The sequence below is a fragment of the Fundulus heteroclitus genome, chromosome 9 (genome assembly GCF_011125445.2).
Source record: "Fundulus heteroclitus isolate FHET01 chromosome 9, MU-UCD_Fhet_4.1, whole genome shotgun sequence".
Lineage (NCBI taxonomy): Eukaryota > Metazoa > Chordata > Actinopteri > Cyprinodontiformes > Fundulidae > Fundulus > Fundulus heteroclitus.
Window position 1 is genome coordinate 6,119,419 of NC_046369.1, and position 129,443 is coordinate 6,248,861.

Sequence of the window (129,443 nt, forward strand, 5' to 3'; positions counted from 1 at the left end):
GTTCAAGCCCATCTGCTCGCACCTCTGCCATCCTCCTCTGGAGTGGAGCAGTCAGAGATGCTAGTGCGACTCACAGCCGGTGTATCAGCCGGGGGGAGGAGGAAAGGGGGGGGCAAGGCTGTTTGATTGATAGTGCGCTCTCATCAGAGGATATGAATAACATAGAAAGATTAACTATTTTCTGATCTGACCGTTTTTGGGCAAATGGACAAAGCTGACCTCACCTGAGCAGGTCTTTTAGGATTCAGTTCAGACATTCACACGGCCTCATCAATGCACGACGGACCATACTATACCCCCAAAACCCCAGAAAAATTAAATGTGTTGCTGGTGCAACTTCACCTACTTGCAAGGTGCATGGGAATAGGAAAATATCCAATCAGGTGAAGACTCCGGCAGCACTTAAAGTACTTAAGAATCAACTATATCAACAGACCAACATGTTTTGGCTTTTGGCTTTTGGCTTTCATCAGGGTAAGGACTCCTCTGTATTTCAAGTGTAGGAGTGTTTATCCCACTGGTGTCTTTGTTAGTTCAGATATCCAAGCTCCTTGGCTTTGATAACACGTTGAAAAACTAATAAATCTTACCCCATCATTCTTTTTCCCATGTGGATGAAGGCGGTGTAAACTAACAAGCCTGTTTCCAGATGCCCAGGTATCCCACAGTGCAGTTCGGTTGTTACATCACCCTTTTAAGCATTATAGCTTTTCAGATCTCCAAGTGATCTCTTGATTCTACAGGCCTGTCAGGCCTGGGTGTGTGGTATGTGGCTTTAAACTCTGCCGAAACGTGTGGCCAACCACATTTAATTCGCCATTGAACAAGGATTCAAGTTTGTTCAATGGCAGGTTTGTTAGGGGAGGGTTTTTCTTTTTGATAACATACATTCTCAAACATTTCAGATTAAATTTAACACACTGATTTAATTAAGTGTGATAAGAGAGTAAAAAGGAGAAATACTTGGAGGGGGCAAATACTTTTTCCCAACTATGGCTGAACAATTAATCGCATTTTCAATATAATTGCGATTTTAACAAACGCAATTTCCAAATCGCAGAGGTCAGCAATTTTTGGCTATGTAACAATTAGTGAATCAGACGCGTCCTTTAGGTGTCGGTAAAATGTTTAAAGTTGGTATGCCTCCACATGGAAGGGAAGACAGTTGCAGCAGTGAGATAATCTAATTTTATTACTTGTTTTAGAGTTTATATAATCATACATAGCATTAAGTACAGGTCAATCAGTTTAATACATAGACTTGTTTGTTGGTTGCACTTTATGTTCAACAAGGATTGATCAATAAAAGCTGTTCTCTTGAATAATATTCTAATCAAAAGAAAAGTTCTTGTTTTAAATAGTCCTTGTTTACAAACTTCTTTATTTAGAGGCCATTTTTGTTGCTTGTGGTTAATGCATAGAAAAGTCAAAATTGCAATTTTGGTTGAAATATATTGTAGGCAGAACGCAATCATTTCTGCACCGAGTTTAGATGCTGTGGGTGTTTTAGCAACTAATCCGCATGGCGAGGAAACAAATTAATTTGTTGTTTGTATATGTTTAAAAAGACATGATAAATTAAACTGGGGAAAAATTGCACTAAATCGCAATATTAAGAAAAAAAATCGCAATTAGATTATTTTCTAAAATCGTTCAGCCCTATTCCCAACTACTGCAAGTTAAATGAGTGGAAAAGCTGCACAGTTCAGAGGGCTGCTCGGCTTTTTGGAGTCCCTATTTCCAAGCCTGGTAAAGCAATTAGACTAAAAAATAGGCAGGACATATGTCATCTGTCAATGTGCAGACGCTTTCTGTAGAGCAGCACTTTCTATATAGCAGCACTATCCTGTGTCATTTCCTATCATCTTTCTAATCTTAAACAACCATTCAAAACCCCCTAAATCAAATTTATTTATGTAAGGTTCCAGGATGAAAACTCTTGTGATTAATTTAAAGAACTGGTGTTAAAAAGGTGTGGAGCAAGTGTTAACGGTAAGAAGAAAAATATATACGTAGCGCAGTCAGAACGCAGTAAAGAGAGGGAAAGCACGAATGAATGAACACTTTGTAGGGTGCAGGTTTAGAAATGACATGCAAATACATTGGGCCAGCCCATAAAATGAGAGGACAAATATTCCTCATTTGCTTTGGCTTTACTTTAGCTACCCATCAAAGTAAGAACAGTAGCTCACTTATGCCATCACAGAAGTCATGAAAAGAAATATAGGTAAACCATAATTTGATCATTGCATAAGTTACCTTAGCTGTAAATATTGATATCGTCTTATTGTGAACTTAAAAAAAAAACAAAACAAAACAGTGAATTTCATTATTTGAGCCCTTATAGGATTGCATCACATGTGTGCATGAGGGAGGATTTCTGTAGCAGTCAGAGCTGGGTATTGTTTAATAAAGGATCTCACCGACACGCAGCAGTTGCCCTTTATTGGGCTTCAGCCAGTAAACGAAAGGCTGGAGGGGACAGCTCACGCCCCTGTCAACGCTAAAACCGCCAGCACCATGAAAACATACAGACGGGGCCTCCATCCTCCTGCAGACTTCCCCATTGCTGAGTTTAGTATGTGTTGTTCACTGCCACACTGAGCAACTCCCATTAAAACAGATATGGAACTTATTAAGGAACATTGGGGCTGCAGAAAAAGGCTTTATTATTATTTTCCATGGAGGAGGAGAGAAAAAAAAAGGACTGAATTGATCCAAATTGATCACAGTTGTACTTTTTATGGTTTCTTTACAGTAAGACAAACTGAGCCCAGCAAGCTTAGCTGAAGGTATTTTTCAGGTTAGTTGTTATAGAAGGGAAATGTGCAGGCAGGAGTACACTGCAAAAAGAGAACTAAAAATAAGTAGAATTTTCTTGAAATGAATGTATTTGCCCTTGATTTGAGCAGGTAAATAAGATTATCTGCCAATGGAATGAGTATTTTTACCCCTAAAATAAGATAATTAGATATACAGCACTTGAAATAAGATGATGGAGATGAATTGTCCCTATTTTAAGTGCAAAAATCTTATTCCATTGGCAAATAATCTTATTTACATGCTCAAATCAAGGAAAAATACTCTCATTTCAAGAAGATTTTTCTTATTTTTAGTTCTATTTTTGCAGTGTAAGTTAGTGGACCATAAAGGCAGCCTCTGTTGTTACATACAGGAATTAAAGAGAACGTAAAAAGCGTGGTTATTGAAACACTGATGCTTTGTACTGTATCTAACATTTGTACAGTTGTAAGAAGACCTTAACTTGTCTGTGATAATCTTGCCCTAATGAAAAAAACAACAATAAAAACAAACAAATCATTCTTGAATTGCAATTGGGGGCCTTACAAATTCAGTGCTGGGACCACAAATGGCCCCTGGGCCGCACTTTGGAAACCCCTGGCCTGGTCATCTGCTCACCAGTCAGGCCCAAATGAGGATGAAAATCTGACAATTGCAATTGACATGTGATTTCTCATTGCATCTATGACAAAATACCTTTTCCTAAAGTAGGCACTACTTGAAATGAGAAATTGAATTTTGAATTTTGAACTTTGGAGCCCACTGCCAGTGGACAGTTTGCTGACATGGACACTGAACACTGCTTTACTCTGTATACCTCTTTAACTGTTTGGAAACGTAAATAGTTTGTCAGCCAGTTCCATGACAGAGGCTCATTGTGCTATGAAGAAGACATTTTAAGTTCCAACCAAGCGTCAGAATGGGGAAGGAAGGGGGTTTAAAAGACTTTGAAGGTAGCATGGATCTGGTGCCAGATAGGTTGATGTAAGTATTTCTGAAACTGCTGAGCTACTTGGATGTTTATGCAGAGTAATCTCTAGGGTTTACAGAGAATGCTCTGAAAATATCTAGTGAGAGGAAGCTGCGTGGCCAGAGGACAATGTTCAGTCTGGTTTGAGATGATGCAAAGGTAAAATTAGCTCAAATAACCACTCATTATGAGCACGTTAAACGGAATGCCATCTCTGAAAGCGCCACATCAAACCTCGCAGCAGATGGGCCACAGCAGCAGTAAGCCACACTCTGCCACTTTTGTCAGCTAAGAACGGGAAACGGAGGCTACAGTTTGCACCGGCTCGCCAAAATTGCATAATGACAGTTTGAAACGTCTCTGCCCGGCCTGAAGAGTCCCCGATCCCAGCTGCAACATTCAGATGGTAGGGTCAGAATCCGGCACAAACAACATGAAAGCATAAATGATGGTTATTTCCAGCAGGATGTGCATCATGTCAAATACCCAAAAGAGCAACTTCTGAGTATGGTGGACTGGGAAGCTTGCATCATGTAATTGCAGCAAGAAATCTGCAGTGATGCTATAATGTCATCATGGATTAACATCTCTGACAAATGTTTCCAACATCTTGCTGAATTTATGTGATTAGAATTAAGGTAGTTCATAAGGAAAAAAGAAACAACTCGATACTAAAACAGTATATCGAATAAAGTAACCAGCATGTGTATAAAGTTTAAGACTACTGTTATATTTTAATATATAAGTATTTAGGATGTATTCTTAAACATCCAAAAGTAAAATCAGCTAAAATGGGGGCTGCGAGATCGCAGGACCCCAGCCATGTCTGATCCAAGAATCAAATTGGAATCGGATACTAAAATTGAATCGAATCGTCTTCAACTTTAATAATTTTTTTTTTTTTTTTAAATAGCAAGGAAACTTACAAGCGTTGTCATATTGTGATGTTGGATAATTTTTGGTAAATTATCCTGTTTTTGTTAAAAATGGTCCGCTGAAAATGCCGCTGTTCCACATGTGATGGACGTTTCCGAGCAAAACCGTTAAATGTGCTGCTCAACTCAAGAGGCTTAAAGAGTCAAGACGTGTTGCGTTTATGTCCTGCTGCCTTTCTTCGTTAACTAAGCTGCATTTGGGAGGGAAAAAAAAGCAGTCATGGCTCTCCTGGAAAGTGAACTGACTTTATCGAAAGCCTAACTTCACACTTTTCCAGGTCCATGTCTTTTGAACGATGATGTGTGAGATGGCGCATGTCTGGCCGTATATATGTAATCTAAACCTGAAGGACTACGCACTAGGTTGAGCCAGCAGAGGAAATCACAATGAAACGAAAGCCAGGTAGATTGTTTATACAGATTCAACCACAGGAAACTGGAAAAACGGTCAGTAATTATTGGATATTAAAAACAAGATTACGGCAAACATGCGGTATATAGGCGAAACCTACTCCACCCATACTCCCAGGCCCCCCAATCATCCAGGCTTGTGCTGACATCCCAGAGATAGCTGCAACAGCTTTGAGTCAGGCACCTTTCTTGGCATCCTTTTTTTTTTTTTTTTTTTTACCTGCTTATCTTGATATAATGTCAAATCAGCATTAATCAACATGAACTTTGGACAGAGCTTGGCTCAACGCAGCCCACACATCATCTGGAGGGCGAAGGGGGCGAGATGGATAACGGGTAATCAGAGAGAGCTTCCTGACAGAGACTAAAGATGCACGGGAAAGGAATGCGGGAGGGAGGAGGCGATGGGGAAAAAAGGAGGGAGAAAGGGCTGTCAGGGATAATGGAGTGGTGGCATTTATCTGTCCGGGGATCGGCATGAGAGACGGAGGGACAGAGGGATGGACGCGGGGAGGGAAGACGGCGGAGTTGATGGGTTAGAGGCAGGCGCAGAGTTCAGTGTGCTCTGTGAGCTTTGAAAGCCAAAGAAAGCTGGGCCGTGTGTTCAGCAGATGAATAGGTGAAGGCCCTATCAGTGCCACTTTTCTACCAAGGGATTCAGGTCATTAATAATTAAATCCACAGATTATATAAAGATACACATTATTTGCTAGGCTTGACTTGGTCTGTCTTTAATGAAGGTACGGCTCTGGAAAGCAAATTAAATACTTCTTCTATTCCCCAAACATAAATCTTGAAAATATGTCTTCACATAAGGCAAAAAAACCTTTAAATGCAACTTTAACAGTCTATTTCAGAAAGTTTTAGAATAATTGGGCATTTCACAGCTGCTTTATAGTCTGTCAGTTGTTATGTTATTCACTTAACAATAACATAGGAGAAAGCAAATTGTCATATAATGTAGGTACAATACTGTAGGCACAACTATCAAGATTTAGTTTCATAAAAGTTGCATGAAATATGGATAAGACAGACATATTTTTAAAACGGCAAGGTCTATAAATAGACCTGCAAATGGTATAATTTTACGCTCGGTAAGCATTTGCTTGAAAACTGCCTTTAACTTTAGCAGCTGTTTAATTATTTTTATTTTGTTTATTTTAGTGTCCTGAATTAAAGAAAATGTTCAGATTCCAACTCAGACAAGCCAATCTAAAGTTTTAAATAGCAAGTAAAATGGGCATTTACAACCCTGACATATTTTAAAATATATTCAGCAAACATGGATTTTTTTGTTTTGTTTTTGTTTGTTTCAGTTGATTTTCATCAGCCAAAATCTCTTAGTTTCACATTTGGAATTCAGGGATTTTATGATTAGATTTAAAATGAAGTAAAATCTGATGATTAATGTTTGGAGGTAAAAGACTAGAAAGGATAGACCAATAGTGCTTCTTATGGGTCAATTCTGGGGTTTTAAAACAAAAATAATGAGTTTGCATACATTGACAGACTGGCGTGGTGTAACCGAGGTGTGCTGGAATGTGGATGAACAAATGCAGGAAAGGAAAAGTGAAGGAGGGATGCAGAAGCTGTTGAGGTGTGTTTTCCCAGACCTCTCTGCGTGTCCCCTCTGTTCGACCCCGTTTTATGGTTCTTTTACAGCCCGCGCGTACTGTAGTCATCCAGATTCTTTTCTCCAGGGTTCTGCTCACCTCGTCAACCCTGACTCCAGGCCTCAGGGTGGGTCAACTGGCCTGTAACACCTTAACCCCTGCTGGGTAGCTCCCCCCCCCCCCCAAACACACACACATTTCTACCAAAACACCCTCCTGACGCTCGTCTAATTCCAACATAAATTCCTTCCCCTTTCTCCCATCATTTCAAACACGACTCTTTTCCAGACATCCGTTCATCAAGACTCAAATAGAAGAGAGCCATTAGAATGAATGATTTGTTCGTGATATAATTCTGCAATTCAAATCTGTTTATAAGTAACTTCCGTTGTGCAGCTGGATTTACAAACTAATACGTTGATGACAATGTTATTACCACACAACGCAGATCTTCCAGCCAGCACGCGATTATTCTGGTGCTGTAGTAAAGTTGGAACGCTTTGCAGTACCTTAACTTTGGTTATTTCTATTACCAATACACGGCATAATGGATAGAAGAATTTTCTGTCCGACTACAGTGAAATAAATATTGTTGAAATATCAGTCTTGATTTTTGTCTAGCAAGATTATTTTATAAAATGAAGCCTACCGTCCTGCTCTGGTTCCAGCTGCCCTTTGATAACCCAGAAATATTCTGCGACCGCACAAATAGCTTCAGGACATGGATAAAGCGGTGGCGTGTTTGTTGACATGACCAAAACAAATTGGATGGAGACTAGGCAACCTCGCCTGAAGCAGTGTGTGCTCTCCTTATCTACCTTAAGACATTTACTGCGGGAGTGATATGGTCTGAAAAGGTCCACATAGTTGTACCAGAACGGTGTGTCCGGATAAAAAAATTTAACCTTTCTCAACTTTTTTATTTACTTAATATTTTGTTTTCTTGGAGGTCCGACCTGATGATTCTGATTTTGAACAATGTCCGTCCGTCCGTCGTCTTCCGCTTATCCGGGTTCGGGTCTTGGGGGTAGCAGCTTCAGTAGGGAGGCCCAGACGATTTTGAACAATGACGTTTTTTAATTGAAGTTAACTTAAATATTATAAAGAAAAAAAACTGGGATAACAAAGCTATTTGTCCTTTATGCAGCTGCCGGGGATTCAAAACCCAACCCCAAGACCTTGGCTGCGTGGCCACGCCCTTCTCACTTCCTGTTTCCTGCCTAACTACTGTGAATAAAGACCTGTAGACAGACAAAATCCTTTAAAGAAAATTGTTGCGGGTTCTTTGAAAACGTTAGTAGTAGTTTTAAACCTCTGAAAATCAAGGCCTTACAGGATTATATTTACTATGCACCAAAGCATATGTCGCTAAGCTTAATTGGATTTTCCTTAATCTCAGTTTGTAGACTGAACATGGTGGAGGTTCTTGGTTTTGAAAATTAGATTTTCACAATTAAACCAGATGATCACCAATGAGAGACATAAAAACCGTATTCTGTGTAAAACGTGGTTTAAAATCATAGAAGAATTGATTAGTTTAGTTTCAGTTAATTTATTTAAAACTTGCACACATCACACACAAAAAAACAGAATTATGTCAGACTCAACTGAATGGTTTGAAAAGGGGATGGATGAAGCAGAAGCTTATTGCATTTCCATTCTCCCCACGCACCATCACAATACAACACAAAACAAAACAATATGACACTTATCTAGACGAAGACAGGCCCGACAATTCTCTGACTCCACACCCTTCTCTCTTTAGCTCCTCATATTAGCAATCAGTGCTGCTAACAAAGATAGTATTGATAAAACTATATTCTCCCTGTATATAATCTAGATAATATAGGTCTTTATCTCAATTCTGACATTTCCAAAAGACGGCTAATGTTCTCAACTTCTTGTCCTCTCAAAGGTCCCACCAAACTTTAAGTCCTCTTCACTCGTTAATGGCATCCATACCATGGATTGGAAAAAAGATTGCACATTGTATGTAGACATTGCACGCTTTACTAATGTCTACATTTTCAGTGATCACACATTCTCCCTGGCCACTGCATTGTGGCAGTTCACTGCTCCCTAATGGGTTGGGTTAAATGCAGAGGATACATTTTATTACAATGACAACTAAAAATGATTCTTATTACCATTTTTAGCATATTTTTGATGGATTTATTTTTTAGAACTTTTTCAATGGTTCGCATTTAAACACTGAACATACAGTAGCTGGTGTTAATCTTTCCTGTAAAGAAAATCTTGCTGGTCTGTAAAAGCTGAGAAACTGTTCCTCCTTTTGTTCCTGTCAAATGTTTTAAGATTGGTGCCAGTTTTGATCCAGCACACTCATAATCCATTGAGGATCATACGGAAATGTTTAGCACAGTTTTAAATGTGTAAAAATGTGTAATAAGTAATCCGCGCTGAAGGAGGACAAGGGGATGTCATCCTAGCTCACTGTGCGCTGAACGATTAAACCCCGAGTCCATCTCTGGGAGCGTTCTACTGAATTTCACCTCCATAAGCAGGAATTTGGAGAAGGAACTCATAAATAAATACAACTCAGCAGGGAGACGGCTCGAAGGGGACCAGTGATGGGGAGGGATAAAGGAGCCTCTTAGCTTCACAGTGTGTATGAAGGGGTGTTTACAGGGCTGCATGTACTTGGAGACATTTGAAATCGAGTAAAGGTTCAGCTCTTAGCACAAGTGCAAATCGCATTCCTGCCTAGACTAAATAATTTCGGGTCTAAATAAAACATAAATGCGACCTAAATGGAGGGGAAAACAGATGATCTTTAAGAAGAATAAAATAATTGTATCATATTTAGTTGCCTTCATTTTTGACATGTTAACCGCTGATGAGTGCGGTACTTGTGTCATTAACATCTACCTCATGCATTGGTTTGTATAAGATTCTCATTGTGTGAGAAAAATAATAAGGTTTGGCTAGAATGTATCTAACTCCATGACTGTTGGCTCAACTTCAGACATGTAGGTAGGCAGGCATGCATAAATCTGGAAATCCAGAACGTTATCATAATCTTTCATGTCAGCATAACACAACTGTGTGGAGTATAAGAGTCTTCGCATCCGTCTTCCATGATACTGTGTGTTTATTTTAGAGATATGCTCATAAACTCAAAGTTTGCTCTTGGCTACAGATGAGGCGCTGCTCCCTGCGTTACTGCATGTTTCTGAGCGTTGACCTTGGGTTTGACAAATACAGTTGCTGCACTCAGTATTTGAAGAAAAAACATTGTTTTTTTTTTTGTTTGTCTTTTCAAATTGATGACATTAGGTTTGTTTTCTAAATAATTTGTCTATTAGTTAGATCTGATAACTTATGAGATTAAGAGTGAAAGAGCCATACAATAACTTCATTGTGCAGATTTCTAGGATTTTGGTGCAGACATATCTTCAGTCGTCATGGTCTGTATCCAAAGTTGGTATGACATGAGCCTTGAGGCCAAGTTTTTTTTTGAAAGGATCAAGTATGATCAATTCTGATGTTGTTAAGGAGAAATTAGGAAAATATGCTTTCATTGCTACATAAGTGGCCGACTTAAAAGATTTTTATTAGCCTAATAGAAAGGAGTTGCAGTATATCTAAAGTTTTACTGGTGTTCCACCGCTGGTAAAGCAACAGAAAATAATCCTCCTTGGTAACAACCACCTGCAGCATCGCTCCGTGATTCAGTTTAGCCAATTCTGACGTGGAAGCACAGCTTTTCTCTGCTGCAGTGACCCTCAGTTGTCACTGGACGGATTGGGTGCCTCAGGGCCCAAACAGCTGACACCAAGAGGCAGGAAGTCTGTCCTGTTTACCTCATAATAAAAGAAGAGAAGCCGGAAGTCTGTGGCTCTTTATCTGCCTGATCCCAGGTCATCTGCGTGGATTTTATCCCTCCAGCCAACTGGCTCCATCCCCCAGACCCCCGGACCGCTGAAGGGCAGAGATGGAGAGATGTGGGGAAGCCAAGAGGTCAACAGACAGACAAATGATGTTGTAAAGAAAGGGCAAAATTAGTGGAGACGAATGTGATGAAGTCTGCAATAAGAAATGGTAGAAAATGACTGAAATAGGATTTTCAGTTTCATGTGTTCATAGTATAAAATCTGGCAGTCGTTTGTACTTGTAAGAGATTGTATCTGACATGTTAAATTTAATGAAATGATTTTTTTCTGAAAAATAACTTATTTTAAACATTTTCAAGCCTAAAAATGCAGAGTGTGTGTGCCACCTTTCAAGAGTTGTGGATGGGCAATTATGACATTGTTTATCATTCTTGTGAAAAAAAAAATATCCAAGATAAAATGTGGGATTTATCGTGAAAACATAAATTTATTATTGATGATGTTTGCAAGCTTCCAAAACTGTGTGACTAGAACTTACTTTTACAATCTTTTCAACTTCTGGTTCAACGTCAATGACTATTTAAAAATGAAGGTATAATTGCATCATGTAAAGAGCCACAATTGCACTACTTAACACATCTGAGATGTGGTTGATGATGGGTTAGTTTTTATTTTCTTTACTCTAAACGTTTCAATCCCACGCAGTGCGGTAATTCAACATATGCAGCACTGAAGCAACAAGCTTGATTCTTGTCAACTTCGCGAATGGACCCCACTAATGTTCCATTATTTCATCTCAGTCTGTGAGCAAACATGAGTTCCACGGCAAACAGATGAGTTAACTGTCCCTAACCTTCACTTACATCACTTAATCATCTTACAGTCGCTGGTGATTTAACGTGTTTGTGCAGCTGCACGTCTTGAAGGTGACCTAGAAGTTTTACAGGCCAACGTGAGAGTAAATGAGTTTTGCAGCGTGATGGAGTGAGGGAAGGACGCCGAAGGTGAAAAAAGCTCATTTACTCTCAGAGGGGGATGCCTTTTCAGATCATGCGTGTTTTCACACACACACACACAAACACACACACACACGCTACACTGACACACAGTAGACACGCAGAACGCTACTGAAACCACGCGGACCCGCATACACCAGCGCACACGTAACGTCCACCTCCATTCCCCGCTCCCTTCATCCCTCTCTGTCTGTCACCACCAGAGGATTACACAGTGGGATACCTTACACCACAGGTCCAAAAAAAATAATTTAAAAAAAAGCACGTCGGAAAAGATCTGCTCGAAGCAAAAAAAGCCGGCATTTATTTCCATCAGTCGTTCTGCTGCTTTGTTACTTCCACAATCCTTTTTCCATCTTGTTCTGGCTGGTCCACAAATTTTGTCACCTGCTTTTAATTCTACGCTGGAAAACTGCCATTTATTTTTCTGTTTGCCTGGTTGGTTACAGTTTTCTGCCAGGGCTTGTATATCAATCCAAATATGATGAAACTGAAAAACTTTGATCAACATTGAATAAACAAAGCCAGAGTTGGTAAGACTGCGATGAAACCCCATGAAGGAGTTTTTATTTGAACCGATTTTAAGTGGTTTGCTGCAGCTAGGCATTGGTCAATATTCTTGGTATTTCAGAGTTTTTAAAAGGCATGCCTCCAAAATACCCAACATTTTCCTCTTGTAGTATTCATGCAGTTTAAAACTTTACTTTGTGACATGCCAGAGATGGTGTAGTAAAAATAATGCTTTCCGGCTAGTTGCTGCAAACTGTCAGTCAGCTGTCTATGACAATAGAAAAAGAAAGATAAAATGGTTTCAGGTTCTGTCCTACTAACAAACATTAATTAAACAAGACACAAATGTCTCTTTCTAATGAACCTGCAACTCTTTATTGACTTCTATTATGAGCTGAATGTAACATTACAACCTTATTGATCAGTAATAGTAGAAACTTGGACAGGAAGTCTAGTATTCATTGGGATTAAACTCAGCGTCTCACATGTGCTATAAATGCACTTTGTAAAAAAAGCGGTTTCATCTATAATAATAATAAAAAATATGGTCAGGGAATAATAATTTTTGCATAATCAGCTACCTTGTATGGTACATTTCCATTTCCATTTTAGTATTCTACTATGTTTTGTTTTCTTAAAGTAGTATTACCCTCATACTATCATACTAGCATATGCATAGAAATCAACTGAACTTAAGTAAATTCTAACTTTATTGCCATCTTATCGATTTTATCTGCATACCAGCATACATTGCATTTAATTGAGTTTACAAGTGATGTTGAAGGCTATCTTGTTACTAAAAAAAAACGTTCAGTGATTTTTCATGCTTACACATATTTATGCTTTAATAAGACGTGAATACAAAGGAAGGAGGAAAAGGATCAAATAAGTGAAAGCGGAACTAATTACTGGTTTCCTGAAATGGAGAAAAGACATCAAAGTATTATATCTGAAAGTTGTTCTCTCGGACTACACGTTTCCTAAAGATCTGCTGCATCTGATATCCCAGGCTCCAAGTCAAATTTTCTGGCATGTGTTCGTTGCTCAGGGCGCCCACAAGGCCTTCAGTTTCTCTCATGTTTGCTTCTGAGCACTGTGACATTGTCCTCACCTCCTGTTTTAAAACCGCAGAGGGAAATTTGTACACCGGCCGTGTAATCTTGGAAATCTGTCTTAAAGCAGTAAATCAAAGGTATGTGTGGTGAGAAATCATTTCCGCCCCCGAGGTGACATCTTGAAGGCGTAAGGGGACAAGTCCTGGCATACTCAAATGTAAAACAACATGTGTGACGCATCTTCCTCAACTTCCTGTCAGATTTTAGCTTTGTCTTTTAAATAATAACATTTTTATTAGACTTTAGCAGGCAGCTACCCGTATCAGAAACACGCTGTCTCCTGGACATTTCTATTACTTCTTAAGCGCGCACTCACTCGGTCACCCAGCCAGGAACAGGAATGCCAGGTATGTCGCTTCCACGCAGGCCAGAAAAGGAAGAGCTCTGTGTGTGTGATTGAAGCTGTCCTGCTGCTCTGGGCTGTGATATGATGAGAAGATAACGGCACTTTGAGATGAAAGCTTTGAAATGTCTTTATCTCTACTTGTTCTCAGCCTACAAGTCTTTGTTCCCGTTCTCTGCTCCAGTGCGCCGAGCATTAGTTTGTCAAGACCTTACAAGTTGACGTCAGGATGTTTTTTTTTATTTTTGGTTTGTCGGCACTATTTTTCAGACATATTGCCTCATTTGTTATTATTACTCACCCAGTTAGCCGTTATGATACCATTTGAGTTTTACTCTTTTTTTTATTGCAAGTTAATGAATTTCAGCTTTCAACCTGAAGCAAAAGCTCAACTAAAAATGTTTTCTCCACTAAAAGAGACATTTGCCCTAGAGTTTCAATGTGTGCCCCGGACTAAAACACCTTGACGTAAGTGTGACTGTGCCGTCACAGCTGTGAGCGTTGAACTTGCATGGAAACTTACCCACATGACATTTAGATGTTTTACTTTATTCTCAGGTTCAACAGCGGGTTGCTCATAAGCTCCCAGAAACGGTACGACTAGAGGTGACCTGGCCAGTGTTTTTCCCCTTGATATAGGGATGGGCAATTTAAAGATTCTCACGCAATGATGACCTTGACTATAAATACTGGCTTCCAAGTATCAGTATTAAGAATGATCACTTTTATTTAAAAGGGCTTGTCAGTCAACTTGAAGATTGATAACTGTCGAAACTTGATCGGTGATGCTCCATTGAGACTGCGACATACTCAACGAGAACCGAGACTTTTTTTTTCCCGCCCCTCCGGCAGACTAAGCGTTGTTTGTTTGCCGGAAATGTTCAATATTTTAGAGCAACATAAAAGGTTCGATAAAGTTTCCGTCTGGGAGAAAACCTCCATAAGCTAACGTGCTAGCTGTTGTTAGCTTGACGCACGCTGCGGTACCCGCCGGCGCCCCTCCTTTGAGCTGCATCATGCAACCCTCCTCGTGTTTAAACTGCAGGATTGTCCAATTTTCTGGGTAAACCCTGACTTGAGTTATTCAGGGTGAGACACTGATTTGTTCTAACCAGAATGAAACTTGTAACAAATGTTTAAGTTGTACTATGTGTTTCTTTCTCGCTCTCCTGTGTACAGAGACAAGTACTACTACAGTTCTGCCAGTCCTGCAAAATAAATAGGTTGTGGTTAAAATTGGCAGGCATTAAAAGCATACATTTGGGGTTTGCTAACACAAACGCAGTGAGTAGACATTTCTGCTTACAACCAAAGGTTTCTCTTCAGAAAGAAACCAGTCATTTACCCATGTGGTTTCTCCTAGTCTATTGTAGTCCTCATCTCTCTAATCTTTCTTAGTGTCATTTCATTATATTCATTCTTGCAAGCTCTTTATCCAGCCATTGGCAGGATGCTCCTTTCCTTTCCCTCAGCTCCTGACAGCTTGGCCCCTGGGAGATCTTGTGACGATTAGCCTTTAATTAATTGAACATAATTTCTGCATTCAGATGCTCTCTGGGGCTGGTCTTTCCGCCTCCTTGCGACCAGATGCTCTTTGACCATATCCAGCTGCAGAGAAAAGACCTAATTTCCTCGCCAGCTTTGTCCGGCCAAATGATGTTGTTAGTGGCCCATGACTGAACCCAGGATTTGCTTTATTTATGTGTCCTGTTTGGCTGCGTTTAATTAGAAAGTTGCAGGTGCTGCTAATAAACACTGGACTAGGGAATATTTTGGCTTCAGAGACTCTGCGTCGGTATGGGAAAGTACTACATGAAAGTAAAACTTCAACATTTTAGATACTTTTTGAGTGTTCTTTATTATACAAATATTATGTTATCTATTTATATTAAATAAACTACACATATCACAGTTCCACTCATACTGAGTGTAGAGCAATAATATATAAAATAATTTTTTTATTAAAAAATATCAACTCTAAATTATCTTATCTGAAGGCAGGTCGCAAAGGTCATAGGTCCAGCAGTAAAACCCAGACATCCTTTTCCCAAGTGATTTCCTCTAGCTGATTCCCAGGCAACAAGGGGTATATAGTTCCTCCATCAAGTTCTGGGTCTGCTTCAAGCTCTCCTTCCAGTGGGACGTGCCAGAAAATCATCTAAAGAAAGGAGTTAATAAGGCTTGGTCATCAGATATCTAAAACACCCAAACTTTTTTCCTTCGAAGTAAAGGTGCAGATGGAGTCTTATTATTGTCAGATTTTATTGTTTAAAATTCACACTGTAGAGTGCAAGCTCGGTGCTCTAACACATCTTAACTGGTGTATTGAGATGAAAGGCCTGACCTTTATCGCTGAGTTCACAGTTTGCCTTATCTGGTTTCTGAGAACCCCTCCAGAGTTTCCCCCAAAGCATTCCAATCTTGTCCACATCTTAGTGGACCTGTAGATGCCATAGGCGCAATAACTAGCAATTAGGATGGATTAAATTGTCCACAAATTGTCACATTATAACCACAAATTCTAGTTTAATTTGGGCGTGGTGTTATCCAATAGTTCAACACAAAGTAAGAAAATTGTTCATTGTTTTCTATTTGGTTTGCAAATCAGAATCTGAAAAATCTATCATGCATTTTTACTCAGTGGGAAGATTCCCATGAATAAAACTTTGGTCAACCAGGTGTCTTCAGTTTTGATTACAAAATAGATCCCCCCCTTGTGGTCTGCAAAAGCCTCAGGTTTATCAGAGAGCATTAGTGAACTAATGGCATTAGCAGTTTTGAAGCACGGTAGGGTTATAAATCAGTTTCTCCAAGGCTTTGAACACAGAACCAAGAACTGTTCAATCCATTATCCAAAAATGAAAGGTATGACCCATCAACACAAGACTATTCATCTGAACTGACAGCCTTGGCAGAGAGACCATTGACCACAAAAGGAGCTGAGAGGCCCATCGTGACTCTGGAGCATCAGCAGAGATCTATAAATGTGAAAGAAGAAAACCTTTGCAGGAACTAAGTCATAAGAAGAGTCACTTGCATTGAGCCACAAGTCATGTAATTCATCAAATATGTTTGAAGAGCAGGCTTTGGTCAGATGAGACCAAAACTTAACTTCTTGGCCAGTGTGGCTAACACAATGGGAAGCTAACACTGTACAACATCCTAAATGTACCATCATCCATAGACAGCATGGTGGTGGTGGCATCAGGTTATGGGGAATTATTTTCTTTAAAAGGGACAGGGAAGCTGGACAAAGCTATAGTGTAATGTTAAAGTAACTATCTTATATTTTAACCCTTAATCAGATTGCAAATCTGAGGCATAGACTTAAATATCTATTCTCCATCAATCTGACGCATCTTTAGCTATTTTGCAAAGAGGAATGTGAAAAAAATGTCAGTCTTTAGAAAGACAAGCAAAGTTATAGACCTTTTTAACTTTTTTCTTTAGTAAATAGCAAGGAGCGTCGTGCATTTAAGCCAATATATTTAAATGATCAAAAAGAGTCCCAAAGTGAGACTTTATCAAAGAATCTGATGTGTTTCTAGGTTCCTTGTGTTTACATTTATATATGTGATTCTGACCTGACAGAACGTGAATGTTCAATGGGTATGAATATTTTGGAAGGTGCTGTACCCTCCTATGTATGAAATCAAGCTTAGGTAACAGACTTCATTCTACTTTCCATTAATTAACAGCTTATAAAATCGTTTTTTATTCATTTTCATTGAAAAATGACTTACCAGCAACCATCACATTAACCGTGTATTTAAAGGTATATTATATACAGTATATTACGGCCATTTACCAGATTCCTGACTTTTTTTTATTTGAACGAAAGCTGTCTTGTTTTCATTTGCTTCATTCCAAGTACCATTCATTTAGGCTTCTGTGATGCTTTGAGGAAATGGGAAGCAATGATGTGAGTGAAGATACTTTGTGGCTTGGGGAACTAAAGCAAACATGAATCAGGCGTGTTTGGTTTCAGCTCTTGACCCATGTTGCACAATGACCTCCCCCGTCCTTTTCCACTGCCTGCTGAGTCCAGGTTTGCAAATCTGTGGCACTCTGATATTCTCACACTGAAACTTCGATTTTCTCTTAGCTGTAAGTTATTAAGTTCTTGACGTATGTGAAAGGACTTTCATGCCACAAAGAATAAAAATAAGCAAACATTCTGGTAAAAGGAGACGGAGCATTCTGGATTTATGCCACGGGGGGAAAACATGGTTCATAGATCTAAGCAATGTCTTTCCTCATTTTGCTGAAAAAGTACAGCAGTGGTCCATGGTGAGATCACATTATTGTTCACAAAGACTTATTTAATGTATATATCCCGTCAGATCTTTGCAAAAAAAAAAAAAAAAGATGTGGATGAGCATAATGAGCCCACAGCAGACATGTCATGCTGTACATAAATCTGCTTTTGCGTGTATGTGAGTTGACCCTAAATCTGGCACTAATTTAACAGAACTGTAACAACAGAAGCAATTCTGACGATTAAGTGCTAGACATGGCATCAATTACCACAGCATATCCACACATAAACACTCATGCACACAAGCTTGGGAAGCTATGCTTTGGATTTTACTTCCATTTATAGTAAACAACCGTCACTTTTCACGTTGCTAGCCTCACCATCGTCTTATATTTGTACATTTGTTATACAAGGTGAGTAAGAAAGAAATGCTTCTTTTTTTTCCTTTTTTTTAACAGAAGTACACAGGTAAACATTTTTAATCAACATGGTGACATTGTGTTAGAAACAATATACCTATCCCGAGTGCAGAGCATGTACAGGTCACATCATAGATTAAGGTAATTTGTTTTTACCTGAGTAGGAGGTAAAATGCTAAACGTTATTTTCTCTCAGTTTGAGTTGGAAGCGAGACATTTCTCACTAAAACCTAGTGAGAGTGATCTGAGCACGCAGATAATTGCCCCTGTCAGACAAACTGACGACAACTCAAGAACTGCTTCTTCTCTTCCTTCAAAATAAGAGTCTCAGAGATAGAAACAGGGAAACTGAAACAGCGACTAGATTTCACTTTGACAATAAAAACCGGGATGTCTTCATCTAGTCACACTCCTAATGAAAATCTGCCGTTTGCGTTATGTTGTGCCTCACATCTGACTGAAACTGGTCAGATTTCTTTCATTCACATGTAATATGAATCCTACAACACTTTTGTTTTGTTTCACTTTATGGTCATTACAAAAAGCGTTGCCATAATCATAGAAACGCTGAGTCAGGATAACTGCAACGCTCCAGTGCAAGTGTGAAGACGCGCATGCAAATGCCACGCAGCTGTTCAGAGATCCGCACCCTCAGCACATGTCTCTGTGCTGGTGTGAAGCTGACATTATCCAATCCTTAACCTTAATTAACCTCAGTTTACACCCCGACCCTATTCCTAAATTGAGCTCCGGATATGTCTTAATTTTGCAAGAATTTGCAAACTGTGACAACATAATCCTCTTGAATGAAAACAGAAATTTACAGCATAATTTAACAAGCAGCAATCTATTTGTACATGGGGACAACATTTCTTGTAACCTTAATGGTTTGAAAACATGTTGGCGTTGAAAGCAAAGTAAAAAAAGAAGAAGAAACTTCAGGAATAATAGCCCTCTCACAAATTTTGACCCTTCCATTTTTGTCCGTGCCCATCTGTCCGAGTTTGACCTGTTACTAGTGACCTTTCAACTGGCGGGCTGCGTGGATGCGGTCGGCTGTTTTATTAGAAGGTATCGATGTCACAATCTCAAGCAAACAGCTTTGCAAGCAGCTATCAAGTGTCCAGATTCATGAAGACTTTGGACCTTGGTGTGTGCTTTCTTTCTTATTCTACTTCAGCTTGCCTTTATTATAAGAATCTATTACCACGCTGCTCTCAATGGGCTCTTTGTTCTGTGTGTGTGTGAGAGCGTATGCTTTAGAGAGTTTCACAGCATGAACCCATGTCATTTTACAACGCAGTATGTCTGTGACCCTGGAAATAACCCAGGAGTTCTTAATAGCATGTCATCTAGCAGTGTTTATCTCACTTTGATTTGCCATAAGCTGCGTGTTATATTTTTTTTTATTCACTGTCTCATGGAAGCTGTCAGCTTAGGTAGCTTTTGATGTTTACAGGGAACTTGGCATGCTTAATAGAAGGTATTTGTTGTCAGATAAAGATCTTTAGCTGATAATTTGTTCTCAACAAGTATCGCATGGCACGTTTGATTTTCAGTCAGTATTACTTAGATTTTTCCAGAGGACATTTTGTTAAAAAAAAAAAAAAAAAAGCCTGATCAAGATCAAGCCTGATCAAAATCATTCCAAAGCCATTTGAACTGTCTTGCAGTCTGAAAAAAGTCCTTTTGAGCTTGCAAACCGAATGCACCTCATGATCACATCAGATTCAGAGTAACTGTATTACTGAATTGAATTTCTACCAATAGCTCAATGCTTCTGAAAGAAAGCATAGGAAACATGTAAAGACCTCAAATTAATTCTCTTGGACGTCATTTCCCAGAAGTAGGAGCTTTCCAATTCCAAGTTGTAGATCTCGAGGGGAACACCCGCTAAAATCTGAATGCCAACTTGGAAAGGTCGCGATTTCCCGTCAAACTCAAATCCTATATGGCTGCTCTTTTTGTAGGACATGTTGATAGCCACAGTAATTGACTTTTTATTTCCTCCTCAGACAGTTTCTATCTCAGTAAATAAACTGCAGGTTGAAGTGAAGCTTTTAAGCTGCTAAAACTGGAAGAAACCTTCTGCTACAACCTTTTCCTGCCGCTTCTGTGGATATTTAAAAAATGTAAACCTGATATTTTGTAAATTGAAGTTTGTGATAAACACATATGAACTTCTTGTTAAGCAACACCAGGTCTGCAGGAAACCTTCACATGTAAAATACTTTAATCTCCTTAAGTTCGATGTCTTGATTTAGGACAGTTTCAGTGCTTGAGAGTGTCCTGCATATTTTAAGATCAATGCGTGGTTCATCACACCAGCCCTGTTTAGTCCGCTTTAATCAGACTGGTTTGTTTGCTCAGAAAGTTTGGAGTTTGGAGAGCTGGGAATGCGCAATTGAACTCTGATGCGGATCAAAAAAGCGGACCCGAGTCTACCTCAAAACCTCCTGGACTCTGGAGCAGTTTGAATGCATATGGGAATGCCTAGCAGACATGAGGCCGCTCCAAAACCAGGAAGAGGATTGCAGGGCAGGGTATTCTGGGTAAATACAGTTGGAATTGACCACTAATACTAACAAAGTAGGGCTGGACGAAATGGGGGAAAAAAAGCATATTGATAAAATAGAAATCATATTGATCGATATCAATAATTATCACCAAATTAAATACATATATTTTAAGTGCAGCCCTGACCGTTTTTTATGCTGTTGCTTAGTGACCCATTTTTATATAAAGAATACACAAACATTGAATTCAAAGTCAACCTGTTATTCAACCAACTTTTTACCAAAACTGCAAGGAAAAAGAACGCGTGCTCTCTGTACTCTTTGAAGGGGGCGGGGCTTGGTGACGGAGAGTTCCTGGGTCTGCGTTTGTGATTGGTTGGAAGGATGTAATGACTGTAATATTAACATACATGACTAGAATCCAAAATGAAGGAAAACTGTTAATCTTTTGAACTTTTTGTTGACTTTTTGTTGACCTTTTTTTCTATCATCGATATATGTCTATCGATCAATATATATTGTTATTGAACTATAATAAAGTGACTCATATATTGTAAATACCTTGCTTGACACCTGTGGAAGCATGACATCCGTTTAATGAAGCTGTATGCCCCTGTGCTCGCTCATTGCCACATCATATGGAGCCGTCTCACCTGTCTTGTAGAAAGCAGAATGGCAACTTTTTGTTGTCTATGATTATTCAGTGTGGTAATTATTTTTTTGTATTACCTTTCAAAGGTGCCTAGCCGTGTTATATGACTTTTTATTTATTTATATGTCAGAGTTTTTGTTATTTTGGTGTTTTATGCTTTGTCTGTGCTCAATTTGTCAGTAAATAAAGCCTTTTGTGTTTATTTATAATAACAATGGAAGTATGACACTGTGCATGCGCAGCAGGGGATAAAACAAGGAAGTGGCCAACGGCTATTAGCATTTTCTAGTGAATGAATAAAGAAAGATCCAAGAGTGGGACAAAAAATGCAAAAAAAATATGATTCCAAAAGGGTAAAGACTGGAACGTCGCTGGGAATATAGTATGAACATTGGTTTTCACTGAAACGGACGCTAAAGATCGCTCTGATGTTGATTGACATAAGTAAATATTCTGATATTGTTTTGAAGACTCATCCCTGGTGGTCAGTCCTTGCACAGACTAAAACAGCTATTGTTTGGACTGAGCAAGCCTATAGACTCGGGTTCATGCAAATTGATCCATTACCTGGACATCAGCTCGCTTTAATTAGATTGGGGTTGACGTCACAAGAAGTTCATTCAGTATCGGTCTCCAGCCCTGCTGTCACCAGTCAGAAAGCCTATTGTTCTCTTACATTCACAATCTACCTCCCAAATGTGAAACACCACCTTGTTTTTGTACATTCCTCCTGCGTCTAGCAGAAACAGACAACCCGGATCGACAATTAATAACTTGCTTTGCCAAGAAAAGTATGGAAGAAAGAAATAGGCAGGCAAGTAATACAAAGGTATGTAATTTCTGTTACGTTTGTGCTGCGTGTGTTTAAATGTGTGCATTTAAGGCAGCAACAGGCTGAGTGAAAATGACAGAGGCCTAATTTAAAGGCAGCTGGCTCCTGAGCTATTAGTAGAGAGAAGGTTGTAAAACAAGCAAGAATTTTGCTGGCGGGTCCTGTAAGGTTTTCATTTTGGACGGTGACGGGGGCTCTTCTCAAAGGAAAATGGGGGGAGGGGACCTTTATGCAGTAAATATCTCAACAACTTTATTTTGACATAAAATCTATATCAAGGCGGGAATGGGACTCGTTTTCAGCCCTGGAGTCTTATGCCTCACACCTGCCCACTTAAGATAATGACCTACTATTATTATTATTTCATATATCATCCTATTCTCTTTCACTTGTGGGCTTACTTGTAATGATAAAAAAAATATAAGGGGTCACTGATATTGTTCGGGCATAGAAAGCAGTTATATTAGAAATAATGTTGTTTTTTTTTCAACAGCTCACCAGCTTCTTCCATACGAAGAGGTGCAACACGCTATTATTTAAACTACTGTATATAACATTATGTTATGTGCCACAACATCACAAAACTTAATGACTTGATAATTAACTTGCACGGTGGTTTGCAGGCAAAGTTCAACATCTTTCCTTACCCATATCCTCCTGCTCATTTGATGTTTCAAAGCGCAAGCTCATTTTATTGAAAAAAGCTGATTTGAGCTCATTTATTAGCAGCTGTTTAGCTTTCTCTGCGCCGCCCTTGCACTTTCTACTCTTCATCTTAAAACAGCACTATTGACCAAGTCCACTTATATGTAACGTAAGGGTCCGTCAAGAAAGGGGGGGGGGGGGGGGGTAGGTAAAAAGAGCTGCCAGTGGAGGCGGGGGCAGCGTAGTGTACGTGATCCACTCTACAGTGTCATGATTGAACAGCAGCCCTAAATAAAATAAAAATAAAAAAAGAATAACGGCCCTTACAACACAAATAATCAGACAGGCCCACCGGGAATTGTACCGGTCCTCCAGATTAGCCACTCTGGACCTGGTCCATATCAATGCAGTGTTGCTAAAAGATTATTTGTGCAAACATCTGCACAACAATTTTGTATATAAAGCAATTAAAAAAAATGTTCAAATGTTGGAAAACATTGTGACTTGCTGTTTGGTTAGTAATCTGTAGGCGGTAAGTGAATCTAAAAAGATTTAGCCATGATCTCAAAGCAGTGACAGGGAGTGGTTATGACTGGGCAGTAAATTACTGAGTCCTCATTGCTTACTTGATGAACACTACAATGTCTTGCCGTTGTTGTATAATATATTTTTGAATCCTTAAACACAACAACAACAACTGAGAGACAAGATATGTACCACTCCATGCCCTTTATTTTATTTATTTAAGATAATTTGCGTATTACATTTTTTTTCACTATTCTCAAAAGGGGGTTAGACGTACATTCCCCACCACAACACAAAGATAAGACTAGGTTTGTTGACATTAAAAAAAATTATCTGGTTAATGATTTTATGCCTCCCTGCAAACATGTTAGGAAAATCATAGCATTTGTGTTGCCGCCTGCTTCTTACATAATACCTATTTTAATTCTGTTTATTAAAGAATCTTTGTCACTGGCCTTAAGTATGTTTTTCGAATAAGAATTGGAAAGATGAGGCAAAAATAATTAGAAATAAACAGACAGTGTTAACCCCCCACTGCTGCTGCGTGTTGTCGGCCAGACCGTCTGTGATTTCCCGCAGACTTGATCTGTTCGTCGTGGGGAATCTCGGCACATAACAGATATCAAATGTGAAAATCTTGGCTGGATGTTTTTGGCGTTTTCAGTTCATCTAAGCTGTTTCGCCACACTGTATGTGTGTGCGTACATCCCTACTATCCCTGCACTGCCCAGGCAGAAAGAAGCTGTGGTTTATTTTTATTTATTTATAGCAACAGGAGTAGAATAGAGTGGAACCTGGCAGTGAGAAATAGAGTCACATGTTGTCCTCCTGTTTCTCTGGAGTCCGGATGAATGGCAGCATGAGTGTCAGGATATGCAACTTCTCTGCATTTGCAGCCTTTTGTTTACCCCGTGAAGACAAAGCCTGGGGCTTTTTAAATCATGTGGCTTTTAATGGAAAAGGGTCTATTAGCACATTTTTTCCTCTTCCCAACCTCATATTAACACCCGTCACTAATAAAAGCTCATAGATTTGTTTGCTCCGCATTTCCAACAGGCTCTTTGTCTGGAGTAGCTTTTATCTCCTGCACACAAAAAGGTAATTGCACACATCCAATGGCACCAGTTTGCTGCGATGCAAACTCTTTTCCAGTCTTATTTTTATATGGCTTTTCCATATGCTGCATATCTATGCAATGATGCTCACTTCACTGTGATCTCAACTTAGGGGAATGGAATCATTAGCTAGTCAAGCAAAACAAGATCTGAGCCTGATTTTTATTTTTTCAAAGCTGAATACCGTCTATACACTGCAGGGAACGAGTTTCATGGCACCCCCCCACACACACCCTCATCTTACATACAAAGTGAGGACCTTGTCTTGACTTCCATTCATTTTCAGCCCTTTGTAATGTTCTCACCCAGCTGTAAGTACACACACACACACACACGCACTTCTGGTTAGAAATGGGCTCCAGTGCCACACTGTTAAGTGAAGCCGCATGGCAACACAGGGCTCACACATCCTCCTCCTTTAAGACCCCACAGGTCGCCAGCTTCCCTCCTACAAAAATGCGCTTCCACTGACACACCTCCCATGACACGCACGCACAGGGGCGGTTCTAGACCAAATTTACCAGGGGGGCCAAGGTGGGGCCAGTGTTTTTTCACAGGGGCACAGAACAAAAAAATTTAATAAAAAATAAAATGGCAATATTTAACTGTGTAATAATATTAAGTGAGCCACTTGTGGCTCTTGAACTGCAGGTTTCAGACCCCTGATCTAGCAGTTGAAAACTTTGCCCCCCTTTCAATACGGCTAAAGCTAAACGTGAAACATCTTAAGTTTTAAATTCTTTTTAGAGTAAAACTGTATAGGTAAAAAAATAATATTGGTCAAAGTGACCAATCAGTTATGGTTTCTTTGCCATTGCAAATAATTATGAGAAGTTTATTTAACATCATGCTTTTTGTACAGGGGCCAGGGCCATTTCTACAGGGGCATGGGCCCCTGTTGGCCCCTGTCTAGAACCGCCCCTGCGCACGCAGCTGCAGGCATCAGAACACACGATTCCCAAATGCCTGCTTATTGCAAAAGCGTGTCTTGTCTGAAGATAACGACAAAGCAATACCAGACGGCTGTGCTTTATATTTTGACGTTCCGTCACCAAAGCACCTTTTCTTTGCAGGGCAGAAGTGTGAAATACCGCTCATTATTACACTCAGTGCAGCTTTTTGCATCATTTCTGCTCAGGAATGGACCTACTCCACCTGTGTTACCGTTCGGGCCACAGCTATGCACAGCGGTTTGATGGGAGAGTCTTTGGAGGTTCATTCATGCCCAGAATGCTTAACCGCTTCCCCATTCTGCTGCAGCAGCTAGTAAAAGTCGCGGCAATTGTGAAAATTAAATAGATGCATGCTGCTTTTATGAGCTTTCTCTCTCTTTTGGATCCGGTTTCAGCATTATCCTACTCTTTTTCATGTCCTACTTTACCGTTGAAAGTTCTTGGTGGGACATCGCTTGGGTTGATTAAACATTATGTTTCTCTTCAATCAGTATTTATTTTATTTAAAGTTTTACTATTTTCTGGTAAAACTTTCAAGCTTTTCAAGTTATCAAGCCTCCCAAGACTTGGTAAGAGTCTTCCCTTGTGCCGGTCTCTGATGCCATTTTTTAATAGTGCAAAAAAAGAAAAAAAGATTCACTCTGTAGAGTAAAACTGGCCTTGTGATAATCTCCTGTAAATTATGTGAAAAGATCCCGTCAAAGAGCCAGGCTAAGACGGATTTGACACTAGAGAAATGAAAACATTTAGGCTGCCAGCGTGTTGATCTTTCAGAGACATAATCATAAAGACAGATATACAATTACCTTCAGTTGGCACACACTGTCAACCACCATTCATAAATCACCATCAGAATGACCAGCCGTTCTGAGTTATCCCCGCTGATTATTTTGCTTTTATTCCAGGGTGCGTCATTTCTAAAGCCCTCAAGGGATAATGACAATGTTAGTCAGAAATGTAGACCATGCAATTGGATCTGTCTCCATGCTGGCCGGCCTTCCCGGGATGCATGTCTTAGCAGTCGGATGAAGAGCAATGCCAAATCCATCAGACGGCAGTTTCTTTCCGTGAGCTTGGGCACGAGGCTGGTGACGATCCCTCACGGCCTTTTTATAGCCATTCTGCTGGAGTCACACTTTTTCAAGCGTTTACGCCACTCTGCAGGGGGATCAAGTGTGAAGCGGCCTTGAGTGGAGCGGTATTCAAATAAACATGTATAGAGTTTTGCATTCATATTGGTTCAAGTTCCGTAGATGCTGCACAAGTGTGATTTACTTTTTGAAGAATGGTCACTTGAACGCCGGCTGTTGCATAAGTGACATATAATTCAATCCAACATCTGTTTGCCTGAATTTTGATCAGTGTGCAACTTTTTTATGTCTACATTGAAGAAAATTAGAAGAAACTTATCAAAAGTAGTGTGCTGAACTATCAATTATCCTTGTCGCAGTACTAAACATCTCTCTTGGACGCCTGTCACGTGTTAAAATTTGTGGCTTTAAGTAAATAATGTTCCTTCCACGCATACCTTAGCGAATGTTGTTGTAAGTGCAATGAACATCCCATAACAGAATAAAGAATGTGCCGATAACATTATTTAATTTTATGCTACAATTTGCAGATGTTATGTTTGCAATAAAAGATTTATTAATCTCGTCATGCTTGTTGTTTGGAGTGGTTGTCGTCTCAGGGGATTTGGCTGTCTTCTGAGTAATTCTGCTAAAAAATTATCATATCCCTTGGGGACGCTCATAAACCGTGTTGAACTTTCAGCCCAAGACGGTCATAGAGTTATAAAATGTGCTAAAAAAGAAAAAATAATGAATGGGATCACAACAAAAAATGAATGTTCTCTGTAATTATGCAGTAGCACACTGTAAATTATAAAAACTTCATTCCAATACACATGTAATATAGTGAAGTGTTGGCTGTGATACACAGTACACTGAGTCCATATGCATGACAATGCTTGATGTTCAATCAGTGGGCTTCGTTTTTTCATGATATAAAAACAGTTTTTACATTTGATAGATTAATTGTCAACAACAACATTTACATTAGTTTAAACATTTAAAATGATCAAATCTACTGTGTTCTTTGGCTCATGTAGGTGTTTGCAACAGTGAAAACAAAGTCATCTCCCTCCTCTGTGGATTAACAAAGCTTTACCTTCTAAGAGGACTTTTTGGGGGATTGATCTTCCAAACATTAGGCTACTTTTATTTCTTACTGTTTTTACAGCTTATGGGCAATGCTAAAGCACCTAAGACTTGACAATCAAACCTGTATGTGAAACATCTAATTTTGCGCAACCTTCCAACTGATGAAACCTAAAGACCGTCTCATTTATAAAAATAAATAGATAGAAATACGCACTGCAGTTTAACCCAGACCTTTAAAACTGTCATTTTCCATCTTATTATTATGCAAAATACATTTGATTGATTGATTGATTGTTAATGGTTTCGTGCATTACAATATTGCATAAAACATTTGCTGAAAGTTTTTGGTTCTTTTTCTACAAGAAGTGCAAATGTTGTTGGCCATCTATGTGGAGTTTTTTTCTTTCTTTCTGGTGCTGCATGGACAACTTCCTGCTGAAATGGTTCCACAGAGTAACAGGCACCATCTTGGCTAATGGTGGACGTAAGCGTGTTGTCAGCCTGTAAAAGTTTAGGAGGCCCCTCTTTATGGGGCTGCGCTGAGAATTGGGACTGTCCTTGCTGGAGGCAGCAGTCACAGCTTGTTGCTGCCATGACTTGCTACGGGAGGAATAAAGGAAAATGACGACACTATTCTTTTCCACTGCTTGGAACAACAGTCTTTTTATCCAACTCGGTACATTCTTCTATGCAATCTTTACTTTTCCTATGCAAGGCAGAGTTTTGAAGAGAGCAAAAGAAATATGAAATATGTCCGCTGATGGTACTGGAGAACAGCCAGGGCTTACTGAGGTGTTCTCTTACTTCTATGACCTAAACTCCCACGCTTGCATTTCACAAATCCATGTCATCCAAGAATATACGGCAAACAGTTTAGAAGATGTTGTGACATTTTAGAGTAACCACTTAACCTAACAGTCATGTTTTGGAACTATGGGAAGACGCTGGAGGACCCACAGAGAAGCCACACATGCACCGGGGAACATGCAGTCTCCATGCAGAAAGACCCCGGGCCGGGATTCAAACCCTCCTTCTGCAGAACAACAGTGCTAGCAATTGTGCCCCTGTGCACAGTAAACCTTTTCCAGATCATTTTCCTGAACTTTTGAGCCGGTTTTCCTCATGTTTTAACTAGAATTTGAGTTTAGCTGCAAAGAAAATTCCATTTTAGACCCCTGTCTTGGCTTAATGTTATTCATCACATTTCACTATTTAATGAAATTAGCAACACTGAGTGGCTGGCTGGAGTTGGTGGGCGTAATTCTTGAAGAAATTATCTCTGTATTTGTTCATAGTACACCCTGTTTTCTCAGCCAAGCTTGTACGGTACCTACTGGCTGGAATCATGCAATGACCAACAGCAGAAAACACTTGCATGTACAACTGAAAGATGGACAAGTTTATTGAACTTTAGGGGTACAGTGTTTTTGTACAAACAAACTGCCCTCTGAAGTGTGGGATTATAGGAGCACTAATTCTGCACAGCTGCTTGATGTGGACCATTGACCAGATATAAAGCTTTGCAGGAAAGCCCACCAAACTAAGCAGGCGTGAGTTTTATGGTACAAAAGGTGAGCAGGGCAGAAACCAACACCGATTACTTTACAATAACTCTTACAAAACAAGTTTTCTTTTTTTGGCGCGTCATTATTTTTGCTGGTGAAGATTATTATAAATAAGTCATTAGTTTTGCGCCTGATGGCTGCTAATGGTGCGGGCCCAACGTTGTTATTGTTACTGGTGCTGTTCTCAGAGCTGATCATTGTTGTAGTTTCGCCCTTGGGTGGCTGTGGTAAAGTTTTTTCTACATATCTGTAATTTCTGAGATGGTAAACATTACAAGCTAAGTGATTCTTTTTAAAAATAAACACACACGGCTTAGGAACTTTTAACTACTATCTTAATTGTTCTAAATATGAATTTTTTTACTTATTTTAAATCATTCATTCCTTTTGTTCAGCACTTTGGTCAGTCCCTGCTGCTTTTAAAGTGCTTTATAAATAAAGTTTGCTTGGCTTGGCTAGGAAATCCGAAGAAAACACGATAAACTTGATGCTCAGGGGACTTTATAAAAATCTCCAATTTGTAAAGAGAACGTCAGCTTTTCTCTGTGTGACTGCTAATGTTTTGAAGGTTTGGCTGCCATTTACTTTCATCAAGGGAGTCGTCGGTTCTACACAATGAGCATTGCTGGGACCGTATGTTCGTTCTGTTTTTCAAAAATGTAAAAAAGGTGTGCAGAGGCAGTCTTGTCCAAATGTATTGCAACTTTTTTTTTAGGTTTTTATGGCACTAGTGGCTTGTTTTTCATAAAGTGGGCTGACAGGAAAGGGGGTACCGGAGAGGGAGAGAGACATGCGGCAAAGGACCACAGGTCGGAGTCGAACCTGGGTCGGCCGCGTTGAGGACTTTATGGAAATTCTGGTCAGTTGATAAAATTCAGTCCTGATATTGTTGTCCAATGTGTAAAATCTTTATCAGAATCGTGTTTAACGACCAAGATGCTTCATATATAAATTTGATACAAAAGAGGAAGATACATTTGGATTGGTGCAAAAAAGTATGGTATTGATCTAGAAACTTTGACTGTTCATCATCTTAACAGCCTGGGAGAAGAAACGGCTTCTGAGGCGGCTGGTTTTAGCAAAAAGCCTTCTGTAGCGCCGACTATTTAGACTTTTACCCTTAAGGGTAAAAGTCTAAATAGTTAGTGTGCAGGATGTGTGTGGTCTGCGGAGATGTTAGCTGCCCCTTTTCTAACCCTAAACGAGACAATCCTCTCTGCAGACTTGTTTGTTGCAGTTTAGAACCGTCCTGGTTAGGGCTGGGCGATGTGGCAGAAAGATTTATCACGATATAAGCCTTTAATATCAGTCGATATCGATAATTATTGAGTAATGTTTTTGTTTACCTATTTGAAACAAGGACCAGGGGAAATGAGACAGAATTTAAACTGTAATCCAACCCTTTTTAAAATGTAACCTTTAATCTTTAAAATAGGTCAGCCCTACTACCAACCTTGCTTGTTTTGGCTGTGAGAGTTTGAGAGTTTAAATCCTTTCCCCTGCCTATATCCCCCAGAGTACCATGTGGTTCTGGGTTGGAAAATGCAAAATATTGAATATTTTACCGGACATATTTTATATTGATATTGATCAGATGTCTATCTCGATATATATTGCTATTGATTCATTGCCCAGCCCAATCCTGGTTTGTGCATGAGCAAAACCACACAGTTATGGATGAACACAGGACAGACGGAATAATGGCAGTGTAGCAGATGAGCAGCCGCTCCTGTAGAAGGCTTCACTTTTTGAGTAGCTGCTGGAAGTACAATATCTGCTGGGCCTATTTATTTATTTATTTTTTATTTTTTTTTTAAACAGTGTCTTTGTGTGATGACCATCTCAGGTCCTGAGAAATGGTGGTTCCTTCCCAGCAACCAAAAGTGATCCACAGCAGACACGGTGTTCTTGAGGATTTTGAGGGGAGGGAGTTTGTTTTGCAAATTTCAGGAGGTTCACAGGTGGGTCCACCGACGGGCAGCCGTTTGGGTACAGAGGAGCGTGGAGAGCCTGGGAGGTGCCTGTGCTGATGCTTCTGGTGCGGGAGAAGATGCTCCCCAGTCTTACTAACTATAAGACGGCCTCACGTGTATTCTTAAAATCATGCCCGTCTTCTCTCAACTCTGAAAGTTTTGAAAAACTGTCAACATTTTCATATCCAGTTTACTGCATGACGAACAGAGGCTGAAAGCTCAAATAGGATCAAAGAAAGAAACTTTACAGTACTGTGTTCAACCTTCCTCACAACTGAAGTCAGTTCCCTGTTTATTTGGTCTTTTAGTTCGATTGAATTTCCTAATGGTTGGAACAAATTAATGTCCTTGAGGAGCTGGCAGGTTTTTTTTTATTCTTACCTTTTAATACTAGATGGAAACAATCAAAACTATAAAACGGCAAATGAGCTAAATAAATAGCAACTGTCAAAATCAACCCAAATGTCCAGTCAACATACTTCTATAGAACATAGTTTTATCAGTTCTTACACCTTTTGTATATACCTTATACTAAAAAATAGCCAACTTTGAGTTATCTTTCCTCAGTTGGAGCATCTACACTGAAGAGTGGTTAGATCTGATTTATTATATTACCGACTGGTCACCAGTCATAGATGGCAAAGCTGAAAATCATCTGGTTCCATTCACCAACCAATGTCTGGCTGCATCCCTACAAACTGATGTACAAAAGTTGATTAAAGTTTAATTAATATTGAGGTACACAACCTAAAGAAAGCATTATTTTAAGTTTGCTTGATTTGGTATCACAGATGTCCCGCAAAGAAGGTAAAAGTAATAATGTGTGCACTTGTGGTCAATAGCTGAGGTTGATTATCTGAGATATGTGATGTGGCTGCACTTGCAGTAAAGCCGAAGATGGTTTCATGAGCCCCAGCTTATAGCTTTTGCATTTCACATGCCTCTGCAGAAATCATAGCTATGTTGGACCACCGTCACAAATGTAACTCCAGTGCCTGAAGAGTACATTGACGGTTTGCACAAGTGCAGAGTAAACTGTCTAATATAATGAAGGAATAACAATAAAAAGGAGACGCAATTATTCCTTGGTGGGTCACTGTGTTAAGAAGGGAAACGCAGTGGTAAGTGCACACAAGTAATAAAATGAGAAATATGTAATGTAGTCGTAGCTCTAACCGCTGTGCAACATTTTAAACTGCTTTTACAGCGTCCCAGTGCACAATTATAGCTGTGAAATAGCTTTCAAACACACATTACACAAACTGCATTTTCACCAAAAGCCTTGTTGGCTTTGCTAAGTGACTCTGTTGTCAGGTGCAAGGCGACCATCGCATCAATGAAGATCTGTTTTCCTGTGTTCAGCTGTAAATAGCTCACATTCTGACAGTTTTATCTCGCAAAGTTCACTAAACGTGCTTTCTTTGTCGGTAAGCTCCTCAGCCTACGTTCTGCAACATATCCGTGTACATTTTAGTCCACATTTGGCCCCCTATTTTGTGTCTGATTTGGTTGTCCTATGAGTCCTCACATCAACTGTGGGAAAACATTCAGTGAGAGAAAGGGAATTAAAGTTTTAGCCGAAAGTAGTTGCCTCATCTTAACCCTTCCCTTCCAGCCCATCTTTCAGTCTCTGCTCCTCCAGCTCCGTCGTTCCTCCCCTCATGTGCGAGTGATTAGACAACAGGGCCAAAACAATAACACAATCTTTGTTTTCTAGGCAGCGGGCAAGCTCAGGATTCCTGTAGACTTTTAGCAGTGGCAATCATCTTGGTTTCTAGGAACAGAGTTTTCTTCCCCTAAATCTCCACAGTCGTTATCAACATAATTTCCTCCTTTCTTTTTGACATAGAAGACGAGACAAAACTCTATTCATCGCCTCATCTCTTTTTATAAGCCTGCCCAGCTGTCTTATCTCACAGCCAGTCTGGCTTTAATGAAAGGTCAGCTAGTCATGGTTCAGCTAGTTCCTGCGTTTGTGTCTTTATAGCCAGTGGTTCTGTTTTGTGGTCTCCTCCTCAGGCCCTTTGTTAATGGATTGTCTGTGTAGTGACCTTGACAAAGGCTGAACTCTTAGACAAGCTAGCTTTACAGATGTCTAAAAGTTATAACGGAAGTTCTGAACTATGTGATAAACAAGACGTGGCAAGGCAAATACAAAGATGATGTAAAGTGCTTTACATGATTAAAATATTGGAAAATAAAAACTAAATAAAAGCAAGTTGGAATAAAATGTACAAGAAATGAAACAAAATAAAACATGGGAAAATGGAAACTAAAAGCAAATATTAAAAACAGTTGGACGACGAACTTGAACTAATGATGTTTCAGTAAAACAGTTTAACTAGAACAGCCAAAGGCAAACCTAAACAAATGGGTTTTTAATCTTGATTTAAAGGAACTCAGGCTTTCAGCAATTTTACAGTTCTCTGGAAGTTTGTTCCAGATAAGTGGAGCATAGGAACTAAATGCTGCTTCTCCTTGTTTAGTTCTGGTTCTAGGTATGCAGAGTAGGCTGGAGTCATAAGACCTTAGTGGTCTGGAGGGTTGACACACTGATAACAAGTCTGTGATTTATTTAGGTTCTAAGCCATTCAGTGATTTATATATATTTTAAAGTCTATTCTCTGAGATACAGGGAGCCAGTGCAAGGGTTTTAGAGCTGGGGTGATGTTGAAAGGTCTTATCATATAAGTGCAAACTTTTACTCAAGGGGTCAGACTCCTAATATCATCAAAAACATTTTGTGTTTGGCACTTTTAGGGCCTGATCTTCAAAGATTCAAAATAATGGGACAGAGATTGGCGCCTTATCTTTTTTTCCCCCCTTTCTCGTTGCTTAAATCCAAGGTTCTACCCTTGGATTTAAGCAGCTAACTCCTCAAAGAGTGAGTTACTCGTACTCTGTAATGATTAACATATTCAGACAGAAAACAGGAAGTTTTCATCTTCCAGTTTGTGCATGCTTTTGTGAGGACCGCCACTTGCATAGGCCCTCCAACTCATCGAGTACCAGGCACGGTACGCTTACGGGAGAAAACCAGCCAGAAGTGCAATTTCTACCAGAAGCTCATAAAGGAGGGTAAAGTACGGATCATGGACACTCTCGCATGCTTGTCTGTTGACTGGTGAGTAATGAAAGAACATTCAAGGGCTCAAGATCAGATTACGTTTCATCAAACAAAGGAGGAGCATTTAGAGAAAACCCTGAGCCTGCAAATGATTTAAATCAGAGGCTTGACACTGGAGCATACACATGTCAATGCTCAGATGCTATTGTTGTGCTTCCCACTGCAGAGGAATAAGAGATCTGCAAAACAAAAGAGGTCTTATGTGACTGTGCATGCGTGCGTTTGTTCCCTCTGCGTCTGCTTGTTTCACTGCATTTAGTGGTTACTCAGACCTGGTGGGATAGTTGTAAGAACACACTCGTGCAAAAATAAACACACAGCTCACAAATAGTGCCCTGGACTGGCCTGTGGAGGGCTGCATCTGGAGTCGTCAGCTGGTTGTATGAGACTTTTTTTCCCTTTTTCTTCTGTTCCGATTCAACCCTCTGGGTGGAAACAATACAGCGATCTCTTAAGTTTATCCCCAGCTTTTTTTTTTTTCTGTTAATGATGTCCAGGAAATTGGACGTCTCTGACTCCACTCGTTATCCTTCAGCGGAGGGTAAAACTGTTGTTTGTTGTTTCAGCACATATAGTGAAGGGCTATATGTACTGAAATAATGAAGGGCTTGTTATGTCTGAGGTTGTGTAGTTGTGGTTTGAGTGGTTATGTGTGGTTAGTCTCTTTCTGCACATAGAGAAAAACGTTAGCTTGATTTGTAGATTTGTCTTATGGGAAGTAATGGGTCTGTATGGTCAAGCCAACCTTGTTCTAGTTTATGCACAAGTTGCTTATTTTAGGTGTTGAACCTTGAAATTATAATTTCAAGAAATCTGATTAGCCTTTGTAGGGCTGAGCGATGGGGACCAAAATGAATATCTCAATATTTCTATGCCGATATGCAATATTTATCTCAATATGATTTTCTTTTCATAAAGTAATTACAAAAAGGCATCTCTGAATCAAAGGTTTGTGTCAAATGTCTCACAGGGGAAAAAAAATAACAAACAGCTGTAGATAAATATGAGAAACGGCTGAAAAATAACCTACTTGAGTACATAAAATTATAATACACATTATAAAACTCAACATAAACCATCTCACTATAAAAAATATAGTCTCATCTTATATCCCTACTGAACGATTCTCAATATTTTTTAAATTACAATATATTGCTCAGCCCTAAGTCCTTGTTTTGATAGCAATTGGTTTGCAATTTGTTTTGTTGCAGCCCTTGTAAGTCATGTGGTTGTTTCTTCTCGTTAACCTTCAAATGTGAATAAAGTGATTATGCATTTAGCAATGGAAAACTATATAACAGATTTTGGGACACATCCAGCTATCAAAGTGCAATCTGTTGAGTCATGCTGCTCAACTAATTTACCTCTCCATTATATTAGTCTGACCATAATATGCTAGGCACAGATTGGTATGAGATTATCACTGTATGATAACTTTGAGTAGAAATAAACCTAAAGATTTGAAATGAAAATGCATAACATGATCTAATTACTTTCATTCAAAAGATTAAAACACTAGACCGAAGAAGCTTTAAATGACCACTGTTAGCCCTGTAGTCTTGTAGAAAGAAGTTCCTGGGTTTGAATCCCAGCCTGGGGTCTTCCTGTTTGGACTTTGTATGTTCCCCATATGCTTCTGTGGGTTCTCTCCGGATATTTTGACTTCGTCCAAAATTCAAAAAAATATTTGTATTAGGTTAATTCATGTCTCTGAATTGCCCTTAATAGTGAGCATGCATAGTTGTTTGTCTTGTGTGTCTCCTGTCATGGACTGGCAACCTGGCTGTTCTCAGGCCACTTTTATTCAATATATACAGTATATGCTCCCCTTAGCGCAAAGCATAGAGTACTACCTCATCTTTTATATAATCTATGCTGATGACACATTACTTTATGTCTCTTTTACCTCGTGGACCATGCCCCTTACACTCACTGAGAGAGTGTGTCTAATATCAATAAGTGGATGGACTACGGAGCATGCAACACACCCTGGTGTAAACATGAGCTTAGAGCTTAATTTCACTAGCCACATAAAGTCCATTACAAAGTGGGCCTACCACAAACTTATAACACATTGCCAAGTTAAAGGTCAACGATTATTCTGGTGATTTGTATCATGTCTTAACTTTTTATATGTTTTACGTGTTACACTTATCATCTAGTACTTTTCTTTAATTTTATGTAATGCCTATATTTTTTATGCTATTTCATTACATTTTCTTGCTATTGTTCATTTACTTTACTGTAATGTCCACTGAATTGCCAAGTGTATGAATGCTCTGCAGACAAGCATACTTAGCCCTTAGTATTGTTCAGCAACAGGTGGGGAAGGCCGATCGTTGCGCAACTCTGTGCTCCATGCTGCTAGATGATTTTCTTGGTATTTAATTTTAAAAATATGGAAAGGTTTTGTGCATTTGAAATGGCAACTTTTTGTTGATATCAGGAACCAGCCCATTTCCTACTTCGTACAAACTTTATATGATTTATGAATATCCTTTGAGACCGGTTTAACTTGTTCCAAAATTGCCTTCACTGTAGCTGCTCTAATTATATAATTGAATAAATTGTCAAAAATTGCTGAATGATTATATTACCCTCAATTTCATGTTATCATTGCCTGTAAATGCAAAGTTTAAATACTGAGCAGGATACATGCGTACAAAGAAAGCAATGAACTTCATCCCAGACAGTTTCTCTGATGAGGTTTTCTTTTGTTCTACTTTAAAATGCTGGAAATGTCTGGAATTGCATTTACTGTTTCCATGATTCTGGTCTTTTCCTGAAGAAGAAAAAAAAAACCTTAGCTGATGGTGAAAATTTGATTTTATAGCACTGACAAGCCTCAGGGAGTCGACAAAGGAATTTGTAGCTTGAGTGTAGTCTGGAGTGAGACAGATAAGAAAAGCTGGGTATTTATTAGAGTTCTTGTGGCTTTGCAAGATTATATTTATATATATTTGTAATTTGGTTACAGATTCATGACACATGTCCAAAAGGGACAGATAGTGTTTTATTGCTGCACCATAAAGGACAACTCGCTTTAATACTTTCCAGTTTGGGAGAAAGGAGGTGGTGGGGGGTGCTTGATAGGGTCTCTTAGACCCTTCCAGTTCATTGTCAACACGAGAAACAAGGAGTCGTAGAAATGTTTCATATTGATGTTAAATATCTTGTAAGTTCATGTCTGAAACCGTCAGAGGAGTCTGCCAAAAAGGTTGACTAACTCACTGCAGGAAAACCATAAAAAAACTCCTATAATTTTAAACTTATTGACAGCTGCCAGATCAACAGCTGATTCTTCTTACTGTAAAAGACTGTGGATATGAAAATGTGTTTGCATTCAAGCACTTTGTCAATAAATCACGGTTGTTCCATGCCAGGGCGAGGCAGAAATACATCTTTATAACAACTTGTGTCTGTTTATTGGGACTCATAGAAACTGGAGTGGCTTATTTAGAGCGTACGTTTTGTGAAATTGGCTCGTTCTCACCCAGGTTTTCCATGTGCTTTTCCCCCTGTGCTGTGTCTGACTTTTAAAAACTTACTGGGGAAGAAATGCAAACCTTTTTTTTTTTTTTTTTTTTTATAAATCTGGAACCGGCTTGTTGTGTTAAAGTCTGGTGATTGTCAGCAGTGGCGGCTCAGTTCAAAGGATTTGTGCCGTATAATAACAGGCAAGCAGACGGAGCTAACGGAGCCCATCAACCAGATGTGAGCTATGACACACGCCCGGCGTCTGTGCCGTCTGTCTCCTGCCTGCAGCTATACAACATGCCTGCAAGCGGCCTACTTGCACGTACACACAGACACAGTCCCTCAGAATTAGTAATTCACCTCTTTTTATGATCGCACATATATCAAAAGTCAATTGTACACCCCACTTTTATTGCCGTTTGGGTGAGGACGTGGAAAAACGTCAAAAAAAATAAGTGGACTTTTTATTGCTGTATCAAAAATGCCCATGGAAAAAAGCTCGAACTTTGAATTTGAGTACATTTACTCACAAGGAAAAAAATGCACATTAAGAAATACATACAAGAAGTTCATGTGTTCTAATCCTGCCCTGGAGTCTTTGTCAACAGAGCTTGCGTCTTCTCCGCATGCATGCGTAGGCTCTAACCTAAATTGGCTTTAGGTGTGAGTGTGTGCATGCATTGCCATCTATCCTGTGTGTACTCTGTGTTGCCTTGTGTTGGACTGGTGAAATGTCCAGGGTGTTCCCTGCCTCTCCCCCAATGTCTGCTGGAGACATAGGTGCCAGCACCACAGTGACCCTGCATTGATAAGTGAGTACACTGTTCATGACTGTTGGATGAATTGATGTGGTGATGAATAATTAAGGAAAGCTTTGAGTTTTTCAGTTCGGATTATGACACTACAATACAAAAATAATTGATTTTTAAGCGTTTTTACATTAGCCTCGTGAGACCATCCTGATCTCGCGAGCTTTCAAGGTTTCACTCGCAGATCAGTCTGGCTACTCTCCGTTAAAGAAAATTTGGAGCCGTTCACCAAACGAACGTCCAATCAGCGTTGGCTTTGAGGCGGGTTGAGGTGTGACGCAACGAGAAGATCGACAGTTCAGTCTAAAGAACATGGCGGCTTCAGCCGATGAAACTAGCGTTAGCGTGGCTATCGAGCAAGTTTTATCGGAATTACAGAGTATTTCTTTGCTGAGCTAACGAGCCTTTACCTGCAGCAGCAAGAGTAGCTTGGCTTGTGGTTGTGTTTTCGTCGTCGCTCGTAACAGACATTATTCTGAGACACAGTGGTGGCTGGTGGAGTTTTCTCCAGAGGGGGGGGCTATAACTTCAAAATAGATATTCAGTTTCAATATAATTTAGTTTATTTATATAGCGTCAATTCACCATATATACCAAAGATATCACACAAGTGTATTTACATGAATGAAAGCAACAAAAGAAACAGTGTTGTACTTTTTATACATCCTATCTTTGAGAGAAGCTAATTTCTCAAGTCTTGGATGGTTTTGACAGTGGTGCTACAAAATCCACCAATCCTCTAAAAACGCCCGGATTTCTGAGCTTTCACTTTCATCATGGCCACGTAGGGAATTTTTATTATTGTTTTATTCAAGGTAATGTGGTCAGTGGTGACAGGTGGGGCTGCACCCTTGCGCCCTCTATTGGCCAGCCGACTCTGCCGAGATGTCAGATCTCTATTCTGTAATAAGATCATTAAAGACTTGGTACAACTATTAAAATCTTTTCCCTATGTTTCAAAATCTCGATAAAGTGTTTAAAACTATGCGTGTTGTTTGGATCCGAGCTCTTTTTGTTACTATGGATCACAAACGAGGACACTGTCTGTAAGCCTAGCAACCCATTCGTCAAGCTCTCTTTCTGTTTGCCTTTCGAAGTAGAGGGAGGATTGTTTATGTTAGCATGAACCAGACCTGAGCCCATCGTGGCTTTATTGCTTTGAAAAGGACCTGGGGCACTGTGTAATGTGTTTAAAAGAGAGACACTGTGTACAGTAGAACGCTGGTGGGGGCAGACCTGGAAAAACTGCAGTGGTATTGAGAAGCAAGAACATGTGCATTGGTGTTTTGGACAAAAAAAAAAAAAAATTAGGAATAAAAGGAAAGATGTCTTTTTTTGATTTAGCTTTGGTTTACTGTCTCCCCTGTTTATTTAGGAATGCTTCACAGAGGCGAACATTTGATCCTACTGCTGTTCTGACCTTAAGATTGAGGGAGGGGATGGAGAACAGCTTTAAGGCTGCATGTGTCACCAATTACAGCAGCGAGATCCGGCAGGGTAATTCACTGCTTCGTTCAGCGATAGGCTGACGGGCCTAATCAAGCCCAGAATAGCCCCAGTCCTCTGCCAGTCTCAACACATAGACTCTGACTGAATGTGCATGGTCTCCATCAGGTTCACACAAGCTTGCACATGACAAGCACGTTTACGCTGTTCACCACGTTTAAAAGCTGATGTTCCAAAGATTTTCACACTCTTTTTGTGTTTCCAGACCACAATCATGAGAAAAAAATCTAAACGTATTATCTTGAATTGGCCAATGCGGTCTTATCAACAGTAAACCTTCTGGCTTTGAAAGAGCATATTTTGTTGTGCCAGAATGCCAAACATGCAAGATTTTGACCCTACTGTGTTGATTTTTATTATTAAAAATTAAGATACATTTTTTAGTCTTTGTAATTTCTTTAGGACCCTGTCAGAAACAGAAGTTTCTTTAGATTGCACAAATGCACATACCTGTAATTAGCAATCTTCCACTCGCAAATATCAAAGGCAACAATCAGTGTGGCCCTACATAAAGGGCCTATATCATGCAAAAGCAACTTTCTTGAGCTTTTAACTATGTTTTCATGCTATTCCTAAATCAAAATCATGGCCAAAGTGGTATTTTGCTTGATTCATACTAGTCTGAGTAATCCTCATGCTGGACTACGAGTGGCCATCACATGTCTACGTATAATATTAATTATACGGCCCCTCAAGGAAGTACCTATCTGGACAGGGCTGCCCCTGCACAGTAGAGATTACGCACACTTTCTCCGACCAGCCAGTGGTGATCTCATTTCTGCTTAAAGTGTAAACGGAGGCTCTTTTAGCACCTAATCTGCACAGTGGCAGCAACTGCAAGCTAGTGTTTGTCTGTGACCGTCACTTCACCGATGACTGCTTGGTGAACCTCGGCCTGTACCAACGTGGGTTGTCAGAGAGCCGTGAGTAAATCCGACCACTTGCTAAATTGTAGCAGTAATCTCAAGTGACACCACTCTCAGGGTTTCCTGGTGGATCTGCCAGGCTTTATTAGCCCCTCCACCAGGCTAAATGGTGTTTGTTTACTTATTTTAAACACATTTTTTATAATATTTTATTTTTTAGAATACCAGGTACAGTGATATCAAGGGTGGTATATACTAGGATTGTCAAAATAATCGATGTAATTTTTTAGCAAACCTCCTGGACAATATAAGCTAACGCTAGCTGTTATTAGCTTGACGGACACAGTCAGCCCAATTAGCGGGTACTGTTGATCTGAGCTCCCTCTTTGAGTTGAGCAGAGCTGCACCATGCAATGCTCCATCTATCATGCCCTATCAAGCTTATCATGTACTTGCTAATGGATTTCGGTTTACTGACAATCAGTGGTTTTTTTTGTTTTTGGTTTTTTTGCTATTTACAATGGTGTTTACAGTGAAAGCGGGACTGTATTGGCTGCTGCAGTTATCTGTCTTGTCTGTGTCATGTGATCTGCTCTTTGCACTGTACTGAGACGGCTGGAGTAGAGAGCTGCTCACACAACATTTGCAGCTCTAGTCTATTCATTTTATGACTGTCCAAGCAAAATAATAACTTCATGAAGAACGACACATACAGTTACTGAGTTTTTAAGCATGTCAAGAGCTGGTACAAAATATTTTCCCTCCCACAGATTTCTTCTGCTTTTACAGAAGAAATCTGCTCACTAGTGTTTTAAATCATCAAACTAAGTTTAATGTCAGACAAAGATAACCAGAGTAAACATAAGGAGACATTTTCAAATTACAATTTTATTTCTTAAGGAGAAGAAATGATATTTAAAACAAACCTGCCCCTGGATGAAAAAGTATTGGCCCCTAAATCGCTGTAACTGCCGGTGCAACGCTTAGCATCAACAGCTGACATCAACCGTTTACGACAACTGGCAATGAGCCTGTTACGTTGTTTGGGAAGGGGTTTTTGGCTACTTGTTACTAAAAAAAATATATTATAAGAGTAGGCAACAACAAAAACTTGCATATTAGAGGGCTTTAGTGCTCAGAGTGCCTGTTTAGGATCACACCTCAGCATCTCTATCAGATTTAAATCTGGACTCATCAGAAATGCTCCGTCTTTTCTCCTTTAATGGACAACGGCTCTCACTGTTGGTTGTTGGAGTCCTAAAGCCTTTGAAATGGCTTTGTTTTTCATTTGTTCTTGACTTTCTTTGGACCCATGCGTCATATGTTCCTTTTAGGCTACCTTCTACTGTCAGACAGGCTCCATTTGACTTATTTCTTAATGCTATAGGTCTGACAGTAATTAGGTCTTAGAGTGGCTTGTGAAATTTAATTTAAATTTCCAGAAAATTTAGTTAAATACAGCAAATTCAGGATTTAATAAACGTGTGCAAGTAACAAGCGCTTGGATAATCTGAAGTTATTTGCTGGCTTTATGTTGTTTCCCTGGATCACTGGTGGTTAGTGTCTAGATGTCTTTGGACTTTACAACAATAAGCTTGTATGCATTATATTTAGTACTGTGCTGGAGTGTGAACTGCAAGGCAAGATGCTTTCAAATGATCGCCAGAAAATTATAAAATAGGATGACTTTTCTATAAATGGTCAACAAGTGAAATTACATTGTTTTAGATAGAAAGGTGAGGCTTTTTTGCTGTGTTTATATTCTTTACTAATGGGCATAGGAGGTGACGGTATAGTGGAGGTAGAGAGGCGGGGTTTGTCACACATCTTGTTTTGGTCTACAGACATACTCAAGCACCACCTAGTGGTAAAATATCGCTTATTGCTCCTTTAAATGATTTATTTCACGCAACATGTTTCCTGGTAGGACAAGTACAGATGTTGCTGTAAAAGTTTTAAGTGTCAATAAAAACGGAATAAAAAAATTTACAGAGCGCCTCATGTTAGCTAATGGTCTGAGCCGGAAATGAGCTAATCCAGCAGGCTGTTCTGCTCTGTTCTGATCTGCCTATCGTTCTTTTTATGTCTGCGCTGGAGGCGGAAAGGTCATGAAAGGTGTTTGAGGGAAGAGGTGTTTAATAAGAGATGTGGTGAGACTGTGCTTGGAAAAGCATTCTGAACACTTTCCAGGATGGGCTGACTCAGCTCATCCTGTTTAGTTATTTGCAATCACTATTACAAGCATAAAAATCTTATTTTCAGGCCAATTCAGTTTATTTATATAGCGTCAAGTCACAACGCGTCATCTCAAGGCGCTTTACGAAACAATTTCTATATAATCATAGAGACGGATTGGTTAAAAGTTTATTATCTAAGGAAACCAAGCAGATTTCCTCCTGGTCTGTATCCTTTCCTCTTTATGCACCAATAATTCCCAAAACACATCGGTTAATCAATTCAATGTTTCCATGCCATGAGCTTCCCACATTGTTTAGTTTACTCTGCCTGTTCTCCACAGTTTTATTGCTTTCATGTGTCGAACATTTCTTCTGCATTTCCCCCTTTTTTCATCCTCACATCATGTGGTCCCCTTTTGACTCTCTTTGAAAACTAAGCAGATCCAGCCAGGTGTCTCCGCCTCAGCTGTATTCCTTCATTTTTCCCCAACATCAGTGGTATGCAAAAGAAAAACCCGCACATCAGAGAGTTTGAGATTTTCTCATAACGTTTTCTTCCAAAACCCCTTTTAACATTAATGCCCTTTTTCTGCTTCCCATCAGCTTTCATCTGTCGGACAGTTTGAATCCCGTTCCTTTTTAATAGTGCAATGAATGAGTACGTTTTATTGGTAAATCAAAACTGGTCGTTGTGAAATTTTGCCACATTACCCATAATAATAATTGTTGTTTTTTTTATTTCACATGTGCAGTACGTCTATAAGAACATGTTTATGCATGCTGTTTTACTGTTGTTTAGTTCACACGGTAATTTTTATTTTTTTCCTGTGTTGCGGTATCTTATTCTGAAAAACCACATTGCAAATTGCTGGCTCTTCATACTTTTTCCTGAATTGTGGAAAGTGTTTTGGAGGCCGGCTCTGCGGGTTTGTCTCTCTGCCTTATTTTCAGCTCTCTTCGAGTCTCGCTCCGTCTTCCCCCTTCCTTCCTTTCTCCTCCGTCCTCCTCTCTTCCTTATTAGCCGTCGCCGTCTTTGTCCAAACAAGTCAAAGAATGCCGACGCTTATTACCCTGACCTGTGACAAGGAGAGGTGTCCTGCAGAGACTATCAGGTGTGATTGACAGATGAGCCTGTGCTGGATGTTGCCTTTTTTGCCTGATGCTCACTCTGCAGCTTTCTTTTTCCCCAAACCTCTATCAGAGGCATAAGCCTTGGCAGGAAAATCAAGGAACTGGAGTAAAACTGCATGCATTTATTGACTTAAATGTTTCCTGCATGCTTTGCATTTTCTTCTTGCAATATCAGTTTGCAGTATTTGTCTCTGCAGACAAATACTTAAATCTATTCTGATTGCTCTTTTCAAATGAATAGGTTTCTCACTGCGTCCCGGTCATACTTCTCTGCTTGTCTGGAGTCCTGGAGTCAGATTCCTGGTGACTGAGACTATCCTTTAACGTCAGGCACGGGTAGCTGACTCAGCTATGAGTCAAACAGAGACATGGTGTCTCAAGCCCAGTTTCCCAGAAGCATCTGAGAAGTATCCAGGTTTTATTAATGTAGCTTGAAGCCATCAGCCTGAGCCCGCTGTTGCCTTTAATTGCAATCATCATCATTAATAAAAGAAATCAACCAACCGCATTGGTTAAACCTTTCATACAATGAAGCATTGTAATAAAAATGTCACATTAGGTATTCTTTCTTCCGATTTTGTCTGCTTCTTGGCTCCAGTGCAGCACTTCCACCCACTAATTGCTAAGACTTTCAGTTATTCTAAGAATGACTAATGTCAGCTTGAACTGCTTGCCAAAACAAACCATAATGTCTCTTCTTCTTTATTCTATGGCCAGAATAGCTTTTAAAGCCACAATTTCTTTCCATGTTTGTGGCACCGCTCCCCAACAACTATGAATTGTGGCTTGATGTATAAAATCTATATTTATCGCGTGGGAGAATCTAAGATGTGAATTTATTTCTACGTAGGATAAAACACGCCCGTCCCTGGCTGCAGGGTATTAAGGAAATAACTGCAATTTTTTTTTAAAAAATAAAAAATTTTAATACGGCTATGATAATGGGGGCACTTTCCGGATAAATCTAAATGTCATCGTAAAGGTAATTTATTCAGGAAGTCAGTTAAAAATGTAAACTGTTTTCTGATTTATTACGCACTGGTTGATATATTTTCGGGGCAGGCACAATAAGGCAACCCAAAATTCTGTTTGTTTTTCAAAACATAGTGATAGTAAGACTAGTATAAATGATATTTAGTACAGAAATGTTGCCCTTTTGATTTATTTATTTTGAGATTTTTGTGGCCTTAAATGAACACAGGTTGACAGTAAGGGGGGCTGAGAGAAAGGGGGAGACACGTGCCAGATATGAACCTGAGACAACCACGTGGAGGACTTAAGGCCCTCATTGTATGGCTCACATTTGCTACCCCTGCTCCACCGAGGCACCCTGGACTTCATTTTTTTTATTTTTCTTATATTGAAACAATCTGCACAGTCCAAAATGATTGCTAATATGACATTTGTCCAGCAGACAGTAAACTGACAATCTCCACAAGAACGATGAGCCAAAAAAGGTTTCTGCCAAACAAGCTGAATGTTTAGAGCGATTTGTCCTGGCATATTATGGAAAGTTAAGTGGAAGAAAACAATGTTGTCAGAATGGTGGCACAATCAACAAGGAGAACCACACTTTGTAAGGCACCGTGAGGAAATACGGCTATAATTACAACACACCATGTCATGGTCTGATTAAACCTAGACCATGAGCTGTAAATGCCCTCATTTTCGTTCTGTATGCACTCTGTACATACAAAATGACAATAAAATTGTCTAATTCTAATTTTCCATCTGCTCACACTGTCCTTATTGGACAGAAATCTCCCCTGACCTAAACCACCACAGTGAAAATATGGAGGGTTAATAAGTTGGAGATGAGAGAGAGAACAACTAAAAGGACCTCATCAGAGCCACAGGTTGATCACAGCCAAGGCACTTTGATGCATTCATTCATGCAATGGCATCCCTTTTTAGAGCATTGACTGTATATACTGTACAGTACATGGCCATGCTTTCAGTGGGCCAAAACCTCTGTACCCGAGATTCTTTTAATAATGGTCTTATTTCATCTATTTTCCAGGGACCGCAATTCATTTTGGGGTTTCATTTGGCTATAATTCATAATTAGCCAGACTAAAAGTAACAAACATTTGAAATATATCAGTCTGTGTGATGAAATTAATATAGGAGCTGTACTTACTAAAATTAGTTAACTGCTCATTGATAATCTAATGTATTGAGATGGATTTGTATTGGTTGCAATTAACCTCCTTTTCCCTCAGTCTCCATGTTGGTTTCTGCACCATGAAGTCCCCCACCACTCTCTCTGAGCTCTAGCATCTCAGCCGCTAACATTTATCTGACCATCAGAGGCAGCGAGTCCATTCAAATGCCCAAATATAGCACTGGCATGCAGAGCATTAGTGCACGGTACTTAAAATGTATTATGTCCATCAAAGCTGTCCTATATAACTGTGATATTGTACACATTAATATTAAGATAAATTGGTACATTATACAGCTTTGACCTGGACAAATGTGAGATAATAGTGGATATAATACTTTGTTTTCCAAATTTACACCACCACTGTGTAGATGTTACATTTTAAACTGATATTAATGTCGTTTAATGCTTTATTTAGGATGTAAATAATTGTATATTTCAGGCATTCAGCAAATCTGTCAATAGTTCTGATTCATCCTGTCAAACTAACGAAACAGATTCGGAAATACCCTGAAATGAAGTGGCGAGGTCACTGTGTCATCCAGTTCATTTGGGTAATCTAGCAGCCATCTTTTTTTGCTATCTTCGGAGCCATTTGTCGGGGCCTTTTTAAAGAGTTCGTCCTCAAGGAATGTTTGAAGAGCAGACGCAGAGCCTATATTGTTGGTTTGGTTCCTCGGAGCACTCACGTGAGCAGGCAGATATTTAACACGGCATATTTCCTTTTCGCACCATTCGCTCTGTTGGCGTACACGATACCTTATTTAAAGAAAAGTCATGCATGAGACGTCAAGAAAGATGACTATATTCCCGTCCCGCTCTCAGACAGCCTGACTGACTTCATCTCCAGGTCTTAAATCTTACTTGACACTCATGACCTGTGACAGACACGTCAACCCATTGGGAAAACAAAACCCGCAGCATTTCCCCTGTCCCGGCGTAACGTGCAGTGTTCTTCGTCTTGCGCTGCCTGACAGGCAGACATGCAGGTGTGACGGCTGTCTTCACGAAGCACGGTCAGAAGAGGGGGAAAAAAAAATGCAGCCGTTGCAAATTACGTCAGGTTCTCAAGGCACGATGTGTCAGCTTTGGATATGATCTGGTTTATTCGGAGACCCGAGCCAGCTCGCACATTTCTACCAGACGCTGTCAGGTGAAAACAGATGAACTGCACAGTAGGTAGTAACATGCTGGTGCACATTCCTCACCGGTCTGCTTACACCACCGGTAACTGGAGCCGAGGGGAGCCTCGCCCAGAAATGGACTAACCAGGTCCGTTTTAGACCAGCGCGGCCTCCACTGCACGCCTGCGCTCCAGGAAACAGATGCTGGACCCGCTTTTACAGCCATGTTCCCACATTGAGAACAAGTTTATCCACAGATTTCTCACGTGTTTTGGTGTTGTTTCTTGATATGCCTAAAATTCACTAGTAAAAGGATATTATGTGACAAAATGGGCAAAATGCAAAAACATTTTCTCATCTAAAATCATAATTAAACAACAGCTCAACAACTCCACTTTAAGTTTAAAAACACAGTAGGGGCTCTTTGAATGAGACAACTGATGTAGTCCAAACTGAATCCGGTTGAGTTAAATCCAGTTTATTAAAGGCATACTATGCAACATTTTTCAGTTAATTAATGTGCTCTGTACCGTTTTGGATGATTAAATGAGTCATTTCAGGTCGAACAAAGGTTTTCTCGGCCGCCCTGGTGGTCTGTGGGGGAAATACCGTACTTGCAATCGCAGGAGCCCTCGGCCCGCACCCACAGGCTCAGAAGTCTCGTGCAAGACCGCGAGAGTCGGTCTTGCTTTACGGCGAGAACTCCAAGTGTTTTTGCCCTGCCATTCACTATATGCGCGCGCGAAAGCAACAAAGAACCGCGTGTTATCGTCACATAAACATGCAAGTATATCGAGTTTTTATTATTATTGTTATTTTATTTTATTTAATTTTTTTTGAATGTTGGCGAGACGGTAGCGTGAGTTTGGGGAGGCGGCCGCCTCGCCAAGATAGCGCTGCGGGAAACCCTGATGTTCATACCTTCACTGTGTTAGTCATTGTTTGTACTGCCGTTTTTTTTTACTTTTCGTTGCGTTCGCCTGTCTGCTAAGCTCAAAACAACCGCGCCTGGCTTGACGGAGAAACCAGAACAGCTGAGCATCTTTACGACAGTGCACTTTTACTTTCGCCCTCTGGGGGGAGCCTCGCTGGAAAATCAACCCCGGTTGCATAGTATACCTTTAACATAGCCCCAATTCACAACACGTCATCTCAAGGCACTTTCCGAAGCGAATTCTGTCAAATCATCCAGACAGATTGGTTAATTTTCCTTTCTAAAGAAACCCAGCCTATTGCAGTGAGTCATTGACTTGCATCATTCCCTCCTCCTGGATGGGCTTATAGCCACGGTGATAAGTTGTTTGCATTGTGTCACGGACAGCGGAGAGGAAAGCTCTCGTTTAAGAGGAAGAAACCTTTGGCAGAACCAGACTGAGTGCGACTGGCCATCTGTTGAGAAGACAGAGCGAACACAAGTAAAAGGAGCACAGAAGCACTGATCCAGGAGTACTTTCTATGTGAGAGAAAAGTAAAATAAGGTTTATTCAAACAAAACAATTGGCTACAAACGTTTATGATGGAAATGTTCTTGATCTAAACGAGAAATTTATATAAAAAAAATGCAGAAAGAAAAAAAAAAAAAAAATGAACAGTCTACTGCAATCAGGATTTATAAAGGTTCCCAAGACCGTACTTTTTGTTACTGATCTGCATACTAATTGAAACCATGATGTGGTGTTTAACAGTGGATTAAGCCACTAGATGCAACAACCTTCAGAAGAAAGTCTTTGCTGTAAATCTTTTAATCTTTGCACCTCCTTTAGAGGTCAGAGGCCTCAGAAGGTTGTGAGGGGTCAGTTTTTCTTGAGTGTTGCATTGCTCGTCGTTACTCAACTTTCTCCAGGAAGCGCTGAGGAATGGCGGGTGGTGACAGTTGTCGCTTTGGCTCTTGTGCTGTTTAAAGGAGGTCTTCTCAGCACTTGTTGATCTGTGTCACGTTCAGCTTCTTCATGATGAGTCAGGTTTCTCTGCAATAGCTGTGCCGCAGTGCAGCAGTCCATATTCCTCCTTTTCGTGGGTTTACATTTAACAATTTAAAGTTTTAGGCGTAACGAAGCCTTAGTATTAAGGATTTAGTTGACAGAACGATCTACATAGAATGTCATGTGACCTTTTATGAAGGTCCTTTTTTTTTTTTTTTTTTTTTTACAAAATCAAGGGTGCTTCTGGGTAAAACGCTTAAATGAAATAAGTTTTATTCTTTTCCTGTCAAATAGTTGTATTATAGAGCTTTGTGTTCCAGCCAGAGCTCCGTCTTTCTCTGCTGTCCAGTTTAGATGTGCTGATCCAGAAAGTGCGTTGTCACACAGCTTACTATTATCTGCCATGCTCCTCCCTCTCCCCCCCACGGACTCCCACTCACCCCTCCGTCTGTGGTCTTATAAGGTTACCGAGCAGGACAGATGTGTGAGTGAATGCGTGTTTGTGTTTCCTGTGTTCTGTGGTCCATGATGTTCCTCAGGTGAACAGTTCTGAACTGGGCCTGGTTTTGTCTCCGTTTCTGCTTCGGTTGAGCCTGGGAACAAATAACCTGCACGTAACCCTTGCAGGTGCAGCTGTAGAAGCGTGCACACCTGTTAAGCTTTTTTTGTCGCCACTGTCTTGTTTTCATATTTTTTAACCTGATTTGTTTTTTTTCTGTTATAGCTCTCTGAAGGTAGTTTTGAATGCACTTTTGTGATGATCCATCAAAGCAGGCTTTGTCGTTGCAACAGCAGTTTGCATTGTTCCGATGCCTAAAAGCCTCAGAATTAGGAAGGTGGCCTGAACATGTTCAGAGCCACATGCTCAAAAAGTATTTCTCTGCATCTTTCACTGATTTTCTCAATTATCAGGATTTTAATTAACTAATATATAAGAAGATATGATAACGAGATCTCTCAGGATATTCTTCTAGCCTTCCACCCTCAAACATAGATCAAAGCCTCTTATATTACCAGTTTGCTCAGTTAGTGTTAGTTAAACTGTGTTCTCTATATCTGTATATCCAAGTGAATGCAGATAAAAAAAATTCAGCTAGATGGATGGTGGTCGGAGGCTGAAAGCTCAAAATGATAAAACAGATCAACTTTTGCTGTCTTCTATTTAGCCTTCCTGTTATCTCCTGAAAGTTATGCTCTCTCTCTCAATCTCTCACAGCCTGGATGAAATACAGGCAAGTCTTAAAAGTAGTTTGTCCATGAGTTGTTTAGATTAGTTTAGATTAAACCTCTCATTGACCTTACTGATATAATTGTTAAAGATAACATTGTTATTGCTAGAAGGATCATGTTGTGTTATTTTTGCAGCAGTAGTAATCATTGTGGTATTGTTGTTTGAGATTCTGTTCTGTTTTTTTCTGTTTTAGTTTTTCCTGTTGATGCCGTCAGGTAAAAGTTGTCAGACTGACCCACCGTTCTCCGTTTGTCATCAGGCTTCAAGATGTCCATGTGTGACTCTCCGTTATACAATTTATATCCCATATAATGATGGTTTATTGTGAATCCAGGCAATATAAACCTCCAGCCAATATAAACCTGTGCTGAGCTCAGTGTGAAAAAGGTTGCTGATTTATAACGTTGTTTCTTCTCCGAGAGTTTACCTAGAAGTTTCCTTGTTGCTGTTTTCCTAATTTCACTCATACGTTCCAAGTCTTTTTCCAGTCATTTAACTTTATGTTGTTTTTTTTTTTTTTTTTTGCTCTGCAGTCTTTCTCTGATTATTCCATACTCTGTTTCAATGACATGAAACTGTTTTATTTTTCACCATGATTAAAATTTTCCACTCAATTCCTCCATTTCAAGCCTTACCCTGCTACTAGTTCATAAAATGGCAATAGCCATGGTTTTCATGTAATCTATGGCCTGCAAAAACGATGGGCTTGATTGAGTTTCTGTGTGTTGTTTGTGAATGGAGAGCCTAGGAAACGGTCAACATTCAGACTCCTAACAGTTCTGTAAATATGGGAAGAACCGTAGCTGAACCGTTGATTGATGGGAAAATAGCCATTTCTCCAGTAGAAACATTTCATTTTATAAGATTAGAAGCCAGAGAGGATTGATGAAGATAAATGGGAGGCAGAATTAACTATCATCCCTAATTTTCTGTTCGTATGTGTCTTTCATCTCTTTAAGACAGAAATATTGCCCTGTAAAAATGTTGGGTTTGCGCTTGTTCCAGATAACCCCTCAGTTAGGTCAGTTTTCCAGCTAACTCGGATGGAAGAAGTCTTTGGGAGAGGCCTTAATAACAGAGTGGGAGCACTCATACATCAGTCTTTCTCACCGCACCAACCACCCTGGCTCCAAACAAAGCCCCCCAGACCATATAACAGCATATTAGTTGCTACAATATGCATAACAGCTCAAATTGAACATTTCTGATTTCTGGTTCAGCTTCACCCATCAAGGCAGTTCTTGTTTCCCGTTCCTTCGCTCTTCTCTTTACTCGTTTTATTTCCTTTTCCTCGTTCCTGGGCCTTCAAAGCCCAGCTCTCATTCCCATATGTGGCTGTCATAGCAAAGTTGCACTAAAATCTGATAGGTTTACGGGGCTTAAGCTCGTGTCCCTGATGGATTTTTATCTTCAGAAGCCGAATGCAACTTCATGAGGGTGCACGGCTGCACCTATTTCATTTTCTGTGAACTTTGGATATCTCAGATTAAATTGCCATTTTAACCCTTTTCTCACTCGCAGATAAAGGAAATGTTTCCAAGTCGGCCGAGGTCATTGTGCACTTCTGAGGAAAAGTCCAATAGAAATATTTTCACAGCTCAGTTATTCACATTCCACTGCTTTAAAGTCACTGAACTGGAAACTTAAGATTTAAGTTGAGATACTCAAATTAAATAAAAATCTCACTTCCTCTTTCTCAGACTTGCCTAACGAGATGTTTAACCGGATACTTTTCGAAAGCTGAGGCGTGGCATTCAAAAACAGCCAAAGAGATTGCCCTTGAGATAATTCTGATTAATTTTATAATGGTATCAAGCTAGGACAGGGTTACTACACAGTTTGGAACAATATAGAATTTGACTTTAGTAAAGTCTGGGAATACAAAAATGGTTGTATTTTTATTCCCTGTCTAAAAGTGGTACCTACCATCCATCCATCCATCCATCCATCCATCCATCCATCCATCCATCCATCCATCCATCCATCCATCCATCCATCCATCCATCCATCCATCCATCCATCTTTACAGTCTCTGGTTTTTACTGGTTCTGCATTAAAAGCCTGAACACTGTGAACAAATGCAAATTTGTTGTATTTCTGCTAAATGTTGTCTGAATAACGGAAATTACTCTGGAAATGTAAGTCTGGAAAAGGATGGAATAGAAAGGTGAAATGTTTGTAAAAACCTTTGTATGGATTTCCAGCTCTATTGATGTAAATATTGTGCAATATATGTCCAGTGTCTAGCTTTATGGTGTATTGACCATAAGCTATAAATCAAAGTATTCTTGTTCACAGGTGCTCTTCTGGTCACAAATCAGGAACAAAAAAAGTTGTATTTAAATATTAATGTTAAACATCCATGGTGTCCTGCATCGAAAGAGCGTACGGTCAGATGAATGTGCGTTTAAAGTCAGTTAGCTAGAGTTTATATGTCCTTATATGCTTACATCTGTTCACAAAATAAAAGCACATTGGTTGACAGTGGTGTGGGTGGGGGCTATAGATATACTCATTTAAAGAGAACCAATGTGACCTAAATATGGAAAACAATAGAATATTTTTTATTGTCTGCTGTGTCTGTGTGTAAAGAAACTTACCTCCACTTAATTATTATTGTCATTTATAAACGCAACATTCAGTACTTCCCTCTGTGCCCCTTCCTTTGCTTTTCCCATCACCAGCCCTGACCGCTGAGCTCTCATGTTGCTGCTGCGCTCGACTTGCTCTGCTTTAGTCAAACCAGTGAACTGCAACGTCTCTTCTCTGCCGTCTTTTGTCAACCGAGGATCTCGAGGCTTCTCAAAGTCTGTCAGCACAAAAAAAAACAATTAGGCCCAAGTACAATTAGGCCCAAGATGTCCTTTGATACCTTGTCCTGTTAAGGAACTAACCATTACTTCGCTTTTGTTTCCGTACAGCCGTACACTGCGTCAAAACATGCAGCATTTTGTAATAATAAGTCAACGGTGCGGAATAGAGAGATCATTGATCCCCAGGTGGTTTAATTGGGTTTGCACACGACTAATAAAACGGCAACTTGATGTCAAGACATTGGACTCCCTTGCTGACAGGTGTAGATGTCTAAAGCAATGCTCATTAACACCCAGAAACGCCACAAAGCTGCTACCACCCTGACACAAAACGTGCGATCCAGCGCATTATCGCCTAATTAGTATGGCTCTGCGTTTCTCCCGAGGGCGCACTGACTGCACGCCACGTTTCATGCCGCGGCCGTCAAAAGAAATTCCTCTTTGTGGGTTATTTCAAATTTTACTGCAGATTTCTCATTTGTGTGATGGAGCTTTCAGTTTTTGAACTAAAAAAAAAAAGCATATATTGTAGACCATTCAAAGCTTTTATTTTTTTTCTGGTTTTCCAATTTTGAGCACACACCTAGAATTTAGGTAATTTCTCTGTGCGACTCTATTTTCATGTATGAAACAATAATTTTTTTGTCATGGTACACTGTTGTATTTTTTTTTCTTTTTTTTTTTTTTTGCATGTGCTTGTTGCTGAAAGCCATTTGCTTATTTCTCACACACGATGATGCATACAAACGTGATGGGATGTCATTTGTGAGCTGGATGTCAGTTTTACGATAGCCTCTGGGAATCATCTGTGGCGAAGTCTGCTCCATGTTTGGCTTTTTAATTTACAGGGAATCACCCATGACCCGCAGCATCTCGCGAACTAAAGCCCATTTTCTGTCTCTTGTAATGAAAAGCATAGCTCGGCTCAGTCGTCAGTTGGTAATAAAGCGGGATTAGGCCCAAATGGCCCGCTGATAGGCTCCCTGTTGTACACTCGATCCTTTGATCTGCATCAGCAAACCTACACCATCACTACATGGATCTATGGAGTATTTTTCACCATATGTTTCTGTGACAATATATATATATATTTTTACAAATGTACTGTTATTACTTTTTCTTTTGGCAATCATTCATGCTGATTTTCTCTTTATTTCCTCTGTCTTCAGGATCCGAGCTTCCAGAAGACCTCAGTGTACTTGCTGTCACCACATGGAACGCCACAGATGGTAAAAAAAAATGTTTTTCAAGTTTTTTTTATATCTGCGTGAAGACATTTGTGAATTACCACATAATGGTAATATATTCTCTGTGAAGCGTTGAGCTCTAATCCCACATGTTGATAAAATGGAATTCACTGAGTGGTTTAGAACCTGCTTATTGGCGGAGCGTGGCCTGCTGCAGAGGATAGTTGATGGAAATAATTGCAGCATGTTTGCCTGAAGCCACAGGTGCAAGCATTGTTCAAATTCTTACAAAAAAAAAAAACAGTTAAGCAAAAGTTATTTTCAAACCGGAAAATGTGGTTATGTTTTTTTTTTTTCGTACAACTTATTTGCAGTCTTTTTTTTTATTTCAGTGTTCTATTAATGCTTTATCTTCTGCTTGAATGAACTCTGTTTTGCAACCTTAACCTTTTTTTAACTTGCATTTGCATCTATGCAATTCTGTCAAACTACCTTCCGCTGCAATTACAGCCACGGAACATTTGGGTCACGTCTCTAACAATTTTATACACCTTTAGACTGAAATTCTTGCTCATTCCTATTTTCATAACAGCTCAAGCCCAGTAACATTAGATGGGAGAGCGTCTGAGAACAGCAATTTTCAGGTTTTCCCACAGATTCAGTTTGATTTAAGTCTGGACTCTCACTGGCCCACTAACCCATAAATAAGCTTTTATCTAGACCAGTAGTGCCTAAAGTTAGTCAGTCCTGAAGGTCCGGGATCCTGCATCTTTTAGACGTTTTCCTGGTTTACTGAACCTGAATCAAATGAAATCATCATTAGCAGGCTTCCACAGAGCTTCAATCTGCTGCCTTATAGCAGGAACGTATCCATTACATGCAATAGACCTTTAGGACTGGAGCTGGACTCTCCTGATCTAAACTATTCCATTGTAGCACTAGCCTCTAATTGATGTGCTTACATATTGTTACATAGTCTCCTATTCCTTGATAACAACTTAACTTCGTCATCGCTGCTGAAGAAAATTGCCCCAAAATCTGCCAACAATGTGTTTCACAGGGGGGGATTTCATGTTCAGGTTGACATTTTGGATGTTGGACAATGGCTTTTATTCTGCTGCTCTTCCATAAAGAGAAAGTTTGTGGCGTGGTTCTCCCTCCTGAGCTGTGGATATCTGCAGCTCCTCCAGAGAGACTATGGCTTTCTGTTATTAATGCTGTCTTTGTCCAGCCTGACAATTTATAAAGTCCCCCATGTCTCGTTAAGTGTTCAGATGTGCCATTTTCTATTCATTTTGTTTAAAATCAAACCATTGTTAATAGTGTTACTAAAGTAGTTTAATGTTGATTTATACAATTAAAATAATGCTATCTATAATGTTATTTATTTTTTTATTAACAGACTTGCAAAATTATAAAATGAACACCCACTAAATTCAGCCATAGTTCCCACGAGCTTGTTGCTCAGACTCTTTACACAATAAGACTAACAAGCCAATACTAGCTGGTTAATTTGTCAGCTATCTGCTCCATTAGAGCCTGTCATTGGCTGCCCCACAGTGGAACCTTAATAAGAGTTATGGTTTCCAAACCATGATGGTCCATCTTTGTTTGCGATAGATAATATATACAAATAGGCAAATGTCAGCAAGTTCTTGAAAGCAAGTGAAAAGTGTAATAGCCTTCATTTAGCCAGCTAACAGGGCCAAGTAGCAACAGTTGTTTGGCCCTTTTAATTAGATCAATTTCTATTCATCTAATTAAAATTACTTTTACTGTAGGAATGATATTATTGAATTTTTTTTTTTAGCATTTTTAATCTGTAACTTTTTAAATCCTCAGTATAACTCAGAACCAGTAACAGCCCTAGTTTACCTCAACATAGATGAATCTAATTCAATTCTAAGAAAGCGAGTGTCAGGTTTTAATCAACCTAGAGATTCACAGGGTGAGACTTTTTTTTTTTACTATATTTTTGCTTTTATTAGATTCTTAGAATCCAAAAAACATTCTGACAAGACTTCATTTTAGACAGCTTTCTGACACCGGTTTGCGTATTGGGCTCTGTTTTATTTTTCATTTTTTTTGTGTCCTGTGTGGCAATGTGGCAATAAGAATTGTTGCCTTAATGCCAAAAAGAGCCCAAAAGATTTTAATTTCACAAGTGGAGCCTTGCCGCTTTTGCCATAGTGCTCCGCTTGATTTATACGTGTAATAATCTTTATTAGAATTTTTGCTGGGACTATTTCATGTGTAAATGGATACAGTTGAAAGAATCAAAGCAATGGGTGCCATGAAGACCGGTAGGACTGACCGAAGGTTTGGCTCCACAAAAACACCTCCGGGATACAAGCGCAATGTGTTTACATTTGCCCTACAGTATCATTTTTCAATGTTTCTGCTCTGGATCTTCTGGAGTGTGACATTTAACTAGACCAATTTATCTGACAAAGAAATTAGCAGATCTACCAAGAAATTAGCTGTTTACAAGAATCATTCTACACAGGACCAGCTCTGACCCATGATAAGCCGATCAGAAAGTAAAAATCCTTTTTTTTTTTTTTTGGCAGCAATGGACAAACCGCGTATAAATGCTAACTAGATGCTGTTATTGAATGAGGCAGACTGCTATTTTGAGTACTTCTGGGGTGTGAAGTGGGAGAAAGTTCAAAAGGTTTAAAAAGGTTCTGGAAAGGAATTTAATTTTTGTGCAGCAGGTTGTCGGCTGTTCATTCAAGCTGTCACTTTGAAACAGAGTTGGACAGCTGCTAATTACAGAAAACCGAGCAGAGTTTCACTGTTTTAACCTGTTAAGAGTCCAATTATCTCTCTAAAAGAACATGCTTGGTTTGGAAATATTGGCAGTCTTAGGTAAGCACAATAAGACTCTACTTAACCACAGGGAATTCACATGGGACCTACTGTTAGTAATGCTAACTATGCTAATCATACTAAATGCTAATTAAAAATGGCAAATAATGTAAACTTTTTAATTATTTTTGTTTTGAATATCAATGAAACCCTGTTTACCTGCAGATATAGGTAACTTATAGTGTGCTACTACTTTGTTATCAATACAAATGATAAAAAAAAACAATCATGTTCAACAGGCTTCTGATAGTTTTTATAAAGTATTTCAATTGTTTAACAATCCAGCACCTAACTGCCAATCAGGGCTTTCTCTTCCTATTATGTTCAAGTCTGTTTTATATAGATCTCGCCAAAATAAAAGGAATGTCTTGCTCTACTTTATACTTTCTGGTGTGCAAAAAAAATATAAAGAAAAAAGTTTAGCAGCAGAAATCTGTCTTGTAAAGAAATGAAGGCTATATGCTGTCATTCTTGTTCAGATCTTTCTGTCCCACAGCCCGGAGGATTTGAGTAAGACAGCTCTGTGGCTGGGCTCCTTTCAGAGCAAACTGTTGTTTTGGCCACAACATCTCAGATAAAATCAATCAACATGCCAAAATTCATGAAGTCATCTGGAAAGTTTACATGTCAAAAAGACTAACTCATCTCAGATCAATAACGTTCCAAGCAAGTCTCCTGCAGCTTGTCATGCTTTTCCAGCACTTTCCATCAGAGGAAGCAGCTGTTGTCCTCCTGTCAGAGCTGCAGAGCTAACGGAGCCAAATCCACCAAGTTTTCTGGATATTTTCACTAAATTCCTGCAGAATGTGATCAGTCCAAATCTGCTCCTCCCCTCGGTTTCTCCGTGAAACACCAGGATCCGCCCAAATTCCCACGATGAAACGCAAACTTTTGAGATCTGGAGTTATGAAACCTTGATGTATGTGACCTGTACTTAGATTTTTTTTCTCTCTCTTTGTCTGGTTTAGTTTAGTTTAAAACTCTTGCAAATCCAACCCTCCCACAACGTCCTTCCCACGGCGCGTTCACAACAAAAGGCATTTTTCAAGCGGACGGGCATGAAGGCAAACAGTAGTTTCTGGACATGATTGAGCAGTTCAGTGGATATAACGATTACGGCGAGCAATCAGGGGATGTTTAGAAAATGATAAATACAATGAAGAGAAGATCCAAACAAATCACAGAGCCTGCTTCGTTTTTCCGCGACATAGAAACATTTGAACCTGTAAAACAGTGCGTCAGCGTTTCGAGCTTACCATCGACATCTGTTTCTGCTCTGATAGAACTGGTGATTGTAGCTTTTGTTTTGTCCCCAGGCTGAAAAATCTGTGATTCCTGCATCAGTAGCAGGAACTTACAATGCCGAAGAGCCTAAAAAGGCAGATAAAATCAGGGGAGACGATGGCTCTTCGCTCATTTTCTTTCTGTTTATGTTTTAGTCTTGCCCTGTTTAATTTTAGATTTCTTTATTTGAGAACTCAATTAACTATGATGTAACTATAATTCTAATAAATTAGAATACCTATAGAAAGTTGATTTATTTTGATAATTTAATTAAAGTGACACTAAAGTTTTTTGTTGAATTGCACAGAATAGTAATATGTATTTATTTTTTTTACCGTTAATTTGTAGGACAGTAAAACATAGTTTCTCTGAAAGTCAAAATGTTACATTGGACCAATAAAAACGTTGTCGTCCAGCAGACAGTCACTGACTCCCTCCACAAGGAGAGTAAGTTAGTTTAATTCATTGTTAAAATAGCTGGCTGTTCTGTTCACAGAGTACTGTATCCACATATATTTATGGAACATTGAGTGGAAGGAAAAAGTGTGATAGGAGATGGTGCACAGGAAAAAAACGATAACTGCAAAGCCTCACCATTCAAAGGTTTGGGCGAGAGTCACAACATGTGGACTGGAGACAACATCAAGGGTTTCTTAGCTGAGTGAGGAGATCAAGGATCTGGGTTGTTGCTCAATGATCCAAGGAATCACCATAACAAAGTTTTTTTTTTACTGTTTTATTTGGAAATTATGATCCCAGAGTCTGGAAGAAGTATGGAAGAAGTCTGGAGAGATGCAGAGTCCAGGTTGTTTGAGGTTTAGTGTGAAGCTTCCACAGTCAGTGATGATTTGGGAGTCATGTCCCCTGCTGGTGTTGGCCTACTGTGTTTTATCAAGTCCATCATGGCAACCACCTAATTGTAGTCATTCATTTAGAGCCAAATTAACCAAAAATACTAACGAGCTGATTTAATGACCGTGGTTTCACTGTGCTTGATTGGCCAGCAAACTGGCCTGACCTGAACCTCATAGGCTACGTTCACACTGCAGCCTGAAGTGACCCAATTCCCATTTTTTTTGCCCATATGCGACCTGTATCTGATCTTTTTATGACAGTCTGAACAACACAGATTGGATTTTTTCAAATGCGACCCAGGTCGCTTGGATATGTGGTCCTGAATCCGATACGTATCTGATCTTTTCAAATGCGACCTGTGTCTGTACGGCCGGGTCGCATTTATCCGACCTGTACGTCAGCGATACTCGACAAACGTCACTATTCTGCGTCCTGCTATGCAGAAGCGGGAAGAAAGACGACACCCATAGCAGACTACAATGAGGAGAGCAGTCAATGGACGGAAAGCTAATAAATTAATGACCGCAAAATGCGCACCAGCATTATAATCCATATTTACTTCCGCAAACACTGAGGACGCTTGCGTCGTGTGACATCATCGCGTCCCCGAGTGCGCATGCGGGACACTTAGGTTGAACGCTTTCAGTTCACACAGGAGATCACATACAAGTCGCATATGTTTGGAAATGTGAACGGATACGCAAAAAAATCCGATTTCATAAAAAAAAAATCGGAATTGGGCATTAAGACCTGCAGTGTGAACGTAGCCATAGAAACACGAGTATTGTCAAGAGAAAGATGAGAAACACCAGGGCCAACAATACAGAATTATTTTTGGTACTATATAATTTGATTTGCTGAAAAACTGAATTTTGGGTTTTCCTCAGCTTTGATCATAAAAATGAAGGAGGAGTGACTCTGTGTAGAATGTATGTTGTACAAGTTTCAGTTTTTGGATTGAAACCTGAACTAATGGAAAATTGTGACGCACATACACGTCAGAGTGCTGATAGTGTTCCGTTAGCTATGCAGGTTTCTGAGCCGTCCCGAAAATATGCGCTTTTCTGTATGTGTGGTATTATCAACAGACCTGCTCGCCTACAGAATGCCGTTTCAGCGGTGAAACGAAGAGGTAGCCGCGGGCGTTTAAAGGTCTGCGTCTCGCGGTTGTGGGGGTGCGCGCTTGTTTATGTTGACGTGCCCGCACGTGAGCGTTTGATTGCACAAAAGTACAGCGAGAGGAAAATGTGGGCCGATGACAGGGCACCATTTTAGCCACCCGCCACATTAAAGGGACAATCCCCAGCAAGGGTTTGGGTTTCAACATGCCCCCTGTGCCAAATACCACAACACTCACCACGAGACAATTTCATACAGAGGCTTAGTTACACAGACACATGTTCCTCCGCTACACCTCTCTCTTGTCTCTTTTTTTCCCCTCTCATTTTGCTTTATTGTCTGCAGTTATAACAGCTAACAAAGTATGTAGACATCCTGCTCCAAAAATCATTTTCTTTTCCATCAACCCGACTAATGAAACACTATTAAAGTGACTCAGTGTTTTGACCTTCCTGGCTTCAGGCAGAACACCTTGTCTCATTTAAAAAGTATGTGTGTGTGTGTGTGTTTTCTGATGCAATACTACGTTGAACGTCGGGTAGGAAGGATTTGTTCCTCTCAATGTTGACTGTACATGTAAGCACAGATTCTCTGCAGACCTCCATGCCTTTTTGTTGATGGTTTGGCACTCACATCTGAGACCCAGGCATACGCATGCAGAGATTAACCGTCATGTACCCCCATTAGGATGAATGCATCACTCGATGCGGCCGACCTTTATCTGTACCCATCACTGTGCAGTTTTAACTCGACACAAGGTGTCTGTGTTGTTTCCAAAATAGACGATAATAGATGACTGCAGTGCAACTGATAATGTGAACACATTCAATTCTGCTTTCAGTTGTTCTCTATGAGCTATCAACATCTGAGCAGATGATAAACTTGACACATCCACCCACAGAAGAAATAATAAATTTACATGTTTGCGTAAATTCATATGTCTTTATGGCAAAAAATCCTGTCTTCATTGAAATCATGGTCATGCTTCTCTCAGACGGCTGCATGGTGGCATAGTTGTTAGCACTACAGCCAGAAGGACCTGGAATTACAATCTGGCGAGGGCCTCTCTGCATGGCGCTTGCGTTTTCACCCTGTGCACGCCTGAGTTTTCTGAGAGTACTCCATCTTCCTCAAACTAAATTGCCCTCAGGTGTAAGTGTGTGGAGGCAGGATATCCACAAAAGGCTAAAAACACAAAAAAGTATTCTGAATTAGGGATGAACCAATCCACATTTTGTCACTTCTGATCTGATCCCGATACTGGAATTTTGGTTACCAGAGCTCTTTTTGCTTTTTGTTATTATCATCATATTGTTTGTAATAGGCTGTAATAAACTCCTTTTTACTGGAAAGTATATGTACAAATGTAAGCACGGATATCCCGATATCTCGAGGAAGAAGGAAAAAAGCCAAGCCCAAATAAACTCCCAAAGTTGCTTATAATAGGCAGACTATGCAACACTGAAACACAGAAACAGCCCTGCTGACAGTCAAAAAGACCACCAACCCACTTCACAGACTGTTTCAGCACAAGAGTGCAGTGTTTGGTGTGTTTACAAGCACAATGATGAGGGATGTCATGGATTATATGATGATGTTTTCATTCTATTGAGAAAGAGCAAATAAATGTACCTGCACAGTCGTTGCAGTCGCTGGTATTAGGTCTGGACATTCAACTGTTTGCTCCTTACCACCGACGAAATGTAGAGAGCACATGTAAGTGTCTTTGATCAGATTTTCCACAATAAAGTCCTCTTGCTTACAAGCTTATATCCAACACTGACATTTCTCTGCATTCCTTCAGGTTTTAGGAAAATGAATTAATTTTTTTTTCCCCTTGATGTGGTCATGATCACCATATCGCGAGTCACTCAGGCAGAAACCAACGCAGCAGTGTTTAGTTGTTACCAAAATATGTCTTAATCATTGTTCGGGCAATGTATTAAAAATGTATAAATTATTTAATAAGGTTCATTTGTAGATCCAAACAATTTATATATTGAGAAATAAATATGTTAATTTTAAAGATTTAGAGATTTATTTATTAATAAACTGACATTTATTACTACATAAACACGCAAAGGTACCGAAAGTAGATTCTGTACAGGTATCCATTCCCAAGTACCGTATCAAATATTCAAATGTGAAAGGTACCCACCCCTATCCTCAACACATGATTGTTTAATTTCTGCTACACCAGGCTGATGCAGAACTTCTTTATTTCACAGAAATTGCTGGTGCTGACTGATGATTATTCCTGCTAATCAGTGTTCAAATAACTGTGCAGTTTCCATGCGGGAACCAAACTGAAATGCAGATTACCCATTTAATCGTCTAGAATGTGCCCGTCTAATTTTATTGTCTTTCAATTTAATTATTACTGAGTAGATGTGTGTTTCTAATTAGTTAAGGAGTTTGTGACTTAAATAGTTTTTGGTTGTATCAGGGCGATTTAGCTTAATGAGCTCTCCAGATAAAATAAACTTATTTTTTACATAGGAGAGATTTGCTGTCTGAAGGTTAGCATTCGAATTATCCCTTTTCGAGTTAACGGTCAATAGTCTACATTGTATGGTGATTTGGTTAATAATTATTAACCGCCAATTACAGTTATAAATAACAATTATTAACAGTTACTTTGACCACACAACTCTGAAATTCCACCATAAGTTAGAACATCAAAATGTCTCTGGTAATTTTGGTTGACATTCATTAATTATTAAGTATATATATTCCAAATGAATGATTATGATGTTTAATTAGAATTTTCATGTTTAAAACCATAATTGCAGTGGAACTGGGGAGAGAAACTGCAGAATGGACGTTTTTTAGGACATTAACCTTAAAATGTAGTTTTTAAAAAATCATTTCTAGTGAGAAACAAATTAGGAAATCCCTCATTTATTCACACTTAAAATGTCTGAAATTGCACATAGGCATATAACATCAGGAACACATGATTAGAAAGTCGTTACTGAGCATTTAAAAGGAAATCTGCCCCATTTAAGGAGTTTCAGCTTTGTGCGCTGTTGACTGTTAAAGCACGAGTGAACATCATGGTAAAAGCTTTTTGAGGGCTTTAGAAACCACATTGTAGCAGTAAATAAGTTTGGTAATAAAAAGATTTCCAAAAAAATTTAATCTGTCATTTAACTGTACTGAAAACAGTCTAGTAGTGGAGGCCTTTCAAAAACGACTAATGCATGTTCACTGAGGGCAACATAAACACTTCTTGCAAACTAGGAGGTTTGAAGGACATCCAATGTGAAAAGTGCTTCTGATGTCCCGTGAAAGTGTAAGGATGGAACCTCTTGCACTTACTGTGTAACAAATCACATGACTGTTACTTACGTATTTCTTCCACTGAGAAGTAAAGATAGTTTGGCTCCACAGGGAGGTCACTTTAAAGTTTAAAGACATGCTTCTGCAGTAAATTCAGTGCCACACGACACTGACTGTGGCTTGATGGGTTGAGTAGTCGTCTGGCAACCAGAAGGTTGTGGGTTCGATTCCAGCTTCCCCTTGCCATATGTCGATGTGCCCTTGGGCAAGGCACTTAACCCCAAGTTGCCTACCGAGCTGCGTCTCGGTGTATAAATGTGTGTGCGTTAGTGAGAGCGACTGGGTGAATGTGGCTATAGTGTACAGCGCTTTGGGTGGTCAGCATGACTGGAAAAGCGCTATATAAGTTCAGTCCATTTACCCTTTACGAGATGTTATTTTATTTAGTGTGAGCAAAAAATAGCTTCAAAAAACAATGACACAGTCATGGCTGCTTATCTCAGATGAGTTTTAGAGGAATTGTAAACGTTAAGATAATCGGAGAGGACAAATCAAATTTAAAAAGCAAACAACGTGCAGATTAGCAAAATGGCAGCATCAACATGCTATGATTTAAAAATGGCCCAAATTAACTGCATAAACTTCTGGACAAAATGTTCTTTCCTTCTGATTTTACAACATCAGATCCAATCTTGTTTCTGTGGGAACACCATCAGAAACTGGGCCTGGAGTTCTGCTTGCTCTGTTGTCACTTTTATGCTTTCTCCATTTCACATGTGAGATTTATTTATCTTCCCTCCTGAAATAGAGGCTTTTTTTTTTGTGAAGTCAAGAAGTAGTTAAAGTATATTTAAGGTGAGGATATGAGCATTTTATTATGCAGAAAATCAATCACAATATCAGAAGTGGTCGTGGAAGGAATACATGTTTTTTCTCCAAACGGCCTTAACATAGACCTTAAATTTACTGGAGGCTTTGGTTTCTACAAGAAAGACACAGAACTGTGTAAATATTGAAGACAATTGTTTACAATATAGTGATGAAGGAGAACAGATACAAAGTAGGTGAAAGGAGGGAAAGCTGAGAGAAGTGAGGCTGCTGTAGGATATAAACATTTAAGCTTTTGCTTTAATAGAACATATGTTTAGCAGACACATTTGCACACTCTTTAATACACACACACTCATATATACACATACGTATATGAGTGTGTGTGCTTGACCCTAATCCATTTATTGAGAGGGGGTGGGTTTATCAGAATCAAGTCAAGTTTATCTGTGTAGCACATTTCAGCACCAAGGCTGTAAAGTTCTTTGCATCATGAAAATATAAAAACATAATTAAGAGATCGAAACGCTCACCGGTAGTGAGACCAGTAACAAACATTAAATTGTATCAAGTGAAGACATCCATACACATCAAATATGTTGGTCAGTGTTCCTGTTATTATGGACAGAAATCAACTCTAAACAGGTGGGTTTTCAGACTTGAGTTAAAGGAACTCAGTGTTTTGGCTGTTTTGAGGAAAATAAATGTTTTTAACCTTTATTTTATACAGGCATTCTCATTGAGATCCAAGATCTCGTTTTGAAAAGAGCCAAGCCCCAAATTAGTAGATCATAACATCCAAATCCTTTGATATTCCAGGTCTTTGAGGGGATTAAAGTAGTTTAAACACTGTATGTCTGATTACACGATTCCATCCATTTTATATTGCAGAATTCACAGAGCTCTGGAAATGGTGTGGTTTGGGTCCAGATTGACTTGCCAATGGGTCCAGACTCTAATCCAGTCAGAAACATTCTGCTGTAGGAGATAAAAGGGAAATACAATACTTGTAAAACATCCAGAACAGGAACTTTAATTTAACAAAGGGGAACCCGGTGATCTTTATTTATTTAAAGGGTACAGAGGGTTCCTTAACCATTACTAGTGATGTAGGAGGAAACGTGTTAGGTTTTTCTTCTCCCCCGTGTGACTTTGCACAAGCCTCTACAGTATATATTACTCGCCAACCTCTCTGTTCACAAACACTCGTGTTCATCCGACGAGTATTTGAGATTCCCCCTCCATCTGCTTCTCCTCCTCTGTTTGTCTTGGCCAGTTTGTGTAACCAGAAGCATTTCTGCATACCTAAGCTGGGGTTTTGGGGTTGAGGGAACTTTCCGGAGTTTTTTTGACATTAAGACCAATGTTTTCCAGCACATTAAACTCTTAGGTGGCCTTCCAGGATACTTTTTTTTTCTTCCTAGCCACATTTAGGAAAGATATAGTGAAGATAATCTTGCAAGGTTTTTTCCCCCTCTGTTTTCTAATGCCATGCCATATATCAGCATTAAACACTGGGTTCTGTTAGATTCAGCACTTAAAAATGGGTTTACAGTTCGTATAGCCGGTTATAAAACATAAGTCGGTGCCCACAGAGCAAATTTGCTTGCCGTTATCATCTCTCCAGCTCAGAGTAGCCATTAAAAGAGCTCTTGAGTTGTCCTTTTTTGTTAGCTATAAAACTAATTGATGTACAGTTTAACAAAGCTATGGTCTTGTGTTTTGTTATGTTTTCCAAATTTAAATGAAGTGTTTAGGAATACAAAACAACTTTTAAAAAAACACTTGTTGATTGTCAAATTATTACAGTTGTAGCTTCGTATTTGTCAATGCCGTGTCAATGTGTGCAAGATTGCTATTGCAAAAAAAAATCTTTTGATGCAATTTTTGGTTGGATATTATATTTCAAGCTTTGCATATTCGTGCTCTATATGCCAATAATGTCTTTGTAAAGTTGGATGGTCTCTAGCTGCCTTGGATGCCAACCATATGTGTATTTTAGTGCCTGTGATGCTACAGTTACCATTAGAATAGTAGGGACACTGCAATGATGGATAAGAAAAAAAAGTAATTAAAGTATGGTTGAACACTAACTGATATGTCATGGCAATATTTAAAAGTATTGCAGTTATGCGATTTTCTGATGTTGTGCATCCTTGATTAGTCATCTGGCGTATCATTGAATGGGCCACGGACAGACAACATCTTCTCAATTATCCGGTCATAAACATTGCCATTTGCCGCATCACTGTGTGCAATCAAAAAGAACTGCTTGGACGCAATATTTGGCAGGTATTTATATTTCGAGAGCCATACATGAATCTGCTGTATGGTCAGCTGGATGGATGTTCAATGCCGTCATTGCCTGCACTGATATACAATTTGGTAACATCAATGCTAAAGATCAGGGAGATGGTTTTTAGGCCCAATTTAAGCTATGCCAGATGTTGTTTCACGGGGGTTTGTTATGTAAGAGTTTTGACTTGTCTTAAAAGAAGTTTAGACATGTGTGTCAAAGTAACAGCCATGTGAAAGCCAGGTTGTAGTTATTTCTGGTAAAGCCTTGCAATGTCACCATTGAAAGGGATGATGTTTACTTTGCATCAGGCTCATCATCATGTCATAGTTGACTCTGCCCCTTCTAGTGTACATGGCTCTCAAGATTTTTTCATTGTCACTGCTTGTTACTGTGGTGAAATTTCTTCCTGGACATTCTCCGGCTTAGAGTACACACAACAAACAGATGGTAAACATGTGTACTGCTTTTTTTATATATATATCAGTACCTGCCTCAAGGTTGCTCCAATCTCTTCTTTATGACATGGAATGTAAGATGTCCATTAGGTAGCAAACACTGAACTTATTTAATGGATTACTTAAAATTTTTTTTGATTACTATTACTGGTTGGAGGGGCAAAGTTACTAAGCTGCTTGGACTTTTTAAATCTGTGTAAACCAGAGTTTGAAGTCCCATTTAACCCTGAAACGACATACAAAGGAAGATCTGCTCCTGAAATAAGTTCCTAACAGATACAGTCAAGATGTTATTCCTGCAATTTTGAGGATTAACTATGTGTCGTCAGGACCTGGAGCAATCTTTATATATTTATATATATACATTTATATTTTCCCTCTAGTCTTATAACCTTTTTATGCTACCCATCCTGTCTGTCTTCCAGGGCCCTTCATCCGCCTTGAAGCTCCCATGAACAACATAACGACGTCGCTGGGTCAAACGGCCGATCTTCTCTGCCGCGTGTCCGGGAACCCGACGCCTGTCGTGCGCTGGCTGAAGAACGACGCCCCGGTGGTGCCGGAGCCGAGGCGGGTCTCCTGCCGAGCCATGCCCTACGGATCGCGCCTGCGTATCCGCAACCTGGACACGACGGACACAGGGTACTTCCAGTGCGTTGCGACCAACTCGCAGGGCAGCGTTTCCACGACCGGGGTGCTGTTTGTCAAATTTGGTAAGAACACCTTCAGCGACCTGTCGAATGATTTAAAGAAGAAAAAAAAAAAACTCCCTGGCACACAGATATCATGTTACAGCTACGAGGCTTTTCCTCTGCTCATCACAGCAACAGTTATCCCTGCTGATTCCTCTCTTAGTTGGCTGCTTCCGCAGAGAAAATCTGGAAGCAATATTGTTTATCCTGTTGTAAAATTCCCCTTGTCTCCTTTTCCAGATCCACTCCCTACACCTCTGTCAGGAAGGCCAACGTAAGTTACTTTTCTGCTATGCATTTTTCTTTCCATCTGCAGCATGCACAACAGGAAATGTGAGAAAATATTAGACATTGCAGATAATAGCGTATCACTTGCACAGTTTATAGTAGTTTGAAAATTACTTAGAGATTTATGAAAACAAATGCAGTGTCAGATTAAAGAGTTTGTTTTTAAATAATTTAGTTTTTACCTGTAGCTAAAGTCAAACCACATAAATATTACTCATTAAACTAAAAATTCCTAGATTCAAGTCCCAATTAACCAAAAAACAATCATAAATTTGTCTGATGTGCTGATTTTGTTTGTGCAACAATTATTTACAGTAATAAAAGAAACGATCAAAGGCGTAACACTCGCAAATCATTCATATAAATTTTTTTACCACTCCTTAATTTCACATTTTACTGGTCCAGGTATTCAGGTAGCTTAATTAAAAATCGATATGAATGTTTGCATCTAAAACTTTATTCTTATGGTTATTAATCATATATTTGTAAGTCTCTTTTTACATATTCAGCCTTTATAGTCACTGGTTCACAAATAAAGTCAGAACAGAAAGAATGTAATGAGTTAAGATGTTAAAGTTAAGATTAACAACTCTGCAAAAAGAAAAATGTACGATGACCCAACATATCCAACCTTCAAATGACTGAAGACACTTGTATTTGACTTAAATTGTTAAATACTTAATAAACGTTGCTCTGTTTTAAATATTTGTTGAAAATAAGACAGAAGACAGATTGGTATTTGTTGCAGAAACTTACCAGTTGGAAGTTACTTCAACCCAATAATATATAATACTATATTATTGTAACCGGGCAGGGACACAGTTAGTAAAACTTCACGCTTAGCTGAAGAAAACTTTAACCCTGTAATTAAAGCCACAAACACTTTTCACTAATTCAATTAAAAAAAAGGAACAAACATAGATTAAGTGCAAACACAAAGACATATTTCAAGTGTTTACTTCTGTTAGATTTTCTTTTTTATTATGAGTTAAAGCTATTTACGTCCCAGAATTCAGTTTTCTTAGAAACTGAATGTGTAATAGTAACGATTTTTAATATAAAAATGTTTGCGCTATGGTCCTTTTTTGGCCTATACTATCACTGGGAAGACCGCTGGCTGGAAAATTGCCCAGCAGACAGTCATTGACATACCTCTCCATAAGAAGAGGCTGGCTGTTCACAGCGATTTAGTCAAGCATATTAAATAAAAAGTTGTGTGAAAGGAAAAAGTGCCGTTAAAAACGTAGTAGTATTATATAGTCCTACGGGTCATGACACCCGTAAGAGTTGAAAGAACAGCTGTGATATAAAAAGCTAAGAAGCATGCACAATAAAAAAATATTATAAAAAATGAACAGATTTTAATTATAAAGAGAGAAGTGTGATGGCAGCTGTTTGGTTGTGTTAAGAAAGTTGTTTCAGTGGCTACAGCCGCTCTTCAAGGGGAAGAACTACAGAGAGGTTCATCCGGATGACCCGAGTGCTCCAGCTGGCTCAACAGCTAAAAGCACAGCCAAAGGAAATGTGTTTGCCAGACAAGATTTGGCCTTAGAAAGGAGCATTACCGTTTTACTATCAGCTCTCCAGTTTAGCGGGGGTCAGGGGGACATCCCCAGGAAAAGTCTGATATGATTTTTATTTCATGAATCTGTGGGGGGAAAAAAAGAACATTTTGTGGCTGATTTTGGGTTACTCCTGAAAGCTTTCTACTGCAGTCATCTGGTCGGCTAAAGATAAAAACCTTCTTTGTTGATTTTCTTTTCTTTTTGTTTTCTGTTCAGCACTTTAAGCTCACATGGTTCACATTTAAATGGTGCCTGTTTACACTCAGCTATAGTTGGAATGTGGCTCAAGTAGACCAATGGATGCAAAAAAATAAAATAATAAAAAAAAATAAAAGGTCTGCGCACCAGTTGCGACGCAGATGCTGGTGCAGAAACATGATGTCCGGCTTCTAACCAGAGGCTCTTTAGATCACTGAGATCAGTAGGCAGGACTAGAATATGAAAAAATAAAGACTGTACTGCCAAGGCTCTATTAAGGTTTCCTCCCTGAACTCTTACTAAAGTTCCCCCCCCCCCCCGAAACGCATGGTATCGCAAAAAACACCCACATCTGTCTCCATTGTTGAGATTTTATTGCTTTTATTAGTAACCCCATTAGCTCCCAGCTGTTTTTTGAGCGTACATCAGAACCAGCCATAACGACGATTGCTCAACGCGAACATAACATAAAGGGGGTGGGGGGGGTCTTCAGGGTAGCAGACGAAACCAAAGAGAAAATTTTTTGGCCACAGCCACGCTGTTGTCAGTATGAAAATTCATTTTGAGTCTGGGAGGGTTCTTTTGCTCTGTTTTGACATCTTCTGGGCTTTATTGAGTAAAGCACAATGGCCTCTGTCTGTTGATTTGGTTCTCAGTGGATCAAAGGACCCCCCCCCCCCCCCCCAGTGACATCATGCCGGGGCCCGCTGCCATGTTCCATGCGGCGGTACTGCGGATCAGAACTGCTAGCCCCGATTGGAAATTGCACACTTACTAAATCCAGCCCCTCGCTGAGCTCAAAGAATGCACCGTCATCTACATGCTGACACTATTACGCGTTTACTTGTTTTACATTTTTATGCAATTACGTCTTTTTTTTTTTATGAGGCAGTCAGAGGGACGTTCACCTTTCCCTGTCGTCTAAACAAACCTTAACGGAAACTTGAAATAGAAGGGGGGGAGCAGGCATCTGATTTTAGTTTCATGTTGCTACTTGATTGTCACAGACGTCTCCAGGTGAACAAGGTTTACCATCTGAATTTCCCGAGCTTTCCACATCAGCAAGAATTCTCAGGCACCCTCACTTAAATCCAAATTACTGTGTTAAAATATCTTTATCTGGCCTAAAAAAAGACGATCAAATGTCTCCGTTGGTGTTGGTTACCGTACCAGAAGGATTTTGGTTTGGCTCGTTTTTTTTTGTTTTTGTTTTCCTTCTGCCTGTAGTGAAGACAAAAAAAAAAGTTCCTCCGTCCTTTATTATAAAGGATAAATACAATATGAATCACTTAGTTGTCTTTGGTGCTTGAATTGTCCCCGCCTTGCCTTTAATGCCTTCTACACGCATACAGTTGAGACGCTATATTTGAGGGGCAATTTAAATGAAATTGAATCAATCGTACTATACAGTTACTATACAGTTTTGCCACTCTACCTAAAATAAATGTGAGTAAATTAACTGGTCCGTTTTTCTTCTTACCCTGACCTGGTTAAAGCGTCGCTGTCAAGCAAAGACCGTTGTGAGCTCGTAAGTCATTACAGTCATGGCGGGCTTCATTCAAACAGACAGCGGCCTGTTTGGACTGCGGCAGAACAACGGCGATATTGTGCCGATTGTCGCTGCTGGTCATCGTTAGTGTCACGCCCGACTTATTAGCCGTGGAGTCAAGGTGGCAGCCGTCACGGAGATGAGGTCGGCTAATGATGACAAGGGACGACCTGCGCCTGCTTATTAATACTGCAGCTGCTCAAAGCATCGCAACTCCAACATCTGGTGCAGAACCTTGGAGGTTTGGAAATTTACACATTTTCCCTTCACTACATGGGAACAAAAAAAAAAAAAAAAAAGAAGACATTTTTATTTCCAAACAGGTAAACACGGCGAATAACATTTGCTGGTTTATACTATCAACAAGGATTCCTTCCTCGCAAATTTTGGCAAACTTTTCCCACCACCCACTGTGTTGAACCTGAACACAGGGCAAACTTCAGGTCCTGTGTGTTGTCTTTGCCATGATCCGTGCTCTGATTTCCATCCCCTCCACACTGGGCTAAAGTATACACCCTGTGGTGAGCAGAATATCACCATGTGTGTGTGTGTGTGTGTGTGTGTGTGCCTGCGTCTAACCTGAGGCATTGGTTTTCAAGGTTAGCCACAGGCAAACTGACAGCTTCGAGGGGTTTGAGCTCATAATCCCGGCAGCCTGGGCTCAGAGTAGCTTCCTTAGAGTCAAGGAGAGCTTATTAAGTCAGATATTAATTACAGGAAAAACAAGGTTTCTTTTCAGTCTAGTATAAGTAGGGAATTTCTTTATGGGTCTCAATGAATGAGGAATTAAGAAAATAGTATGGCAAAACATTTGTATTGCCAGGTTATCCTCTTTGCATTTCCTCAAAGTGCCATCCACTCACCCATCCATTTTTGTACAATTAGGTTCTAATTTTAAGGACTAACCAGTGAAGAAATATCTGACATAAAAGCTGTGATCGTTGTAGTTCTAAATAGGTTTCAAGTACTAAACTGTGAAATTTGATTTTGAAAAGATTTGACCTTTTGATATGAAAAATTAGTGTGGCACCAATCCTGAAACCCTTGCGTAAAAATATACGATCACATCAAAGCATTAAGACAAGCATCTTTAAAGTGTAGAAACTGGGCCTAAGGGTGTTATTGTGCATTTGTTTTTTAACATTTTTATGTGAACTTGTTTAGTTCAGCGATTTTTATCTCAACACCATCTCAGTGCTGCCCTCTTATGGTTAAATAGTGGCTATTACAGTTGAATTTTCCTATTGGTTCAAACGGTACGTGCTTTGGTCATCATAGCCCCGTGTAATACTGCTGCTACAATGATGTGGTTTATTGCAGCTGCAATGATGTTGAAACATTTGTTGCTCTATAATATGGTGACTTAAGCTAGAATTTTTTAATAAATATCCAAAAATATTCATGTTGTTTGTGAGCTAAATTCTTTATTGGACATGATCCCTTTTAGCTGCTCTGAGGTTTGCATGTGAATAAGTTGAGTAGACAGCGTGCAGCTAATAATCGTGATGCTTGTTGGTTGTTAGCTTTACATTAGAAATGCTGCTAACTCAATAGGAGTGACAGATGGTGCTCCTTTAAATTTGTATTTTTTGCAGTTGGAAATATTTGTAAATATAGAGATATTTGGGAATGTGTCTGAGCCTTCTTTCAGCCAGCTCACAGGCAGTGTGCCACAGCAAGTGATGGGGGAGGGGGGGGATTAGTGCTGTGAAGCTATGCTTCCTGCTGCCACCTTTCTCAGCTTGTTGCCACTTTCTCTGGCAACTCAAACTCTTGGCAGATTTGAAACTGTATCTATTTATGCCTTGTCATTGCTTAGAGACACAAAGTAGAAGTCTTTGGGATTTGAACCAGGGAGCCCTGCTCTGACTAATAGGCTACCAGCTCCCTAAGTACTTCCTAAGATCCAAACCTGCAACCTCTGGTTTCTAAGGGCAAGGTATAGCCTGTAAGCTATGTGTACAGTGCTTCTAAGTTAATAGGAAATTATATATATATATATATTTATTAATGCAAAAGTTTGACGATGAGAACCAAATGCTGAAATCAAACCAACACGAACCCAGTTTCTTTTAGTTTATTGGCCGAATAATTAGATATTGAAGGCATGTGGCCATGTAAGATCCGTCAATTTCCGCTGTCTCGTCGTTTCTTATTGTTTCGTGATTCGAAAAGGGCAAACTTTGATGACTTTAAAACCGAAACATTCCAGTGAAGTCAAGATCTAATTCAGGGAAATTGTTTTGGCCTTCTGGGAAACATTAAGCACAAACCAGCTTCCAAAACAGTATTTCAGCACATGTTAATATAAAGCTTTGTTGTCACAAAAACAGATATCACACCTAAGATGAGTTTAAACTAAGGTAAATATATGCCTCTTTTATTTAGATTAGTGAATTCTATGGGAGAGGTTTGATCTAACCACACAACCAAGTGGGGGTAAGTTTGGACACAAAGAGGTTCGGGATAAAGCTGATTGGATTGTTCGAGTAGATGACATTTCCAGATTTAGTTTTGCTCCTCTACTTTGCTTAATGACTTCTGAACTTATAAAAACTTTAACCAACCAACTAAGCAGCAACAGGAGCCAGATAGGATGACAGGCATTAGAAGTGCATTATGCATCACTGTCAAAAAGCAGCAGATTTGACCAAACGTTAAAATCTAGTGACTAATGACATTTCCTCACAGGTATAGCCGTACTGATCTGTTTTCTTCATTAACCCGCTGTGATCGAGTTCCCACTCTGACGGGAGGAGCAACGGCGAGCAGGCTGTTCTCTAAATACCTTCCTCAGCGCTTGATATTTTCTTATTCAAGTGCCGGTCCTTTAAAACCAAGATTTGTAGAGAACAACTAGCTCTGCTTGCTTCTTGACTTTGTGACTTTCTGCCATCTTTGTCAAATTATACCCAGAAATTTAAATGCATTTTTTTGTGTGTTTTTATGCGATTGACCAACACAAAGTAGCACATAATTGTTAAATGGAATAAAAACTAGTCATGTTTTGAATTTTTTAACTCTTTACAAGCAAAAACCTGATGAGTATGGCGTCCGTTTGTAATCAGCTCACCTGAAGCACCTTTTGCTGCATTTACAGCTGCATGTCCTTCGTGGTATTTCTCTATGAACTTTCAACATGTACGACTGAAAGTTTTGCCACTTCCTTACGGCAAATTACCTCAAGTTCAGTCAGATTGGATGAAGAGCATCTGTCAACTTCAGATTATCAGTCGATTTAGGTCTGTGGTTTGACTCTGCTGTTGGAAGACGTGAATTAACTTGACCCGAATTCTTTCATTGTAGCTCTGGCTGTGCATTTAAGTCCATTGTTCCTCATCTCTCACATGTCATCTTGTATATAAGTCAGAAAGTTCAGTATTGGTGTCACTGGAGCAGAATGTCTTTTTGCACACTCTCCAAACCAGACTTCAGATGGCTTTCTTTCAACAGTCTTTTTTCTTTAAATTTTTTGCTCTTATTCCACCCAAACCAGATCTATGGTGAGCATGACTACCAGCTACTGTGTAAGCAGATTCTCTTACCTGAGCCGTGGGTTTCTGCAGCTCCTCCAGAGTTACCATGTGCTTCTTGGCTGCTTCTTAAAACAGTGCTCCCCTTTTTCTCGTCACTCTTTCACATTTTATTTGTAAAACGTTTTAAAAATCACGTATCATTTTCTTCCAGGTTCATGTTTATCCAGTACTTTCCACTACTTGGCGTGTTACAAAAAGACAACAGCAATAAAACAATATTTATGGTGGTAATGTGGGGGAAAAAAAGTGTGTAGCAAAAACAATAGCTTCATATTAACATATAACCTAATATTTGAAGTAGTTGTTAATATTTGAAGTAGCTTTTTTGGGCTCTAAAATAAGCAACGATAAAGAGTTAGAAAGCGATAACTACTGAGATTAAATCATATGGTGCAGATCACCATTTTGAGCTGAGATTGGCTCTGAAGATGAGTTTTTACGTGGTGGGAACATTGCAGAAAGCCCATCCACGAAGCATAATTTAATGCTTATTAATATGCTGTCTCTGTGTTAGACAAACTAAGGCTGAATTTGCATTGTAAAACTAAGTACCTCTAAGGTGCAGAGGGACAGCACATGCAAGACGTTGTGCAAAATAGTTATTTTTCAAGGGTCTTAAGCCCCTGCCCCATTTCCAAGCACGGTGTGGGACACTAGAATGACCTGAAGTTTGATTTTTCCGGGCCTTCAAAAAAACAAAAAAAAAAAAAAAAACTGTGTAAACAGCAGGGCAAAAAATATGAAGAAATTGTTGGTGGTGGTGGTGTGTACACGAGGCTCGGGATTGGATGTGTGTGTGAGAGTAAAAAAACAATTAAAATGAGCAATGAAACTTGCTTCTTTATTAAAATGTAAAATGTATTCACTTATATATTAATATGAAATACCATATCTATGTCTCTTTGTTTACGAGTCTAAAACAAAGTATTTCAGCATGAAAACCCATATTTATTTACACGTTTATTAAAACGGCATTCCCTGATGTGTCTATGCCTATCACGTCAATGCTCCAGATATGCAGGAATTGAACCCAGGACCTTCTGGCTCCAAGGCAACAGTGCTACCAACTGCATCACTGTGCAGCACTCACAAAATGATTTCTGATATTCAGCTCGTCAAAGTCTAGAATGACCAGCGGGATCGGGAAACTACAGCCGAGATTTCTGACCGGTTTTTGACCTCCCTGGTTTGTCTTTTTGCAGAAAACGGATGGAATTACTCCCTGTTGCTTTCTTAGAACTGGATGTCAAGGCCACCTAAATTCAGCCTTAATGCATTGAGCTACACTAATTTTGTTACCTCACCTAACGTCTGCATTTCGGAAGACACTTTTTTTTCTTACAGCTAAAACAATTACAGAACTCGGCAGAAAGAAAATCTTGCTCACTGCTCATTAGTCCCCCCCCAACCTACCTGATTAGTCTTTTTTTTCTACTACCATCCTTTCTTCATCTGCAGAAAAGAGTCTGTGATGGATATGTCGGGAGGATGAAGGGAGGGAAAGAAAACATGTTTTTTTTCAGCCTAGGAGGATGGCACCGTCAATGCTGCGTGTTTTCCTTTGATTCCTGGGTCCTGTGGGGTCGGCGGCACTCGGGTGTGATTAGCTGTGTTAGCTGACCGGAGGTTTCAAGTTAAGATCACATCAGAGGCTGCTAATACTTCCCACTGTTGGCCAAGAAGTCTGAAATGATTCTTTACACAGCATTCGCTTACATCGTTGATATTTATGCTTAATTTATCTGCTTTAGCTGGCTGGATTTCTTTTATACTGGAATGTTGAAGTGGTTTCAAATGTAAAGGTTTTTATTGCGGATCATACCCTTCATTTAGATGTTTAGTTATAAATAGAGGCGCTCTGTCTGCTTTGTGTAAGAAAACACAGTCTACTCCTACTTATAATCCAAATTTAAACAACGAAAAGTTCATTTTTATTGATTGCAAAAGAGATTTGTAAAAATTAAATAATCAAATCTAAATCAGTCATTGATGGATTTTACAATTGAAAAAATCTTGACTGAATCTTCACCTTAACCCATTTCATTTATACAAGCATGGGTGAGTATGGGTGTCCTGATAAATATAGCTAACAGAACGATAAAACAATTTCACAGGAAAATTTAAGTAAAAATTAAAATACAAGGCTTTAACTGTATTTCTTAAAGGTAGGCTTGGCGATTTTTCCAGAAGTTTCCCAAAGTCCCTTTTTGAATAACTGTGCATACGCAACACCGTCTTACCTGCTCTTGCGGCCCTCAGGGGGGAATCGCATGACAAAAACCCCCAAATCCACTTTGGTCTTATTCCTTTCTGATGAGGCCTTCCTATCCTTCTCACAAACTTGGACATGGTTTGCTCTAATGTCAGATAAAGGCCACTAGTCCCCCCCCAAAAAAACGTTTGTTTGTAACCACTCAAAAGAAACTCTTTTCAAAAACCTTTTCAGCGTAAAAAGTGGCGAAGATGCTCAGAAAGCTACCCAGAAAAAAATATTGTTTAAGCTGCTGGAAAAAAAATACTGCAATCAATGAAGATGGGAGAATTTAACTTGGCCTTTCTGCTTCTGCTTTTAGCACATTTGGCCCAGCTTTAATGGTATTGTTACGTTTTTGGTCTAATTTAAAATAAAATCTCACTGTACAGCACAGCGTCATGTAACAAATGGCTTTTTATGTCATTCAGTGCTTATGATACTAACTCTGGGTTGCAGTTTTAAGATTGTCTGTATTTTAATTGTCCCTAGAAATCCTATGACTAAATAAATTCACAGTGGCAGCTTTAAAGACATAAAGATATATATAAAAAAATTCTGCTGCTCAACTCATTTTACTTCATTATTTTGTGTTTCTTAAAAAAACGTTTACTTTCTGGATATAGAAGTTCCTAATCTGACAGCAGCCATAAACAGACTTTATGCAGCGCGGCTGCTGCTCCTGGAGTCTCTGTCTGTGTTTATAATAGAGGGGTTTTCTTGCCGTCTGAAAAGATTAATACCACTACACCCAGGCTGTCGGGGCTGTTTAAATTTCTCGAAACTTTCCGCACCACGTTTCACTCAACACCGGCTTGAAAAAGAGCAATTACAAAAATAGCCACTTTTCTTCTTTTTTTTTTCCATTTTTCCCTCTGCCGTGCCTCTTCTTCCTCTTCGGTCCACTCTATTCTGAAGAATAAAGACTGGGCAGGTTTAACAAGGAACAGATTCTCTGTGATCTGTTTTTACTGCATTCTTTTTGTCTCATCCTGAACCTTCTTTTCTATTGCTTGAATATTTTACTGCTTTTCAAAATACAGCTGGCTGACTTTGATGGGATTTGCGCTCTGATGTTCTTTTCTTAGCTGTTCTTTAAACTTTATTGGAGTATGTCTAGCTGCTGTCAATTGAAAGTTTCCTTGAGTTTGTGTATTTTTAAGTCAGCTTATATGTGGTTCAAAAGGTTTTAAGAGCCCTACTAGTTCATTTTTGGATAAGTAGGTGTATCCCAACTTTTTGCTGGTATTTATGTACGTCTACCTCTGTGCGATCCAGAAGGGCCTTTTTATTTACCCTTTCGTCAGTTTGCAATTCATTTTCGAGCTGAGATCTTGTTTGGGTGTAACTTGACCACTCAGAGCGATTACCCCAATCAGGGGTGTTTAACTTTGATATAATGTAAACACACATGCAGTGTAATTCTTCCTCAACCCGTGTGCTTATCGTGTCAATAGGCCTCACATGTCTGCATGCGACTGTGAGGCAAGAAAACAGCCGACACGCTGCAGATGGCTCTGTAATTAGCCAGCTGTCAACACAGGGTATTAAATCGACCTTGGAGCACATGTGCGCAGCTCACTGACGATCCAATTATGCAGTCAGAGATTCAAAAAAAAATTTTTTTAAAGAAAAAAGTGGGTGCATCTTGGTTTCTCGTGGGCGGGAATGTACCCCGTGTGTCTTCACCTTTTGCAGTTGTGGAGCTGATTGACAAATTACCTGAAGGAAGTAGTTTCTCAAATGTGCGATGATTTTAAAAAGAAATGCCACAAGAAGTTGATCTTCGAGCTTGATCAGGCCTGCCTGAGGCTGGTTCACCTACATGTGTGCAGTGATCAGAATATCATAGGCGAGTCAGACCTGATTACTACAGTTCTTGTAACGACAATGTCTGTGCAATTAAGCTATGATTTATTAAGACTGGTAATTGGACGACGAACAAGCCCTCTGGGTGTGTTGTGAAATTGTAGAAGGATAAAGAGATGCCATCAAAGGGCTCTACCTGGCAGGGATCAGCAAACGATTCTAAACGAAGCCGCAATTAGGCTTTGCTCTGAGTGGAGACAAACCAAGAAGTTTACTGCTGATCCAGCTAAAGTTCACCCTAATCAATGTTCAACCTCAAAACATGTTCAACCAATGGTAACGGCTTAGTTTCCTTTACATGTAGGTGCTCATTAAATATTTCTTTCAAAGATATTTTGCCCAGGAGGCACATTTATCTCATTACTAACATTTTCTTGAATTCCTCCTCATCACCTGCCACATTTTTTTTTTTTTTTTGTAATGAGTTGTCAGTAGGAAGTTTTAAAAGTAATTTTCTTCTCAAGCGGGATCTAAAGTTGCCTAGCATTTCACTGTGACAAGTTATTCCAAAGCTGTTCAACCTGTGAGTCACGAAGGAGCACAAAACTGAGCAGAGTAGGTGTGAAGTGGGGGGGCGGAGCCAGAATCATCCATCAACTTGAAAGCTTGAGCGGTTCACATTTAAAAAGGCTGCGACAGCTTAAACAGCCATATTGACGAATTACTAGTGAAAAGTTAACCTTATTGATCCCTTTCAAAGAATGCCGATGTCTAAAGTATTGTTGTTATTCATGTATAACACTATTTTCTGTAGCCTTATAATACCCATTAGCTGCGTTTACATGGACATAAGTAATCAGAGTAAAGGGGCGTAATTTTGTGCACGTAAACATGGGCGATGTTGTCTTAGACATCTATTGCTATTTACACAGCATTTCTTTGCTATAGTTGTTTTAGGTGAAACAGGTGCAGCCAAGGGCACCCAGGTCACACCCAGGACAGTTTGTCCTATAACCGCTGGGTACGAGCCCCGTTCCAACCATCTCAGCCAATGTGCCCTTGGGCAAGGCACTTCACCCAACTTTGCCTGCTATCGGTGGTCAGTGGCAGTCCCACATCTGTCAGTCTGCCCCAGAGCAGCTGTGGCTACAACCTCTGCGTGTGAATAGGTGAACGACCGAATGTAGTTAAAAGCACTTTGGCATCCTCAGGACTTGATAAAGTGTTTTACAAGTATGGACCATTTACATTGACCTTTGACCCTGCACATCTTACATGTAAACAAACCATTCCATAACTTTTCTTTTCTAGTTAAAAAAAAAAATCATGAAATATGGAGACAAATGGTAATATTACTGATCAAATCTTAGGTCAAGTTTAATTCAATTTTGTTATCATCAGAAGATTCATATTAGATTAGCACCCCCGATCGACCCAAAATAACTTCTAAGTGGCTTCCTGTGAGATAGATTTTGTTCATCTGTGTCACATAACCACATTTCCTTATGAAAGGATATCAGTAGTAAACAGAGAATTACTTTATATTGTTGGCTATCAAAGCAGGTACAAAGTGTCCTCCTGGTGTGTACGAATTAATGCATGATTAGGACAAAATGTTCTGGAGGGGATTGGACCACTTGGTATCTGAAAAAGAGATGTTCACAATTGTTTACACACACACACAAACGTGAAACAAGGAAGGTTCAAACGAACCAGGATCCATAAAGCGTATCTGATCACAGTTACTATGTAAAGCAATAATGTTGCACTGGAAAGATACAAAAAAACAAAACAAGCAAAAAACAAAACAAAAAAAATATATATTTTTACCAACTTTTTTAATTGCATTTTTTATATATAGTTATTTTGACTGAGTACTCTTAAGAAATAGTATTTGGCAGCACTTGCTCACAGGTTATACTTTTATTATTGCATTTATTGCATCTTGGATGAACATATTCTTTAGGGTAAATAACCATGAAGTTATTTGTGGATTTTGAGGTTTCCATTAGAGGATGTGACTCAATGAATGCCCACTTTGGGGATATATCATAGCAGTTTGAGTAACTAATAAATACAACAATTTTCTTTAATCTTCTCTTAATATACTGTAAAGAAATATGGCTTATTTAACTCCTATAAATATCTACAAGCAGGTGGGCCATTTTTGTTTTAATTTGGCGGTCATCTTTTAATGTTTGATAAAAGTCAGCCAACCAAATAACAGATCACAACCACAATCAATATAAGAAGGGCATAAAATAAATTTTTCATAGAAAACTATGTTGTTAAAATGTATACCAGATAAATTAAAGGTAAGAGTTGAGCATGTATGGTTATTTTTTACTACATTTAATCAAAAATGCTTTTCTACCAATACAAATAACTTGATAAACAGTAAAAAATTACTTTGGTATAAATTGGTTTGTTGATATGTAAAGAAAGCTACTATCGACTGCTGATAGGTGGCGGACTTTTCCTAACAACCACACAGAATGTAAATTTAACTATAATCTGCGCTGTCCCTTTAAGGACTGAACTGCAACTATAATGCAGCAGCACTTCTTTCACAAAAATAAAAGTTTTCATCAAATAACTTTGCACTGTGTTGTTTTTTTTTTTTTTTTTACAACATGAAAGGAATGGTGTGCAAATACCACAACCTGAGTGTGGATATGCAGCAAATGGCTATCCCACCAAGACCCAAACAGGAAAAGACACATCATGGCTCTTTTCAGCTGTAAAGAAACCCACATCTAAAGCATAGCAAGTGACGTATCTTGTTTCTTTAATCATGCAAGACATTTAAAAGCAATTGGCTGTAGTATTCTCAGAAGTCACTGAAAAAAATAGTCCCACTATCCCCATATGACAACTTACCCAGCTTTTTACAGTCTTCCTATCTGTGTTAAATCTGCACAAAAGTGTCCTTTAGTCTGAGATAGATGAAGTTGTAATCCAAGTCCACCTTTTAAAAACCAGTCTCTTGACCCACTCAACAACCCCTTAGCCCACAGCATAGAGTGGGCGCTGTTTTTGGTCACAATAGGCTCTTAACTCAGACCTAGAACTTGTGTGTGGTGTATTGAGAAACTCTGGATTTCGGTTTCACTCCCGCTCACCTCAGAGCCAGTGTCAACAGCGCTGCGGTTCTCAGATGTTGGCCGGGACAGATCATGATTTGCTCCACGCCACAAGTGCTGCAGCCATTCAGGCTGAGGGGGGGGATGACAGGCCCTCTCAGTTTCTGAACGTATTCCTCTGCTAAATGACGACCCACTTTAGTAGCGCTTCATGAAACTTTTACAGGGGTGAGTTCTCCTGAATTTATGCCACTTTCTGGAAATATTTTTATTCATACAACACAGATGAAACTAACAGATAGAATTTAACAAAATTAGTGAATGAATCAATGCATCTTTTACTATATTCAAAATTTCTATGTAAATTTTTTTGCAGTTTAACAATTCAAATGACACGTAAATGAATTTGTTAAATTCCAACAAATGTTTAAATATTTTTCTGATAATTTTACCCAAAGATGTAAATTACTTGTGTCAAGTTCCAAGTATTTTAAACTGATCCCAACAGACATCAGCCTACTCCTGCTTGTCAAGAAGTACTTACGAAGCCATCTTGTTTGTGTTATGAATAATAAAATAAGAGTTGGTTGTTTTTTTACCGCATAAAGTGTTACTGAAATTATTGAAAATGAATATTCTTCATTCTTAGAAGATTACATTTAAACATTTTTTCTGACAACTATTACTACAACATGTCGTTCATTGGCAACAACTGGCTCAGTGTACAAAGCTCAGCTCAAACTTGCTAGCAGGCTAGCCATTAGCGCTACTGCTAGCCATTAGCGCTACTGTTAAACTGGTTTAAGCCAGACTCAAACTCAAATTATTGATCCTGCAACTTTTTCACCTGCTTTCTTTTAGTAATTCAGAACACCTGCTGTGTTCAAATAAAATCCATATAAACATCTCCAACTTACCTTTCTCTGCTTTCCTAGACACAATGAATAACAGTAGCTGTTTATTGAACCAAACTCTTCTTTTAAACTCAAATCAAAGGGTTTAGGTAAGATTTGTTAACTAACTAGGTAGCTGATGTTGTTAGAATTCAGACATCACTGAATATTATGTTAACAAACATAGCCTGAACCAAACTTTTGACCTTTATTCTCCAGAGACCTTTGCTCTCCTGCCGACTTCAGTTGACCAGCTGGATGTTATTATTTAACCAAAATAGAGCAGTTTCTTGAAATAATAGGCTGGTTTCTCGAGATATTGTTTTTATGAACTTCAAAGTGTTACACTACCGGTCTATTTAAATGAAAGCTGTCTTTAGCTGGAGTAGACTTACCTTTATGGGATAAATTAAGAGATCATAAAGGTTAAATATTCATAATTATTCATAATGCTATACTATCTTCTTGCAGATCAGTTACTTAGGTTCATCTGATTTGTTTTTTGGTTTTATTCTACTAGAGCAGACACTGAATAGTAAGTTTATTTCTTAAATAGATATTAGCTCTAAAGTATAACAATTTTGCGTTGGTGCTAAACACTGGAAAAGTCAAGAACTCATTAGTTGTGAGACTGATTGGATTTTTATAACTAATGAGAACGGTTGGTTTATGGACTTTTTCATTTATTTGAATTAGCCAAGTAGCCTAGTGTGCTACACAAACCCATATGCCTAATTAAAATGTAAATAATTTTGATGGCTGATATTTATTACCCTTAAAAAAAAAAAGTACCCTTCACAATGAATCAGTATTTTGTCAAAATTACATATATCCTGCTTTTCTAAGAAGCGGAGACACCCTGCCGGCACTCTTTCACCCCTCCGTGTTTTACTTTGCACATCCGGAGCAGACTGCGCCGTCTCACCACGAGCCGTTTTACATGAATCACAGCGCTGCAGAACCCTTGCACACAGTCACTCTTACAAACCCATTCCCTCGCACATGTTTGGTTAAATCCTCTGTGGGGCTTAATTGCCGTCTTGTTGTGGATTCTTTTTAGGGTGGTGCTGATTGATTGGAGATTGAGGCCGTAATATAGCTCATCGGGGACAGGGCCTTTGACATGGCCTGGTCCCAGGGCACCGGCACTGTTTGAAACCAGAGATCTCGCTTCACCTCCACCCCTCACACCCCCAACCCCCCCAACCCAACTCCCTGTGAGCTCAGTTGCCCTCATGCTAATTACTGCTTACATCACACACTAACACACGTACATACACACACTCTGGTGGAATGGCTTGATGTGTACACTGCTTTAACTGTTAAACCAATTTACATTATCAGTCGCTACCGAGACGTCTCTGCGCGCTTTGCCACACACGGCGGTTCTCTTACATTATTAGCAGAGCCATCACACTCGGATTGAACATGGCCCACTTCCTGTTTCCTGTTTCCCAGATTCCCCTGTGTCAGTCTGTTGGTGATCCTGTTGGCAGGTCTGGTCAAGGTCATGTCTGGTAAAGTCTGTGGTTGGAGTGTGACTCTACGTGTCTGTGTGTCTGTGTGTCTGTGTGTGTGCTTTGTGAATCACAGTTTCTCCCTGAGGGCTTCGAGGCCCACGTTTGGGTATGTGGGGTTTCCCTGAACTCTGCCCTGAACCTCCAATGAACACGGCCCTCTCTGCACACACTCTTGAACAGAAAGAAGAAGGGGAGAAAAAAAAAAGACTCAGACGTGCACGGTGGTGATGTGTGAGGGAAACAGACGGCCACAGTGTACCCTGAGTGTTCCTAGGTATAAATGAAAGCTTGTGTTGGAGGTTTCGATGAGAAACCTGTTCGCCAGATAGAGAGGATATTTAGCTATTTGTAGGCCTTAATAGGGTCAATGCAGCCTCATGTTAAGCAAGTTGATAAAGGATGGCCTTTTTCCTCCATCAGTGGAGGTCAGTGTATCAATCAAGTTTTATAATTATTAGCCCTGGCGCCCGCCAAATTGCGTGCATATGACTGGAGGCAATTCTGCAATAAAGATTCTTGATCTGAATTTAGGTCTCTTTTTACTTGGAGTACAACTAAATGTCAAGCTTAAAGCAACAGTAAGTAGCGTCTTTAAAAAAAACAGGTTTTTTTATATACCTGAACGAATCTGTTCAGTGGCTTCTGAAGGACTGAATGCTGTCGCTTCAGGAGAAAAAGGAAGTCATTACTGTCACTCATCTCAAGTGTGAAAAGAGGTTCAGTCCTTCGCCGAGACTGGTTTGTCTGTTTGAATCAGTATTTGTTTTTAGTTCTCCCTTTTAATTTCTACCCCCATAAATGTATTACTCATTGCGCACAAGCTGTCTTTGAGCAGGAGATTAATGTCACAAATTTTCTCTGATTAGACGCCGGGATTTACATCTCGCGGTGCCAACATTCCTTCGCTTTCATTTCTTTGCTCGGGTTTCATTCCACGAAAACCAGCAAACGTCCCTGTGTGGGCGGTAAACGTGGACAACGTCTCGGCCGAGCTGGCCCAGATGCAGGGATGAAAAGCAGGCCATGTGGAGGCCCCATAGAATCAGCTGCTAATGGGCCGTGGTGGGCTGCCGATTAGTGTGGGTCCAGGTACCAGGGTAGGGCTTTAATAGTGGGGTGGCTATGGGCTGCCTACTTCTGTAGGGCAGGGTATGCCCTTTGAATGCAGGCCATATGTAGGTGTCATAGCATGGGCCCCATCTGTGGGCCCAGGTTGTCACATACAGGAAACACAGCTTAGGTTGCCGAGGCAAGGCCTTTGTAAGATGGCCGTTTTTGTTGACCCTTGTACATGCATGAATCCACATTGTAGAACCCATATGGAGCCATGGTGAGCAGCCCATACATGTGGACCCCACAGGTGAAAGTCCAAGGCAGGTCTACAAAGGGCACCGCTTATTTCTACAGAGCCAGGAGCCGGTGTTTAATATGGGCTTCGAGTCATATGGCCCAAGTGGAGCTCACATTGGCGGGTCTGGGTGGGCTATTGGTTTCTGTCTTCCCAGTTACCAGGTTAAATTCCTTGGCATGTGTATGCTCCGTAGACCAATTGGGGCCATGACAGGCTAGTAATTTCTGTGGCCCCTGATACCACTGTAAAATATGGAACATGTGGGGGCCTCCACAAAATAAGGCCTACACATGTTGCCCCAAGTTCTGGCATTAAATAAGGAGCACACGGACCAAGCGGGGTCCAAAGTGGGTAGCGTGCATCTGCCAGCTGAGGTATTTGGTGCAAAATATTTTCAACCCTAAGTCAAGGCCCCATTTGGTGCTACAGTGAGCTGCTCAGATCCATAAACCGGGCACAGGCATTACATTGTGGTACTTATGGGCCATGTGGGATAAAGCCCAAGTGGAGTACCGTTGACCTGCCTATTTCTGTGGATGTAGCCCCCGAAGCATAAAGCCCGGTTCAGGATAATACGTTGGTGCCACTATGACTGCCCTAATGGCAATCGTTGTGGGTACCACTGTGGGGAGCCAGTTGTTTGTCCTTAATGAACCCACATGGGGCCCTGCATGGGCACATTTGCTGGAATATTTTCAACCATTGTTTTTGTTTTGATTTTTCTGCATAAAAATGTCTGACTGCAGGTCTGAACCTATCCAATGTGATGTCTGTTCATTTTTTTTTTCCCCCAATGTGTTTTCCATAATTATAATTATACATAAGTATTATTGCTGCTGGCCATGGCAGTATATGAAGGATTCTGCCAAATAGTAAAAGTGAAAGGGTCTTGTAGAAATCTGATGTCAACAGCCGATTAGGAGCTTTGTTTGACTGCTGGATGAATGTGTTTTGTTATTTTAACAAAAAAATTAAGCCTCTTCTGTTTGTTTTCGGCGTCCTTCGGACATCGCTGACAGCGGCGTGTGTAAAGAGGGATTATTTATGGGCTTCTTAGCGCAGTAGTGTTTTCCTTCACCACACAACCCGTCTTTAGCGACTCTTAATCACTCTCTTCACGGCTTATTCTACTTTTACCAGGAAGCCGCGCTCGTGTTCGGACATGCATCTTCATGCTCTTGATGACTGCTCAGTAGCCACTCAGCCAAAACATGTGTCCTCCTGTCTGTTTTTCTCCTTTTGTGTATGTTTAGATTGAGATCTGCGATCTCTGCAATAAACTATAGTAAATTACACTGTAAACTATGTGTGTTTATGCGTGCCTGTGTTGAAAGAAGAGTAGGGTCTAATTCCAACGCATCTTTGCTTCAGGCGAATGCAGCTTGTGTTTTTTTTTGGTTGATGCTTTCTTTTGTTTCCTGTTAGCAGCGTAGAGTCCATCCAAGGACTGCTGTTAATAACAAACAGTTAAGGGGAGGAACCTTTTATGGAAATGAAACCAGAAACACAAGCTGAACATGTCAACCAGAAGTCCTCTTATATTCCCAGCTGTTGCTCCCACTTGCATATTTGAATTCAATTCTCACTAACAAGCCAGTAATGTTTTCAGTTATTTTATTTTATTTATTTATTTTTGGCATGTTTTCATATATTTGTAAGTCTCTAGAATTAATCTCATCTGTCAAAGCAAACCTTTGTTTCCCCTTTATTTGTGTTCACATTGATCCAGCAGTAAGCCCGTTGTGCTCCATTTGTCTGTTCAGTGCCATCCAAAAAAAAACTCGTATACCTTGAACTTTTGCAGAAGCCACAGCAGAAAAGTGAGCAAAGGCGCTCAGCTCAGTATTGATTCAACTTTTCTCACTACGTGCAAAACATTTTATGAGGCAGGAACATGATTTTGCACATCTACCTGAGCACGACGTCCCCACTGTGAAACATGGTGGTGGCAGCATCATGCCTTGGAAGGGCTTTTCTTCAATAGGGACAGTTAAAATACTTGGGACTGGGGCAGAGGTCCCAGCCTGACGATGACCCTAAACATGCAGACAGAGCAGCAATGGAGTCGCTTGGCTCGTAGCATATCCATGTGTTGAATTTTACCCGTTAATATTCTGACCTACATCTAACTGAGCGTCTGAGGAAAGACTTGAAAGTTTCTGTTTACAGAAGCTCTCCATCCAATCTGACTGAACTTTATCTAATTTGTGTGGAGTGGAAAGGGCCATTATTTAAAATTCTACAAAAAAATGCAACATATAGAAGATTGTTGGTTGTGACTTGGCGTGAACAACTGCTGGATCTTTTTCACACATTACCTCCTGTCTTAATTGACGGTCTGATTGACTCGCCTTACTCTCTCCAAACCCTAATCCGGGTTTACCCTCTCGCACACCTCTGCAGTCCTCTGGGGAAGTGATGTCACCGGCGTCAGGGGTTTTTGTGAGGAGTGACGGGATTGATGTTCAGTTCTTTTCCTGTGCGCTGAATTACAAAGTATGTAGTCAGCCTTTTATTAGGAGCGTTTTGCTTCATTCTCAGTGATAGACTTCCTGCATGCGTGGGCACCGTCCTGCCCCTAAACCAAATTCCAACACATCAAACCAATGTGAGAGTCATTTTTTAGGGCACTCTTTTAGATTACATCAACAATCCAGTCCCAGTAACTGAAGTCCTAAACTTAATGAATGTTTATCAGGGAAATTAGCTGTAAAACTTGAGATTTTCCTTCTGGGAGCAGTAAAAGCTACGCCTGTCTGCTACAACTTTTCTGGAAGAAAAAAAAAAACGGCTTTTATGGTCCGAGCTACAGATTAATTTGCTTCTCTGGAATATCTACAACTATATAAGTGTTTATGTTCAGAGTTTGCACAATAACAATACGCCATCTTGCAAATAATTAGAGTAGGACTGTAGAAATGCAGCTGCTTAGCTCACTTTAGTGATGCTGTGTGAGCTGATGAAGCAAGAACAACAAAAAAATGATGTCAGGCATACTGTGAGGTCCAGCTACAGAGCTTTCTGACTGATTTTCAATGTTTTGAAAGTTTTCTAGGAGAGTTGATGCCTTCATCTTGGTGCTCCGGAGGAATTGGCAGCATTGTGGCTGCTCTGACAGATCCATAAGTCAAACTGAACATTAACATTGCAATCCAAGGGGGGAAAAAAACAGCGATTTCTGAAATATTACGCAAAGAACTTTCCACCAGATCTTTTTTTTTTTTTATGAGAGAAGAACACATCACCTCAATCCTGTATGCCTCTTCTTGGCTTCCCTCCTTTCTTAGTTCACCCCGAAACTCCTTCTCCTTGACAGAAGCCTCCATTGTTGCCATCACTGAGCGGCAGTAACATGAGGACCCGGAGCGCCTTCTCTTTCTCCATTGTATCCTTGAAGCCAGCTCCTCAGTGGCCCTCACTCGTTCTTTATTCCCAGCGTGGTCATGGGCCACTGGCAACCAGAGATCCCAGTCAACCCCAGCCTCTGGTGGCCATTTTGGCTCCCCGTCAGAGAGAGATCTTTAAGCGGTGCAACCACGCAGGGCCGTTCTCATAGTGGCCAGGCACCTCATGCCAGTGTAGGGAGCTTTGAGGGTGTGTGATTCAAGCCTTTCACAATCCACAAATTAGAATATGCCGCTCATAATCTGACTCCTTCTGTCTTTGTTAGATTTACCTAGATTAAAAAAGTTATAACTCATTATTTGAATGATTATCTTCTCAAAGTTAATTGCTGTCCAGGAACCGAGGGTGTTTGATTTGTCGTTGGGCGCTTTTCCTTTGATCCAAAAGAATCATTTTAACTTCAAGAAGAATCCCGCTGATTGATATGAAGCGCAGAGTCTCTGCTAAGCATGCATAACATAAATAACTGGATATAAGTAGACAAGAAGTCCACCACTTGTGTCATCTTGTCTGCATTTAACCTGGTTCTGATTCTGAAGAAACTATTCGCCTGCGGTCTGCAGGTGCCTGGGAAGGTTAAAATTAAATATGGGGTGGCCATGGTTCAACTTTCCTGGAGTCTCCTGGAGATCTTCACTCTGCAGATGACGCCCAAAACAATGTCTTGGGTAGAAAAGGATGGATGCTCTTTACTAGATAATGGACAGTGGTAGGGGCACACTTCCAAGGTTTCTATACTGTCAGGAAAAGTAGAGAATATGATTTAATCATTTTCCTTTTAGTGTAAGTGTAGAAAAGTATTATAGAAAAGTATGTGCATTTCCAATATTTATCCCCTATCCTATTGTCTAAATGTTCCATCCGTCCAGGTCCCCTATTCAATTCAATTCAATTCAATTTTATTTATATAGCGCCAAATCATGAAACATGTCATCTCAAGGCACTTTACAAAATCAAGTTCAATCATATTATACAGTTTGGGTCAGATTATAAAGATTGGTCAAAAATGTCCTATATAAGGAAACCAGTTGATTGCTTCAAAGTCCCGACAAGCAGCGTTCACTCCTGGAGAAGCGTAGAGCTACAGGGAGAGTCGTCTGCATTGTACATGGCTTTGCTGCAATCCCTCATACTGAGCAAGCATGAAGCGACAGTGGGAAGAAAAACTCCCCATTAACGGGAAGGAAAACCTCCGGCAGAACCGGGCTCAGTATGAACGGTCATCTGCCTCGACCGACTGGGGTTACAGAAGACAGAACAGAGACACAACAAGAGAAACAAAAAAGCACAGAAGCACACATTGATCTAGTAATCTGTTCTACATTAGATGGTAGTAGCGGGTGAGCCGTCTTCTCTGGATGATGTCACAGTTAACAGAACACCAGACCAGGTGTACCTACTATGAAGAAAAAGAGAGAGAGCAAAAAGTTAAAAGCTGAAATGACGACAGTCACTTCAATGTAATACAATGCAAAACTGGAGAACAGTAGACTGAAGAACAGTAGAAATCAGTAGAGTGAGAAAATTAGACCCTGATGTCCTCCAGCAGCCTAGGCCTATCACAGCACAACTATAGAGGTAGCTCAGGGTAACATGAGCCACTCTAACTATAAGCTTTGTCAAAAAGGAAAGTTTTAACATTAGTCTTAAAAATAGATATTTATTCGTCTGTCTGTCCATCAGAAACAGAATCAGATATGCTTTAATAATCCCAGAGGGAAATTGCTACTCTTCTAACCTGAGTTTGGAGAATTTGAACCTGAAAATGAGTAGGAGCCTCTGGATAGAGAAACATTTACTTCTCTTTCAGACGTTGATTGACTTCGTGGGCATGAAACAAATCTAACTTGATGGTTTTGTTCACTCAAAGAAATAATGCAGCATGTTGAGGGGCAGTGTTGGTTGGAGTCCAACAGCTGTGCGCTCCTGCTCCTGGCAGCTCATCTCCTTTTCACTCGACACCCACAGCAGCTTCTGGAAATGAAACCCTGAAATCTAAAATGTCACTGGGATCCAGCCATTCGCCTCCTTTCTCCACCCCCCCCCCCCTCAAATCTCATCCCTCCTGCATTCTCTCCTACAGGGAGCGTTGAGGTTCACATCCCTAAAAAATCCAAGGCTCGAATAAAACCTGTCATCGCAGCTTAAAAGTGCCGAGGAGAGAGAGGGGATGTCCTCGACATTTCCTTGGTAATCAAAACCTCGGTTCTGAAGTAAACGGTGGAGGCTTCACTAACGTCACCCACCTTAAAGTGTTTATTTAATGAGATTAAGTGGAAGGTTTAAACAGTAAAATTCTGCAACAGAGATGCAGAACAGATTCAGGTTCAGGTGGATGACTCTGGATAAACGGCACCAAAGGACAATAAAACTACATCTAGCACTGGTCCCTGTCTTGTTGAAAAACTGCAGCAGCTGGAGAGTTGTGCCATTGCAGGACTGGTTGTTCCTGCGGAGAGAGCAGCTTGACATCTTGATCCATTGTAAGTCTTAAAAGATTCGAGTTTGTTTGAGCTTTGATGTTGAGTTCAGCTTCTCCTTGAAGATGATTAATGGTGGAGTCAGCTCATCCATTTACCTTCTCAGCAGTAAACTCCCTTTGCCTCCAATGTTACATCTGTCATCAGCTGTAAACTGTGGCCTCAGAGATCAAAGCACCGTTCCGTTCGTGCGTTTCCAATACAGCCAGAAAGGCGCAGGTCAAGAAAAAAGACCTGAAATAATCCAGTCAGTACACTCTACCAATATTTGGAAGTGAATGAAAGTCATCTGTGTGTGAAACGTTCAATAAACCTGATTTCATGGTATATGTTCTCAGGCATGACTGGTATTAATGATTGTAATTCTTATCTGTTTTATTAGGTAAAGAACTCATACTTTTGGATTAACAGGGTACATTTTACACGCAAGTATTTTAGTTTTCACTTTGTTTAGTCACATTATGGGTACTAAACCGCCTGCTTAAGTTCTGAAAACCATGTAAAGGAGAAAAACGGCTTATCTTTAATGCATTTGCTTCAAACATGTCCAAGTTGAGCCTTTTCTTTGCATCACGGCAAGATAAACTCACTGTACATATGTTCAGATTTTGGCAAGAAGCGGTTTTCAGAAGCCATTTCCTGACTTCTGAAGATCAGGAAGGGAATGCCTTGTTCCTTTGTCTTTCCCGTTTTTAAGAGTGGCTCAGAGAAGATTTAAACACTGTTAAATTCTGCACAAAAAAAAGAGTGGCTCAGAGAAAAGGACCATAGTCTTCACACTCCTTTCAGTAGGTGGCAATAATGTGCTGTAATATGAGCTGACACCCATCAGTTTACACCTTAGAAGAAGTCATTCAAAGTTGGTTTAGATAATCTAATCTTTCCAAAGACCATCATTTTTACAGTGTATTGTAAAAGTTTTCATATCCCTTGAAGTTGTTCAGGTTTTGCCACATTGCAATCCACAAACATTATTGTATGTTATCCTACTTTCTGGCAACAGGAAGTTAACCTGGCGAGGCAGACAGATCATGTGTAGCACTCTACGTTCTGCACATAATCCATCTGGGTCTGCTCCCGTCAAATCCATTCGGGGAAATGGGGGACATTCAGCCGAACTTTCTGAGCTGATTGGGCGAAGCGACACCTAGTGCTCGCCTACCAAAGGTTGGTTTTAGCCAATCATAGAGTTAAATCGTAAGCAGCAGACGCCATGAGAAACCACAACAGATGTATGCTGGTCAAGCAACTTCTTGCTGTTCTTCTGTCAAAGAAGAGATTGTGGATTCTGACAAAACGGATGTGATAGCAGCAGCTACGTCTCCAATATGGCTTGTTGGTTCCTTTCGTCATGTCTTTTAATGATGCATCGATTTGTCTTTTTCACGTTTTCTACCATTTATCTACTGGGATTCACAAGTGAAGTTATAACCGGAACATTTAGAAAACAAAAAGAACATTAAAACCTATAAAAAAATAGAACAGCTTGGCAAATGTTCATTATTTATGAAAACAAAAAGTGAAATAAATAATAAAGAACCATCCATGAAGAAAGACTAGCCCCACATCATCAGTATGCAAGATTTTGGTCCTTTCACGCATTATTTTGGACGATTCTTGTTATAAAACCCACCAAAACATTTATTGATCAACAAGCAGAAAAGACAGATGCAATGCTTATGTGTATAATCAAACCTTAACGTCTGCTGTACTGTTCCGACTTCCTGTCCCTGAAAAAAGAGCAAATACTCTCACCTGAATGAAGGCATAAAACTAATGGAAAAAAATAAAGTTGGACATTGAGTCTGCAGCTTTACACATCTTCCACAGAGAGGCCTGTCTTCCTTTTTATGTTCCCACTGTCTTAGAGGGAAAAGCTTTCCTTATAATTGAGGGTTATAAAAGACACAGAGGGCCCGTGGCATTGGTGTGTAAAATAAAAGCTCCAAACAACTGTCCGATGTTTATCCAAATAGCAACCGCACTTGGCCTTCTCTCCCTGGAATTCCTCACTTACAAACACACAACACCATAAAGTGATGCACAGTTGAGAACAGAGTCACTTTCTGAAAACCTTCTGAGTCACTTTCTGAAAACTTCAGGTCTCTCACAATGTATTATATATATATATATATATATATATATATATATATATATATATATATATATATATATATATATATATATATATATATATATATATAATATATATATATATATATATATATATATAATATATAAATTAAGTTGTATCTGTTCTAGCAGGGCTATTCTAAAAAAGGAAAGGCAGTCCATTAGGGCGTGTGGGTGACTTGTGATCGGTGCAGACCTGGTTCGGCAATAAGCCGTTCGGAGCACGCAAAGTTGTAATTTCACCGCAGGGATCTTAATGGATCGTGGTGGATCATCTGCGCTCCCTTGTCATTTGCTCTTGTGTGGCTTTCTGCTCACATGGATGTGTGTGTCCTACGTTCTCAGTGACGCACTGACCTCTCTGCCGCCTGGACACGCTCCAGCCCTCGCCAAGCCATTTTTGGTGCATGCTGCCGCACGCACACGTAATTGTGTGCGTGTGTTTTCTCGTACTCTCACTTAACTTTTAATCTTGTCAAAATCTTTCATCAGACTCTGAGTTTTGTTCAACCTGCTCTTACAGTGATCTATTTTTTTTAAATCGCATAGGTCTCATTATGTAGATTTATTTTTGATCGGTTTTAAATCTGAAAAGGCTTTTTTTAAATAACTACAGGAACGATTTATTTTTTAAGCTGAAGCGGTGTTCACATTTGTGGCTTTTTGAAGGCCTGCAAAGTTCTTTTCCAGGCAGACCACAACACAAATTTTACTTTTATGTCAATATTTTAGTAGGAAATTCCACATCCTAAGGATATAATCTGCTTAAACCACCTTAACATGTGAAATATGGGAAACCTACTGTAAGCAAAGCCAGTGCTTTTATATTTTATTGTGTGCATCTGTTTCTGGAAAGTCCATGAAGATGTGCACAGTCAGGGGTAAGGGTGAACTGACCTTGGCCCCTCAGTCGCCTAACATTACTCAGAGAAAGGGAACCTACTGACCCATGACCCACACCAAACTTCCACACCCTCCTGATGTCATTAGAGCGGTGTTTGTGCGATTGTGCGTGTATAGAAAGCCAGATGCTTTTATGTGTGCACACTGTTGCAGTTTTAAATCAGTTTAAAGCCGTTTTGATCTTTGCGGAGTCAGTACCCCGGCCAATCTGCAGTGATCCGAATCTGCCAACTTTCCCTCTGTCGGCTCGGGTCTGTGGTTGCCGCGTCAAAACCAGAATAATGTAATTTATTTTGTTTCATCTATTAATTTAAAGCATAAAAACTAAACGTCCGTGTCTGAACTTGTCAACCATGAGATCGCACTTTAATATGCTTAGAGTGATTAAAAAGAAGTGTCTGATAGCACAGGGAAAGGTGCATCTCAGTAAACTGGAACATAATCCTAAAGTTAAGTTATTGGAGTAATTCAGTTCAAAAGGTAAAAGTCATAGATTCATGGCACACAGCATGATATAGTTTGAGCAAATATTTATGTTAATTTAGGGAATCATTGCTTACAGTTAATGAAATACCAAAATAAAGTTTCCCAGAAATTTAGAATTTTACATAAAACCAAATAAAAAATATAAATGAATTACAGAATTGTCTCTTTGTAGCTTACGTAATCACAGGGACCTGATAGTCGTGCAAAAAATAGTCACTGACAAAGAAATTGAACTACCTTTTAATAAGTATTTATTAATGAAACAATGCCGGTGGTACAAGTGTATTTTGACCATTTATCTTCAAGCTGCAACACTTTAATGCTAGGAAGTCTGCCTAACCACCGCCCTCATCTTTTGCTCCTTCCACATATTTCCTGTAAGATTCAAGGCAGAACTCTGGCGTCTCCAAAACGTTAATATTACTTCCAGTCAGCAGAAACCTGTTTGTCAAGTTGAAATATCATTTCAGAGCTAAATCTGCCTGGGCTATGAATAATTTTGGGATTAACTGTACGTGCATGGAAAGTTAAGTTGAAGGAAACAATGTGGTAGAAAGAAATGCAAAAGCAATAAGAATAACCACAACCTTTTTAGAAGATTTTGAACCAAAGCCCATTCAAGGGTTTTGGTTGATATTTACCAGAGTCGGAGGCGGTGCTTTAAGAGCCGCTAAATATAGCCATATCCAGGCCCCAGAGTCTAGTGAAAGAGCAGAGAATCACTGAATCTAGGGGGTGTTTGAGGTCCAGGGTGACGATAACGCAGTCATTAATGACTTGAGAAACAATGTCATCAACGCAGCCGTCTGCCAAGATATCCCAGAGAACTTCATTCTTCATTCTGCTGACGAACTTTACGGAGACCCCGACTTCTTCACGCCTGCTTGCACTGCCGCCAAAAGTACCAATACCTGCTGCAATGACCGTGGTAACACTGTGCTTTATACAGGTGTATAATATGAAGAACCCGTTGTGAATTAAACTACTGAAAATGTTCATAGCAAAATGCATTTCACAAATCTTTAGTCTTACTCGTTTTAAAAGCATCGCTTCTTTTGCTGTTATTCCAATTAGGGTGTCTGAAGCATTAGGATACACTTTACATCTGCCAATAATGTGCCTCTATGCCCAGTGGCATCATGTCCCCCCCCCCCTCCTCCTCCTCCCACTTATTATTTAATGTGGCTTTGCCTGGTCTTCAAGTCCCCATATGGCATGACTTAGAGCTCATGACTAAGTGATCTCACGCTGAGCGAGTAGCTCGCTAGTAAGCATGTGGTTTGTGTGTGCGTGGATGTATATATAGAACCGGAGAGGTGAGAGATCAGACCACTTGGAATAGGAAGACGGTTGTGTGGGGGGGCCAGTTTAAAAGAAGCAAAAAGCTGGTGTAATACGCGTAGAAAATCCCCTAAATGAAGTGGAATCCTAATACTTATGAAACCATTGGTGCTCTATTGGCACATGTTTTAAATTACAGCCTGTAGTGACATTTCTCCAACATCAGCCAAATATTAATTCTTAATGTGGTTTACATGTGTGCCTTGAACTGTGATTTGCATGCATGAGTGTTTTAAATCCCAGCTTGACAAGACTATGACTTATCTTTAGCCAAGCCAAGGCAGCAACAAGAACCAGGCTCTCTCCTCTAACCGTGCGGTTTTTCGGCAAATAGTCATTCTGTGACTGACCTCTAGAGGCGATGGCATGCACTGCACCCGTGTGGTTTCAGCGGGCCTCAGAAAGATGTGGTAATAGTCTGCAGATGACTTTGAAGTGACCCTCCTCTCGTCTCTGTCTCGCTGTCAGGGTGGATATGAATGAAGATGGATTCTGCCAGCCGTACAGAGGCATAGCCTGCGCTCGCTTCATCGGAAACCGCAGCATCTACGTCGATTCGCTGCAGATGCAGGGGGAAATTGAGACTCAGATCACAGGTAGGAGAAAAAAAAAAGTTACCCTTTCTGTGTATTTAGTTGTTTCTATTTAGTCAGTTCTGATTGCAAATTTGTCTGTTTTTTGTCATATTAAAGTGTTTTGTTTTTTTCTTTTTAAATTGAAGTAAAAGAAACAGAATAGAACGCGATATAAGTGATGATTTCAAACCTCTAATCCGTCTTTGATTAAACATATTTAAAGTTTGTGGAAATGTTGGAGACATTTTTACATTATTAGACCCTTGATAGGGTCTAATAATGTATAATGTTTTTGTTTCATTTCACCTTTCAGATTAAAAGCACCAAAACTGAAAACTTCCACTATTTTCAGTCTATACATACATACACATACATCAACAAAGAGTATTTAGTACTTTTTTTGTAGAGAAAAACAAAGGTTTTAGAACATGATCTGTTTTGTTGAAACGGAAATCAATATAATCTTCCTTCATTGTGTGTTGCATTCAAAACTACTACCTCTAACTGCTTGCAACATATTTTTGCTCTTTTATATTTTGTTTTATACTTTACAGTCCTTGACAAAAGAAATTCTGAAGTAGTCTCAATTGAAACTGAATTTGCACACACGGGTCTTGATTTGGAAATTAATTTCTGAACTGTGTAATTATGAGAGGTTTGAAACCTCGTTACTGTAATTGCTAAAGTTTATAATGTAGAAATAATTTACCATCACACAGTTTCTTCATAGTGGAACCTCAACCACCATAAAAGAGAGATGTCGGTTTTCAAGACCGAAAATACATCCTTGTGTTTTAAATATCAATAAATTCAGTTATTTTTGTTAATAGGGCATGTATTCTAATCCCACTCTCATGTATTTTGTGGACAAACCATATCACTGGGATCCACCAGCTCAGGCGCCATTGTTGACATTCCCTTAAATGATGCTGAGCCCAGGGTCTGCCTCCACGACCCTCTACACTGGCTCTCAATAACTTTGGTCACAATATTAACAAACTAACACATTTTTTGTTTGTTTATTTGGCAATTTCTGCATAATTTCAGATTTATTTAAAAAAATTCTAATATTTCTTTGTTTAGTCAAAGAACCTTTTTTATATGCCTAGCATTTAGAACAAACTGAATTGTGACTGGACAAAATTCATTTGGCAAGACAACAGGCAGACAAAGGCTGCTGACCCCAGGGGCCAAACAATGTAGCGCCTTGATTCAGGGCTGTTTCATTGAAAATTATTGAGGCATACTTCTTTGACACGTCAAAAGCTGTGTTTACTTGTGTGTTTCCTTTAAAACTACTCTAATGAGCCATGGCTAGTAGCAATGTAAGTAGCTAAATGAGTTACCGGATTCTTTACAGCAGGGGTGTCAAACTCGAGGCTCGCGGGCCGAATCTGGTCCGCCAAAGCAATTTATCCTGCTAATTAAAATGTTTGGAATATTAATGTTTAAGAAAAAGACACAAATAAAGAAACAGCCTAAATCAAATCTGCCGATACAGTGTTTTTTCTGTAGCATAGCTGTTCAGCCAAAAGGTATATGTGGGCCCCATATGGGTTTTGCTCTTGCTAATTGTGTACTAAGTATCACAATGGGTTCCACGCATGGAACCTGATTGTGTTGATGAAATTCAGACTATTTTGGTCAAACCAACTGGGCCCCCTGGGTCTTAAATAGGTACTAATGACATCAGTTCAAACAAGCTAGTACATCCAAGACCCATATGGGTCCCCATTTTTATTTGCAATTGTCCTATATGAGTTCTGGATGAACAATTAACATGGGGTCATTTTAAACCCACGGACAATCCCATTTGAGACCTGGTTTTTTTTCAGCTAATTTCCTACCCATTTAGGCCTCATCATGGGCGTTAGGGAGCTGCTACAGAAAGTTACAAGAGTTTGAAAGAACTACCAGGTCTCATTGCTTACAAGGTAAATTAAGGAGTTGTTAGTGACATAAAATTATTTTCCTCACAATAGAAAATGTAAATTATTGCTGTTCATTACTAACCAGCATTAACACTGCAGCACAACTAGCTGCTGCGGTAAAAGTTCAGAAGCATTGCCTCAAAAGCAGAAGTGTCCAAACTTTTTTGTTACAAGGGCCAAAATCATCAAGTTGGAAGTACTCATCGGCCGAAATAAATTTAATAATTTTAAAAACTACAGTCATAAAATTTCTATTGTGGTTATTTATTATCATCTTAACAATAAACTATTCAATTCAATTCAATTTTATTTATATAGCGCCAAATCATGAAACATGTCATCTCAAGGCACTTTACAAAGTCAAGTTCAATCATATTATACAGATTGGGTCAGATTATACAGATTGGTCAAAAATGTCCTATATAAGGAAACCAGTTGATTGCATCAAAGTCCCGACAAGCAGCATTCACTCCTGGGGAAGCGTAGAGCCACAGGAAGAGTCATCTGCATTGTACATGGCTTTGCTGCAATCCCTCATACTGAGCAAGCATGAAGCGACAGTGGGAAGAAAAACCACCCATTAGCGGGAAGGAAAAACCTCCGGCAGAACCGGGCTCAGTATGAACGGTCATCTGCCTCGACCGACTGGAGGTTACAGAAGACAGAACAGAGACACAACAAGAGAGATAAAAAAGCACAGAAGCACACATTGATCTATTAATCTGTTCTACATTAGATGGTAGTAGCGGGTGAGCCGTCTTCTCTGGATGATGTCACAGTTAACAGAACGCCAGACCAGGTGTACCTACTATGAAGATAAAAGAGAGAGAACAGAAAGTTAAAGCAGAAATGACAACACATAATGCATAATTGAAGAACAGTAGAACTCAATAGAGTGGGAAAATTAGATCCTGATATACTCCAGTAGCCTAAGCCTATAGCAGTAAAACTATAAAGGTAGCTGAGAGTAACATGAGCCACTAGTTATAATTTTTGTCAAAAAGAAAAGTTTTAAGCCTAGTCTTAAAAGTAGACAGGGTGTCTGCCTCACGGACCAAAACTGGGAGTTGGTTCCACAGGAGAGGAGCCTGATAGCTAAAGGATCTGCCTCCCATTCTACTTTTAGAGACTCTAGGAACCACCAGCAGACCTGCAGTGAGCATTGACTGTTAAAAGAACAAGTAGAAAACTTTCTCTATAAGGATCATCAGAACGGAGTACTCACGGGAAATAAACTAAAATTTAATCCCTAAAGTCATAAAAATTCTATTGTGGTTATTTATTATCAGCTTAACAATAAACTAAGCATGCAATATTTATTTAAGCAGAGTCTGATTATTTTTTTGTAGTAAAGGTATGTGTAACTCATTGTAGATCCAAAACTAATGAAGGGTTTACACGTTTTGCTTATCAAAAGAAAGGCATCCAGTTAGCAAACTCCTTTGGGCTCAGTTGGAAAAAAATCAATCAATCAATTAGCAGTGAGAACTGGATTTCTGTCACTATTTCTTTGAAAATTCTTAGTGTGAAACAGTTAATTAAAGCCGATCTGGGTGCTCTGAACTCTGCTTTTGAGTAAAAGTAACTGCCATAAATGAACATTTTCCATTGTTAAATACGATTTCAGTTTTCCTGGAATAATTCGACCCTCATTAATAAAAATGTCTCCATCTGTGCTAACCACCTGCGCTGGTGAGCCAAATCTGTATCATCCTTCAGTTGTGGTCAGGGGGGGAGGGGGGAGGGCCACACAAAATCAGTTCAGAGGCCGCAAATGGCCCCCAGTCCGCACTTTGGACACCACTGCTTTAAAGCAGTTTGAGAATTTCTATTAGGATATTATTATGTTTCATTTTCCTGTGCATGCTGCTGTGCGTCTTTAAACCATCAGCGTTATATTGATAAGAGACTAATTCTCTGCATATAAGTGAGACCTTTCTGCAAATCTTTTTTAATTTTTTTTTTAATCCTCATCCTCATCCTTATGTCTGGGAAAGCAGACGAGCCATCAGAGTTCAATGAGAGTTCAGCTTTGTCTCTTGTTTATGGGGCACACATGGCCCACGGTGCCATACTGTTCTAAAGGTCTGCGTTTCCGCTTCTGTTCCTTTGTTTTGCTTATTTGTGCGCACACGTCCTTAGAGAGCAGTTTAATGTGAATGTTATTGACGACATCTATGCAGCTGTCAGCTTCACCTCCTGAACGGTTCATGGACACAACGTTATCTGAACCCAGACTTCAATCCCAGACGTCAAGGACAAGTGATTTATGCGACCACTGCATCATAATAAGCTGACAGTAGGGCTATAAATCATACATATTTCAGCTCCGGGCATCAATATTCAGCATCTTGGGATAAATGTCACCCATATTGGTCTTTACGATCACTTTTATTCAAACAGGATGTGTAGCAGGAACGTTTGGATGGTGAGCAACTTCACTTATCAGCTTTTTAACGTCTTGTCATCTTCTCTAAACGGGACAAAGCCATCGCACTGGTTATGACAGCCACGGAAAAAGCATGTGCTTGTAATAACTCCACAGCTATGAGTTATACGTCCAAAAGGCACCTTTGTGGTCTGTTCTTTTTTTTTTTTTTTTTTTTTTTTTTTGTCATTGTGTGTGTGGATAACAAAAGAAGCCCGCAAAAAGATGGGAGCTGCTTTTATACACTGCAAAAATAGAACTAAAAATAAGTTAAATTTTCTTAAAATAAGGTAAATAAGACTATTTGCCAATGGAATAAGATATTTGCTCTTAAAATAGGAACGATTCATCTCCATCCTCTTATTTCAAGTGCAGTATGTCTAATTATCTTATTTTAGGGGTAAAGATACTCATTCCATTGGCAGATAATCTTATTTACTGGCTCAAATCGAGGACAAATAGACTTACTTTAAGAATATTTTACTTGTTTTTGGTTCTGCCAGAGGTTTTGCCCGGTTCTGCCGGAGGTTTTCCTTCTCGTTAATGGGGAGTTTTTCTTCCCACTGTCGCTTCATGCTTGCTCAGTATGAGGGATTGCAGCAAAGCCATGTACAATGCAGACGACTCTCCCTGTGGCTCTACGGTTCCCCAGGGGTGAATGCTGCTTGTCGGGACTTTGATGCAATCAACTGGTTTCCTTATATAGGACATTTTTGACCAATCTGTATAATCTGACCCAATCTGTATAATATGATTGAACTTGATTTTGTAAAGTGCCTTGAGATGACATGTTTCATGATTTGGCGCTATATAAATAAAATTGAATTGAATTGAATTGTTTTTAGATCTGTTTTTGCAGTGTAAGAAGCACACGGTTGCAAACTTCTAATGCATTTTGTTTCAGTAATGCTTTTGAGAATCTTTAAAACATGTGGATTCCTTTCTTTTCGTGCTTACGTTTTAAAGCTCGTTTCCGTTCTTGTTTCCAGCTGCCTTCACCATGATCGGGACTTCTAATCACCTGTCCGACCGTTGCTCCCAGTTTGCCATCCCGTCTCTCTGCCACTTTGCCTTTCCGACGTGCGACCGCACCTCGGGCATCGACAAGCCTCGGGACCTTTGTAAGGACGAATGCGAGATCCTGGAGAATGATTTGTGCAAGACGGAGTACATCATCGCCCGCTCCAACCCCATCATACTGAAGAGCCTCAAACTGCCGAACTGTGAGGAGCTGGCTGCCTCGGACAGCCCCAAGGCTGCCAACTGTTTAAGGATCGGGATCCCCATGGCTGAGCCTATTAACAAGAGTAAGAGCAGTTTAATGCTTTTCTGCAACATGCATTGCTTCATTGTTCTCTAACAACCATTCTTATTCAGTCTCAGAGGATTTTAGATCTGGTTGTAGTTTTTTAACAATTTTTTGCCACTTTCTTGCAGGTAAAAAAAAAGAGAATCCATGAACTTTCCATGGCTAAACATATATGTATGAAGCACGAGGGTTTAATAAAGTCTAGGGGCCTCGTGTATGCACAACAAAAACTATGTTTAACGCCCAACTTGGCATGTACAAAAATTTATGTTGCGTGAAAGTGTGCGCCTATCCTCTCAAATTTATGACTTGCCGCGAAAATGTGCGGTGGCAACGCTAACTTCTCTTATCGACAATAAAAAAAGACACAAAGTACTAAAACTCCCCCAAATCCACTGAAATATAACTCCATTAAGTTTTATTTAACCCAAGGAACATCGAACCAAAAAAAAACTTTTCGCATTTGAAGTTTTTATGGTACAAACCTGTAGAAAGAAATAGAATCCCATTTAGTCTCGCACAATAAAGTAACGTTCATCAAAATGAAACAACCTCGATCGGATGTAAACTGTGACTGTTCCTCTGTTTTCTGTTGCATGTAGATGTAAATGCGCATTGACGCATTAAATGTGTGTCAATCATCTATCGGACGTTTTCATTCTTTCTAAAAAATAAGTCAGACTTGGATCAGCAGATTAATTCATAATAAAACAGGTGTGATGATTCCAGTCAAACGTCCATAAGTTTGAAAAAGTTATGGACGTAAAGTTGCACGTAATTGTGGAACAATGGCGTCTTTGGCACTGCTGGAGGACAATGCCAGCGGAAGAATGCAGAGGGAGCTTGTGCTCAGAGATCCTGCTGGCCTGCAGGCACCTGATGATGACTGACAGGGTGGGGAGTTAACATGCCTGAGCCGTCCCCCGACACATGGTGGGTGACTTCTGGGTATTTTTTACTGATTTGCATATGTAATTAGGGGGGCGAGATGCGGGCGCATCCAATTCCACATACATTGGTAATTATCAAGGTAACGCATGCGGTGACCCGTCTACACACGGTTTCATACGTCTGAAGTTTTTATGTGCGGCACAAGTTTCTGGATTTTTCCCTACCAGCAACGTTTAGTGTGAAAGCTGCGCACTCTTTCGTACATGAGGCCCCAGATCATAATGTTTAGAACCTTTCTTTTTTTCTGTGTTCGGGCTAGTAGTAGTTCTGTAATGATGGCTGTATTCATTGTCATGTATGAAATTAGGAAATATATTTAAAAAAAACCATGAAATTAAATAAAGCCTAAATACAGCCTAGAATGGCACAATCAGGCATCAGTGAAAATCACAATGTCTATCAAGGATGAAAGCAGTGAACACAAATTCTGAGATAATCTGCTGCCACCCCAGTGGTCCGGCTGTTGCCTGCCTGCTCAGCCTAGCTGTCCTAGCTGTAGTATACCCTGTGTTGTCTCCTCTTCCCTAAACTTTGGGTTGTTCCATCTGTTATAATCTTGGGGTGTTGGGGGGAAGGGGGGGGGGGGTCCAACAGGGAGACTTTTTGGTGAGAAATATTATCTCCTTAGTGGTTTACTACCATGGCACTTAACTGAATTTCCTGCATTGAGGATTTTGCTGACTATATTCATTTTCCGTGTCACAAATAACATTGCACATACCCATTTGACATATTCCAATAAAATTGGTCTTTTTTTATCAAGAAAATATAATTTTCTCCGTTTACAGCCTTGAGAGTGAAAGGTTTCTAGGTTGTACAATTGCTACGTCGCCATGTATTATGTGTAAGGCCTTGTTTAGATACCATAACCCAAAATGCTCTTTTTCTGTCAGAAAAATGTTGTTGTTGTTTTTTTTGCATCTTTTCGGTCTAAGTGATGGTATTTAGCCTTGTTAAGCAGGTTTGGGGGGGCAGGCGTTAAACACCTCACCTTTATGTTTCCTAGGTCACAAGTGTTACAACAACACTGGGGCAGACTACAGAGGGACGGTGAGCGTGACCAAATCGGGCCGTCAGTGTCAGCCGTGGAACTCCCAGTATCCTCACAGCCACACCTACCTGGCAGTCCGCTACACGGAGCTCAACGGGGGCCACTCTTACTGCCGCAACCCGGGGAACAAACACGAAGCCCCCTGGTGCTTCACGCTGGATGAAAGCGTCCGCACGGAGCTCTGCGAAATTCCAATCTGTGGTGAGATACTGGAATAGAAATGTAAAAGCTTATAGTTTTTATGTTTCTTTTACATTGTGTTTGTTACTGGCTTAGAAACATTATCCGTCCTCACTTTTCTTTTTTTCACCCTCTTTGTATGTCACCATTTTTAGTTGTGCGTGGAGCACAGAATTTTTAGATCGCTCCTGGCTGACTCCTTCCACCAAATCCTGGCTTTATTTAAACAGCATTTCATCTACTAAGACGCTGGAAGGGTTTATTAAGTAGATAAATAAACTCGCTCTTGGAAGGAGGGAGGTGGAAGCAATGGATCACGCTACAGGAGCTCAAACTGAATGAAATGTATATTTTTTTTAAACTCAAACAAGCCGCTACAGTGCACTTTAGCCGCAAGCTTAAACCAAAAGATGAAAAAAAAAAAACTATTTCTCAAATTAGTTTTATAAAAATAACTACTGAAATGGCTTAAAACATACAAACTATAGATTTCTTTCATTTTCCTCCACTGTGATACTCCTGAAGAGTGCTCTTTCTTTCGGGGTGTAACTTATTTTTTCCATTTGTGTAGGACGACCAACTGCGTAAAAATGTTTCATATGAACACAGGGTTTCTGAAAAGTCTGAAATTTTAGTCAACTATTTTTCAGGTCTAGATAGGTATGAGGAAAAAAAAGAAAATTGATGATGGAAAAATGTTTGGCTTTCCAAACTTTTTCCTTGTTAAACATTGATCTTAAAATTTTTTTCCATCAGTATTTTGGTTTCTGACCCACCGATTGAACGCTCAACCCGAATAAAGACCAATTTCACACTTTTCGGACTTAAATTTTAAATTTCTGCTTGAACTGGACCTGTGGTCTATAAACTAAGTGTGGTTAAAACAACCAACAATTCACTCAGACTGCTAGCTTTTTTGTTTTGTAATGGATAAAATAAAGGTACCAACATTTTTAAGCAAAATTGTTGTTTAAAGAATTAGTAGTAATAGGACCACCATTCAACCAGTTTAATGGAAATATTTTGTATTTATAGTTAAAGAAAGTACAAGGAGTTGTAAGGAACAGTAGCTTAAGTGGCTCCTTTAAGGGAAGACATTCACCTGAACACAGGCCAGGGTTACTTTTTATGGGAAAACATTTCAAGAAAGTACAGAGTTTACACAACAATAGCTCCACCCATGCGTTCATTCAAGAAAGACAGAAAAAACACTGAAGCATTAGAAGAGGGGTACTTTCTATTGGGAAGGGGGGGGATAAGGTGACTATGCAGGGATAATGATGGCAATAATCCATCAGTAGTTTTGTTTAAGAAGCGGACTCAGTTAAACATCGAAGTAACAAGCAAGTGGTACATTCTGTAGAAAGAAAAAAAGAGAGTACAGATTGTTAATTAATGGCAGCAGTTAATCAATTGCGTTATCCTGGACTTTAACCCAGAAGCACTGATACAAAAGACACTTTCTATCATTAACAAACATCAAGTGAGTAAACAAGCACAGTGACAGTAATATCTCCATCAGTGGCTCCGTCCAAGAAACAGATACTTGTTAACAGCTGAACAATAAAATATATGGAGTAAAAAAAGTCAACGGCAGCAAAAGTTATAACAACTGATTTAATATTTTAAAAAATCATGTAGTTGGTCAGGTAAAAAATATTAAAGGATGTACAAATTCTGGTATTTTAACGACTAACATAAAACATTTAAGTAACAAATTCAGGCACAAGAGACATTCTTCTAAACAGTGTTTTTCCAACATAAAACTAATGAAACCAAGCAGGTAATGTATATACACTAAGTTAGGACAGGGTAAAGTACTTCCAATGACAATATCTACTGTTTACTGCATGGTTACTGGACCTGTAAATGTCTCAATTAACTCAATAGAAAATACCATTAAAACAACAAAACTTTTGTACAAACAAGAACTCTGACCTTAATGGAAACTGCAGGTGTGTCTCTCAGGTGCATCTTTGGTCAAAACAAGTTTGTTCTTTACTCAGTGAAGTTACCAGACATTTTACTCAAATAAGAGTAGCTATTGACTCAAGTAAAAGTAAGAATTATGGTGGCATAAAGCTACTCCCAAAACTACATTTTGGTCAAAATGTTACTCAAGTAAATGTAACTGCTTACTAGGAGTACTTTCTATTTCTACTTTCTATTCTATTTTATGAATAGTATTGATGTAGAGTATGGTCACACCATTAACAATGCCCCCCCCCCCCCTCCCCTGTTTCAGACCACAAAGACAAGTCCGGCGGCAGCATGGAGATCCTTTACATTCTAGTTCCCAGCGTGGCGATCCCCTTGGCCATCGTTCTGCTTTTCTTCTTCATCTGCGTGTGCCGCAACAACCAGAAGTCCTCCAGGCCTCCGGCTGCTCGTCCGCAGAAACCAGTGCGAGGTCAAAATGTTGAGATGTCCATGCTCACAACTGCCTACAAACCAAAGGTACTACACAAGCCAACACGTACCATTGTGACTGACTTCATGCTCTTTGTAGGCTCTAATTTTTCACTTGGAATTAAAAGAAAATGAATCGGTAAAGTTATGTTGCTGATCGTGTTATCGCAGGTTCAGTTACAATAATTGTGAAGTTTAGATGTGACTTTCTTGCTATTTTGGGGTGATTTTTAACCTTTAGTAAGGCCTTATAGGCCTTTGTGCCTAAAACAGTATTTTTTAAAGACCAAGTACTTTCAGGAAAACACTTAGACCTCCAAACGTCTCTGGTTGATGGAGTGCTCTCCAGATTTCCACCCTCATATCTTAGACACATCATAAAGACGTTAGACATTAGAAACAAAGACCCCTCTTTGACTTAGTACCGCAAGTTAATTTAATAAACCGCTTTTAACTCGCACGGCATTTTTTTTGGACCCCTTGCAACTTCTCGTAAAGAAAGCGCCTTTGCTCTCTTCGTCTGCGCGAGCGGACCGGAGGAGTCAAAACAGCGGCGCAGCACCCCGTGTGTTGGCTGGGACGCCTCGCAGCATGCCAGGGTTACAAGGTTCAGTGTGTGGAAATGACCTGCGTGAGGGAACTCTTCAGATCTCTGTCATCAGATCTCAGCAGGTCCAGGAATGTCCAGCTGCAGCTCCTTCCCACTGTTTATTTTTCTCCCACTGTCTGTTTTTCCACAGCGCTCCTTCGCACTCCTGCTTTCACTTATCCCGTCCTCTCCTCATGTCCTCTCCCTCCATCCCCCCGTGAAGGACATCTTATTCTTCCTTCGTGTCTCCTCCTGTCATTCGCAGAGACTCCTTCTAGCGCACTTCCAGACAGCCTATAGTTCACATCATGGTCCTTTAAGGTCGCACACTCGGCCATTCCACGTCTGTGTGTCATTTTATCAATATTTCTCTCCGATGTACACTGTAATTTGTATAATATTATATTAACAACTAAGAGGAGCAGAGTCCAATCGTTTTTGCTTGTTTATTTAAGCCGTTTTTGGCGTGAACAAATGTTTCTCTTACCACAATAGCTCATTCCTCTGTATGGTTTGGATACAAATATGTATCTGCAAAGAGTCAAGTTCTCAGGAAACAAAGCGTTTTTTTTTTTTTTTAATTTAAAGTGACAAGCATGCATTCAATAAGTAATTCAGTTTATTGTTGGACCTGAAACGTCTTCCAAGCCATGAGGCAAGGCAGGCGTTTTTTGTTTTTTTTTCCCCAGACTGGAAAGAATTTTGACAACATGTGTTTATTAGTTTGAAATTGATGAGGATTTAAAGTTTACTAAAAGTGCAAAAACTCCTTGCAGAACCATTCATACCCTTTGACCTTTGCCACATTCTGTCACATTTGTAATGTATTTTATTGAGGTTTTAAGTGGCAGATCAATACAAAGTAGTTTGTAACTGTGAAGTGGAAGAAAAAGGATAGATACTTTTTACTTATTAATAATGGCAACCTTAATTGATAAGTCAAATCCACCCTTGTGTAATTTCATCTCAGTACACAGATGTCGATTTAAACATTAGCGAACAAACAGCATCGCAGCAGACAGGTCGGGGATAAGGTTTTACGGAAATTTAAAGCAGGGTTGGAATATCCAAAATTCCCTCAAGCTTTGAACATTTCACTGAGCACTGTTGACCCCTACCGACTGAAAATGGAAAGAGACACGGCCGTCAACCCGAGCTGATAAAGCGGGATGAGGAGAGCACGAATCGGAGAAGCAACCAAAAGTTAACTCTGTGGTAATCCTGGAGGAGCTGTGGAGATCAGCCCCAAAGATGTGAAGCTGGAATTACAGCAATAGGAGGGTTTGGAAAGTATTGACTCAGGGAGAGCTGAAAACAAATGTACGCCACACTTTGCAGATTTTCATTTGTAAAAGAAAAAAATAAATATTAAGACCAGGTATAATTTTTTTCCTTCCTCTTCCCATTTGCTTGTGCTGTTGTGGTTGTAGCACAACAAAATGGGACAAATGTAGAAGGCCATGAATTATTTTTCAAGAGATTATATTTAAATAGATTTCTAAGGAAACTGCTTCTCTTTTCTTTGACTCATCATTTGATAATGTTTTAGGATTTGGGTGCTATCCAGCAGGCTTTTTTCAGGGTCATGGAGGGGCCAGAACCTGTAACAATTCTCTTAGACGCTGTCGCGAGCGCACACACACACACACACACACACACACACACACACACACACACACACACACACAAACCTGTGGTGGTGTAAAGAGGATCTGAGGCTTTGGGTGTGGGAGTAACGATGGGGTGAAACAAACCCATAACTAAAAACATCTGCTCTTCTCCTAATATTCAGCATGTACTCACACCCCCCTCCGAGCTCACGCCGACCTGTGTGTGTGTGTGTGTGTGTGTGTGTGTGTGTGTGTGTGTGTGTGTGTGTGTGTGTGTGTGTGTGTGTGTGTCGTGCTCACAGAGGAATTTCATTATTCAACTCGGAGTTCCTGGAATTTAAAAATCTCTGCCAACCTTCGCTCACTTTTCATCTTCTCCCAAATCCAACCTCACACACCCCTAATGGAGCACACACACACACACACACACACACACACTGTTTACCATCACAGCACTCCAGTAATGCTCATAGTAACACATAGAAATAATTTAAACTTACTCTTACTGAGTTCAGCTCATCCTAAGTGATTTCTAGTGATACAAATCTGACTTAAGACGCTTATTCATTAACCATTAATGAATCTGCTGGTCATGGAGATGACTCTAGTCAAAGTGGGTAATGATAGGATTCGGTGGTTTCAAAAAGGACCCTTTGACTGATTAAATCTATTCCCAAAGGGAAAAGGGTTTTTTTAGCCCTTTGTTCCACAGAGTTGCTCTTTCTGTGTCTCCGGACTGAAATGCCGTAGCATTTCTGGACTGTGCTGGCTTGTAAATAACAAAAGCAATACGTAATAAATTAAGAATGTGGCACACAAAGCCCTCCTTCACAATTAGCCTAACAGCCTTTTCTGTTATTTCTGCCGCAGATTCTTCAGTTTGCTGACTTGGGAGGTAATTTTCCCCAAATGTTACTTAAGCTGAGAGCCAAATCACATTTTTCAGCACAGGATATGTTGCCTGATTTCACATTTTCCCTCGCCGCCTTCCAAAACTGTTAGGGGAGTTATTAGGCGGTGATGTAATGGATTAAGCCTGACCTGAACAATTAAAAATTCTCAAGGAGATTTATTTTCCTCCTATTAATTTAACATCTTCAGCTGATGTTCGGTCTCACATAGCTTGTATGTGTAAAAATTAGAACCCGAAATAAAATAAACCAAAAAATAATGACCCAGTTTTCTGCCACACATTGATGTCAGGTTTCACTCGTCTTCACAGAGCAAAGCCAAAGAGCTTCCCCTGTCGGCGGTGCGTTTCATGGAGGAACTCGGAGAATGCACGTTGGGAAAGATCTACAAGGGTCATCTGTACCTGCCGGGCATGGACCAGGCGCAGCTTGTGGCCATTAAGACTCTAAAGGACATTTCCACCGCCCAGCAGTGGACAGACTTCCAGCAGGTACAGAACGTTTGACGCATCGCTGTTTTGTTTTTCATATTTAAAGTGCTGAAATAGGTCAAAAGGCATGGAAGAGAAATATTGACCTTGCAGCATAAGGCGAAGTCTCCAGTTTTAACTTGAGCTTGTTCGATCATTTGTATTTTAATTTGTTCAGTGAGGAGGAGAAAGTCTAGAGAAATGTTGTGTGAGAGAGACTTAACAAACATCCTACCCAGAGATTTAAATGCACTCCATGGGAAGCCCAGTGTACCTAAAATACACCACAGTAGCTAATGACCAGTTGTGACTAAAAATTAAAACCATTAAGATACTGTCAGCTTTCAGGTAGACTTGTTTCTCCTCATTATTTTGACTAATACTGTTACTCTTATGTTCACTGCCTTTCATAGATGCCTTATATTAGTCAATGGTGTGTAAATCTTAGCAGTAGTGAATGGAAACAGCTAAAAGTCTCACTTTTCTTCTCTTAAACCAGTTTGACCAGTTTGGAGGTTATTCTGCTTCACCACTTCAGCTCATCTAAACTTAGTTTTTTCTACAGTACTTTTTATTGCTACAGTAGTAGCGCCAGTTTAAATGGCATACATCTCCAACAAGTTTTTTTGTGTCTCATTTTAAAACAATTGAGCAACAACAGATTTCAAGAACATTTTTATTTTTACTGTTATTACTCTGAATCTTCTTCATATTTGTTCTTTGGTTACCTTATGGTTATTTGAGAGGTTAATTTTGTAAGCTAATAATTATTTAATTCTTGTTTTGTTGTATTTTATTTAATAACTCAGCCAGGAAGAAATGTGGAGCTTTTTTCTATGAGTGACTGGTATAGAACCAGCATGTACTGGGGTGGGCCAATATTTAATTTTTTTTTACCCGGGCAAGAGAAGCAGCAGGACACAATGATAAATTGATCTTTGTTTATAGCTTTCAAACTAGATAAATAAATCACTAAAACACAACTTCCAAGTTTTGCATGTTGGACGTCTTTTGCCTGGGTATACGGCCACAGTGCCGCCATCAATGGCTCGCTGGTCTTTGGATGTTCGATTCGACAAACAATGCTTCTTCAGGTGTTTTAAGCAAATCACTTATTTAAATTGTTTTTGTCCTGCTTCTGTTACAGGAGGCTGCTGTGCTGACTGAGCTCCAGCACCCGAACGTGGTCTGCCTCCTCGGTGTGGTCACCCAGGAGCAACCTGCCTGCATGCTGTTCGAGTTTCTGCCACAAGGGGATCTCCACGAGTTCCTGATCATGCGTTCGCCGCACTCGGACGTGGGCTGCAGCAGCGACGAGGATGGCACGGTTAAATCCAGTCTGGATCATGGGGACTTCCTGCATATGGCCATACAGGTGGCTTTAAAAACACAGTCAGATATTTCTATCATTACAAACCTTTTACAGACAATGAAAACCTGATAAGACTCTACCCAGGCTTTTGGTTGTCACTGCTATATGAGTTTACCCGTTTTGTTATTTCTAACTTTTACCGCAGTTTTACTTTCTCCCTTCACGTCTCACACCTTAAAGTCACGTAGCATAGCCGTGTAGCAATTAATGGATAATTACCCCAATTTCTTTCTTCGTTTAGGTTGCCGGAGGGATGGAATATCTAGCCAGTCACTTCTACATCCATAAAGACCTCGCAGCGAGGAATATTTTAGTGGGTGAACAGCTGCACGTGAAGATTTCCGACCTGGGTCTCTCCAGGGAGATCTACTCCTCCGACTACTACTGCATCCAGCCTAAGACCCTGGTGCCCATCCGCTGGATGCCCCCTGAGGCCATCTCCTACGGGAAGTTCACCACAGACTCGGACATCTGGTCGTTTGGGGTGGTGCTGTGGGAGCTCTTCAGCTACGGCCTGCAGCCCTACTACGGCTTCTCCAACCAGGAAGTGATGGAGATGGTGAGGAAGAGGCAGCTGCTGCCCTGCCCCGAGGACTGCCCGCCAAGGTGGGTTGCTGCGGCGTTTAGGATGAGGCGATGGAGCTTTAACTGGCCGTAGGGCTCTGGCACGCTTTGCAGTAGTCTGGGGAGATGTTTCGTCAGACTTGAAAGGTTTTGGGTTTTCAGAATCCATTGAAATGTTAAGTATCGCATTCGTCCATCTGTTTGTCCCTCCGCCCAGAAGCCACTGATGGATTTTTGTTATCGTCGTAAATCCATCCATCTGTTTAACTTTCTTTAACTATCTTTTTAGTGGGACAAAAACAAGTTCATTTCACAAACATGGGTTAGAAGACGGGTCCGACAAATGCGCCGTCACGGGTCCCCAAAGAATTTAAGACATTTAATCGAATGTGGAGGAAAGAAAGGGTTGTTCTGTGGAACAGTTGCAGCCGCAGCCCCTTTAGAGTATGTCTCTGCCACCTTTGCACATCTGGTTGTTCAAAATATTTGCTAAATTGGATGGAGAGCATCTATTTTTTTTTTTTCAAGCCTTGCCGCAGATTCTAAGTTGGATTTTTGAGCTAAAAGGGATTTTTCAGTGTGTGGCATCATGGCTGAACGGCTGCATGTATCTGCCGGCAAGTTTATTTATTAAGCGTTTCTCAATACAATACGATTCAAAGTTATGAAAACATTATAGAGGAAAGCACGTTCTAGTAGAATAGTAGCAGTAGAAGTGTTAGAATATGTATACACACTAGTCTGTCCAGCGTCCCTTACCGTTAAAAAATCTGAATTTAGACTTACAGTGGAAATGGAAAGTTAGTCACATTTTATGAGAGAGCAGATGTGAAAATTACTTTTTATTTGGAATTTATGTTTACTGTGTCTACAGTAATCTACTGCATTTTAGATGCAGGAACAAAACAAGCTTTTAACAAGCCGCCACTGACCGTGGCGATATGTTTAGGGTGATTGGGTGTGCAGTGTTACTTTCCTCCAAATATGATGTTTTATAGCTGGGCCAAAAAGTTTCCTTTTGGTCTCATCTGAGTCGGGTCTGAGTTGGACCCGACTCTTCTTCTTGATGTTCTTCAACCTGGCAGACTTCAACTTGAGCTTTTTGGGGGATTTATTTCAGCACTTTCTTTCTTCTTGCCACCCTACCATAAATGTCAGTTTAGTTTATTTCTTAGTGGGTTTGCAATTTTTCTTCTTCTTCTCTGGTTTTCTCAACAACCTTCGACCTGCTGTGTTCCCCGAGCATCATGGTGCTGTTAGCAAAACTTCTGAGACCTTCATAAAACAGCTGGATTTGTATCAAATTATGCACGGGTAGATCAGAAAAAGGGGAGTTTAAACTGTTTTCCATTTTTATATAATAAAAAAGTATTATTTTTCTTCCACTCGGAAATTATAAAAAACTTTGTCTAAAATATGATTAATGATGAGCTAACAATGAGGAAATGGAAAGTAGTCTTTTTTTGAGCACATTTGTTTCTGAAGTGTTTTATGCTGACAGCTACTGCTGTGAATAACCACTTGTGTCTCCCTTCTTTCAGGTTTTATGGTTTGATGACAGAATGCTGGCAGGAAGGACCAGCGCGCAGGCCACGCTTTAAAGACATCCACGGCCGCTTGCGAGCCTGGGAGGGTCTGTCGTCCCACGCCAGCTCCAGCACGCCCTCTGGTGGAGGAGGAAACGCCACCACTCAGACCACCTCGCTCAGCGCCAGTCCCGTCAGCAACCTCAGCAACCCACGCTTTGCCGCCGCCCCCGCCGGGTACCTCTACCCCGCCCAGGCCATCCCTGCACCGGGGCAGATGGCTCCCATCTCTGCCTGGACACCGATGGCTGTGTCCCAAACCCATCAGCGCTTCATCCCCGTCAACGGCTACCCCATTCCGCCGGGATACGCCGCCTTCCCGGCTCACTTTGCGGCTCCAGCGCCACCTACCAGAGTCATCCAGCACCACCTGCCGCCTCCGAAAAGCCGCTCCCCCAGCAGCGCCAGCGGCTCGACCAGCACGGGTCACGTCAGCGGGGTGCCTTCCACCACGGGCTCCAACCACGAGGCCAACACGCCGCTGCTTTCCCACTGCGTCATGCCGGGGAACGGCGGCGGGCCGGGTCAGGTGTACGGACAAGTTTCCCAAAAGGGGGTGACGCAGATTGACCACGTTTCGCAAACTTCAGCTCTGCTCGCCCCGGACTCTGACGTGCTGATGTACAATGACTCAGTCATCACCGCAGACCTGTAAATTGGCAGAGGGATGTTGCCCCCTCTTCCTGCTTGGGACCCTTTATATGAGAAGTTCTGCCTCTCAGCCAGGGAGCCAAAATCCCAGTTCAACTTTGGCCGTAGTGAGACCAGGCAGACGCAGGCTTGTTCTCGCTGCTGGTCGTGCAAAAAAAAACAACAACAACAAAAACATTGCTGCAGCTACATAACTATTGCAAACAGATGTCGGACTTCCCTTATTGTTTAAAGTGTACTTACTATCATGGTTTAACAATGTTACTATGGTAATCTCTGTAAATACGGTGCATAAAAATGTCGAGTGAATGATTTAAAAAAAAAAATGCATATAAATCTATATTCAAAAAGGACTTTTTAAGACGAGCAGTGTGGCGGTAAAAACAAAGTAGCAAAGTGCATCCCTTTAAAACGTGTATTCTATTAGACCCTGACAGCGAGTTGCTGTTTCGCTTAGTAGACATTTTTATACAGAGTCGTAAACATTCACGAGACGCTCCTTTGGGTACCTCCTGAATACACACTCCCACCCCGAGAAACAAAATGCTTTAGTCAAGCAAGGCCAACCGCTGGATTTCAGTGAGAAAGTCAACGCGCTGGTTCCCTTCTCCGCCCTTTGGACTTGGAGTGTGTCCGGTTCCGTGCCCGCCTGAGAGCTCACAGCTCTGCAGTGACATGGCGGGAGTTGATCAGAGCTTCCTCACTATCACCATATTCCACCGTAGAGAATGACAGCTGAATGTTCTTTTTAGTTTGTTTGATTATCTGCAGTTTCGACATGAATGCAAAAAAAAAAAAAATAAAAAATCCTGCTCCTCCTGCTTTAACTTGTCAAGAGTTGCTCAGAACAGAGACGTCTGTTGGTCAGTGGCATCAACCTTCAGTCCTCGGCTCACTCTCAGAGATCCAGGGGACCTGCGACCTTTCCACGGCGAGCAGTTTTGCTGTTGGATATAAAGTTCAAAGAGATAGTTTGGTTTTTCCTAAAGTGGAATAGTCATTAACACAGCTGATTGCAGTCAGAGTGATCTCACTTTGGAGAATCGGGGAGACATCGTCCTGGCTTGTAGCTAATCAAAACGGAGGTCGTGCTAGAGCGAATATCCACAATTCAAACTCAAATTTACATCTTAGCGCCTGATCGCTAATGAAAGAAGCAGCTTTTTTTTTTTTTTTTTTTTTTTTGTAGCTGTCGTTTTTGTTTTTTTCCAACCAGGCAGCAGCTCCCAGTTAGCATGAGTCCAATTAAAACGTAGCTATGGCAAAAAGGTTCTGGGGAGTTTGGGAGGATGTTCTGGGACAGAACAGAGAGAGGAAGAACTGCTCGTCACAGCACTGATTTTTTTTTTTAGTGGACTTGGTTCAGTGGCAACAGGATCTCTCAGCTGCCGCGGTAGCAGTTAGCATGCTGTAGCTACACGCACATTAGTCAAACCACAGGCTACCTTTTTGGTTAGGAAAATCTGAGGCTTAAAGATCAAATGTTCCACAGTGAAGGTTTTTAAATCAGATGTAACTGGGTTTACTTGGCTAACTGTAAATTTAGATGTACTTTCAAAAAACTTTTTATGGCTTTGTCCACTAAAAAGGAATACTGCCCTTTTTACTGTTTCTTTATGTCTTGCCAAGCTGGCCTCCATCTTGCTGAAATTCAGCATCATTGTGTGCTGAAAAGGCTGATGATGAAGAACAAATGACAAGCGTCTTAGATAAAATATTAGCCCTGTTTGCATTATGGAATTAATAAGGATTTTATCAAAAACCTACTGCATTGCTTATGTATTTTACTTCATTTTACCATTTTTTTTGTTGGCAAACGTTTCAAACAATTGAATGACAAATATGAAAATTGCTGTTCCCAGGGCCATAAGCAATTTTATTTGAGGCCGGTCTTCTATGAAAATTTGTGTTTGAGCTGTTCTGGATAAGAGAAATTAGGTGTTAGCTTAACTCCCCATTTAGATCTTTTCGTAACTAATCCAAACACTCTTACTTCAGAAAAAATATTTTTTTTCCCATATTTATTGCAGACAGGGTAAGATATTGACAACTCGCAATTACCCCCGCACGTCCAACAACAGTGAAGACTAAACTATCCCTTCAAACACCTTTTTTACAAATTATTTTCAGTAAATATGTTTCTAGCGCTTTATTTAAAATAAATGAAAGCATTTTTTCCAGAATTGTAAAAAATGTACCAGCGAGGATAGCGGTGTTGGATGTTTAATAGTAACATACACAGTGCCTCTAACGGATGATGTCACTCTGGGGTCTCTGCTATTTACATGTGAAAAACAATGTTATTGGAAGTCATCATATGTGTGGTGTTGTTTTTGTTTTTGAATATGACAGATTTTCTTTATTCTATTCATGCACCAGGTTCTGCTGACACAGCATTTAGTGTACTGACATGCAGGGTAACAAGCAAGCGACCCAACAAGTACAAATCATTTCACGTTTGTCAAAGTTTTTCTGCATCTGTATTTATTTTCAATGTCTTTTAATGTCAAGCAGCAAGTTAGCGGCCTAGATTCTCTCTGATATTCTTTTACTAAATGAAGAAACATGTGTTGGGTAAATGGTGAACCTTCTCTCTTTTTGTTGGATGCTAATGTCAATTACTAAATATGAAGCTTTTGTTCTGTTCGGGGTTTTTTTTTTAGGGTCATAATACCACAAGGAACAGTTTATTAAAGTTTTGACTTTCAAAAAGCCTTCCCTTCTTTGTATTTGACAATCCTCAAAATATAAACGTTCACACAGGCACTCTCTGCTGTGTGTGTATTTGCACGTGTGTGTGCGTGTTGCACCGCGCTCACACGCCATCAACCAGCTGTGTTTGAGAGATTTATGTGCAGCACAGAATTTTTATTTGCAAACTGTATAAAATGATTTAATGCAGATGTAAAATACTTTTCTGTATTTACTTTATTTGATCCATTAATTGATTGTTAAAAAGGGCGTTGGCTATAATTAACTTTACTTCATGAATTTAAGTTAGAAACAATCAACTTAACTGTGGACAAAAGTAAAAGCAATTTTCAGTCATTGGTTTTAGAGTTTTTAGGATGATATGTATGTTTTGAAGTACAGTTTTACTTCTGTCTAAGAAGTCTGTCCTCTTTTTATTTTTATTTTTTTCTATCGTAGACGGAGCTACCTAAACCTGAGTTTGTTCACTTCCAGCACGTAACGGATGTGTGAGTGCAAAAACCACTTGTACACAAGACTGTGAATCTTTATCAAGTCTGTTTTTTTTGTTTTTGTTTTTTTTTGTTTGTGGCAAAACCATCATATTTTTGTCGTTTATTTTTCCAACAGCCAACACAGATTTATACTCACCTAAGGTTTACTCGCATATTGACCAAGTTAGGCCTTGTCTTTGTAATTCATCCAAATATTTTTGCACAAACGTTTTTGTATTGCAAAAATCATTATTATTAAATGATGTTTGTTAAAGTCTCTGGATTCTTTTTTAGTTTTGTGGACGGTACTATTGTAATACAAATCTAAATCCACAAGGTGTCAGCAGATTTCCATATATGCGGGTTGTCCCATGTTTGCTGCAGTGACAGTTGATGAACACGGGATGGTGCTGTTTAGCTGTTTGATAAATGTTTGCCTTTAAGCAGCTGGGAAGACTAGTTCAGCAAGAATTTAAAACCAGAGTTGGACAAAGATCAGTTGTAAAAGTCATGTGTGGGTTTGTTATTTTTTTTCTAAAATAGGTTTAAGATTAAGCAAAAAGTCTCTGTTAATCAAATGCTGAACATATGTATGATAAATGCATGATTTAAGTGTTCTTGCTTTGTTTCATTTGTTATCATATACAGATTTTTTTTTCTATCATACGTAAGCTGCATTGCCTAAAAACTTACAGTTTTGAAAAGGTGGAAAACTTTGCTGCGATAAAAATGTCAGTTTACCTTCTTTGCAAGAGAAATTCTGTATCACAAGAATTTCAACACAACCGCTGCGCCGGCTGTTCAGACGAGCCTCGTTAAGTTAATCATGACTCTTTTGTCATGGTCTAACTGCAAACCTTAATACATTATATTGGGATTTTATGTGTGATAGAATAACACAAAATCATAGATAGGTTTGAGCTGTAAAGAAAATAATGCATGTTTTCTTTTTCTACTTTGTCTCTTGTAAAACCCCTAAAAAGCGGTTTGCGTTAGTATGCAGCCTTCCTGAGCCAATCATTTCCAGATTTACCACATGTTGCTCAACCAGTCTTTTAGCATATGTGCGTACATACTTTCCTCATAGATATGGAAATTTTTGCTCACATGTTTTCCTCCACCAATTGTTGAAAGAGAGTCAAAGTAAAAGGGGCTGAATACAAATGCACAGCACACTTTTTTTTTTTTCGATTTTTCTTTGTAAATACCATTGAAAATCTAAATTTCCTTTTAATTCAACTTTACAACATGTTGCACTGTCATGTGTCGGGCCCAATAAAATAAAATATACTTAAGGTTGTGGTTATGGTAAAGTGGTAAAACGTGAAAAGGTTCACGGTGGATGAAAACCACTGCAAGCCGCTGTGACCTTCATCCATGTTAGAGCGCAAAGCTCGTCATTTATTCCTTTTGTTGCCTAAAAGATAAATTACTTTGTCTATTAAAAAAAAGGAAAACGACTTCTATCTGCAGCTAAGCAGATTTAGCTTCAGAAAAAACATTTTGATCTTCTATGCAGACTTTGCTGGAAATGTAATTTAATGTAATGTAACTTGAATCTAACACAAGAACATAAGGATACCTTGAGGAGAAACACTGATTAGATAAAAGTAGTCGGAAAGCATGTACAAAAAGCTCTCTAAATAACATCCTTCACATTGGGAACATAAATTCATTGTTTGTATGTCCAGACTAGATACTTTTTCTTAAGATTAGTTCCCTCTTGACTATAGGCTGGCTAATGTGAGAGTAAAGCAGACAAAAAGCCTTTTTCAAATGATGATATTATTTATTTATTTATTTTAAAAAACAAGGCATGCTCTCTGTGGAAAATAAGATAAGACATTGTTTTATTGTCCCACAATGGTAAAATTCAGGCAAAAACACAGAGTGACATTTTTAGTAATGAAGAAAACAAGCTAAACTAAAGTCAGTTCTAAAGCAAAAGGGAAAGGCCAATGTAAAAAGGTAAGAGTAAATACCAAAGTGTTGCAGTATTGCAAAATGAGATTATTTAAACTTTTAACCTAATGAGTGTTGCACCACTGTTGGTGGCAACAAATGTCATTAACAGTTTGCAATAACTGGCAAAGTGTCTTTTACATCACTGTGAAGGAATTTCATCCCTGTCTTTTTGTAGAATAGTTCTAATTCAAGAAACATCAAAGGGTTTTTAACCACAAGCAATGTTTTTATTGCCATACCACAACAGCTCAATAGGATCTCTGCAGTCTGGACTTTGACTAGGCCGCTCCAGAACCTTCATTTTGTTTTTGGACCCATTCAGAGATGCACTTCCTGGTGTGCCCTCAATGACTTTGTCATTAACTGGAGATTCTTTAATTGTACACCCTTTTTGCCTGAAAATAAAACGTATCTTTCTGACTCACTATATTAATAATAATAATAATAATAATAATAATAATAAGGACTTTTATTTAAAGGTGCCTTTCAGAACACCCAAGGCCACTGTACAGAACAAGCAGCATAATTACAAAATAAAGATAAATCAACAAGCAGAAAAAGTTACCAGCACCCAGTATGCACTTTTGGACAGATGGGTTCCGAGTAGGGCTCGGTATCAATTCAAATTACAAGAATCGATTTGTTTCCAGTTCTCAAGATTTAGAATCGATTCTTTTCGATTCGATCCAATCCAATCTCAAATTGGAATGCTGGTATTAAAAAACATTTTTTTTAGCTGTTCACTGAATTTCATGACTGTGTAGTTATACAACATATTAAGTGTAATATTAACATTCAGCAGCAAATGAATGAAGTAACGATAGTTAATGGCGGCTGTGAGGACCAAACCGTCTCCCTGAACGTTGAGACAGTTGCTTTTTACAAACATGCTGTGGGGCAGAAAACCAAAAACAGATCCAGGGTAGAAAACAGATGTTTACATAAACACAGAAAAGAAAGATGCTGGTACATTTGAGTCATAAACTGCATAGAGACGCAGTAACACGTCTGTTCGTCTTGGAAAATATTGGATGGGTTTCCGTCTCTCGCATTTCAATTCACGACTAATGTCATTCTCAGGCATTTGGTCCCAAACCATATTCAGTTATATAAAATTTCCTACATAACAATCAAATTAAACATTTAATCCAAATGGATAGTTGCTTTACAGCACGATGTGCCCCACTGGGAAGTCCAACTTTCAAGTAAGAACCTTGGAAACCCATGCAGACCCACGCTGCACTTCTTTGCTGTGGCTTGTCTGCCATGATCCGTCGGATGTTAACGTTAGTTTTGACTGTACATTTTGAGTAGCTTGTGTGTTTTTTTATTTAGCTAAATGTTTCTCTCGTTCTCAGTTTGTCACAGCAGTCGTGTGAATCGCTTGTTTGGCCATTGTTACGTTTTTCTGTCCCTCCAATCAGCCACACTCAGCTGCTACAGTTCAGGTTCTGCCTCAGCTGCAGCACATTCAATTAACCAGACTCACTTGTTCCTTGCTCCGCTAATCGCTCCTGCTAGTATCTATGCTTTCTTTTATTCATTCATCGCTGGTGTCTACTCCTCTTCCCATCATGTTTCCAATTGCTCTCGGTCCTACCTCAGGTTTTGGATCCCCTGCTGCCTTCGTTCCACCGTGTTGTGAGTTTTGGACTTTTTTTCAATTATTAGTACTTCACCTTTTACGTGATTCTGCAGGCCTCATGTTCAACGGAACATGACACGATCAATCAAGATCCCAATGAATTTTGCAGACGTCAGTGGCTTTCTGCTGTGCACTCTACTTTAACAATTGTTAACCCTTATGAACATGTAGGAGGACCGTTTTTTGTTTTAAAAATAAAGGTTCAAAGGTACATCGACTCGGTGTATCAGCAGCAGCTTGGAAGACATTCACAGAGATTCGGTTTCACTGCGGCCCTGGTCCGCCTTGGCTGTGTCGGATGCCTCTAACAAGCCACTGATTGTTGGGAACATGAGCTGTTTTTGTCGGAGGGGTTGACAGCCGCTTGACCTGCGCTGTCTGTGTTGCCACACAGTGACCTCAGAGACGGGAGGAGGAATGAAGTCTGTGAACAAAGTCGCGTAAACCTACAGAAAACAGTTTAATTTCATCTACTTGGAACTTTGACAAAACTGCGGTCCTTCGCAAAGTTTGTCTTCTCATTTTCTAAGACACAGTTGCTTCTTTGACATTTTTTTCTATTGGTAAATCCTCCATTTAAGCTTTTCATGAATTAGATGCTTAAAGTATGGAAGTAAAGCCAGTGAAATGTGACTTTTCTTGACTTAAAAAACAACAACAGATCAACAGGCATGCTGATGGCATACTGGGGAGGTCATTTATTTAACTCTGTAACTGGAGCAGAGAGAGACGCCTAAATCACGCAGGACAGCCGAACCAGGTTGGGGACCACCGGCATACGGGAAGGGTTTGAACAGAATCACAAGAACACTCAAATTTGTTTTACTAAATGCTGCATCAACATTTTCTAACCCAGCAGCTTTACTCAACTGAGACAGAAAGATGGACACCTCCGAGTCGTAGGGCTTAGTCACTGTGTGCAGTTGGTGTCCTCAGTCAGGACAGCAACTGCTGGAGGAAACCATTACAGCTGGAGCTGGAGCATGAAGCAGATAATTTATTCTAATATTGAGTTTACATAGTGTGTGCTGAGCAGCAAAACTGTCAACGCCGTTGCTTTTATTTTTTTTTTAGTTTTTTTCTAACTTCACTCAATGTTTTGAATGAGTGTTGATGTAGTAAAACCCGAGCAGAACAGAGAGACCTCTTTGCTTTTTTAAATCACACATATAGACCTAATTAGATGTATGTGCCTTGCAACACTGCAGTCTTATGAAATTAAATGCGACATTTCAGAAAGTTAAAGTTCTGCTACATCATTAGATACGTTCTACAGCACGGTGCATTTAGTATACACAGAACATGTGTTGTATACAGTCTGGAAGTGCATGATGGCTCCTGGATAAGGGTCATAATTGGCATTTAGCTATTAAATCTCCCTTTAAAAACAGCGCAAATGTGCACAAAGAAGTGTACGTGTGTTTCAATGCAAGATTATAAAATGGTAACGATTGCTGTAAAAAGAATGAATAAATCTACTTTGTTCCTGGCGAATTTCATTTTGTTGAAAAATACTAAATAGTATATAAATTAACTTTTAATCTCTAAAGGAATGGTAACGCCTGCACTCCTTGAGCTGCTTTCTCTCCTCCCAGTTTCGTACCCTCTACTTTGTTCCTTCTCGCCTGCCACGCCCCTCTCCCTGCTCCCCTCAGACTCTCTATCTAATAATCCATCCAACTATGCTGTGGAATGGAGGCCTAATGCGTTCCATCTGTGTGCGTCGTCAGCTGAGGGGCTCCAAAGGCGAGGAAGGTCTGCCACTCTTGCTTCAATCCCTCCTTTCTGCTTCAGCTCATTTCCAACAAAACTCAGACTGGTTCCACTCAGCTCCGAGATGGGGCCCCTCCTGGCCTGAGGCACATGGAGGGAGGTTGGGTGGCGCCCTGGTTTTATTCTGCATGGATGCTGAATATTTTGAGTTCGAATAATTGGAAGGATTGGTTAATTACCTGACGAGAATGATTTATTGGAAGATACTGACCTCAGCTAAACGAGGCATGATCTTCGATGTAAGTCTGCACCAAACTATTCAACAGCAACTACCACCCTATGAACTTGTAAGATGTTGAAGGCTAACTTTTGAGAAAGAGTTGAAGGAAAAAACAGCCCGTGGTGAAACTTCCCTTCCTCAGCTGGTTTTTATTGGCTTCATTTAACACTGATCTTGTGACAAACTGCTGGCTAAAAGAATTACCAACACAGTAACCTCATCAGCTGTGCATGCTTAACATCGTTGAAGTTCTCGGCAGGATCATAAATCTGCATACAGTGCAATTTCAGTTTCCCGCCCAGATAAGACTGTTTTATTTGCTTTTGTTTGTTTCTTTTTGTTGCCAGAATATATATTTCATACATTTTATGACCACATTTATCCAAATCACTCTCTTCATACCTCCCTGACATCCCATTTATCCCATTCATCTTTAAGACCTTTTTCCAACCTCCATCCTCTTCTTGACCCGTTTTTATCCTCCTTAACCCTTCTTGCCACTCTGTCTTCTCACCATTTGGTGCTATTAATTGAAACTTAATTTATAATCTGGCTATTACGAATTAACGTAACGATATTCTCAACAGAAGTGATCCAGAGTGCTTCCAAAAGTCAACTCTGCACCGACATGAAAAAATATGTCCCTCTGACACATATATCTTGATTTTGCTCCTCTGTCATCTTAAAATTTTTCAGCTCATCCAACAAATTTCCTCTAAAGATAACATTTGTTCAAAACATTATTTTCATTATTTTCAAATACAAAAAAAAAAACATGTCCAGGCCAACGTGGGCCTTTGTGAAGGAAAGAAAAACAATAATCACTTGTGATTAACTAGATTTCATGATCCATACCCCACTCTTACCTGTAGAGTCATGCAAACCTTTAAATTGGAACCTGTTGGACAACATAAAGTAGGCTTAAGGATTGCAAAAAATACACACATCAGGCTCTGATCTCAAGCAACTGAAGAACAGATGATAAACAAAGTTACTGACTTCTGTTTGTCAGGATGCCCTGAGCCAGACGGCCAGGGAAGCCAATATTCAAACCAGACATTAAATTGTTGGGCATTAAAAGGTTTGTTATGGAAAACCATGAACCTGGTGCAAGCAGGGAAACCCTTTTCAGAATGGGCAGAAACCTGGCCATTCTTGGAGCACGCTGCTTGCAGCCGGAGGTGACAAGGAAGCGATGGGCAGGGGCTAGAATCAGTTTTGTTGGACAGTTATGGGTCATAAACAGACAGACAGATCCACAGGGAGGGGCGAGGTTTGTGGCAACAGTCCAGGTTGTGTCCAAAAAACAGAAGGAGGCATAGATGCCCGACAAGGGTTAGGCAAGGTGAGGCAATCCGTGAAACTTGGTCTTGAACAGAGAATCAGGGCGAGATGAACACTGGAGATCTGCTGGCTCAAGGCTTTCAATAATCTGGCACTGTCTAGATGTCTGAGGAGAGCTTGTATGGAGCTTGAAACGGGTAAAGGAGATGATCTTGATCGCAGTGACTGAGAGGCAGTCCCGCTGCTGTGGTGAATCGTCCTAATGAGTGCGTGAAGATGAGGGATGACAGGATGCAGACAGAGCCGATCACGACACAGTAAAGGGTTACAAAGCCATTTCTAATGATTTGAGACTTTGGTGAACCCCAGTGAGCGGCACTAGCCACAAACGGGAAAAAAATATTAAATATTACCACAATAACTATCACTCAATGCAGTAATATAAAGTACTTATTAAAGAGAACACCGATTCCTCCAGGCTGTCATAAAAGAACCCAGACTGACATCTAAAGTACTGCAGGCCTTTCTTGCCCCAGTTAATGCAGTGATTGAGATTCAACAAGAGATCGGGCAAAAAATGGGATCCATGACAGAGGCAGATTTAAAGGGAGAAACTACTGATGAACTGAAGGGGCACAAACAACCTGCCTCACATGCGCCAGAAAATATCTTGCCTTTCCCAAGACTTATTATTACTTATTAAGACTTATTACTTAATATTCAGAAGACTGACCAGACAAAAGTGGTACTTACTGAATGCTCTGCGGCCCGTTGCATATGCTAAACTAGACCAATATTTCAGAAAAAAGACGAAACTAGAGATGCTCTAGCATGGTGGTAGTGTCATGGTCCAGGGCTGCTCGGCTCCTTCATGCTGTGGGTCACTTGCTATATAGTTCATGCAACCATGAATTCAACCCTCTGCCAGAAAACGATGAGATTGAAAGCCAAGCTAAAAAAATCCCTAATCTAAAAATCAAAAGAACAGAAAAACTCACTGTTAAAACTCCAAGTGATGTCATAAAAACTTTTAAACCAAAACTGATTCGAAATTCAATCCGAGACACCCGCTGAACCTTAGGAGGGCATCACACTGTTGTTTTTAGACACAAAAGCAAGATTTCAGCAAATATGCAGTAAATTGTCAAAATGTTAACCGTCTATAGCAAAAAAGTTGAGCTGGGGCTGAGTTACGCTTTAAAGTCAAGCTTGCCTGGATTATGCAGCAGGACATTGATCCAGAGTACACCAAGAAATGACTAAAAACAAGTACAGAAAACAGATTTCAGGGCTTTGCAGTGGCCTAGTCAAAGTCTGGACATAAGTTCCATATGTATGAAAGAGGGTCGTGGCCACTTATTACAAACACTTGAGAGCAGTTGTTTGGTCACATTGATTAGGAATACTTTTGTTTCACTTGATAAATGAAATCCTTTGAAAGGTGTTTTTTTTTTTTTGTTGTGTGTGTACTCGGGTTAAATTCAGCTGAAACATTCAAGTGTGATTTCTAGAAAACCAAAACAGACTGAATCTCTAAAGCGTTAAAATCACATCGATGTGTTGTCAAACTAATGTGACATTCAAATTTGTTCAAACAAAAGCAAGTCTTTTCGTCATTTTTAATGTCCACACATTTTTTATTTAATGGGTCGAATGCCGAAGAGTCTCTCATGTGTTTTAAACTAAACTGCTCACTGGATCCATACAGAATGAGGAGTTTATGAAAAGATGCAACTTGACCCAATATTCAAGCACTGCCACCAAAACCTAAATAAATTCATATTTGTGTTATGGTTCGAGTGTTAAGGAAGTGATAACAGATGGTAACTTCCCTTCTTTTCCTTCTCCCCGTTCTCTTTACATTTAGCCTAATTTTCCATCCTTTTTTCAATCATCACCTCTATCACTCCTCATTCCTTCCATATCGTTCCTGTAGGTCTGTGTCTGTACTTTGCACGCAGATTGTGAACAGGTGGACATGCGTCTCATGAACAGGAACACATTTGTGATCATTTTGTCTGTGTTTGCTGTTTGGAAGCACATTTTTTTTGGTTCTCCACAGAAGCTGCTCTTCTTCTTCTTCTTCTTCTTCTTCTTCCTTCTTTCCAGCATGGAGATGTCAAACACAACTCTGCACAAAGCCTCAGCATCACGCCTTGAATGGAGCCAGAAATAGCTCCGCGTTTGACTTGGAATCGGCTTAAGTCTTCAAAGGGGAATTTTTTTTTTGATGCAGCTAAAGGAGTGGGGAGAGGGTGGTGGGAGAGAAGGGGGTGGGGGGGGGGCAGAAGCAGAGCAGATCCAGCTGCAAAAAAAAAAAAAAAAAAAAAAGGGGCCAAAAGACTTCAAAGAGCCAAGTTTCTATGGTAACAGTGTGGTGCTGCTTTAAAACCCCACCCCACCCACACAACCTCTCTGCTTAGACATGCATTCATAAGAAACGCGTTCATAAAAACTGATGGTGGCGGAGGACCGGCGTCCATGATGGCTGCAGACTCGCCCTCTAATCACTTCTTTATCTGTCTCCTTCCGCCTCTTCTCTTTCATGGATGCTGCTGCCCTCAGTGTCCAGCAGAGATCATACTGGTGTGTTTGGATCCTGCTGCAGCTAATTAAAGCCCAATGGGGTTGGCATCAACTGCCTCAACTGTGAGATGATCGGTTTAGGCTTATCTTTCAAAGCTGGCAACGCGTTCTTGGTGTTTTTTTCCTCTTTGGATGTGTGGCGCTCGCTCCCTGTAATTATGACTTGCCATCGTTCTGTAGTCGTCTAAACTCTATTTGGTAATCAGATCCATTTCCAACTCTGTCATTTCTTCTTTCTCGTGGCAAGGCTTTGCGTTCTCGCTGCTCTTTTATTAAGTTGCATCGAATTTTTAAATACAAGCTCCTTTGAAAAGTACAAAGAGTCTGTATTTCTTGTGTGGACGTGTCACATTTTATTTCCGTGAACTGAGTCAGCTTTGATTGGTTTCTTTAGTGCTTGGTAAAATTAAAGCATCATGTTGTTGTTTTTTTTTTGTGTTTTAGCTTGGTCCTCTCTGATCCAGCAACAGCTTTCTGAACAAATTAGATTTTTCTTTTCTTTTGTAAACCCCAGTTAGCATTTAGATGTAATTAATGATTTAGTTGTCTAATATGTCTGCAGTGTAAAGAAAGGAGAGCTTTTAACTTGGATTTTAGCAAGTTGCAATGGAAAACGTGTCACCAAAAACTGATCAGTGTATCCCGTTCATTCATCGCTTAGAAAATTCACGTCCTCTCAAACTACACACAGTGCTATGAGATATGTTTGCCCCATTTTAACATTTTACCGTTTCCTGCTTTTTTTAAATCAATTTCTGTTTCAGCTAACAAATTCTAATAGACAAAGACAAACCAGGACAGATCCGAACTGCAACAAACTCCTTGATTGGGTCCCATCATGGCTGGATAAAGAGGATTCTGACTGTGGTCTCATCTTTCCTAAACACTTTCTTCCACAGGGTACACAGCGAACTGTCTCTTATGTGGCTTCTGGCAAAAATAAGTTTTTTATGTTTTTTTTTATATGTTGATGTTTTATATCTGAGTCGTGTTTTACAAAACAC

At 39.9% G+C, this 129,443-nt stretch overlaps 1 protein-coding gene and 1 long non-coding RNA gene across 2 annotated transcripts in view; both read left to right on the forward strand.

Moving 5' to 3' along the window:
- The first annotated feature begins 54,662 nt into the window (after positions 1-54,662).
- On the forward strand, positions 54,663-119,243 carry ror1 (receptor tyrosine kinase-like orphan receptor 1). The gene is made up of 11 exons (XM_036140903.1): positions 54,663-54,760; positions 68,137-68,424; positions 68,644-68,677; positions 97,663-97,790; positions 103,118-103,435; positions 105,395-105,640; positions 107,865-108,076; positions 111,450-111,629; positions 112,756-112,983; positions 113,222-113,586; positions 115,086-119,243. Exons 1-11 carry the CDS (start codon positions 54,667-54,669, stop codon positions 115,783-115,785), a joined length of 2,793 nt encoding a protein of 930 aa, XP_035996796.1. The 5' UTR covers positions 54,663-54,666; the 3' UTR covers positions 115,786-119,243.
- Positions 119,244-122,509: 3,266 nt separating this feature from the next.
- LOC110369492 overlaps positions 122,510-129,443 on the forward strand; it is an 11,763-nt gene continuing 4,829 nt past the window's right edge. The window contains exon 1 of the long non-coding RNA XR_002429109.2: positions 122,510-122,572. This is a non-coding gene — a long non-coding RNA (uncharacterized LOC110369492). The remainder of the gene's footprint in view (positions 122,573-129,443) is intronic.

Bases quoted from the DNA above. Each gene is read 5' to 3' on its own strand.
- ror1 (XM_036140903.1), top strand. From the start codon at position 54,667: ATGCTGATTTTCTCTTTATTTCCTCTGTCTTCAGGATCCGAGCTTCCA. The intron at 54,761-68,136 runs GTAAAAAAAAAT...TCTGTCTTCCAG, and splicing joins CACATGGAACGCCACAGATG to GGCCCTTCATCCGCCTTGAA. The intron at 113,587-115,085 runs GTGGGTTGCTGC...CCCTTCTTTCAG, and splicing joins CCCGAGGACTGCCCGCCAAG to GTTTTATGGTTTGATGACAG.